Source organism: Elaeis guineensis, chromosome 3 (genome assembly GCF_000442705.2).
Source record: "Elaeis guineensis isolate ETL-2024a chromosome 3, EG11, whole genome shotgun sequence".
Taxonomy (NCBI): domain Eukaryota; kingdom Viridiplantae; phylum Streptophyta; class Magnoliopsida; order Arecales; family Arecaceae; genus Elaeis; species Elaeis guineensis.
In genome coordinates this window covers 95639270-95783448 of record NC_025995.2, presented here as the reverse complement: position 1 = coordinate 95783448, position 144179 = coordinate 95639270, and the positions used below count along the sequence as shown (strand labels likewise).

The following is a 144179-nucleotide window of genomic DNA, read 5'->3' as shown; positions in this document are numbered from 1 at the left end:
ACCTTAAAAGATTTTTAAGGTATTTTTCATTGATTCTAAGACTTCAAAGGTTGTATATATCCATAAAAACAGCTGAAGAAATGAGATGGCATCATGAGCAGCAGGTTTTGGAGAAGAACATACTTAGCCACCCAGCCGACTCTATAGTGTGAAAAAACTTCAATGCATAACATTCGCACTTTGCGAGTAACCCGCGCAATATCCGGCTTGGTCTAGCGACAGATGAATTTAACCTCTTTGATAATTTGAGTACTTCTTACAGCATGTGGCCTATGATGCTAGTTGTATATAATGTGTCATCTTAGAAGTACATGAAAGAATCATTTATTTTTATATCACTATTGATTCCGAATCCGAAAGCATCAGGTAATGAAATTGATGTATATCTATGATCGTTAATCGATGATCTAAAGAAGCTATGAAAAAATGAAGTACAGACATATGATTCTGTGAGTCAAAAAAATTTTAAATTGCATGCTTCGATTTTATGGGCCATAAATGATTTTTTTGTATATGAAAACTTATCTAGGTGGAGCACCAAAGGATATCTGGCATGTCCAATATGCAACAAGGATGCATCCTTCTTACATTTAAAGTATCGATGAAAAATATATTTCATGGGTTATCGGCAATTTCTACCTACTAATCACTCTTGGAAGACTCGTTACAATCAATACTTTGATGGTAAGTCTGACCGACGTCCGTCACCTAAGGAGTTAAGTGGAGCAGAAGTCTTAGAAAAAACTTGAAGTCATTGAAAATATTCAATTTGAAAAAATATCGAGTACTCACAAGCGGAAGTGTACTGAAGCTGAGCTGAATTGGACGAAATAAAATATTTTTTTTGAACTATCATATTGGAAGCAGCTACTACTTCATCATAATCTGGATGTAATGTACATTGAAAAGAATAGTTGTGATAATATCATCGGTACAGTATTGAACATCTCAGAAAAAATAAAAGATAGTATAAAAGCTCGCCTTGATTTGTAGAAAATAAAAATTCGGTCAGAGTTGCATTTAGTTCATCAAGGTGATAGATTTTTTATACCATCTACATGTTATTCGCTGTTTGGTGAGAAAAAGAAGAGTTTTTAGGGATAGTTCAAAATCGTAAAATTTTCTGACGCATACGCTTTAAATGTATCGCGGTATATTGGCAACAATGACGACAATATCTCTAATATGAAAAGTTATGACTCCCATGTGATGATGCAACGCTTGCTTCATGCGGTCATGCGTGGCTATTTGGGTGGTGATATTTAAACTCATTGATTGAGTTAGAAGTATTTTTTTGAGAACTGTGTTGTCGAAAATTGAAGATTAACTTACTTGAAAAGTTTGAGAAGGATATCGTGCTCATTCTTTGTAAGTTAGAAAAAAAAATTTCATCATTATTTTTTGATGTTATGGTACACCTGGCTATTCATCTTCCAAAAAAAGCTCTTTTGACAGGACCGGAATATTATCGATAGATGTATTCTATTGAAAGGTAAAAAAATTGTATATATTTTATCATACCAATTATAAGATGTAAATATATTTCTAAAATTTAAATTTATTTTTATTTACAGATTCTTGTGTATCCTAAAAAAGTATGTGCGCAATAAATTAAAGTACAACTTGAAAGGTTTATAGCAGAAGTATATGTAGCTACAGAATATGTCACATTCTGCTCGATGTATCTTAACGATATCGAAATAAGATTCAAGCATACAGATCGTAATGCAAACCGTGAATAGGATGACAATGAACCGACACCGTCTATATTTAAACAAATAGTTCGATCCATTGGTGGAAAGAGATATGAATTTATGGATGTGAATGAGCTATCTAAAGCACACTTCTATATTCTAAATAATTGTGAAGAAATTGAAGATTTTATTGAGTAAGTACCATCTCAGTATACTATTTAATATTCTAAGTAATTTTTTTATATCCATGTAAAATTAAAAATCATAACTTGTTGCAGTGAGCACAAGAGTATACTATGTAAAGAGAATAATACGGATGCTGATGATCAATATAGAAAAAAATTTATAAAATAATTTGATGACCTTGTAAGTTGCACTAGTAATATATTATTTTTAATAATTATAGAAATAATTATTTGAATCAATATAATTTTTTATATTATGGTGTAGATGAAATATAAGTATTTCAATAAAGAAGAAGGTACGATCGATGAGTTGTATGATTTAGCGTGTTGTTCCAATCGAAGGGTTAACCACTACGTATCCTATATCATTGGAGGAATAAGATTTCACATAAAAAAGCTTGAGATGCAACGACAGATTCAGAATAGTGAGATTGCTACGATAGAATATGAAGGAGAAGAAAAAATAGAATATTATGGTGTATTGATAGATATCATAGAACTGAAGTATGGGTCCAGTAATTCTGTATTCTTATTTCAGTATGAATGGTGGGATATTAGCAATAAAAAGATCGGTATTCATATCGATCCATACTTTATCAGTGTAAATTTTGCACGAACATGGTATCAGAATGAGACGTATATATTAGCAACTCAAACGAAACAAGTAATATATTTGAAAGATCTAAAGTATCGAGGTAATTGGCATGTCGTACAAAGAATAACATGTAGAGGTGTATATGACATACCAATCTGACTAGAGATGGATGAAAATTCAGATTTACATGAAGAGAAAGCTTTTCAAGAGGAAGAACAAATATTAGCCAAGCTTTTTATTAATGAAGAACTTGTAACAGCTCCTTTGAATAGGGCTGATCTGCCGTCCAACGAAGTTGAAACTGATTTTGTATTTAATCTTGATGAGTCAGAGGGTGACGATCAATTCATAAATGATGATGAGATAGAAGACGATACATTAGTCGATTATTGTGATTCGGAGGAGGACCTACATATCGAGGAAGATACGAATATTGATGAATAGATCTATATTCTTTGTTAAATCTTCTTTTGCAATAATGGTATGCGATATAATTCTATTTATTAGAATGTAATTTATTTTTTACTATTATTGTTCAATATTATATTCATTTATATGTCAAAAATTACAGGTATGGCACCAAGAGACAAACGATGATATTCGCATTCACAGTCTACCCCTGAGACTGAGGCACCTTCACCCATTTCCACTATCGCACCAGCTCCATCGTCAGAGGGTCCTGCACTAGTAGGTCCCAGTGAGGTAGGTTCGAGTAAGACGGGTCTGAGTGAAGTGGGTCCGAGTGGTATTATTATACTTTTTATATAATAAAATTTAAATTTTTTTATTTGGATAGCTATCATACTAATGATTTATTTATTATTGTTTCAGGCCAGTCTCTACCAGTAGTGTAGTGAGGGCGAGGTCCATCGAAGAACATCGCTCTAGAGCATTGGAGATGCAAGCACCCGAGATAGTATCTCCGTATTGAGATACCACCCGACTACACCAGGCCCATTAGGAGATGGTGCGAGTCGTGGCAGACTGAGCTGAGTATTATATGCCATAACTATGCCTCCGTGATGCTTTTCAATTGGTATTACATTGTACGGACTCAGAGAAAAATTTTCTATATCTAGTTATAGATAAAATAAATTATACTATGAATATTTAATTAACACGGTATTCTTTTAATATTTGTTATTGGCAGAGTGTATTTGATATTATTGATTTTGAGGAGGATCGTGTAAAGTGAGCTGTAGACGCTCATTTATGTTTGCGTTTCAAGGAGTATCACCACTGCATCCATCAGCATTGGTACCATGTGATGCAGGATCATAGGATGGAGGCAGTGCGGCAGCAGCCCTATGACAGCATCACTATGGATGATGGGCTCTCATATGCCGGTATTACGAGAATCCAGCATATCAGGTTACACATCCAAACTTTTTTTTAGAGTTTAATGATTGAATTATTTATTCTTAAATTCAGTTTGTTATCTACTAATTTGACTGCTAACTGTATAGAGATGATATGCCCAGAATACCGTGAATTGGACGAGATAGACCATATCGCATTGTGGGGATTCGAGATCGTTTTCTCATCATATAGAGTAGATAATAAGTAATTTTTAATTAGTATATTTTAACTCTTTAGCTATTTTAAAAAAAAATTATTAATTATTCTCAAATTACAGAGAGATATAGAGAGTGACGAGCTTTCTGATAGGATCAATATCTACCAACGGACCTACCAGCGATGGTCAGAAGAGTAGACGATGGAGAGTCAGGAGCTTTTTATAAATTTTTTTAATTATTTTTTTCATTCACAGTTTGATTTTTAGTACAAAATTAAAATAGCTATAACTTTAATTTTTAGGACCATATGATAGGCATCAGATCCCAGTCTACCTCTAAGGGCTCGACCGCACCCACAGATGACGAGACCTGTGATCAGATACTTGGTATGAGTCCTGTTATATTAGGAGTCTAGGGTATGGGATCAGTGCTTCATCATCCTCACGCTCGTCCAAAGCTGACATTCATGCTGCCTGCGATGCTCGATTGATGAAGGTACAGAAGCAAGCTACTAAAGATCTACAATGGATTGAACAGCGAGCTGATGAGTTGGCCGCACATATCGATGAGTACCAGCTGCTCCAGACCTAAATGATAGAGCGGATAGTGTAGATAGAGTGGATGATGCAGCTGATGAGACAGCAGCAGATTGATCCGAGCTCTTTCGAGCGATCCCATTCCTCAGTCCGTTCTTCTTCTACAAATGCCGTCACTTGATGGTCTCTTTATGTAGCTTTTTACTTTTATTTTAGATCTTTTATAATTTTAATTTAATATAATAAAATGATAAAATTTATTTATAAATTTATTATGTAAATTTTTTTATTTTTAATTTATAAAAAATATTATAAATATAAATTAAAAATATATATTCAAAAATTATTTTAAAAAAAATATGTATAAATTTTAAGTGACAGAATTATTTCTGACAAAATATTGATCGTCAAAAAAAAATATTAGCAACGAAAAGATTGGTCATAAATAATTTTTTTAATAAGTTTAAAATATTAAAATTTTATATTAAATTAATAACGATAAAAATACTTTCATTGTAAATAATCATTATTTATTAGCAATAAAAATTTATGTAAAAAATTATCGTATTTGTGATGAAAAATTCATGCCGCTAATATTTTTTTTAAATTTAAATTTTATAAAAATTTATAATTAAATTAATTACGATGAAAGTGATTCATCATAAATAATTATTTTTTATTAATGATATAATATTTTATCATAAATTACTATTTTTTATGACTAAAATTTTTCATCATAAATAGTTTTTTAAAAAAATTTAACAATAAAAATTTTTGGTTGGTAATATCTATTATTGGTGATGAAAATATTTTTTCATCATAAAAAATTATCAACAACGTCATTATTTATGACTAAATATTAGCAACGATAATTTCATCACTAATAACTATTACCAATAAAAATCTATTATAGGTGATGAATATTTTTGTGTCGCTAATATCCTGTTCTGTTATAGTGGATGTTGGTAGTTTATTAGAGATTCAGAGTACTTTTTCATCTCAACATCAAGCTCCTACCTTAGGATCTCAGTATCAGAATTCACAGCATTTGTAAGCTCAAAATAATTCATAATTATCTTATGAGAGTCCAGCTTCATCTTCACATGATGATCAAATAAAATTGAATACTGATGTCAATACAGAGCGTAAGTGCTATTCATATTTTGTAAAAAATATATTTTTAATAATTTATTTTAATTTAATTTAATTATTTTTTTGATGCTTTTATGGTCCTATATCAAGTCTTACAATATGTTTTAATTTTTTTCTTGCAACAACTTCTACTGAGCAACGTAAAATTGGAGGTCCTACTATACTTGCTGATATATGGAATTTATGTGAAGGAGAAGATTTGCCAAAATAATTTAATATTTATAATCAGTGTGTTGATGATGGTGACCTTGAATATTTTTGTGGTACTGTGGCAAGAAATCCCAATTTAACACCACTTGAATTTGATGATTGGAGGAAAGTTCCAATGGAATACAAAGATGAGATATGGAGAGTTGTGAAAGTAAGTTATTATAGATCTTTTATATTTAAGTTGGATCATTTAATTCAAAATTACTAGATTTGTATTGTAAATGTTTTCTATGTTTTTTCCTATTAGATTTTTGTTCCTAAATCTAGTTTGGTTTGTTTTCAGTGAAAGTTTAATTTGGAATCGATAAGAGGTCATCAGTTATTAAGCAAGTTGGACGTTGCTTGAAAGAATTTAAACATTCATTATATTATGATAATTTTTTTAAGTATAAGTCCCTAGCTAAATTGAAGGCTAATGTGGATCTTCGAATCCAACCTGATCAGTGGGTAGCACTTGCTAATAAATGGTATTCACCAGAATGGCAGGTAATATGTTAATTTTTAGAATATTGCGTAAGAATCTAATATTGTAATTCAATACTATGAATCATGGATATATTTGTAGGTAAACTTCAAAAAAAAAAAGAAAAGAAAAGTCGAGCTCAGATGAAAATACCACATACTTTTGGTACCATATCTTTTGCTAGAAGAGTTGAGACAAAGGTATGCAGTATTACTTAAAAAATATATAAAAGTTTTTTTGTTTAATATTATCTTATTTTTGTTTATTGATATTTTTTTCTTGAGTAGTCGTTGATATTCTTATATTTTAGTAAGTTATTGATTTTATTTTTTTATTGCATAAAAGCTTAAAAAGATAGGAAAGCATCATGATAGAGCAAAGCTATATGTTGATTGGCACAAATATAAAGATGAAAAGCCAGTGACTGCTGAGGCAGCAGCTATTATTATAATTTATTCCCTTACACTCTTATATATGTTTACTATATTTATAAATTTTATTTTTAAAAAATAAAATCATATTACTCATATAACTTTTTGTATTCTCTTTTTATGCGGGAGAGAATTGAGAATCTTAGGGCTACAAAGGAAGTAAATGGTAAAACATCTCAAGTTTCAAAAAGTTTTGCATATTTGGAAGGGGATATATTATCTCAAGCAATTGGGCCTGAGAAATATGAGTGTGTGTGTGGAATGGGTTTTGGAGTTACCTCCAAAATGTTTGGAAAGGCAAATATTGACACGATAAAGATGTTATGATCCAGGTGGTGTGCCCAAGGCCCAGGGGACCAAGGTTAAGGCCAAGGTCCATCATTCATGAGGGCTTCATGGAGGCTCTAGGGCTAGTTGGGCCCTAGGTTGAAAGGCTGTGGGCCTTTCGGGTTCTTGAGGTCTAAGTTATGTGGGCCTCAAGGGATCAATTCTTTATGGGCCAGGTCTGGGCCCAGGAGAGGTGAGATTAGGTCGAGTCATGGGTGTACATGGGCTTGGGTTAACCTAATCTCCCATAGAGTTGGTCAAGGGAGTTTTGGGTTTGGGTCACTTGACCCACTGTTTATATATACATGTACTTGTATAGGTTTGATGAAGTCAAAAAGATAGATGACTCTTTCTCTCAAGTCTGTCTCTCTCTTCTCCCTCTCTCTCCAGCAATCTTCCACACATCAGGAGCAAGAAACCCTAGGGTTTCTTGCCGCCAGTCCATGAAAGGAAAGAAAGGAAGGGAGGTGCTAGCCCCTTCCCCCTTGCAGCCGCCAGTCCATGAGTAGGGGTTTTACATAGGGTTCTTTCTTTTTCTTAAGATTTCTTTTTCTTTCTCTTTTTCCAAGAATTTTTGATGAACTACAGTTGGGTCAGAGTCCCTTCATAGTTCATGCTTGATTCAGTGCATAGGAGGAGAAAATCCTAAGGGATCCTAGTTACTACTCCTCTGTAAAGAATCTTGATGGGTTATCGTTGGGCCTTAGTCCCTTCATAATCTATGCTTGAAAAAGACAAGAGGAGTAGTCGTTAGGATCAATAAGAAAAATTCTAGATAGAATTTCCTAATCTAGATCTAGTGGATTCAAAAAACCTTAGATCCTTAGTCTTATTGTCTTTAGCAAATAACTTTCGATTTTCGATTTTCGTTAAAGCTCGCTTGAGCATAGATTTGAAAATCATTTTTAAACCAAGTCTCTGTGGGATCGACCCGTACTCGCTGGTTGTGCTACTCTGCACACTGTGCGCTTGCGGTTTTATTTACAAATTTTAAGATTTGCACATCAAGTTTTTGGCGCCGTTGCCGGAGATTTGGCGTTTTAAATTATTTTCAAATATTTGTTCTTCGTGCTTTATAACTCTCTTTCTTTTTCCTTTAGGTTTCTAGATTTAGTTGGTGATTGCTGAAAAACTCAGGTACGCTTCTAATTTCTCTTTTATTATTTTTAGTTAATTACTTTTTCTTTTAGACCTAATCATTTGAATTTACTTAATCACAAAAAAAAAATAAAAAAAAAAATAAAACAAAAGACATTTCATAATCGTGAAGTAAAATATCAAAATAAAAAAAAAATCTAAATTAAAATCTTTTACATTCTTGGTCATCTTGTTTATTTGTATTTGCATTTTCATAATTAATCTAAGGGCATCAACCCATTAACAAGATAAGGTGGGGATTTCATTACCCTTCCTTAGCCCAAAAACCATCTCCATCATATTGCATTACCTAGACTTTTAATCTTAAAATCAATTAGACATCAACCTTAAGGAATTCGAGCTCAATAGGACAAGGAACCCTAAGAGTTCTACCAAGTTTGAGTTGTTTGATTAGTTGGTGTCTAGGCAAGTCCCTGAGGGTGGTTTGTTAAATTGGTTCAGTTGCTGGCCTGGCCAACTCGTTTGGTGTCTAGAAAGGCAACGATGAGTGAACCTCCCACCTCTTATACTTACCTGGCTAACTAGTTGATCAATCTCCACTTGGAAGGCTTGAAGGGTCATCTTGGAACAGTTAGGAGCTGTTTAGATTTAGAACTCCTTAGGATCTTTTCTTTAGAACTTTTTTTCTTTTCTTTTTTTTTCTTATACATAAAAATTTTATAAAAAAAAATTGTATAAACATCGAGAACCGTACACCTCGTGTGTGGAGAAGAGTGTCGGGTCGTCTAGTTAGAATTGAGTCAATTCCTGTTGTTCCAATGGCTGAACCAATCCAACCCATGACCCTTAAGGATTTGTGTTATCCAGTTGGCTCCATCCAACCATCTTGTATCAGGTTGCCACAACCCACAGCTAACAATTTTGAAATCAAACCTCAAATCATAAATATGCTTCCAAAATTCACAGGATTAGAGGATGCTTATATATTTATTAGAGAATTTGAGGAGGTATGTGCAACCATGAAACTGCAATTAACAGAGGATGAGGTCAAACTTAGATTAATCAACTTTGCCCTTAAGGATAATGCTAAGAAGTGGCTTTATAGTCTGCCAAACCATTCTGTCACTACCTGAGAGGGCTTTGTGAGAATATTTTTGAAAAAGTATTTCTCCCATCATAAAACAGCTAGGATTAGGAATGAAATAAATCAATTTTACCAACTAGCTGGTGAATCATTTTGGAAGTACTTTGATCGTTTCAAGAATCTTTTGACCCAATGTCCACACCATGGAATAGAAACTTGGAGACTATGCCAAATCATCTATGAGGGGTTAGATTCAAACTCAAGAACCATGCTAGAGTCCATGTGCCAAGGCCAATTTATGGACAAAGAAACTACTGAAGCTTGACAATTCTTAGAAGACCTAGCCGAGAAAAATTTACAGTGGAAAACAACTAGGGAACCTGATAAAGCTACACCTTCAAGAAGAGGAATGCATCAAATTCAACCAACCCTAGCATCAAAGGTCAAGATTGCAATCTTAACACGTAGATTGGAAGCCTTAGAATTACAGAGACCAGCCAATGTAAATCAAATATCTGCACCCATGTGTAAAGGGTGCAATGCACTAGACCATGTCTTAGAAGAATGTTCCAACTCGAATGAGTGTGCACAGGTGAATGCCACCTATCAAGGACCATTGAACAATCCTTATGCACCCACATATAACCCAGGTTGGAGGAATCATCTGAATTTCTCATGGTCCCAGAATCCTAATGTAGGCAATCCAAATTTCAATCAGCAAAATTTAAGGTCCAACCCAGTGATGAACAACCCGCCAGGCTTCCATGATAATGACAAAAAAATTACCTCTTTAGAGAAAAGCCTAGAAGCCATGATGAAGACACATACCAGCTTTATGCAAACCACGGGTCAATTCATAAATAATAACACCCAAGCTATAACCCGTCTGGAAATGCAAGTAAGTCAGCTGGCTTCGACCATTAGTGAACGAGAACATGGTAGGTTACCTAGCCAACCTGAGCCAAATCCTAGGAACCAAAATGGTCCACGACCCCAACAAGGAAACCAAGTTAATGGTGTAAATGCCATTCATATCTTAAGATCGAAAAAACAAATAGACAATAAGGTAGTTGCACTTGATGATATAGAGGACTCATCTGCCGAGTCACCTTCTAAAACTACTACCTTTCAACCTCAAGCATCAAAAACTGAAAATTCACCTAGTCCAGTACTTAAAAGTCCTAGAGCTCCTTTTCCAAACAGACTGAAATCTAATAAATCTGAATATTTAGACAAAATTTTAGAGGTATTTAAATAAGTCCAAGTTAATATTCCTCTTTTAGATATAATCCATCAGGTTCCAACTTATGCCAAATTTTTAAAAGATCTTTGTACTAGGAAAAGGACCACTAATGTACCAAAGAAAGCATTTTTGGCTGCAAGTGTCAGTTCATACCTATCTAGCCATGTGCCAATTAAATATAAGGACCCTGGAGCTCCAACAATTTCTTGTGTTATTGGAGAAACCAATATAAAAAAGACCTTGCTAGATCTAGGAGCTAGTGTGAATATCCTTCCATATTCGGTGTATGAGCAACTAGGATTAGAAAAATTTCAACCTACTGGGATCACATTACAGTTAGCCGATAGATCTCTCAGGATCCCTAAGAGAATGGTCGAGGATGTTCTGATAAAGGTTGAAAATTTTATTTTTTCTGTAGATTTTATTGTTTTAGAGACTGAGCCAGTGCGAATCCTAAAGGACATATACCTGTCATTTTAGGAAGACCATTCTTAGTTACGGCCAATGCTGAAATCAATTGTCGAAATGGTCTAATGAAGTTATCCTTTGGAAATATGACCATTGAGCTTAATATTTTTAACTTAGAACAGGAATCCTCTTCTCATGCTGATGTCAATGTAGTCCAAGATGGTATTTATGAATCCATTGACATTAGTGATGATGAAGTCGACCTAGAGTCTAACCCCTGGTTAATCCATGAGTCTGAGGATGTCAATGAAATACTTAAAGAAAATCAGATTAATCAGAAATCGATACTTCCTACTGAACCAATCATTGAGATGGTGAAATCATCACCTAAACCATCGATAGAAGAAGCACCCATTTTAGAACTGAAACCCCTCCTAGAACATCTCAAGTATGCATATCTAGGACCCAAAGAAACTTTGCCTGTAATTATTGCATCAGACCTAGATCCCAAGCAAAAGGAGGAGTTAGTGTCAGTTCTAAAAGCAAATCAAGAAGCAATAGGTTGGACCATAGCAGATATCAAAGGAATAAGCCCTTCTATAGTTCAACATAGAATATACTTAGAGGAAGAGGCTAAACCAACAAGAGAAGCCCAAAGAAGGCTTAATCCAGCTATGAAGGATGTAGTTAAAAAGGAGATTCTGAAACTCCTAGATAGTGGAATAATTTATCCTATTTCTGATAGCTCTTGGGTAAGCTCAGTTCAAGTAGTACCCAAGAAATCTGGGGTAACAGTGGTCCAAAATGATGCAAACGAACTTATCCCAACTAGGACCCAAACAGGATGGAGGGTCTGTATAGACTATAGAAAGTTGAATGCTGCGACAAGGAAAGATCACTTTCCTTTGCCATTTATTGATCAAATGTTGGAAAGACTAGCCGGACAAGAGTTTTACTGTTTTCTTGATGGATACTCCGGTTACAACCAGATCCCCATAGCCGCTGAAGATCAAGAAAAGACTACATTCACCTGTCCATTTGGTACTTTTGCCTATAGACGAATGCTCTTTGGACTATGTAATGCACCGGCAACCTTCCAGAGATGCATGCTCAGCATGTTTTCAGATATGATAGAACGATTTCTAAAAATTTTTATGGATAATTTTTCTATTTTTGGCCTAACCTTCTCCGAGTGTTTGAATCACCTGCAATTAGTTCTAGAACGATGTAAGGAGAAGCACTTAGTTCTCAACTGAAAAAAGTGTCAGTTTATGGTCAAACAGGGAATAGTTCTTGGCCATGTCATTTCTAAAAAGGGGATTGAAGTGGACAAGGCCAAAATAGATCTAATTGCAAGTCTTCCACCACTTAAATCTGTGAAAGAAATACATTCATTTTTAGGTCATGCTGGATTCTATAGAAGGTTTATTGCCAACTTTAGCAAAGTAGCACGTCCACTGACTAATCTTTTGGCAAAGGATACCAAATTTGAATTTACTCATGAGTGCTTGGAATCTTTTGAATTTCTAAAAAAAGTACTTGTATCAGCTCCAATCATTCATCCTCCTGTCTGGTCTGAACCATTTGAATTAATGTGTGATGCATCCGATCATGTTGTGGGCGCAATCTTAGGTCAACGGATAAATAAGCTGTCTAGAGTGATATATTATGCAAGTAAAACCTTAAATGATGCGCAGCTTAGCTACACCACAACTGAGAAGGAGTTCCTTGCCGTTGTCTTTGCTTTAGAAAAATTTAGATCTTATTTGGTTGGGACCCACACCATTGTTTACACCGATCACTCAGCCATTAGACATCTCCTAGCAAAGAAGGATGCCAAGGCACGCTTAATCAGATGGATTTTGCTCCTTCAAGAATTTAACCTAGAAATTAGGGACAAGAAAGGCACTGAGAACGTTGTAGCAGATCATTTGTCCCGAATTTCAGTCGCACCATCTAGTGAATCAACCATCAATGAATCTTTTTCAGATGAGCAACTCATGTCTGTGTCTACTGAACCTTGGTTTGCTGATATTGTAAATTATTTAGCCATAGGTAAGATACCTTCTCATTGGACTAAGCAGGATAAATATAAATTCTTTGCCCAAGTGAAGTATTTCATTTGAGATGATCCTTATCTTTTTAAATAATGTCCTGATCAAATTATTAGAAGGTATATCCCAGATAACGAAGTCATGAATATTTTATCTTTTTGTCATGATCAAGCATGTGGGGGTCACTTCGCGTCTAAGAAAACTGCTGCTAAGGTTCTCCAATATGGTTTTTATTGGCCCAATTTGTTTAAGGATGCTCATGAATATTGTAAAAGTTGTGCTCAATGTCAGAAAATAGGTCGAATCACCAAGCAACACATGATGCCACTCAACCCAATCTTGGTAGTTGAAGTTTTTGATGTTTGGGGGATCGATTTCATGGGACCATTTCCAAATTCCTTTGGAAATGAATATATTCTAGTAGCAGTTGATTATGTTTCAAAATGGGTAGAAGCAATTGCATGTAGAACACCCGATAGCAAAATGGTCATTAAGTTTCTTAAAGAAAATATTCTCTCCCATTTCGGTATTCCTAGGGCAATCATTAGTGATCGGAGAACCCATTTTTGTAACCGACCTTTTGCAACATTAATGAAAAAGTATAATGTCACCCATAAATTGGCCACACCATATCATCCTCAAACTAGTGGGCAAGTTGAAGTGTCAAACCGACAAATCAAACAGATCCTGGAAAAAACTGTTAGTGCCAATAGAAAGGATTGGTCTTTGAAATTAATTGATGCACTTTGGGCATACCGAACCGCTTTCAAGACCAATCTAGGAATGTCTCCTTATAGGATTGTGTTTGGTAAACCATGTCACTTACCTATTGAGATAGAACACAAAGCCATGTGGGTCATCAAACAACTAAATACAAATTTGAACGACGCTGGAAACCATAGTGTTGCCCAGCTATGCAACCCAAGAGGGGGGGTGAATTGGGTTTCTAAAAATTTTGAACTTAACTAATGACTTATGAAAAATATTTGTCAATAGCTAAATGAATGAGGAGAATAACCTTAATTCAAGATTAATTGCCAAAAGCAAGAATGCAAGGAAATAATGAAGAGTTAAAGAGAAGCAATTATGCACACCACAAACAAAAAGATTTATAGTGGTTCGGTGCCAACCTTTCCTTATTTTGGAACCTCTCCAAAACAAAAACAATCACTCAAACTGAGTAAAATAATTTATAGCACAAATAAATACAAGAAAAGCTCCTTTAATGAGCGAATATAACTTTAAATACACTTTACTCAAGAGAAGAAACCCATTTTTGGATTTCCTCAAGGTGGATGGAGAATTGATTGAGCGCTTGAGGAGTTGGTAAGCTTGGATTGATGGCTTCTTGAAAGCTTTAAATGAGCTCTTGATTAGGGTTGAAAAGTTGGCTTGAGAAACCCTTTTTCAAATTCTCTCTTTTGAATGCTCTTGAATGCTCTCTTGAATGCTCTTCTTTTTCTCTTTCAATCTCTTGCTTGTTTCCCACCTTTTGAATCCTTTTATAGCTTTAAGAAATAGAGAAAAATATTCTAGACTGAAAAAGAGCCGTTAGACCACATTAAATGAGCATTAAAAGCACTTAAAACGGATTAAAAACTAGCCGTTGCGGAGAAATTCCGTCACAGGGGTCGACTCATGAGTCGACTCATGCCTCAAGGGTCGACTCATGAGTCGACCTCTGTTGAAGAAACCAGAAAACAGGGTTCTGTAATTTTTGGCCTAAAACTGTAGGGGTCGACTCATGAGTCGACTCATGCCTTGAGGGTCGACTCATGGGTCGACTCACAGGTTGTGCCAAGCCAAAAATTCTGCGTGCCAAAAAGCTCATTGTGCCATGAGCTGACTCAATGGGTCGACTCATGGATTTCAAACATGCATAACTTTCAAAATACAAGTCCAAAAATAATGAAATTTTCGTCAATAGATCACAAATCTTTTGTTCTACCAATTGATACTATCAAATCAGGGTTTTAATAAAATTATGATTTTACCCCTGAAGAGCAAAAAGACTTTTTCAAATGAAAATTATTGGTACCCCTTCAACTGCTTTGTAATCATCAAAATCAATCTAAGGAGCAACAATCTCTCCCTTTTTGATGATGACAAAATACTTGAACAAAAGTATTTATGTGAATCATGAATTTCAAAAGGATGCATTATAAGTGCATTTGCTTGAAAAGAAGATTGATTCTTTTGGCATGTGATACAAATGGTCATATGCATAAATAGTTTGCCCATTTGCTTAAAGATTTGAAAATTTGCTCATTGGATTATGTGATTTTGGTGTTAGAGTAGAAAATTTATTTTTGTTATCAAAGTAAGTTGTATCTTGAAAATTTGCTCATTCTCATTTGATTATTTAGTTTTAGCATCAGAGCAAAAATAATTAAGTGTACCAATACATGTCTAAGAATTAATTATAAAGTATATCAGAGCATGTCAAATTTAAGATGTATCAGAGCAAGTTTAAATTTTAAAACATATCAGAGCATGTTTAAGGAGTAATTTTAAAGGTTGCTCATTTGCATTGTACTTAGCAATTTACTCATTGTATGTTTAAGTCATTTAATAATTTTTCTTTTCATATTGTTCTTCCCAATTCATTTTATTTTCAAGTCTTTTAATAATTTATAATTTTACTTTTGATATGTTTCTTTTTCTTTAATTTCTTCCTCTTTTTGACATCATCAAACATTGTTAACTCCCCCTCTTTTTCTGAATACGTTTTCTCTTTAGTGTTTCTTCAAACTTCTAGTGCTAATCATTAATGTTTGCTCCCCCTGAATACAGCAATCATTAACCAAAATATGCCATAGATTACCATAGATATGAATCATCAACAAAGAGAAGTTGTTTCAACAAAGAGAAGATATATAACCAAACGATGATTGACATCATTACAAAGAATAGATATATAAATAAAAGATGATTAAAAACATAGTTGTTTCAATACATATTTCATATCATAAAAGTCAGCTAGCTAATGTCATTACATGGCCCCAAAATACAGATCCTAGAAAGAACAAGAGACTAACACCTAGGATCTAGTAAAGCTCATGACTAGATGGATCGGAGTCATCAGAGATAGGGTGAGGAGATGAGGGATCTCGACCAAGAGCACGTCCTCTACCCCGTCTGCCTCTGCCACGAGTGGAGGTGCTGGCACGAGCAGGTGAGCGAGATGAACTAGGAGGCTGAGAACGTTGAGAGGCCAAGGACTGGACTGAAAGAGTGAGTCTAATGGAATCAAGAACGTTCAGTACTCTCGAAATAGACTGAAGCAGAGCAGTGAACTGAGTAGATGCATACTCACTCGAGCCTCTGATCTCTCTCCTCAATAACTCATAACCACCCTCCAATGCACTTCTAAGCCTGCCAGCCTCTGCAGTAAGGTCTGTGACCTCAATAGAGCTCTCCTGTGGTTGAGGATGGGCCAAGGCTAAGACTTGCCCCTGCAAGTCAAGAACTCTCCCAGTCAGTCTCCAAATGCTGTCCTCGAGCTGCTGAATCCGAATAGACTGATCTGAGATCAACTGAAATACAGTGGAGATATGGAGAATCAAGGTCTGATCAGATGAAGTGGACCCTGGTGTAAATGTAGTAGTGCTCCACTGTCGAGAAAGCAAGGAAGCCACACGCTGAGATATCTGCTCGATCTGATCATCAGCCAATCTGAACTCTGAAGGAGATGCTCTGCTCTCTGGCTGATGTACTGGTGTGTGCCTCTTGGCAAACTCTGAAGGGCCAGCCTCTGGGTCTGAAACAAACTGGATATCTGGAGATGCTGCCCTGAAGTCATGGAGAGGAGATGAGGGACCTTCTTCTTCAGCTCTGTCTTCTACTCTGTCCTCAGCTCTCTCCTCAGAACCCTTGATCCAACCACCATCAGTTTTAGTAAATCCCATGCGGTGCAGTGTGTTAGTTGATGGTGTCTATGTGAGAAAGCTTAGCAGATGCCTCCCCCTTAAAACTGACTCCAAACCTCCTGAAAACTAGTGTGAGAGCCATACCAAAAGGCAGATGTGCCTTGGATCTGTTCAGTGTCTCTCTCATGGCCTCAATCATTAATGCAGGGAGGTTTAATGGGGTTTGAGTGATCACATGAAACATTATACAAATATCTCTGCCAGAAAGGAGGTCATGCCTACCACTCCTAGGGAAGAAGAGCTTTGTCACTAATTGATGTAAGATCCTCATTTCAATTGACAAAATTTTGGCTTCCAATTTATTCAAACTTCCCAAGTAGGTTCCTCCTAGAATTACACTGATCCCCTCTTCCTTCACTGGGAGTTCCATGTAAGAGTATCCCTCACAGGGCAAATGAAGTATCTCTCCCAAAATAATAGGATCCAGACAGATATCAACTCCCTTAACTGTAGAAGTCACTGTTCCATTGCCATAAAGTAGATTTTGATAAAATTCTCTAACCAGGTCTACAAACGTTACTTCCTTGAGAGAGCAGTAAAAACCCCAACCCTGATTTTTTATCTTTGTTCAAAAGGTGAAACCTTCTTTTTCAAAGAATCTAAAATCCACATTTTTTTCGGTTTCAACCTTCCTATCAGATAGAGGGATTTTGCTAGGGCTAAGGGGAGACTGAGAGGGACCTTGAGCTGACACAGAAGCCGGAATGGGAGCAGTGGAGGACTGAGCAGCTTGCCTTTTTCTGCAGACGCTTTCTTCCAGCTCACGGACTGATTTTCTTCTTTGAGGGAGCTTCATCTTTGGAGCCATTCTCACCACAACAGCAGGCAGGGAGACTCGGAGGATCAAGTGGATGAGTAGAAGAAGGGTTACAAAAGGATGGAGAGGGATTTTGGCAGAGAGAAGAGGCGGTTTTGAGAAGAATGGTGGAGGCTAGGGCACGCTCCAACCGCTTCAATCAAAGGAGAAAGATGCGAAAATCTCCTTTCCCAGGAGGTGATTTGTGGTGGAGAGGAGAAGGGAGAATATTCTTGAGCTAAATCCTTGGTTTTGGAGAGAATGAGGATGAGGATGACGGGTCTTGGAGGGAGGAAGACGAAGAGAATGAGTCGGCTCATGAACAGGCTTCAAGTTAAAAGGAAAGAGCCCGTGGGAAGTTGGCAATAATTTCAAGTATGCCATAGGGTCGACCCTAGGGGGTCGACTCATGAATCACAAAAATTCAGAAAAAATATGAATAAATTTCAAAAAAATTTAAAATTTTAGGAGAAGACATTTTGCTCAATGACAAGTTGAGAGAATGATAACCTTGAGCATTTAGGTCCAAGAGAGATGATGAAAATTGATCTCAAGTCAATTCCCTGGAAATGGAGAAACACTTAGGCATAAGGATCAAGAATTCCTAGATTTCTCCTAATTTCACAGAATCTGTCCTCGCTAAGGGCCTTTGTAAAGATATCAGCTAATTGATTTTCAGTACAAACATATTCTAGAATTATATTTTTGTTTTGAACATGTTCTCTTATAAAATGATGTCTTATTTCAATATGTTTGGACCTTGAGTGTTGAATTGAATTTTTAGATAGATTTATGGCACTTGTGTTGTCACATCTTATTGGTGTTTCATTAAGTTTGATTCTAAAGTCTTCGAGTTGTTGCTTAATCCACAAGATTTGAGCACAACAACTTCCGGCTGCAATGTATTCGGCCTCAGCCGTAGACAGTGCTACCGAATTTTGTTTCTTGCTAAACCAGAAGATTAGGTTAACTCCAAGAAATTGGCAAGTTCCACTTGTGCTTTTTCTATCTAATCTACATCCAGCAAAATCAGCATCTGAATATCCTAATAAATCAATTAGTGAGTCCTTAGAGTACCATAACCCTAGAGTTTGAGTACCATTCAAGTATCTAAGGATTCTTTTAACAGCATTCAAATGAGATTCTTTAGGATTAGATTGATATCTAGCACACAAACAAACACTAAACATGATATCAGGCCTACTTGCAGTTAAATATAATAGAGAGCCAATCATACCTCTATAGTATTTTAAGTCTATACATTTACCTTCATCATCCTTGTCAAGCTTACATGAGGGGCTCATGGGTGTACCAATTGGTTTGGAGTTCTCCATTCCAAATCTTTTGAGTAATTCCTTGGTATACTTGCTTTGGGTGATGGAGATTCTTTCTTTTGTTTGTTTGATTTAGAGTCCGAGGAAGAAAGTGAGTTCTCCCATCATGCTCATTTCGAACTCCCCCTGCATGAGCTTAGCAAAGTCTTGACAAAGAGATTCATTAGTAGACCCAAAAATTTTGTTATCAATATAAATTTGTATTACTAACATATCATTTTGATTTCTTTTAATAAAGAGGGTTGTATCTACATTACCTCTTGAAAAATCATTATTTAGTAAAAATTTGCTTAGCCTATCATACCAAGCCCTAGGTGCTTGTTTTAATCCATATAAAGCTTTATTTAATTTAAAAACATGATTAGGAAAAGCATGATTTTTAAATCCTGGGGGTTGTTCTACATAGACTTCTTCAGTAATATATCCATTCAAAAATACACTTTTGACATCCATTTGAAATAATTTGAATTTCATAAAGCAAGCATATGCAAGTAGAAGTCTAATGGCTTCTAATCTAGCAACAGGTACAAAGGTCTCATCAAAATCAATTTCTTCTTCTTGATTATATCCTTTAGCAACCAATCTTGCTTTATTTCTAATTACATTATCATGTTCATCAAATTTATTCCTAAAGACCCATTTTGTGCCAATTATTGAATAATTTTTAGGTCTTGATACTAAAGTCCAAACTTTATTTCTTTCAAATTGATTAAGTTCCTCTTGCATTGCATTAATCCAATTATGATCATTTTTAGCTTCTTCAATAGTTTTTGGTTCAAGATGAGATACAAAAGCATAATGATTAAATACATCTCTAAGTGAAGAACGAGTTTTTACCCCATGCATAGGATCACCAATAATCAACTCCTTAGGGTGATTGTGAACATACCTCCATTCCTTGGGTAGGTCATTTGTACCTTGAGGTTGTTCTTGAATTTCTTCACCTCTCTTATCTTGTTTGTCTTCTTGTTCCTCGTCCTCTTGAGTTGTTGAATCTTTCAAAGTGATCTCCTTCATTCCTTCTATTAGAGGATCTGCATCATCAACACCCTCATTCTTCCTTGAAGGAAGATCGTTAGATTCATCAAAAACAATATGAATGGACTCCTCTACTACTAAAGTTCTTTTGTTAAAAACTCTAAAAGCTTTGCTAGTGGAGGAGTAACCAAGAAAGATTGCTTCATCTAATTTTGCATCAAATTTATCAAGTCTTTCTTTGCCATTATTTAACACAAAACATCGGCAACCAAAAACATGAAAATATGCAATATTTGGTTTTCTTTCTTTCCAAAGTTCATAGGGGGTTTTCTTTAAAATTTGTCTAATCAAAGCATGATTTAAAATGTAACATGCTGCGTTAATTGTTTCCGCCCAAAAATATCTTGGAAGGTTGCTTTCACAAAGTATGGTACGGACCATTTCTTCTAAGATTCTGTTTTTCCTTTCAACTACCCCATTTTGTTGGGGTGTCCTAGGAGCAGAGAAGTTATGGCCAATTCCATTTTCATCACAAAAATTTTCAAAATCTTGATTTTCAAATTCAGTTCCATGATCGCTTCGAATATTTTGAATTGAAAATCTTTTTTCATTAGTGACTTTTCGGTAAAATTTAGTGAAATATGAAAAGTTTCATCTTTGTGTGCTAAAAAGAAAATCCAAGTAAAATGAGAGTAATCATCTATAATTACAAAACCATATCGTTTTCCTCCTAGACTAGTGGTTCTAGTTGGTCCAAATAAGTCCATATGCAAAAGCTCTAAAGGTCTAGAAGTTGAAACAATATTTTTGGATTTAAATGAAACTCGTGTTTGTTTACCTAGTTGGCATGCATCACAAATTCTATCTTTTTCAAAATTCAGTTTAGGCAAGCCAAGAACTAATTTTTTCTTAATTAATTTTGAAAGAGAATGCATGCTAATGTGTGCAAGTCTACGATGCCAAAGCCAACTAGTCTCATTAACTTTAGCATTCAAGGATACTAGGCATTGCATGTTTATTTTGGCTAAATCATTTAAATCTACCATATAAACATTGCCATGTCTATGTCCAATAAATTTAATGCCATCGTTAATAGGACTAGTTACAATGCAAACAGATGATTCAAAAATAACTTTATACCCTTTATCACAAAATTGACTAATGCTTAGTAAATTATGCTTTAAACCATTGACTAGCAAAATATTTTTAATGTATTTGGAGGGAGTGATACCAATGTTACCTATACCGATGATCTTTCCTTTGCCATTATCTCCAAAGGTGACCATCCCTCCATCCTTAGCATCAAGCATGATGAATTGTGATTCATCACCAGTCATGTGTCTCGAGCATCCACTGTCAAGATACCATTTCCTGTTTCCTCCTTGGGATGCTAGACACACCTGCAAGCAAAAGTCAAATTTTTATTTTAGGTACTCAAGCTTTCTTGGGTCCTTTTTGATTAGTCATAATGGTTCCTTTTGAAACCCATATTTTCTTTATAGTTGAGTTTGCAGACTTGTTAAAGAGGCAAGTGTATGACTTATGTCCTACTCTACCACATTTGAAACAAGTAATATTGGTAGACTTGTTACTTAAAGAGTTTACATAAATATTTTTCAGATATTTTTGTTTCTTCAAGAGGTTATAGTCAAGTCCAGCCTTATCATATACGACTTTTTGATTATCAAGAATCATATTGAGTTTGTTTGAACTTAAGGTGAACTTTTCTACTATTGGTTTTAACTTGACAATTTCATTCTTTAAGCTTTGATTTTCTTAAAGCAAGGTGGATTTTTCAATTGAAAAGTTTTCAGCTTGTTTCAATAGGGATTGATTTTTCAATTTTAGCTCTTTGTTCTTCATCCCTAGTTTCTTTAATTCATCAACTAAATCATAGAATGCTTCATGCAATTCTTCAAATGTAAAGTCACTAGGGGTTTCGAAAATTACCTCATTTTCGTGTGCCATAAGGCACAGGTTGGCTTGTTCGGTTGAGGTTTCCTCATCGGAGCTTGAGTCATCACTCGCACTCCATGTGGCCATCATGGCCTTCTTCTTGAACTTCTTGGGACCTTTCTTCAGTTGTGGACATTCGGATTTGAAGTGTCCCGACTTCTTGCACTCGTAGCAGATAAGGGGTTGGTCTTTCTCTTTTTCTTTGCTTTGTTCTCCTTTTGTGAATGGCCTCTTCCTCATCCCCTGTTTCCTTTTTCTCAAAAATTTCTTGAATCTTCGGGTGATGAGAGCCATATCTTCATCCTGTTCTTCATCTTCAGTGTCATCAGTTTCTTCATCAGGAGGAGCTGTGGATTTGAGGGCAATGATTCTTTTCTTTTTGACTTCTTCCTCTTGATGTTGCTTCATGCTTAGCTCATGAGTCATCAAAGATCCAAGAAGCTCTTCTAGAGGTAGAGTGTTCAAGTCCTTGGCTTCTTGGATGGCAGTCACTTTGGCTTCCCAAGTTCTTGGCAAGGACCTGAGAATCTTTCTTACAAGCTCACTGTTAGTATAGGACTTACCAAGACTCTTTAAACCATTAATGATATCAGTAAAATGAGTAAACATTACAGTTATGGACTCATCATGCTCCATTTTAAATAATTCATATTTATGCACAAGCATGTTTATTTTAGACTCTTTTACTTGATTGGTTCTCTCATGGGTTACTTTTAACATATCCCATATTTCTTTAGCAGATGAACAAGTAGAAATGCGATTAAATTTGTTTGCATCAAGAGCACAATAAAGTATATTCATTGCTTTAGCATTTAATTGGGCCATCTTCTTATCAACTCATCCCATTCTTTCTCGGGTTTGGTTGATTCCTCACCATCTATAATTTTAGTGGGTGTGTGAGGATCGTTCACTATGATACTCCACATATCATAGTGGAGTGCTTGAATGAATATTTTCATCCGAGCTTTCCAATAGGTGTAATTAGACCCATTGAAAAGTGGAGGTCGGTTGGTGGATTGTCCCTCGGCAAGAGAAGTACCGACGTGGGTTGCCATAGATCTTTGGCTCTTTGATTGTTTAGATCAAAGACGGGCTAGAGCACCGGGCTCTAATACCACTTGTTGCCCAGCTATGCAACCCAAGAGGGGGGGTGAATTGGGTTTCTAAAAATTTTGAACTTAACTAATGACTTATGAAAAATATTTGTCAATAGCTAAATGAATGAGGAGAATAACCTTAATTCAAGATTAATTGCCAAAAGCAAGAATGCAAGGAAATAATGAAGAGTTAAAGAGAAGCAATTATGCACACCACAAACAAAAGGATTTATAGTGGTTCGGTGCCAACCTTTCCTTGTTTTGGAACCCCTCCAAAACAAAAACAATCACTCAAACTGAGTAAAATAATTTATAGCACAAATAAGTACAAGAAAAGCTCCTTTAATGAGCGAATATAACTTTAAATACACTTTACTCAAGAGAAGAAGCCCCTTTTTGGATTTCCTCAAGGTAGATGGAGAATTGATTGAGCGCTTGAGGAGTTGGTAAGCTTGGATTGATGGCTTCTTGAAAGCTTTAAATGAGCTCTTGATTAGGGCTGAAAAGTTGGCTTGAGAAACTCTTTTTCAAATTCTCTCTTTTGAATGCTCTTGAATGCTCTCTTGAATGCTCTTCTTTTTCTCTTTCAATCTCTTGCTTGTTTCCCACCTTTTGAATCCTTTTATAGCTTTAAGAAATAGAGAAAAATATTCTAGACTGAAAAAGAGCCGTTAGACCACATTAAATGAGCATTAAAAGTACTTAAAACGGATTAAAAACTAGCCGTTGCGGAGAAATTCCGTCACAGGGGTCGACTCATGAGTCGACTCATGCCTCAGGGGTCGACTCATGAGTCGACCTCTGTTGAAGAAACCAAAAAATAGGGTTCTGTAATTTTTGGCCTAAAACTGCAGGGGTCGACTCATGAGTCGACTCATGCTTTGAGGGTCGACTCATGGGTCGACTCACAGGTTGTGCCAAGCCAAAAATTCTGCGTGCCAAAGAGCTCATTGTGCCATGAGCTGACTCAATGGGTCGACTCATGGATTTCAAACATGCATAACTTCCAAAATACAAGTCCAAAAATAATGAAATTTTCACCAATAGATCACAAATCTTTTGTTCTACCAATTGATACTATCAAATCAGGGTTTTGATAAAATTATGATTTTGCCCCTGAAGAGCAAAAAGACTTTTTCAAATGAAAATTATTGGTACCCCTTCAACTGCTTTGTAATCATCAAAATCAATCTAAGGAGCAGCACATAGGAAGCTTCAGTTGAATGAATTAGAAGAACTTAGAAATGAAGCATATGAAAATGCAAGGATATACAAGGAATGAACCAAAGCATTTCATGATCAATCAATTATGAGAAAAACTTTCAATATCGGACAAAAGGTGCTCTTATATAACTCTAGATTACATCTGTTTTCAGGAAAGCTTAGGTCTAGATAGACAGGACCATTTTTAGTAAAGGAAGTCTTTTCACACGGAGCTGTTGAGATAGAAAACTCAAGTAATGGTGTTATCTTTAAAGTTAATGGTCAACGATTAAAACCATTCTTGGAATTACCTGTCGAGACTGTTGAAGATACCATGGTTCTTTATGAACCAACTTATTCTGATTAAATTGCTTCGAGATTTGGTCTGGCTGAAGACATAAAACTTAGCACTTCTGGGAGGCAACCCAGCTTATTTAATTTCTAATATTTTTTTTGTTTTCAGTTTGCTTAGGACAAATAAATTAGATAAACTCCATTGGGGACAATGTCGGTCAAGTTGGGGGGAGAGCTCGAACAAAATCAGGTGTTATCATTTCTTTTTCCTTCCACTATGAGTTATTTCTTGCATTTAATATATTAAAAAAAAAAATTTTTGAAATAAATTAATCTAGAAAAGAAATAAGAGTAAGTTAGAAAGTATTTGCTAATAAATGTAGTGAGTCACGGAGAAGATTAGCTGGTTAGACTCTTGGTGGCCTAGGTCATTTAAAGACTATTAGCACTTCCAATTGCACATGCACACTAACAAGGTAAAGTAGGTGTTAATTGTAGGGTCAATTAAGGATTTGAGTATTATTTAAATTAGATAATTTTTTCTATACCCCAATTGAAGAAATTTGAATTTAAGGAAAGAGCTACCTGCCTGAAATAAAATGCAAAACACAGAGTAAATGTGGATTTCTCTAAGCCTAGTAACCGGGTCTCTTCACCTAAGTCAAGTGTTGAGATTCGCGTCAAACAGTGGTGGGAAGGCCAGGATGCTCAGCAAAAAAAAAAAAAAAAAACAGTGTGAAAGCTACCTTAGTTCTTTGTTTAATCTGGGGTGTATAGAAAATTAATCGAACTAAGTTATGAAAAATGATACAATTGGCCTGTACAAGTTAATACTGAAATACTAAGTTAGTTATCACTCACACAAGTGCTATAAAACTTTAAGTGTACTCTAAGAAAGCTCCTAAGTAGACTGACTATCGATTCTAATTCGAAGCTCATTACTTAGTAATACTAGAAAACTTCTTGAATTTCGATCTTAAATTAATTTGCAAAGGAAGGATCTTTTTGGAATATAATCTTATTTTGGTACATTGCTAAGGGACTAGCAATGATTAAGTTAGGGGGTGTGATTTATGTCACAAATTGACATAAAAAGTATCAATTAATATCTAAATTATCTAATATTATTAGAAAATTGATATTTGTTATTATATTTTGCAGAAGAAGAGGTCATTAATAGAAAGAACAAGGAAAGAGGATTCCAACGGCGTAAATTTTATGCAAAACGGAGTTAAATTGACCCAGGAATTGAAGAATGAAGAAAAAAGACTCAATTGGATCAAATCCGAGTCAAATCAGGTCAAAATTGGTCAAAAATCAACTGATTTGATGATCTGGTTAGCTGTCTGGTCCACAGCAACAGGCGCCTGGACCATGGACCCATCGACGTACCATAAACCAGTCAATCAGCGAGTCTCGGCTCACCGCAATGCATCGCGAGCCCGATCCACGCGCGCGATCCAGGGCTCATGAGGAGAGAGAAAAAGGTCCGAAAGGCAACCTGGTAACTTCACATCACTCGATGGTCCGATCTTCTCTGATCAAGATCCAATGCTCCACATTTTTGTGCCATCGGACGGCCACCATCGCAGCCGGTCAAGATCCAACCGTAATCAAGGCAATTACAATAATCAATAAACACTAGGACAACACGGGATCCTTCTGCAGCGCGATCCAACGGATGAAATCTTCCAACGTCTTGATCGGATGGTCCGCGACGCATCCGACCTGATCCCATCTCTGCAGCGCGATCCAACGGCAGCACTTCACTCAGATCGTGATCCGACAGCCCAGAATCGCTTCCGGCTTGATTTATTAGATGAATTGGGTCCTTTAGATGAAGATCAGATGGCTGAAACAATTTCTAGGGTTTCTTGATGGATTTAAGTACTTTTTGAGCGAGATTTGAGCCCCTAAACCCTCCTAACAGCCCTCTAAAACCTCTTAGTCCCACATCTAAAGTTTTGAAAACCTTATAACCCCCAAATGCCTATAAAAAGCCCCCAAAGGCCCTTGTTTTAAGGATTCTGGCCTTCCGATCAAGCTTATAACCCTAGATAGTGGGGTTTTTAGCTTTCTTCTCAAGCCTCGAGCTTTAAAGTTTTTGTAATAAATTTTTTTTTATATAAAATCTTATTTTTATGCAATTTTATCTCTTTACATTATGCAATTTATTTTTCTTGCAATTAGGATAGTTTAATTTATGTAATTTAATTTTATGCAATTAGGTTAGTTTAAATTATGCAGTTTAAATTTATGCAATTAGGATAGTTTAATTTATGAAATTAGGGTAGTTTATTTTTCTGCATTTAAATTTTGCAAGCAGATTTAGATCATGTCTAGCTAAGCATCCCTTCTAGGATTTGCGATGAAGCTAGATCATGAGTAGGGATTTTACATAGGGTTCTTTCTTTTTCTTAGGATTTCTTTTTCTTCCTCTTTTGCCAAGAATTTTTGATGAACTACAGTTGAGTCAGAGTCCCTTCATAGTTCATGCTTGATTCAGTGCATAGGAGGAGAAAACCCTAAGGGATCCTAGTTACTACTCCCCTGTAAAGAATCTTGATGGGTTATCATTGGGCCTTAGTCCCTTCATAATCTATGCTTGAGAAAGACAAGAGGAGTAGTCGTTAGGATCAATAAGAAAAATTCTAGGTAGAATTCTCTAATCTAGATCTAGTGGATTCAAAAAACCCTAGATCCTTAGTCTTATTGTCTTTAGCAAACAACTTTCGATTTTTGATTTTCGTTAAAGCTCGCTTGAGCATAGATTTGAAAATCATTTTTAAACCAAGTCTCTGTGGGATCGATCCGTACTCGCTGGTCGTGCTACTCTGCACACTATGCGCTTGCGGTTTTATTTACAAATTTTAAGATTTGCACATCATGTAGGGACCAGCTCCAGTTTTAGCTAGGAATGGGGCCAGATACTTCATGACCCTGATTGATGATTTCTCAAGGAAACTCTGAATTTACTTCATAAGAGAGAAGTCAGAAGTCTTCACCAAGTTTAAGATCTGGAGAGCGGAGGTGGAGAAGGAGCAGGGGAGGAGCGTGAAGTGTCTAAGGTTAGACAATGGCGGGGAGTACACCAGCAGAGAGTTTCAGGACTACTGTGAGGAGTGTGGGATCAGGAGATACTTCTCAGTTAAGGGGACTCCACAGCAGAATGGGATGGCCGAGAGGATGAACAGAACACTTTTGGAAAAGGCACGATGCATGAGGCTGCAGGCAGGGCTTCCAAAGGAGTTCTGGGTTGACACAGTTGACGCAGCGGGTTACTTGGTCAATCAGTCACCTCACACCATGTTGGATGGCAGGCTTCCAGAGGAGGTGTGGTATGGGAGGATAGTTGGGCTGGGCCATCTATGGGTATTTGAGTGCACGGCCTATGTGCACATTGGAGCTGGTGAGCGGAGCAAGCTAGACGTCAGATCACGCAAGACGGTGTTTCTAGGCTATCCATGAGGAGTCAAGGGATACAGGCTGTGGGATCCCTTGGAAAAGAAGGTCATCATTAGTCGGGATGTGACTTTTGATGAGGAGTCAGTCCTACGGAGGCGAGCAGGCATGGAGGAGCAACAGGAGCAGGAGGAGGTCCAGCAGGACGCTGCTGGACAGCTTACCTCTTTGATTTTGCCTCTTGCAGGTACTACTGGAGGACATGACATTCAGGTGGAGCACCTACCTAAGGTGTCTCCACAGGTGGAGAGGACTCAGACAGATGATCGAGGCGGAGAGGTCCAACAGGAGCGAGCTGGACCGAGGACTGATATCGGTGTTGCCCTACACAAGCCCAAGAGGACCATCAGGCAACCGGACCGATATGGCTTCGAGGAGACACTGTCATATGCCCTGGTGACAGCGAATGGAGACCCATATACGTATTAGGAGGCTATTGAGAGCCAAAACAGAGAGCGGTGGGTCCAGGCGATGTCCGAGGAGATGCAGTCTCTCCACAAGAACCAGACGTGGTGATTGGTGCAGTTGCCACAGGGGAAGAGGTCCATTGGCTGCAAATGGGTCTACAGTCGTAAGGACAGAGTGAAGCTGGTTGAGGCCTTGGGACACCAAGGTGGAGATTGTTATGATCCAGGTGGTGTGTCCAAGGCCCAGGGGATCAAGGCTAAGGCCAAGGTCCATCATTCATGAGGGCTTCATGGAGGCTCTAGGGCTAGTTGGGCCCTAGGTTGAAAGGCTATGGGCCTTTCGGGTTCTTAAGGTTTAGGTTATGTGGGCCTCAAGGGACCAATTCTTTATGGACCAGTTCTGGGCCCAGGAGAGGTGAGATTAGGTCGAGTCATAGGTGTACATGGGCTTGGGTTAACCTAATCTCCCATAGAGTTGGTCAAGGGAGTTTTGGGTTTGGGTCACTTGACTCGGTGTTTATATATACATGTACTTGTATAGGTTTGATTAAGCCAAGAAAATAGATGACTCTCTCTCCCAAATCTCTCTCTCTCTTCTCTCTCTCTCTCCAGTAATCTTCCACACACCAGGAGCAAGAAATCCTAGGGTTTCTTGCCGCCAGTCCATAAAAGGAAAGAAAGGAAGGGAGGCGCTAGCCCCTTTCCCCTTGCAGCCACCTACCAGATCTGCTCTCCCCCTCTTGCAGGAACCCAAACACCTGGTCCAAGATCTGGAATCTCTTGTGAAGAGGTTGGTATAAGTCCCTCTCAGATCTGAAATTGATCTGAGGTCGTTTGAGGCACGGGTGAGATCTCCATCAACAGATCTACAAGAAAGACTGCAGCAGGACAGATCTGCGATGTCTGTCTCCATCTATCTTCTTCTCCATCTAGAACGTCCTGATTCGAGATCTACAAATTGAAGGACCTCGGTCCAGGTCTGATCTGGTTGGGTGCCAGATCTTGAATTTTTTAGAGGTGGTTTCAAAAGCGTTCTTCATTTGGAACGAAAGACTGATGAAAAAGACAGCAACCAGGCTGATTTCGTCAAGGACCTTGGATCGTGTCCAGACAACTCCAGATCTATTCGTTACTGGTTCCGCTGCACCAAAGGTCCGTGGGAGGAGCCGGGATCGTGCTCCAACAAAAGAAACGTGAGCAAGACAAAGAGGAGAAAAGTATATTAATAGAGAATTATAAAACCTTAAGTAATGAAATGGTACAACTGAAGGAGTTAGTTGCCAAACTTATTGGTTCAAATGTCGAACATATTGGACAAGTATAGTCACACCACTTTGTATGTTGAATAATTTTTTTAGTTAGTATGTATAATAATATATATGTAAAGAATGTTGATTGATAATATTAATTTCGAAAACTGCTATAGGTTCCTGATACTGGTAGCTCGGTCTATGCAAGTATTCAACCACAATCTCAACATCCTACTACTGATTAAAGATTTACTATATTTAGTGGTGAGTTCATTATTTTTGAGTGACAAGTAATTTTTTATTTTGTTCTCAATTGGTATAATATGAATGAAGAACAAGTTGAATATACTTCATGTATATATTTAAATAACTAACAAGTTGATTTGCTATTTTGCAGGTGATGAAGATTGATTGGAATATTTTGTTTATGGTGGTGCTTTTTGTCAGTAGTGTGTGATAAAGCAAATTGTGGATATTGGATTTTATTTTGTTTATGATAGTATTTTTTATCAGTAGTGTGTGATGAAGCAAACTGTGGATATTGGATTTTATAATGCACAACTCTATTATATCAATATGTGGATACTTTGTTTTGGATTTTGTAATGCAAACTCTATTGTGTCAATGTGGTGCTTTGTTATAAGTTTGGTCATAAATGAATATTTGGATTGTTTTGACTCAATGGTCTTTGATTATATGGATTTTGATATTGTAAGATTGGGTTGTCTGTGTAGTTTGTATTTAATAATAAAGTATTTGATTCATTACTATTTTTCACAAATAGGTTGAATGATTAATGATAAATATAAATTTAAAAAATAGTTAATTAAAAATAGTTAAAGTGATGTTTATAAATGTCATTATAAGTATAACAAAATAATATATTATATCTACTCTAAAATTATAAAGCATTGATTAGAAAATATCATAATAAGTTATTTATACCAACATTTCTGTACATGTTCGTATACATATTTATAGTGATGTATACAACCATCGCTAATTATTTCATATACATCAATATCAATAATCTAAACCGATATTTATAAGTGTTGCAATATATTATTAAAAGTGATGTTTGTTAAACGTCACCATAAATCTCCTAAGTTGATATTTATAAGCATCTTTATAAGCTTGCGATCAACAGATATTACATCTTATAACAATATTTCGAAACATCGTAATAACACATACTCTCGTGATATTTGTGTAACGTCATAATCAATCATCGCCATAAATAGGGTCTCGTGGTATTTGCGTAACGTCATAATCAATCATCGCCATAAATAGGGTACCGACGTTTGTGAGAACCATCACCATAAAAGCTAACAACGCTTACTTAAACGATGTTTATTCGATGTTTGTTAAAAACGTCGATATAGAGATATTATGATGTTTGTATGGTCTTTTGCATCATTTGTTGAATGTCGTCATAAATCTTTTTTATTGTAGTGGCTGATTAAAGAGAGATTAAACACTTGGATGTCTCTACCTGCTAAGAAGCCTTTAATTTTGTTTTTTTTTTTTGATAAAACTAAAAGGCCTTTTCATTAGAATAATCGAAAAAGAAGTTTATTTTTAACAGAGTAGATAAGAGGTTCCTTGTAGAAGAGAAGAACGGATTATTAGTTAAGGATTGGGTAAACCCACATGCCTTTTCATGTGACTATAGGCTAGGGTTGGCTCTTAATTAACCATTCATTTGGTGTGCTCTTATACTCAATATCTGCATGAATGAGGCCCTCAAATGATCCATGATCCCCAAACTTAACTACTGACCATTTCATTCTTTTCCTGTGATCAATTAACAAGAAAATTCTAAGCTGCATGCATGTCTCCACCACGTGACCTCCTCTTAAGGTCCCCTGCCCAAGTCTTATGATGTAAAACAAAGAGACTAACCAACGGACTAGCTAGGTGGCATCTTCTACAAGCTAAATTAAGTTTTTCTTCTTTCCAACAATGAATTAAATTTAATTTGCATGCCGTCATCATCAACTTCTCCTTTCTTCTCATGATATAAGTGAAAAAGAACCTGGCAAGCATGTCAAGATCATATATTTGCCGCATTTTAATATATCCTCCTCCACCTCCTCCCACCTAAACAAAGCCAAGTTTTCTTATACATCAAAAATAACTGCCTGTGCCTGTACCCTACCACTAATTTGATTCTAGTTTTTCCACCTGTTGGCAATGAACATGTCTAACTTATACAAGCAACAAGATCAAGAAAAGCAACAAATTAAGCTAATACAAAATTCTTGCCTGTTTTGCATCTTTAGATAAGCAGGTTCCTTTGCACATTATTCACTCTATAGGACAGCAGTGGGACAAGATATCCACACCCAAGTTGTCAAAATAAAATTCTCCTGCACAATGCGTGGTATATAATCGGATGCCAACAATCTGATATATTGGTATGGAAACTCAAATAATATATAATGTGAATGGCTTGAGTCCAATAATATATAAGTTGTGGCGTCTCGGTTTTACAATAAATAAATAAATAAATAAAATCTCATTGTATCTCATCCATAAGTTTCTTTTTCCCAATAACAATAGCAATACTAACACCACTCAATATTGCTGGTGTTTTTTTTCTTTCTTTTTTTTTAGGAAAAAAAAAACTCTCAAATCCTATACATTTTTATCTCTCACATTTCAGAGTTCCAAAATTCTGGCATGTGCTACTCTAGTTTATAGACTCTACCAACTTGCGCTCCCATCCAGTACAAAATAAAACATTTATTTTCACTGCTTAAACTCATTCAATACAAAATGCATCAATAGACAGCTTTACCTGCTTCATGAAACTTGCACACTAACTTTGCCCTATCCTCCTCCTATGATATATGACTCCATCATCATTAAATGTTAGTTTACATGCTGTGCCGACGAATTTTATTTGAACTAAACCCTGCACAATCTTCATGATAAAGTTTTCTTGCTCAAGAGTTTTACCATGCGACTTAGTGCAATTACTAGACCAGTTTCCTGCAAACCAAGATTAAAGCCAAAATAGATCATGTTTTCTTCTACTTGGTAATGGTCCTTACAAGCATTCGCCCCTCAGTCTGAAGCGTGCCACATTCCAAGAGTCAGGTGAAACAGTTTTATTAGAGAATCCAAATGCAAACATATATGCAGTAATTACATGTATATATCTTCAAGAAAATGATGGACTCCGGCCGGTCGGTATGGCCACCAATCTCCGGCCACCTGCTAGGATGCTACAGTTAGAGGTGGTCATCGGTGGGCAGGCAAGTTAAACGTAGGCCAAGGGAGTTAAAGCAATAAAATACTCACCGCCAAAAACAGTTGGTATTACTGTTTTGGGGTAGGTGTGGGTCCAACGCCAGCGCCGCCCACCGGAGAGATCCAAAGGTACAGCCAGACACCCCCAGCACCCCTGGTGGGTGAAGTTTAAAGAAAGAGCCGAAGAATCGGGTAAACCTAGGACATGACCACGTGTTAGTGACCATGCATGGGGGGCAGCCCATGCAACGTTGTCCATGGTATGCAGTGTATGATACTCTCTCTCTCTCTCTCTCTCTCTCTCTCTCTCTCTCGTTTTGTGTGTATGCATGTATGTGACAAGCTCATCCACAAATTAAGGAAAACCGTACGCAATTATATACATTAATTATCATTTTTTTTGACTAAGCTTGCATGATGATTAATTATTTCTCGTATTTATAACTAGTGGTTAGATGACTAAATTTGTCTAAAAAATAAATTAAATAATTGCCTTTACAAATTATTCACAACACTCCATCATTCTTGTTTTAGCATCTATTAATTTGATGAGATATCAGTGTCGTTTGTGTTCACTATATTATTTTGTCTCCTATGCAATCATGTGATTGGAGTATAATACGGAAGTCATATCCACTATATAATACTTGGCCTGATTTGTAAGGCTCCAGATAGTCAGTCTCTTCTATTGTTTATGCAGCTGAGTTACAAACAAAAAAATTTTTTATCAATTACTCGCCGATTCTCTTTATATTTTAACACGTAACTCTTTTTTTTTTGTATATATATATATATATATCTCCCTCTTTTATTTCGTGTCATAATGCTTGTAGCTTCACAAAGAAATATCTTTTCTAAGTTGGGTCTTATTCTCAGAGTCTCATTACTCAGTTTCTATATATATTCCCCTAAATATTTGTTTCCTCCGTGTCTCAAAGAAGCCTGTGAAGGTAAAAGCGCATGTGAGTGTGGGGGATGGAATGGTTAGGCAGCCCATGTAATACATGTAGTACTGAATGGAAGAGATAGAACCTCTCCCACTTTGCCACCAAAAGCCAATGCCATGTCTCTTTGCATCACATGGGTGTCCCAGAGAGGGACTCCTGCTCTTCTGGAGTTGGATCTCTTTCCAATATCAAGTAAACATGAAGGTGTAGTAAACTCCCTTCTGGCTGCCTATTGGTACCAGCCTCTTTTTATAAGCCAATCCATGCTCTAACGAATGGGCCCTGCCATGTCCCCCAACACACCTTAATTGTCCTTCTCTCTGACATGGAGTAAGTTCTCCCTTTAGACATGGTGCCACTCCTCCCCACCCTACAATAACGCAACCACGTCCAAGGCACCACAAACACCCTCACTACGGTGAACCTGTCCTAATTATAGCCCGTGGGCCTTCCAATCCGGCCCACCGAGCAGTGGGGGGGGGGGGGGCGCGGGCGGGCCATGAGCCACCGCCACTTCATCCCATCACGTGAATAAATTCAGGTCCTCCACATGGCTCGGTGGTTTGTGGCCGACATGCCGCGACTTCGTCTCAGAGAACGGAGACCGGCCACCATCTTGTCATGGATCCAAAGTCAAGGCATAGGGCAACCATGTGGATTCATGGTCCCTTGATTTAAGCCACATCAAGATATCATATCCTACATCTCCTTTCTCGAATTCCTCCTCAGCTACCCTAAACAGCAAGGAGATTCCGGATTCAGAAAAGCTCTAATTCCTGCCCTAATGAAGTGGCTTTTTGGTTGTGCTTTATATCAAAATTTAAGGAACAGATCAACACCACCATGACAAGACTATGCTAAGGACAAGGGAGGGTTCCATACACTAAAACAGAAGGAGACAGAAGGCATCTTTTTGTTACATTGTTAAATGGTTAAGTGACTTAGCTAAGGTCACATTCCGTGTGTTTTAACTCAAAATGTTTTCGAAACGACCAATTTGACGAGTTTGAGTAGGCTCACCTGCCCTTCGGAGCCCATGGGCCTGGTAACAAAGTGGGCCCACCATGAGAACCCGTGGGGGACATGTAGGACCTCTAGCCTCTCTTAATATACGTTCTCCCTAACAAGTTTTTCAGATGCCTTCCCCAATTCTATCCTCCCTTTCCCTTCCCACCCCCCCACAAAAACAACCACTCCCTCTTTTCCTCTTTTTCCGCTGTTTTAAAGTCACTCCCCTTCAGTCTATATCTCCTTTTCCTCCTATCTCTCTTCTTCCTCTTGCAGTTCGGTCCCCAGCAGCCAAGAGGAGAGCAAGCTATAGCTACCAAGATGTCGAGCCGGAGGAACAGGATCAGTGATGAGGAGATCAATGAGCTCATCTCCAAGCTCCAATCTCTGCTCCCTGAGTCCCGTCGCCGAAACATAGGAAGGGTAAGGAAACACCACCACCTAGGCTTCTCTGTCTAAGACCATTTGAGCAAAAGGCTCGAGTGATGCTAGTACTCCTGCTACTAACACTAACACTGTCATTGTGTTTGAGTACTCATATAGGCATCAGCGTCGAAACTGCTGAAGGAGACGTGCAGCTACATCAAGAGCTTGCACCGCGAGGTGGACGACCTAAGCGACCGGCTGTCCGACCTGATAGCGACGATGGACTCCAACAGCCCCCAGGCTGAGATCATCAGGAGCCTCCTTAGGTCCTAGCTAGAAAGAGTTGGTCTGTCTGCTGTTTTTGCTCCTTTTATATATAGTATTTCTCTAGGGCCCCTGGTTAGGAGAAGGGGTTATATATGGTGTACCAGCGTATAAACTAAAGTATTAGGTAGTAGGAAACAGTTTCTTTGCTTGATGAGCTAGCAGTAGTCTAGCTACCTTCCATTTTCTTGTACATTTCTCTGGTCTGGCTTGAGTTGCTTCTTCCATGACAACCAACCGGCCGTGGAGAAAGTATTATGTAATTGGTTTTCCTTGGTGTTGCAATCGATATGTTTATTTCCAGTTTACTTACATGGTTCCTCCAAAACTCAGCTCTAGTTTGTCCACACTCCACACACACAATGTGATCTCTTTTTTGGTTACATTTGGTGTACAGAATATAATTTAATGGCAAAGCCAATCAGTGAGTTCGCTAGCTAGCATGAACCGAGTAATCTAGAGAGCATAGGAGTTTGCATCAATTAAGAACCAAGTCGGATAATATTAAACTAATTAACTGGTCTGGCTTTGTGAAATGACAAAAAAAAGATCGAGATCTACAAACAAAGAATCCCATGACAAACTTTGACGGAGGTAACGACAGAGAGCTGCCTCGAACGCTTGAGATGAGAAAAATCTCCCACACATATAATATATTTAAACGTGCCACTGCACTCATTTTGCAGAGAAATCATGGGTAAGTCAAACTTTATGGCTCGAAGTAGGATCCAACGTATCTCCCGAAAAAATAAATAAAAGAAGGTACTTCACAAGCGACTCTAGAACTGAGAGTCCTCTCAATATGAAATTGCTGCCGGTTTTCATCAGGCGAAGAGAACAAAACAAAACAGTCCGTCAAACTAGAGGCGAGAGCACTCCAAGACCTCTACATCATGAGTAGTTCCGTGAGCAAAGCCTTAGTTCTCGCCAAAAAAGGGCATGTAGACGAGAGGAGAGTCGGTCGCATAAGGTCGACTCTGGCTCGGAGCAGAGACAAGGGAGCAATTTACGCAACGTGTCGGACCGACAGGACCGCGGGACCCACCGTGATCTAACGGCAGCAAGGTGTGTTGCCGACGTCAAGCAGCCCGGTTGCGTCTCTCGCCCGGGGAACACGAGTATTAAAGCCCATCAGGCTCTCTCTGGGCGGTTCTCGTCCCACCTCGATAAGGTGGTCCTCGCCGCCCCATAGGTGGACCCCCTGATCATATTTGCAGAACTGTGTCCAGCACCCATGACGTTGGATGTTTCTCTCTCTCCAGGCTCTAAGGGAGATCTCGACCACTAAATTACCCTCAAATCATCATAAGAAAGAAAGGTTCCGGGGTCTCCAATCAAAACCCAAGTTGAGAACGATGTGACGCCCCTACCGCGTATTCCGGTTCTTCTCTGCGTCAGACGAGGAACGGTGCAATGGATAGGGTGTCAATCCCATGACGTGCCGTCCCAATCCTGCGCTAGTTTTCTCAAGGAGCCGTGCGATACATGGAGGGTGTCAAATCTCACGAGTGCCGTCCAAATCTTGCGCTGGTTTTCTGATCCCACGAAGAGCAGTGCGATACGTTGGGGAGTGTCAACCTCATAAATATCCTCCAAATCTTGCACTAGGATTCTGATTTATATTAACCACGGTGCAATGTATAGGGTGTGCCCATCTCATAAGCATGCTCCAAAACTTGCACTGGTTGTCTCCTGCACGCTAGGAAAATTACAATACATAGGGCGTATCGATGTTATAAGTGTCCTCCAAATCTTGCGCTAGTATTCTGATTCAGACTAGGAACCTTTTACATACATGGAATCTTGCACTAATTTTCTGATTCACACGAGAAACAGGACAATACATACGGGTGTTCGGTTTTATAAACAGCTCCCAATGTTCTTTTAATTTTTGAGCTGCAATGTTCCTTTCTAAGAATGGTTACTTTTTGTTAACTTTCTTTTTTTTTTCTTTTTTAAATAAATATCTGAAAACTTGAAGTTGAAATCATATCAATAATAGATACAATGGAAGTCAAGAACGTACAAAGAAGAAGAAAAATCAACATTCATCATTATATCAGATGACTGATGTCTGATTAGTATTATCTATCTAATCGTAATAGTATCCACATATATCTTTTCACATTAGACAACATGTTATGCTTACATATTATGCTGTTAATGATATTTTAATTATATTTTTAAAATAAAATCAGTTTGTATCACATAAATTTACAACATCATCACTACTATATTTTAAAAAGTTAGGGAAAAAAAAGGGTCATGCTCAATGGAATCACATGCATCCCTCATATACTCCTTATATACTCTTGATCAAACCGACAGCCACTAAACCGTGCCAAATTGACGTTTGATATAACACTCTTATGTGTCTGCATGCCATTACTTTTGCATGTGGGTGATATTTTCTCAGGAACCTTAGGATCCACATAATATAATATCATATAATATGTAATATAATATATATATAAGAAAATTAAAGTACCATCATGTGACATCGTGACATGATGTATGAAGAGGAATACTGACATGGGCCGGTCCACTTGAAGCTAGGTAGGATCGGGCCCTAATTGTAGACAATGTCTATGCCATCTGATCCACACGAATTTATAAATAGATTGTTGACCAATTCTACGTCGACCTTTATTGAAGCTCTGACAACATTCCAACCATGTAGTCATACAACCCGAAATAATTTCAGTTTCGATAAATCCAATTCAAGTATCAAGAGCACCAAGCTAGAGGAATAGTGGAATTGGCTGGAAAGTTGAATTAGACAAGAGAGATGGGTGGAAAAATACGATCCAGTATAAGAAGAGTGTATAAAAGAAATACTAACTTCCGAATTAAATGATGGTAGAACTTGGGAAAGGGGAAAAGAAAAAAAAGCAAAGATCAAAACAAAGAGATACAAGATACCAGAGAAGAGGGATTGTGAGGCTCGTTCTTGCCGATGCCTTCGTCACTTCCATCCGTCCGATGGAGATCGGAGCGATTGTGAGGCACCTCGGTGCACCCGGAGAGGGACGAGGAGAGAAGGCTTATGAATGGATCGATAGCGCGGCGGCGTTCGCCGGCGAGATGGATAAAAGGGGGGTAGAGGGAGCGTGGGCTTTTAAAAGCACGTAGAGGCACGTGGGAGCCACGTGAATATAGACTGGGGGACACGTGTGATGGGGCTTGTGGTATGATGGGCTACACTTGGGGTCCGGTCTACGGCATGAGAATCGCGAATGCCCCAAGACCTGCCCCCGCTTGCAACCACGCAATGGACCATGGTTGCCGAATCGTATTGATATTGAGGGAGGAGATTTTTGTTTTTGTTTTTTTTTTTTGTTTTTTCTCTCTTTTGATAATGAGAAGAGAGTTTTGCTTGATGAAAAGGATGGAGCTTGCTTTGGATTTAGCTTTGATGTTGGAGACATTCTAAATTTTTTCTCATAGCTTTCTCTTCAAGTATTTACAATTATTAATTTCATGGTACCTGATGAATTCAACACCAATTCGTTAAATCTCAAATAATTAAAATTTAATTTTAATTTCAATGTTGAACATATATCGATAAAAAATATCTTCATTTTATTGAAACCATTATTAAGTCATTTAAAAAAAAAAAAATAGAAAAAAAAAAAAAAAAAAAAAAAGAGAGGATGAATCGATGTAAACAAAGTAAATCGAGAAGTTGAACTTAATGTAAACTAGGGTGCTTTTTTGTGTTCTCAAAAGTAAGCAATCATATATTACCTTCTAAAGATTATATGTGATTAGATTACTATTTAGCAAGAAAGGAATTATGTCCAGTCATGCATGGTATCTAAATCATTTTTTTTATATATAATATTTTTGATAAAAATATAAAAATTATCTAGTGAAGTTTTGAAATGTCTGTTTCATGGTGGCACTTATTTGTCAATTCTTGGACTGTGCATACTTAATATTTAGGCATAGATAACCATTACCCTACTTGTAATTTCTATCTTCAATAATATATGTCGCTTATTTAGAATTTCTAAAGCGACCAGCATCCTTATTTTTCACATGCATTCAACGTGATCAATATTCTCAGTTTAGTTTTTTATATTGAAAAAAATGATGAAATAAAAGCCAATCAGGTCCAAGTTCGCTCAAAACGATTCCATCAAAAAAAAAAAAAAAAAATTCACTCAAAACGATATCTCTTTCCTTCCGAATAGATCCCAAAACCCACCCTACCATCTTTATTACCCCAACTATCAGTACGGCCACCCCCACATCTATTAACACCATAACCACTATTATTGCCATCATCATTGCAGCCACATTCACCACCCTCACCTCTCTCATCACCTTCACTCTCTCCACTACTATGATCTCCATCCCATGATTACGACCACCCAGCATATGTACCATCCATCGTTAATGGCTCGTCTGCATCCCCATCTCTCTTGCTCCCACCTAGTTCGATCATGCATGTGCAACCTCTCTACCACCACCACCACCACAACGCTATTATCACCATCACTACCTCGCCATAGTTGGTCGGTCCCGAGCCTCACTTTCCCACCCAGAAGATGATGGTGGGGTTGAAGCACCGCCAATGCAGGCACCCAAGTTGCTCCCCAAGTTTGAGGGAATAATAAAAGCATTAGCTTGGGTAACATTCACAATCCATGAGGATAAATTAGCTGATGAACCTTATTTATTACGATAATGGTAAAATTTTCTCCAGCAATGTCATTCGCCAATGAACAGAAAGATAAAATACAGTTGAAATGGGAACCAATTGGCACAAAAGTGTGATCACGAAACAGGGGCAACTTGGCCTCGCTAAGAGCTAAGGACTCGTTTGGTTGATGGAAAATGGAAGGAGGAAGAGACACTTCTTGGAACGTGAAGAAAGAACTTCTTGTTTGGTTGGAATTTTAAGAGAAAAAAATGAAAAAAATATTTCTCATCAGGAGGCACTTCCCACATTTCATGGAAAGTAAAAATCCATAGGAGAGATGGGTTTTGACACTTTCCGTGACATGAGGAGTGATAGTATTTTTTTTCTTTTCTAAAGTATCCTTTTAAGATCCATAGCTAAAATTTAGTAAAATATCAATAGATTGTTAGAATGAAATACTAAATAGTAATATAATATTATATTAATATTATTTTAATATTTATTAAAAATATAATATTAATATTTATTATATTTTAATATTATTATAATATTTATATTAATATAATATTTATATTGATATTAATATAATATTTATATTAATATTATATTATATTTATATCTATATTAATAAATTTGTTATATTAAAATATTTATATTATATTAATATAATATTAATATAATAGTATTATATTAATACAATAAATTATTATGACCTAATATTATATTATAATATATTAATATTATATTTATATTAATATAAAATATAAATATTTATATTTATATAAATATAATATTTATATTTATATTTATATAAAGTTTATGAGTAAACATATATGATTTTATATCTACTAACGGTATAATAGATATTTTATATAATTTTTTCAGAAAAATAAATGCTCATCCAAACATAAGCTACTTTATAATAAGTTATCTTTCTACGATCAACCAAATATATCGAAATTTTATTTTCAAAAAATAATTTTTTAAAAATTTATTTTTTAAAAAATTATTTTTTTTAAAAAAAAATTACTTTCTAACTAAATAAGTCCTAAGATACGTAGTAACAAAGTTAATAGGCCGTAAAACCAAGTCCAAATAAGGCGACAGCCTATGATCATACAACAATAAATAAGCATAGCGACCAACGACAAGCGAGGGACCTTCCTCATGTCTCGTACCGTCCCACCCAAATAGACCGACGTGGCCGACAGCTAATCTAGAAACGATTAGTTTCGTGGCTGAGGGCCTGGTAAAATTGTAAATATCTCGGTGATCGAGCACACGAAGTAGCTTAGGAGATGATTTGAACGTTGGCCATACTAAAAAGCATGTGCGATTTAACAATGCCCGCTAAGTCTACTGCCTGAGATCCATGACCAGGGGAGTCAAGCATGGCCATCAAAAATAGACAAGTAACCAAAATTAAATTAGATTTAAAAAAGGAACAGAGAAAAGCCACCTGAAACACTGTGGTTCCATATGGTATGCTAGCGAAAACAAGGCTTCTGACTCATGAAATATACCTACAGAGATGGACCGAAACCAGAAATGTCTAATAGATCCCTTCCGATCAACGAAGGTTTAATTTGCTCGTTCAAGAGAGGGCACACATGCAGCATAGTGAAAGTAATTATCCTTGCCACCAGGCAAGTTCAAAGAAAGGAGAACAAAAAAACAATCAATAAAAGCTAGCATGTGCTTACCAAGATGAACCAACCATCACACAAATGTGGCAGGATAAATAAATCTGGTGGTCGGTCAAAGAATTGGGGAGCCTAGATTGAAACACAGGAATGAGGATATTGCATGGATTTGGATGACTGAACAAGACCAAAGATGGAGCAGCCAACAAACCATTAAATCGTAATGAAACAAATGAACAACTGCAAGAATCAGTACATACATCAGCCACTCATCAAAGAAATAGCTTTTCCACACAAGAATCTTCAACTGCAAGATAACCCAGTCATCCATAACGATTATCCATGTATATCAACACAAAAAAAAACAAAAACAAAAACAAAAAAACAAATATAACCAAAAATTCAACATCTCAAAATCCATCACCTTGTGATCCCTTCAAACAGAAGCAATAATCAGTTACCCTTCTACAAGTGACAGAAACATCTTAGCATGAAACAAAACAAACTTTTAAGTTACACAACAAAGGAAGCTACCAAAACTGTAATACCATTGAAAGAAAAAGTACTCATTCCTCATCATCTTCATCGCCATCACCTCCAGCTGCCTTTTTTGCTGCAGCCTTCTGATTCTTTCTCTTCACTCTTCCAGGGCGCCCTCCACCAAATGGACTTGTGAGAGAGAAGTCAATGTGCTTTGCTGAATCCACCCTCACCAAAAATGATGGAATGTTGACCACTTGCCTACCAACCCTGAAAGGAGCACTCAGAAAAATAGATAGTCAGATATACACATACTTTGATACTCAGCATAACAATAGCTAATAATGCAAAGCAGCCAACATCTGAAAGCAAAATCTCAGAGAAAAGCAATTCAAATACTAAGATGACAGCAATTTTCTAAGAGGGTACAGGCAACTACTATGTAGTAATTACAGAAAAGTTATTTAAATGATAATGGCTCAAATTCCAGGTCCATACAAACAGCCATCAGAAACCCCAGAACCAAAAAGTACTCTATCATAAATGCTAGAATGTATTCCCTGACACCTAGCTTGTTAGTATTGAAGCCCAACCTCAACAAGTCAAAAACTTGCTAGAACATCGCATGAACAGCTAACCTACAAATAGCGAGATTGATTCACAAAAATTCTGTAACATGGTTCAGAATAACACATGTTCCTTCCATTCGAAATTCAAACAATAAAAATTTGAGGGGAAGAAAAGACCATGTTTAACTTTGAAAATAACATCTTCCAAACTCAATGGGCTGACAACAGCAATATGCTGAGTGAAAATAATGCAAAGAAGTTAAATTGTGCTTCATGACATGCAGGAACTAACAGGCAAGCACATTGCATTACATGCTAAAAGAGTCAAAAGAATTATCTCCAGAATCCAGCATTTAGAGTCAGGATGCTGTGGCATTCATCAAGAATCAAATATGATGTCTCCTCTATCGCTTGGAAAGACAACAAACTCATGAGCTTAGGAAAACCAGCTTGTATGCTAGGTCAAAATTTCAATAAATAATTGGTTTAAATAATGAACCAATTACAAAAGTTACCTTAAAAGGATGCTCATAAACAATAATGCCTTAACACCCATAAGTATTTACAAATTTAACTTAACACATGTTGGTCAGAAAGAGATAATTTATCATGGGCTTGTATGATTCCAAGGGGCTGGACGACAATTGACATATGCAGGAACACTTGTGCACAGACATGCACATAGTTGGGCACTCAGAATGAAAAGGACTCATAGGTATACCCATCAGACATTGCCTCACCCAATCATTAGCAACTTCTTCATTGTGCCCAATGACAGAATGCATGAGAGTTCATGCACAAAGCGATAAAAGAACTTTAAATCTACAAATAATAGAATGGTCGGAATTAGAAGGTTTATGATTGCATTCATGAAACTGCTCAGAAAAAAATATCATCAACATGAAATTATCCAAGGTTCAACGACATAAATGGAGATGGATACTGCATCAACTTTAAGTAAAAACAAAAGACCGATGTATATACAGTCATCAGAGATTGGAGTTTTATCATCATTCTATACACCATTATGAGTGTCTCAGATGACCGACATGAGATATAACAATCAGTTCTCATCACAAGGCCTATTTTACATCAAAATCAAAGAATCTTGTAGGCTGGATAATTTCAAAACTAACAACACAACTGCTGATATATACTGATTGAAGAAAGAGAACGATTTAGCCGTCAAGTGCTTCACCCCACGGGCTAAGATTTACTCTTTGTTTGGTATGAAAGATAGATTGGAGGAAGGTTGGATAGAAAAGAAAGAATGGAGGGAGAGAATGGATGCAAGAAGATCCTCTCATATGTTTGATGAAATATGGAAGAATGGATGAGAATGATTTTCTCCTTTATTTGGTATAGGAGGAATGAAATGGAGGATAGATGATATTTATATGATATTTTTATCAAATTATATTTAAAATAAAAATTATTATTATCAATTTATAACACTTATTTATACTAAAGAAGTAGAGCAATGTATAAACTTATAATCTTTATAATTTATAGTTATATAAAAATTATACAAATATTTAATTTTTAATTATTAAATAAATAACTAATTAATTTATAATTTTATTTAAATATTTAATTAATTTTACACAAGTAGTTAACTAAAAATAGTAAATATAAATACAAAAATATAAGACAACTAATTATTTACTTTTAATTATGAAACTTATTTATATAAATTAAAATAATAAACAATAAAATTTAATAGTATATGATTAATAGTATAGATAAAATAAAAATATATACAAATAAATAAATGAAAAAGTGAAAAAGCATTATAGTTTTGTCAAAAAGTTAATGAGGAATAATATTACCAATGCAAAAACCCATCCCTCACATTTTTCATCCATCTTTCTTTATATCCTCCAAATTGGGAGAATACAAATTAGTGGGCCAGGGTGGATGGGTAATCCCTCCTTTTCATCCATCCTTTCTAAAATTTTAGGAACCAAACAGTGGATAAAGATGATCCATCATTTCTACCCCATCAATCCTTCCTCTCATAATCCCAACCAAACACAGGGTTAAAGTTTCAACCAAAAACAATTTGAAATTGCTCAGGTTTCAGCAATTTTAGTAGTTCAAGCCAATTTTAGTTGCCAAGTATATAATGTATCAAAATTTTATGAGATGTAAACGACATTTTGCATCAACTTTAAAACGAAAGGAAAGACAAAAATACAAGCATCAATCGGTCTATTTTGCAATATCTAAACAATATTTGCAGGTGTCTCAGATAACCATCATGTGATACTGATAACTATTCTCATTGCATAACTACTTATTCATCAACACAAAAGTGTCAAATAAAATCGATAACTCAAAAGTGTATCAAGATGTTCTGACAGAAAAAAGGAAGGAAAGAAATTAATCATACAAGGTTATAAACTTAGACTTTAATTGAGTTCACATGATATAGCCTTGTAATACTTTAACCTATCGACCAACAAGGTTTGAAGTTTTCAAATAAAAGTGATCAGGAACTCCTAGACCTTTTGCACTTTTGCTAGTCTCTAACAGTCTTGATCCAGTTTTCACCAATTTTAGTGATTACAACCAAAACTGACCAGATGTATAAGAAGAAGAAGAAGAAGAAAAACCTGATAGTTTTCATCTTCATGCTACCTCTGATAGTTTTTATTTAAGCTCGTTGGGGGGAGGAAGGTGGTTGAATTTGATGACTGATGAAAAAGTTTAAGTCCATAGGGATCATTTCTGTTATACATGTCCAACTATGCATGCTTTAAGTATATTGATAGCATAAGTGATTCAGTGTTCTATGTTTTAAAATGCTACTGGAATTGTAATAATTTGGTTTTATAAGCGATTTAAATTTGTAGAAATCTTGCTTATGAAAAACCTAGGACAACCATGATTAGTCTAACGAAATTCTAAAAGACTTTTCGGGGTAAAATTGACATTTTGACAAATGAGTGTCTGGTTGAAGATTCTTACCAAACAACGTTAAGATTTGAATGATAGAGTCTAATCTAATGTCTTCAACTTAATATTTATTTTCTGCTTTTACAAATAAATTTAATATTTCTTACAAGCTTGAACAATTTCACATGCATCATCAAACCAACAAAACCACACAAATTATAGCCAAAGGTTCAACTTGATGGAACACAATATTAAATGATCGTGTAAACATCTTCTTGACATTGTTATTTAGTCTTTAGTTTGATTATACTTTCTTGTTTTTACATTGTATATTAATTTTTGGCCAGAACTTTAAATTTTAAGTAAAATCTGTTAGGATTTGATGTCTCGAGATTCAGCCCACAGCGAGGTTCGCGGCGAAAAACGGAGTCCAACGAAACCAAGATCACCCGAAACGGAGCTCGGATGGAGGAGATACGAGCTTTTGAAGTCGGCACGACATTCGAGGCGACGGAGGACCGCCGGCGACCGGCGGCGGGCGGCAGCGGCCGCAGGCGGTGGTGCACGGGACGCGCGACCCAGGCCCGCAGCCCAGACGGGCGCGCGGCCCAGCCGGGCGCGTGGCCCAGTCCGCGCGCGGGCCGGCCCAGGCCCAGCGGCCTGCTGGCCCCTTTGTCCCGGTCCACCGTGGACCGGGCGGTCCACGGCGGGGCCTGTGGACCACGTGGGCGTTTCACACACGTTTCTCGCGGTCCACGGCACTATTCCGTGGACCGGAGCGCGATCGGAGGGCCCAGGTGGCTTCCGATCTTGATCCAACGGTCTAGGACGTGATTTGAGTTGATTAAGGAGTCCTAATCATGATCTAAATCGTGATTAAGGTCTATAAAAAACCCTGTGACGAACAGAGAAGCTGTGGATCGGTTTTTGCACCGTACGAAGCCCGTACGAACCCGAGAGGAGAGAGAGAGAGGCGAGAGCGCTGAGAGAGAAGGAGCAGGAGGCTCCTGGACAGCGATCGCCAGGCACTTCAGGATTTTAGGGGGTCTTCCAAGAGAGAGAGAGCTTTTGTGAGGAAAACTTCTAGTGAGAGAGAGAATTGGGTGTACAAGGGTTGAGGGTGAGATCTCCTCTTGTAAAATTTCTTTTTCATAATGAAGTTTGCATGTCCCGTGGAGACGAGCCCTTTTGTGGCTGATCCACGTATTTTGATTGTTTTTCTTTCGTTTTGTTTCTTTTTCTTCCTGCTGCATCGCGTGGTACTGAAAAGATCTTGGGAAGTGGTGTCCTGACCAGACATCCACCCAACAAGTGGGATCAGAACAAGGCGGTACAAGGACGCAGATTGCAGCAGTGGTGAGCAAGACTGAAGATGAAGAAAACAGAAACAATCAAGATGGAGATCAACAAGTTCGATGGTAAGAGCAATTTCTCCTTGTGGCAAGCAAGGGTGAAAGACGTGCTCATCCAACAGGGGTTGATCGATGCTCTCTTGTGCGATGAGAAGCCGACCACCATGGAGGTGCGGGATTGAAAATGGCTATAGATGCAGACGGTGAGTACCATCCGCATGTACCTGACGGATGAGGTGGTGATCCATGTGCTGAGCGAGACTTCCCCGACGGTGCTGTGGTCGAAGCTCGAGGAGTTGTACATGGCGAAGTCTCTCACCAACACTCTTTTCCTCTGGAGGCAGTTTTACCAACTGCGGATGACTAAGGGACAGAGCGTGCAGGAGTATTTGATCCACTTCTAGAAGATCCTCACCGACCTTCTCAGCATTGGCGAGAACGTTGAGGAGAAAATCAGGGCACTGGTTTTGCTGGCGTCGCTTCCCCCTTCGTACGAGTCCTTGGTGACTGCTCTTCTAGTGGGGAAGAGCACTATCAAGATGGACGAGATCACCGCGGCGATACTCTAGAACGAGGTTCTCAGAAGAGAGAACCCAGCTTCGAGCTCAGGTGGCGGTAGCTCAGTTTTGGTGGCTTCTAGAGGAGTAGGAGGCGGTAGACGAAGCGACAGGAGATCGCAACGAGGGCGGTCCAAGTCCAGGAGAGACTTGAGCAAAACCAAGTGTTACCGATGTGAGGAGTTGGGGCATCTAACCAGAGATTGCCCTCAACTGAAAAATCGAACGGTGGCTGCTGTAGCGACGGCCGGCAGCGATTTAGATGGAGATGTCCTGGAGATATCTGATGAGGTATCTACTTCTTCCCAGCAGTGGATATTAGATTCTGTATGTCCCTATCATGTATGTTGCGGGGAGGAGCAGTTTGACTCTCTGGAGAACAGTGAGGGCACTGTATATCTGCCGGATGGATCGAGCTATGCGATCAGAGACATTGGGACGGTCAGCTGGAGGACACATGACGATGCAGTGAGAAAATTGGGAGAGGTCCGATACATACCCGATTTCAGACGGAATCTTATCTCACTTAGCAGACTGGATTCGAGAGGCTATAGGACAGTAGCTGGTGGAGGAATCCTGAGGGTGCTACGCGGCGATAGGATTGTGCTGGAGGGGAAGAAGGAGAGCAGAGGACATTATTACCTGGCAGAAAACCCAGTGCGAGGTGGAGCTTCGAGAGCCAGGCAGAGCCCAGAGCGAGGTGGAGCTCCAAGAGGCGGATCGGACACGAGACAGAAGACTCGGGAGGATGAAAGGCGACGTCGCAAGGTGAGATTCCTATTGCCGCAGGATGATGCCCCGAGCAGGTCTCAGGTCAGGAGGAGCACAGCATACGACGGAGATGAGATCGAGCAACCTGGCTCGACTCCCATGTTTGTCCATCCATGATCAGCAGGCGATTGCCCCAGGGCATGGGGGCGAGGAGATCCAGAAGCTCTCGAAGTTTGGAGGAGGTCGAATATCGAGTCGAGATGGAGATTGTTAGGATTTGACGCCTCGAGATTCAGCCCACATTGAGCCCACAGCGAGCCCACAGCGAGGTTCACGGCGAAAAACGAAGTCCAACGAGACCAAGATCACCCGAAACGGAGCTCGGATGGAGGAGATACGAGCATTTGAAATCGACACGACATTCGAGGTGGCAGAGGACCGCCGGCGACCGGCGGCGGGCGACAGCGGCGCGGCCGCAGGCGGCGGCGCACGGGACGCGCGACCCAGGCCCACGCGGGACGCACGACCCAGGCCCGCGGCCCAGGCGGGCGCACGGCCCAGGCCCGCGCGCGCGGGCCGGCCCAGGCCCAGCGGCCTGCTGGCCCCTTTACCCCGGTCCACCGTGGACCGGGCGGTCCACGGCGAGGCCTGTAGACCGCGTGGACGTTTCCCACGCGTTTCTCACGGTCCACCGCACTATTTCGTGGACCGGAGCGCGATCGGAGGGGCCAGGTGGCTTCCGGTCTTGATCCGACGGTCTGGGACGTGATTTGGGTTGATTAAGGAGTCCTAATCATGATCTAAATCGTGATTAAGGTCTATAAAAAGCCCTGTGACGAACAGAGAAGCTGTGGATCGATTTTTGCGCCGTACGAAGATCGTACGAACCCGAGAGGAGAGAGAGAGGTGAGAGCGCTGAGAGAGAAGAAGCAGGAGGCTCCTAGACAGCGGTCGCCAGGCACTTTAAGGGTTCAGGGGGGTCTTCCAAGAGAGAGAGAGCTTTTGTGAGGGGAACTTCTAGTGAGAGAGAGAATTGGGTGTACAAAGGTTGAGGGTGAGGTCTCCTCTTGTAAAATTTCTTTTTATAGTGAAGTTTGCATGCCCCGTGGAGGCGAGCTATTTTGTGGCTGATCCACGTATTTTAATTATTTTTCTTTTATTTTATTTCTTCTTTCTTCCTACTGCATCGCGTGATACTGAAAAGATCTTGGAAGGTGGTGTCCTGGTCAGACATCCACCCAACAAAACCGGTCTTTCCAACTAAAATAATAAACACAACTGAGATCGATTGTTCTATAAATGTAAACTGGTATAAAGCATTGTACAGGAAGACAAGTCCAACCAGAGATAACAAGCAAAAGATCCATAATTTCTTCTTCTTTTGACTTTTACATGTACACCTTATCCAATCAAACGTCATCCAAAACAACATGGATTATGCAAGAATTCATGAGATAATGGGCATCGTAGAAGTCACACTATCACCAAATCAATGAAAGAAGACTCGACATAACTAGCAAACAACTAGAAAGACAAAATAATAAAATGTGGTGCAGCAAGCAACCCCTCCACAGTAGGCCATTTGATAATTTGCCAAATATAAGTCAATCTAGTTCAGGCTGCAAGCAGTTGCTGATCCATCAAATAATTTTTCTTTATCACTAACTAACAACATACCAGAAGCAAAAAAAAAAGAGAACAAACAATTACTGACAAGATGCTAAGAATGGGGCAAATCTAAGAAAATTATGATCTATAATTATTATTTTAAAATAATAAGAATTCCCAATAATAACGAGAATAGCTAGAAGTCAGAGAGCAAACCTGATGTGACGCTGCCTGATAAGGACCCTGGCATGGTGAATAGATTTTGCCATCCCAGACTTGAACACGAGCGTCTGGAGCCGGCGCTCAAGAAAGTTCTCCACGGTGAGAGCCAGAACATAATCCAGCTTGTTCTGGTTCTCGTCGAGAAGCCCATACCGGTTCATGCGGCGGAGGAGGGCCTCTCCCTCAAAGATCCGGCGAGGGTTCTTCTCGTCCAGCGTCAAGAGCTCCCTCGCTGCGTTCCGGATCCGGCTAAGAGAGTATTGGACCCTCCACAGCTCCCTCTTGCACCGGAGCCCGTACTCACCGACGAGCTTCAACTCGGCGTCCAGCCGCTCCTTCTCGTAGGGCCGGCGGGGCTTCTTGAAGGTCTTCCCATCTGCAAATAATTCACATTTGTTATCGTTCCCAAAAATCAACGCACAAAACAAAATCCAAACTAGGGTTTTCATCAATTACACTAGAATAATAGTTGAATCATAGAGGAAAACATCTCATAATCCTGGCAAACTGGATCCAAAGTTCCAAAAATTACAAATATATTCAGTTACACTAACCTATGAGTTCAGATCGATTCAAGAAAGCGTAAAAAGGGATCAAAAATTGGGGACATAGGATCTAAGAGTTTGAATAGACCGAAACCGATTGAAGATTATACAAAGGGTAGATCGCCGAAGAGAGATTGGAACCCAAAAGAGTGAAAGAGACGGGGGAGAGAAGAAGGCTTACAATTCCGGTAGAAGCTAACGTGAACCATCGCTGGTTCTTGTTCTCCCTCGCCGTCTCCCGCCTTCGCCTCTAGAAATTTAAGAACCGGAAGCTACCGCCTTTTATAGAGGACCAAAACCCTAACCCTGGACTTGTTACCTTGTTAATGGGCTCGTTGGGCTGGCCCGGTCTTTGCTGGAGAGTAGGGCAGCCCAAACTGACAACCGTTTTCAAAGAAATCTCAATCTCCTCTGCCTATACTCATTAAAACAAAGGAGAGAGAAAACTCTATTCTCTTCAAAATTAAGAAAAAACCTATTAAAATATGTTTGGATAAATAGATTAAAATTTTTTTGGATTCATGGATTGAGCCAATAAAATTAGTTAGATAATAGACATACAAGCTGGACAAACTAATATCCACAATAGAAAAAAAGATCCCAATAGGTTGCAGGATTTGGATCAAACCCACTTCAAAATCAATCTTAGATAATTATGGATGTAAACCTAACCTAATCTGTAAACTTATTATCTAACTAATTTTATTGGCCCGTTCCATAAATCTAATAGAATAGATGGTCCATTCATCCAAGCAGACCACAAGAATAATGAGTACACCATATCATAAAAATAACCTTTTTTTCCTTAATCCCACCATGGAAGAAAATAATCTTTTTCTAAAATGTATTATAATAAAAAAATTCTAATTCAGCTTCTATAGTCATATAAAACTATTTTTATATAAAAATTATTATCCTTGCGCATAAATGCTAGTTGTCCGTTATTTAAATATAGCATATAACTATAATAAACAATATAATGTACAATATTCTTGACCGAATAAACAAGAATATAATTCTTATCGAATAAATATGAAAAGAAGTAAACAGAAATGATATATGTTGTAGTGTAGAAGGGAGGGTATCATTAGTTCCGCATTGGTTATGAGTCAAAAAGGCCTCTGGCTTATATAAGAAGGAACCATTCTTCCCACGTAAGGTATCTTTTGAAAAGCAAAACGCTCATGGACTAAAGCAAATAATATCATGCGCTCTTGGCCACAATAATGACATACCAGGTAGGAGACCACTCCTATAACTATGGGACTCTTTCTGTCCATATACAATCTGTGATAGAAATAAGGAACTGTCCGTATACAGACTCTTTCTTGACTGAAGGATTATCTTGTGGTGTAAAAAAAATATCATTAGTCCCACGTTGATTGTAAATTAAGAAGATTTTGGATTATATAAGAAATGACCATCTTTTCTACATTAGACACCTTTTGAAGGGTTGAAAGGCAAAACTGTGAGATCATAAGGCAAAATAGATAATATTTTATATACTGAGTCACGAGCATTTGACCGTAATACTATATATAATATTTATAATAAAAATAATTACTAATTATAGACGTGGAGTTGTTGGGCTTCATTCTCACCAAATATTTTTTGCATTCAGAGAACCCATGTGGATAGCCTCCTTTGACCACTCCATTTTGCATTCATTGGCCATTTGAGATCAATTTTTAAAAAACTAACTCGGTGTAGAACCCTTGAGAACACAATCGAGCATCAACAATTTCGCATTCTATTCTCAAAGAAGAACAAGGCAAGGCTCATGATCTATAAGGTGGACTAAGATAACCATTTAAATCAATTTTCTTGGAGAAGCTCCTAACCATGATTAAGATTGAGTTCTGTGGTGCGAACCTAAACCAATTTGTCTGGTAAATAAAATCCAAATCATATAAGTGTAAATCATATGCGTCAAAATTTGCTAGAAGAATCAAATAGGTTACAATGTTTTAAATTCTAAAGGCATGACATGATTTAAAACAAATCTTTGGATGAGTTTGAAAACTAATTTCAATTAAACCTCTCATCTTTCTCAGGTGTACCAAGTAACTTGGGTTCGAATTTCATCTTTATCAGGTTTTGGAGACTAGATATATTGGTGGAAGGCTACACCACATTGTGTCGCCTATTTCATCTATCCAGGAAAAAAGTCTCATATATCTTTGTACAAAAAATTCAAATAAAATCATATATAAACATTATTTATAATATCCCGGCAATTCATGGCCAATTTCATTTAGTACCTCTTAAATTTAAGAAGTTTCAAAGTGATCATTGAAGCAAACTAGTGGTTCAGTATGACCATTGTTTATCTTCGTTTATCCAGGTGCACAAAATTCCGTCATATGATGGTCATTCAAGATTTTTAGAACTAAAATATCGAATTTTGGCGATGCTATCTTTTTGGTGCCAATTAGAAGGAACTTAAGGCTTGGGCGCATGCATTTTATCTTTATGGAAGTAAGTCGTTCCAACTTAGTCTTTGGTTTATGTCTCCTTTCTTGGCATTTAGCTTGGCTTTGCCATTACCACGAAAGGCCCCTCTTAAGATGCCGTAGAGAATGGCAAACTCCAGCCAATGCTTTTATCGTTGTTCATTTGCGATGCAAGCTCATTTTCTAGCATGATTCATCTACTTCTACACTGGAACTCAACTTTGAAGCTCATGATTCAGGGACTAGGGACCTGTGCAATTGGTAGAGACTGTCATATATTTTAAGAGAAGAATGAAATCTATGGAATTAATGCGTTGAATCATGTAATACAATACATTTTAATTTAGTCCCGGTAATGTCATTTGCACGTCCTCAAGTTCACGCTAGTTCTGGTCGCACCACCTCAACTTTTGTAATAGCTCCCATATGTTGCCGGATATAATACTGTTTTGTACTTTATATTTTACTATATATATATATATATATATATATATATATATATATATATATATATATATATATATATATTATTTTTGGTTGAATAAAATTTTTTATTGATCAATTTATTCATATTTTTATATTTTTTAAAATAAATAAAATATTTTTTTATAAATAATATTTAGCTATAAAATGATTGAATTATTCATCAGTTAGTAAAGTAAACACTTAATTTTATTTCGTAAGATGTCCCATCTTCATTTTTAATATCCTTCATCATTCAATGTCCAATATCTCAATTATTCATTTTTTTCGAACTTAAAAATATAAAAAATATTATAAAAAATATGAATAAATTTTAATAATTTATTTAGAAAACTAAAAATATAAATGGACATAGACAATATATTTTTAAGTTAATTTTTAATATATAAAAAATATAAATAAATTATTTTTTATATAAATATTATTTAAAAAATATTTATTTTAAAAAATATAAATTTATAGATAAAGTTTTTGCCCTCAAAAAAAATTAAAAATAATTTTTTAATATTTTTTTTGTCATACCAAAATATGCTGATTTACTATGATCACGTGCAATCGCTACTGGTTACAAGTTAACTAGCAAAATTTTATAGACGACAGAGGGGCCCTCGCTGGAGCGTAAGCGAAGGAAAAAGAAAAAGGAAACGGTCCCCGTTCTTCCACTCGTTTGAACATTCCTTCGAACAATCAATATGCACTCCCTCAGACGTCTCCTCTCCTTCTCTCCATCTCGTCTCCGCCTTCCTCCCCCCTTCTCCTCCTCCTCCCCCGCTACTTGCTTAAGTCGAGAAGTAGCAGTACTAGGACGAAGGCCTTTCTCCACCCGACCACCCTCCTCGCCTTCCGCCGCCACCGGAGACGACGAGTGGAACGACGCCTGGGAGACGGCCTGGCTCCCGGAGGACCCCTCCACCAGGGATCGCGCCCCATGGGAGCCCGACCCTACCTCCCCCTCCGCCGCAGCCACCAGCCTCCCCTCGGACATCGATGCCGATACCAAGGCCTTCGTCGCCGAGATGGACGAGCGATGGAGCGAGAGGCGGGCAGCCAAGAAGCTCCAGCAGGGGGATACCGCCTTAGAGCGGGTCGAGAAGAATAGCAAGAAGGCCGGGGATGATTATAGGGTCAGGAAGCAGAGGATTCATGCCGGGCTTTGGATGAAGGAGATCGAGAAGATGGAGGAGGTAAAGCTGGGGGGCTCCAATCCCAATGATGACATCGACCGCCTTCTTGATTCCTGCTCTGAGTAAGTGCTCTTAAACGAAAAGTGAGTTTTGGATTTGATGGTTGTTGGTATTTATCTCACTCGTGATCAAGTTTCAAGAATTGGATTCTGAGTCATGAAGTTCTGTGGCCTTAAGATTGTCGCTTATGGCTACTTGTATATTTTCAGGATATAATTTTGATTCAACAACTAAAGGAGGGGATTGAAGGTTTTGTTAGGGTTTTATATTGTCAGAGAAATTAAATTTTAGGCAACTCTATGTACTCCTTCTCTCAAAAAAAGTTGTTTTGTTCAATAAATGAATGATTGATTTTATGTTTTTATTTTGGGCTTATAGTTGTTAGAGAAATTAAATCCTAGCAATTTTTGGTGAAGTAGGATGTGTCAGAAGAGATTTATTTTGGAGTATGCGTTAACGTAAAGTATAGAGGTTGCAGAACAAGTGAACTTTTTATGCTTAATCCCTGCTGTCTTTTGATTGGCTCGTCTTTGTCTTTCTGTCAGATTAACTTTGTACAAATAAATGATTATTGTGTCTGGTGAAAATTCTATAGAGGAGTGCTGTTAGATATACCAGACTTTGTAATTCAATAATCATTTACATGAAACTTGCAACCAATACATCCCTGAATTTTTTTCATTGAGCATTCATCAAGTGCATGCAGGTTAGTTTACTCCCATATGTTTTTTGTATAGAAATTAAAAAAGAGGATTGGACAGTTTACATGGTTGAGACTAAAACATGTGTGCTTTGTGCTTTAAAGACAATTTCTGCTCAAATGAAGCAAGAGATAATGTTGCTATATCGATGTTTTAGCATCTAATCAATTAAAACGTAGTTCTCTTCCAACACTTTTGCTTCATGATGTCTTGTTAGAACCGATATATAGTGTTCTATAATGTTTTCAGGCATGGAGACAATCAGAATATGCCAGAAAATGTCAATGTGCAACTAAGACTGTTGTGTTTATGTGCTTGGGGTTTATTGTATCCATTCTGAAACCAGAAAGATTAGTTAAAGGTCCCCTTGAATTTTTGCAGGGTGTCAGGTGCTTTAAAGATTGATTTAAATAGTTAGTATTGAAGTTGCTGGCGCAATTTTTTAATGGTTTTTTAAGCATTTGAATTTTTATTGTCATAAAGGCACCGAGTTAACCTTGAAATCCTTTTTGATGAACTAGAGCTGGTAATATTAGAGTGGAAAACCCATTAGAGCATGTTCTGTATTTTGCAGGCAATTTGTTTTAGTTTCTTGGATTTAGGTTTTCATAATTTTGTTTGCATCTTTCATGCAAGCAAGGTCCAGTAGCCTTCTTTTTTTTCTTCTTTTTCCCCTTCTTGTTCATCTAGATTATTAGTGCTCTCCTTTCTGCTAAATCTTTGCTGGGGTGGCATGCTTGCTAACCTTTCTCTGCTGTCATTCACATGCAGGATATTTGACGCTGGTAACATAGATCTGAATGATTCAAAGATTCCTAGCACTTCCGAGTTTAAGACTAAACCTGATGGATGGGAAACAACATCTAGGAGCCAAGATGGGAACATATGGGAAATATCACAGAGGGAAGAAGACATCCTCCTGCAAGAATTCGAGCGCCGAATTGCTTTCTGTAAATTCCAGGTGCACTATATGCTAATTGTGTTCCCTATAATCTAGATTCTAATATGAAATAATCTTCTTTTTTTTTTATCCCAGCTAAATCTTTGTAATATTCTCTCTATATTTTGTGCATCTACCATCCATCAACCTCATCATCTTATAATTTACAGTCTGAAGTGTCTCCTTGCACATTGCATGAACTTTTTTAGAAGTGGACATAGTCGATATCACCCTTCAGAATTGCTCTCTGAACTTCCTTTTGTAGTTGTTGTGTCTTGCCATCATTGTGTATCTCAGCGCTTGCAAATTTTTGGTATTATAATGCAGATTGCCAGCTTCATCAAGAGTCACATATTTAGTCGAAGGAGGCCTGTAGATGGTTGGAAGTACATGATAGAGGTAATAGGCCCTAATGCCAGGAGAGGGAAAGGGAGTGTCCAGAGATTGCCTAGTCTTACCGATCCATCCATCCAGCCTTACAAGGAGGAGAAGCCAGCTATTGGGCCTAAGCTAACCTCCTTTAGTGGGAGGTAGTAGTGCATGCCAATTTAATCTCATAGTCCCAAAAGTAAGTCACCTGCCATTTGCAAGAAAATCCAATCCTTTTTGTAGATCTTATATTGATGAGAACATGAATTATGTGTCGAGCAACATGTATGGTTATATGAAGTAGAAACAATTTCTGAATGAAAAATTTTGCAACTGCACTGGTAGCCTCCAATCATCCAGTGTTTATGATTCAATAACCAATTAGATGCGTACCTGGCTTGGTTTATTATGTGGTTGTATCGTGTCTTCTGTCTGTAGACGCTCAAATATGCCACTTGGGAAACACCAGCAGGTAATGTGAAGTCTTATTAGCGCTCATGCCTTCATTTTTTTTTTCATTTTCTCTTTTATTGTTGTTAAAACCTTGTGCTCAAATATTAACAGGGGTATATTTATATACCCAATGCTAGTTCCTAATCCACGCCAACTTGCAATATATAGGTGGCTACCAAATTTAGATAGCCCGCTTGCAACATATAAGTGGCTATCTGCAACACAGGATGGAGGGAACCAACGAGGGAAGGGGCAAAGGTGGCAGTTTGGGCAGCGGCAAGGCAGAGTGGTCGGAATGGTTGGGGGGGTTTTTGGCAGCTGTGAGGTTGGAGGGGGGGGTGCATGACCGGTAGGGCTACAGCTCATGCCACGGCCAATTTGGCTGTAGTTGCGGGAATCAAAACAGCCGGTTTGGCTTGCCCACGACTGAATGCGCCAAACAGCTCGTAAATGAACCATCCAAATCTCGAAGTCAATAATGCATTATGGGTCAGCCATAATGTATACTTTGTAGCCGGCATAAACAACACCTCACATTATATGATTTAGGTTTTCTACGAAGTGAAACTTATAGAAACTCAGGTAAATTATAGCGATATTCCCTTTTTAAGTTCGCAAGAGAAATACTGACTCCAAAATTTTCAATTTTCTTGAGTAGTTACCTAATATATTTTTGTGTGAGAAACACTTTGATTTATACCTCGGTGGTTCAGGACTCGACTTTTGCGAAATTGGACTGGAGTAATCCTTGTGATTTGATGAAAACTCCTCCGATCTGTAAAATCAATCAAAAAATCGAATGGAGATTTTTCGGTTTTTGACCTTCCGATGCTTAAGTCAGTTCGAACCTTAAGAACAGAGATGGAAAATAGAGGAAGAGCAAAAAAAATTAAATGAAACTAGAGGAGAACTGAGTAGGAGTCAAGAATTTGACTTGGTTTTCTACTGGCAGAGTTTTTCCTAGCTTTTAAGAGTTAGACTTATCGATGGAGGATTCCTGATCCTCTATTTATAAAGGAGATGATGAGGCCATTTTAGAGTTTGTTAGGTCGTTAGGAGAGTTTGTTAAGTAGTTAGAGAGCTATCTGTAGATGAACTGGCATACAGCTGTGCACACAAGCTGGACATGAGATCGTAGACAGCTGTGGCGAGAAAATCATTGTGGACATTTGTAGAATAGCCAAATCCGTCATAATAATAATTCACCTCGATAGAAGATCGGGGTGAAATAAGAATCCCATAACATTCTAGGATAGAGAAGATCAGGATTCAGATCGGCATATATCCGACCTGAACATTTCTGTCAGAAGAGTCATCTGGAGAGTATAAGGATGCCTTTTATACAGATCGATAAAATACCGATTTGAATCCGATTTATAGATAAGTTGGTATGCTGGAATCTGGCGCTTTAAGATTGATATCTCTTTGATCTCGTATGATGATGCCACGTGTCTCGAAGATGGTTTAATGTACCAATATTTTACCCCCCACTTCCTATGTCCGAGGTGATAATTTTTTGATCGGACTAGGAAGTAAGAGTATCTTCATAGAGTCTCCACCAATTTGAGAAGTATTCACCATAAATGCTGGATTTCACCGGTCGGGATATTTTATCTCCAAATTAACCTTTTCTGGTTCGGGTATTTATCGTCTAGGAGATCTCCTATCCTCGTTTACCTCATTTTGGTCGTTGACCGATTAAGAGATCTTATCTCCATTTTTTAATTTTTTATTCGATTTTCATCGATCGAAAGATCTTATCTCCGTACTTGAATTTTCGATCCGACTTTCACCGATCAGGAGATCTTATCTTCGTATTTGACTTTTGATTCGGTATCAAACCGATCAGGAGATCTTATCTCTATGTTTTAGCTCAAAATTTTTGGACTGATGTCGTCGCCGTATGGAATAAATATGCCGCACCTCGAGAGCATAAAAATTAATTATTTGGTTGAAAATGAAAGGACTTAACCTTTCAAAAAATGATCCATTATATCTTCCCTCATCATTGCTTGAAAAGGCTACTTGAAAATATCAAATAACATCACGATAATTGTCAACGTCAGGTTGGTTTATCAGCTTGGGCATGGATCAGTTCGATGTGGTAGGATCTGAGGGAACGTGCGTCTAACCACCGTCTGATCGAGTGTTGGATTGACGTCAAATGGCACAAATCGGCAAGGAGACCAATTAATCTAGATTGTCGGTCCATTTATAAAAGGTTTTTGGCCCTTGATCACTGTTCATTTCCCCGTTACCTTGTGGAGCTGCTACTGAAATATTTTCAAAAGCTTCTCAATGCCGAACGATCACCAAAGATAGTGAGGAGCCTCATCGGAGTGAGAGAGGAGGAGTCCATTTCATCTCTTGGGAGAGTTTTTCCTATCTTTTTTAGGTACCAGTCCTCCCTAATTCGCTTTCTTTTAATCGTAGGGTAGCCCTTCTTCCTCTTCCGAGTCTTTTTATTTTTTCTTCATACTTTTTTTTCAAGAAACATGTTCCACAGAAGTAGAAAGGAGAAGGAGACTGTAGATGAACCACAGGTTAGATCGATCCAGCCCTTACTGGCCATAGAAGTAGGAAATGCACTTCAAGAAAACCCTGAAACCGGCTTGTTAGGCGAGGGGAGTTCGGATCGCAGTGCGAAATCTTCCATGCGTGGTCTCATGGACTACCTCGATCCAGAGATAGAGAGATCTATCTTGACCAAGGAGAATCTCATAGCACTTAGAGACAAGTACGACATATCAGATGAATATGAAATGCTAGTGTCGAATCGGGAAGGTCAAGTCTCTAAACTTCCTGAGAGATGTATAGCCTTCTATAATGAGTCTCTTCAGTTTGGCCTATGATTTTCATTGCATATTTTTTTCTATAATATTTTTTTATTTTCATAGAGTCCACCCCACTCAAATAACCCCAAATGCTATTAGGATGATTATAGTATTCATCATCATGTGTGACTTCCTTCATATAAACTGTAGGATCTTCTTGTTTAGATCCTAGTCCTTTTAAAAAGGCATCCGAATGAGAAGGGCTGGTGGTACTTCTCACCTTTGAAGGGTAATAAATTCGGATCTATCCTGTCTTTTTTCATTCACGACTGGAAAGGCCATTTTTTCTTTATCCGAATTTCTATTCCATGAGATTTTAGGACTTCATGGGGGCATCCGGACACCAAGTATAATTCTCATGATGAAATTCTCTCCGGAGATGAGGTGGCTCACTCAACCCTGATTAACACCAAAACATCCAAGCTCTCCACTTTGATAAACGATCAGGCATTGTATGATGTCGGAATCAGTCTGTATTCTTCTTGCAATAAGATCGGACTGTTTTATTTTTAACTTTTTTCTTTTTTGTCTTCAATATTCTAAAACGTATATCTGATGCAGAGATAAGGTTCAATCCGGTAAAGGTGGAGGAGAGGAAGAGGAATGACCAATCGAAATCATTTGCTGCTGTTTCCACACCAAAAAGAGTTAGAGGTGCGGACCCTCTTCCTACCTCGATGCTGTCCCGATCCTCATCAGCGACCCCCTCTCTGATCACCTAAGGGAGAAGTGAAGCTTCTCGGAGACCACAGAACTCTCCCTAGGCACTATCATTGGAGCTGCCTCACCAACCCGCCGTGGTGAGGATCAAGAACAACATCGCCCGGCCTGTACCATCCTCCAAAGAACCCGGGCAAAAATTGACCACACTCTCTGAGGCACCGTCAAGTTCGACTGAAGGGGACGCCATCACAAGAATGTCACTCTTAGAGCAACCCCAATTAGATCGAGATCTCTTCGAATCTGTCATGCCGACCATCGATCTGAAAATGCATTGGAAGAATAAGCCCAAGGAGATTGCCAACCATAGATTTAAACAACTCATGCATGTAAGTATTTAATTCTTTTCTTCTCTTCTCTCTCTCTCTCTCTCTTTTTTACTTCGATGTATGATTGATTTGAATTTTTTATTCTGCAGGTCGCTGTAGATTTTAAAGTCATGTATGAGAACATGATCTACCTACTGAAAAATAAAGAGGTGATGGATGCCAATTTACTCGTCCTCTAAGAGAAGAAGAAAAAGGAGTCCGAACTCGCCGTCGGACTTAAACACCAACTCGAAGAGAAGCTGAAGGCCTTGAAAAAAAAGAATTAGAACTTGTTGGACCTTCAGCGAAAAATAAACGAGCAGAAGAAGAAGATCTTTGATCTGCACAAAGGCTTCCGAGGAGTTCAAAAATGAAGTGTTTGAGAGCTCCAAGGGTGCGTATGACTATGCCTTCAGTCAATGCCGTAATCTGATCAAAAAGCTATATCCCAAGGTGGACATCTTCAAGGTCACTTCAAAGGTGGCTGTCGAGATGGGTGTAAAGGAGAATCTTGAATCGTGCTCCAAAGTGGTAGAGATGCTAACAAAAGAATCAGATCGACCAACTATCGAGGTGAACACAACAGAAGCCATCGCTGTAGAGCCCATATCTGTGGTACCCCCGGTGGAGATTGAAGACCTTGAGGCTGGCAAAAAACCAAAGCCTGCCCCAGCCGTGGAACCTACCATTACTGACATCAGAAAACTGGAGCAACCCAAGAAGGAATCGACTAAGGAGAGCTCCAACGCACCAATGATTATTCAGTAGAATTTTTTTTCTTCTCGAGATGTACCGACCGATACAGGTCTTTTTATTTTTTCTTTTTTCTTTTCTGAAATATATAAACCCAATATGGGTTCTTATCTTTGTAACTTCTTTAAATATCATTACAAAGGATATTTTCTCAAGTGTATTTGAGTCATATAGTCTAGCAAACCTCATCATTTGCCAAGATGAAATAATCATATATATCTTTATAACTTAACAGAACTGAAAATTGATTACTAATTTAACAGAATCGAAGACTGATAATGTTAAATTCATCCACCGTCAATTAATTAAAAATGGACTAGACGTACCTTTATTTGTATAATTGTGGATGGATCAAGCCTTAAAAATCGATTCGAATGTTGGAGTTTTCAAGAGAATCCAAAGATAATCTCGCTCTAAATATCAATGTAACATCATGTCAATAAGAAATCAATATAAAATCCCTCTAGTTTTGTATCCAGCACAAGTCATCGATAGATGGTGGAATAAAGTCCTTTAGGATTTTTTCGCACTGAGATTCAGAGGAACATGTATGCCTTTTGGGTCTTTACCGAACTAAAATCCGGATTGACATATCATGCCCTACGAGGCTTCACCGGATTGAAATCCGAATTAAGATATTGTGCCCTACGGAGCTTTACCGAACTGGAATCTGGATTAAGATATCGCGTCCTATCAGACTTTATCGGACTAGAATCCGGATTAAGATATTGTACCCTACGAAACTTTAATGGACTGAAATTTGGATTAAGATATCATACCCTACGAGACTTTATCGGATCGAAATTCAGATTAAGATATCGTATCCTATGGGGCTTTATTAGACTGAAATTCAGATTAAGATATCGTGCCCTATGAGACTTTATCGGATTGAAATCCGAATTGATGTATTATGCCCTATAGGGCTTTACCGGACTGGAATCCAGATGACATATCGTGCCCTATGGAGCTTTATCGGATTGGAATCCGAATTAAGATATCATGCCCTATGAGGCTTTACCAGACTGAAATCTGGATTAAGATATCATACCCTACAGGGCTTTACCAATTTAAGAATCAAATCTTGATACATGGGAGAACATGATGTACAAGAAAGAGCTCGTTAGAGCATTTTCATTAATAATATTTTTTGAGATTTTTAGAATTTTAAGTGCAGAGAACAACAAATCCATCTAAATTTTTAATTCTATAAGTCCCTGGGCGAACTACATCAGTGACTCGATAGAGCCCTTCCTAATAGGGAGCCAGTTTATCTTGCTCAATAGGCTTTGAAACTTCTACTCGTCCCAGGACAAGATCACCCTTCTAAAATGATTTCAGCTTCACCCGGGTATTGTAATACTTAGTGATCCTCTATTTATAGGCTGACATTCTGGTATGGACTTATTTTCTCACTTCATCAAGAAGATCCATATCGATCCTTAACCAGTCAGAGTTGGTTACCTCATGAAAATTTTTGACTCTGTTAGACAATAAGCCAATTTTCACTCGGATCACAGCTTCAGACCCATAAGTAAGCCTAAAAGGAGTTTCTCCTGTCGAAATTCAATGTGTAATTCGGTATGCCCATAATATACTCTGCAGCTCTTTAGCCCACAAACCTTTACCATCAGTGAGCCTTATCTTCAAACTATGAAGGATAGTTCTATTGGTTACTTCAGCCTCACCATTCGACTGTGGATACCCAATAAAAGTGAGTCGGTGATCAATATAAAACTTAGAGCAGAATTTTTTAAACTTGGAGTTGTCAAACTACCGACCATTATTAGTGATGATGATCCGAGGTAAACTAAACCGACAAATTATAGATTTTCAGACAAAATCTTACATCTTTTTCTCTATGATTTGGGCTAATGGTTTTGCTTCTATCCATTTTGTGAAATGATCAATTATCACTATCAAAAATTTTTTTTGATCTGTCGCCACTGAAAAAGATCCCAATATATGCATCTCTTAAATTGCAAAAGGCCAAGGAGCAGTAATAAAGATAAGTTCAGCAGCAGATTGATGTTGGATATTAACGTACCTTTGGCATTAGTCGTATTTATTGACAACATCAGCTCCATCTTTTTGAATAGTTGACCAGTAATAGTCTTGTTGGATTACTTTATAAGTAAGTGATCTGCCCCCTAGAAGATTCCCACATATACCTTCATGTACTTCTCGAAGTCCGTAGTTAGCTTCATATGGCATTAAGCATCGAAGCAGAGGAAGAGAATAAGATTTTTTTTTATAAATAGCCTTCTTGAAGAACATACCATGGAGCTTGTCTTTTAATGCTTCTAGTCTTAGTCAGGTCATCGGACAAGATACCTTTAGATATGTAATCCACGAAGGGATCAATCTAACTCGGCTCATGACTGACCTGAAATATGGATAGTACTTCAATACTAGACCTGTCCAACTATTCAATCAATACTTTTTGATTTAGTTCGAAAAAAATCAGAAGTGGTGAGATGCGATAGAGCATCAATCCTGATATTTTTTGATCTAGGAATTTGGAGTACTTCAAGTTTCTCAAAATTTTTGGATAGCTTTCAGACATTTTGTAAATAACAGGCCATCATGGAATCTTTGGCTTCAAACTGACCTCGAACTTAGCCTACCACAAGTTGTGAATCTGTAAAAATCTTTAATTTTCTGACCCCAAGCTCTTTTGCCATTTTGAGATCTGTTGTTAGGACTTCATATTCAGCATCATTATTAAAAGTGTTAAAATAGAACCTCAAGGCCTGCTCAGTTATGAATCCTTTGGGACTAGCTAGAATCAACCCAACGTCATTTTTCTGAGAATTTAAAGCTCCATCTACGTAAAGAATCCAAAATGAATCATCACTTTTAGGGCCTATGGGAATCGACCCATCATTTGGGATAGTACATTCTGTGATCAAATCGGCTAATACCTGACCTTTAACTGCAATTTGAGATCGGTATTGGATGTCAAATTCACTGAGTTCAATGGCCCATTTAGCAATCTGACCTGAGGTATTAACTCTTTGTAAAATCGATTTGAGTGGTTGATTTGTCAATACTACCATAGTATGAGCTTGGATATAAGGTATGAGTCTCTGGACTGCCATGATCAAAGCATATATCATTTTTTCAATCTTTTAATATCGGATCTCTGCATCCTGTAATAATTTGCTGGTGTAGTAGATAGGTCCTTAAATTTCTCTCTCTTCTCGGATAAGAATCGAGCTGACTACAAAAGGTGAGATAGAAATATATGTGCACAGTTCTTCGCCTTCGATCGGCTTAGAAAGAAGAGGTGGAGAACCAAGATACTTCTTCAGATCTTCAAAAGTAGTCTGACATTATTCTGTCGAGTTAAAATTTTTGATATTTCTCAATACTTTAAAGAATGGAAGGCATCTTTCTATTAATCTAGAAACAAATCGACTGAGAGCTGCCACTCACCCGATGAGTTGTTGGATTTCTTTAATAGAAGTCAGGCGTTTCATTTTCTATAAAGCTCTAATCTTTTCAGAGTTAGCTTTTATTCCTCTTTGATTAATGAGAAAGCTGAGGAACTTATCTGAGCCAACTTTAAAAGCACATTTATTGAGATTGAGTTTCATCTGATGCCTTCTAAGTTCTCTAAATGCTTTCTGCAGATCGGTAATATGCCGATCTTCCTCGATGCTTTTTACTATCATGTCGCCAACATAGACCTTCATATTTTGATTAATTTATTGTTTGAAAATCTTATTAACGAGGCACTGGAATATAGCATCTACATTTTTAATATCAAAAGTCATTATTTTGTAACAATATAAATCTCTTTCGATGATGAAGGCAATATTTTCTTCATCTTCTAGAGTCATTTGGATTTGATTATAGTCGGAGAAAGCATCCATAAAGCTGAGAAGTTTGTGACCAGAAGTAGCATCTACAAGCTAATCAATTCTTGATAGAGAAAAACTATCTTTAGGACAAGCTTTATTGAGATCTTTGTAATCAATAAAGATTCTCCATTTATCGTTGGCTTTCTTGACCATAACAATATTGGCTATCCACTTCGGGTAATGAGCTTCTCTAATGAATCTAGCTTTTAAAGCTTATCAACTTCTTCATCAATGGCTTTTTGCCTTTTCGAGATGAAACTTCTTTTCTTCTGCTGAACCGACTTGATGTTTGGATCCACATTTAGTTTATAAATAATCACTTCGGCTGAGATGCTAGGTATATCAGAAGCCGACCAAACAAAGACGTCAACATTTGCTCGTAAAAATTTAATCAGTCTCTCTTTTAAGTCAAGTTTAAGATTCACACCAATCTGGATCATTTTTCTCAGATCATCTCCCAAAGGAATGGCTTCAAGCTTTTTCATCGGTTCACCTCGAATTTTTCCGACCTCATCCAATATATCTGGTACATATATTGACACAATTTCTATCTTCTGATTCATTTTAGTAGAAATCATAAAATATTATCGAACTATCGTCTGGTCACCACATATTTCACCAACTCTTCTTTAGTCAGAAAATGTATCAGTAGATGGTAAGTAGAGACAATGGCCTTGAGGGCATTAAGATTAGGTCGGCTGAGAATGGCATTATAAGTAGAGGAGACTCTGACTACCAAAAAAATGAGCTGTACTGTTGACTGCTTTGGTTCCTATCTTGCCGTAACTGGTAGAGTAATTTCTCCTTCAGCTGCCATCAAATTTTTTGAAAATCTGACGAGGGGAGTATCAATCCGCCTCAGTTGTCCGGTCAAATTCATTTTTGAGAAAGCATCGTAGAACAATACATCGACAGAACTTTCATTATCAATAAGAACTCTTTTTACATCATATTTTGCTATTATCATTAGAGAAGATGATAGCATCATTATGAGGGGTTTGGATCTTCTTTACATCATTTAAAAAAAAAAATAACATCTTTAGTTCTCTGCCTCTTGGAGGATGGGTCATCAGTGCCAAGTAAGACGCTGGATATCATATTGATAACACCAGCAGTTGATCGATTATGATCATTAGAAGTTTCTTCTGCTGGAGGCCTATATTCTCCGAATTTGATTGGTCTGACAGATTTACTGAGGTAACCTCGGTATACTAAGGTTTCTATTTCATCTCGTAGCTGTCTACATTCCTTGGTGTCGTGGCCATGATCTCTATAGAAGCGGCAATATTTTCGTTTATCTCTTTTTTCTGGTGGGACTCTCAAAAGACCTACCCTTCAGAGATATCTCTCTCCTTCGATCTCCATCAAAATCTGAGCTCGGAGAGTAGACAAAGGGGCATATGAATTAAAATACCAAGGTGGGCTTCTTGACCTCGAATTTTTTTGGGATTGATTTGAATTTTTAATCCATTCATCACTCTCTCTTGGCCCTTTTTTTTTCATTCTTATTCTTCTTCGTCTGTCTTAAGATAGCCTTTTTCTCCTCGGCCTGGACGTATTTATATATTTGGTCGAGCATCTCATCATAGGTATTCGAAAAGTTCTTATTCAGAGAAAAAACTAGACGGTTGCTCCGAAGTCCCCTTTTCAAAGCAAATATGGTAATTGATTTGTTAAAATTTTTCACCTCTAAGGTGGCCACATTGAAACGAGCTACGTACTTTCAAAGATCTTCTTCTTTCTGTTGTTGGATAGAGAAGAAACTATCCACATGCCTCAAATAAGGTAGTTAGTACCGAAATAAGTGACAAATAATCTTTCAAGTTGCTCAAAAGAAGAGATGGACCCCTATGGGAGTCCAGAAAACTAAACCCTCACTGTCTTCTTGAGGGTTACAGGAAAAATAATGCATAACAGGGCATCAGAAGCCCCTTGTAAAGTCATGAGGGCCCTGTAGCCCTCGATATGATCCATTAGATCAGTAGAACCATCAAAAGACTCGATGGTAGGCATCTTGAATTGGTTCGAAATAGGTTCACTCAAGATTTCATGAAAGAAAGGAGATCGAAGATTAAAACTATCTTTATTCTAAGATCGACCCCCTACCCGAAGCTCCATCATATGCCTTTCAAGATCCAGGACCTTGTGCTCTAGGTCGCCCTCTTTTTGAACTTTTAGAGTATTGAGGGCAAATTCACTATTAGCCTCAATAATGTGATATTTGTCTTGATGGGCTGGTTGAGGACTATCCTAAGATAAAGTATTTGGGAGACGAGATTCTTTCAATGGCTGCTCCTTTCTCTTTTGAAGCTGTTGAATAGCTGCTGTTAGGGCTTGGACTTGTAGGATAAGGAAGTGGAATTGCTGAGGATCAACAGTAATTAGCTGTTGTGATAGCGCCTCCGATAATCTTTCTTCTGGAGCGGAGGGAGAAGGATGCTAAGCTTTTACTTTGACCATCTTTTCCATAAAAAAAATTAGAAGCCATTCCTCTAGCGTCAATCTATTGCTTTAGGACTCGAAATCTAAAGTAAAGTGAATCAACTTGAGCGAGATTGGGTTGAAGCAATCCTTGCGATCTGACGAAAACTTCTTCAATCTACAAAATCAATCAAAAAACTGAATAGGAATCCTCTGGTTCTGGACCCTCCGATGCTTAAGTCAGTTCGAGCCTTGAGAACAGAGGTGAAAAAGAGGAGAAGAGCAAGAAAAATTGAATGGAACTAGAGGAGAACTAAGTAGGAGCCAAGAATTTGACTTAATTTCCTACTGGCAGAGTTTCTCCTAGTTTTCGAGAGTTGGACTTACCGATAAAGCATTCCTGACCCTCTATTTATAGAGGGGATGATGAGACCGTTCTAGAGTTTATAGGCCGCTAGGAGAGTTTGTTAGGCAGTTGAGAGTCACCTGTAGATGAACTGATGTACAGCTGTGTATACAAGCTGGACATGAGATCGTGACTGGTGGAGAAAATCACTATGGGTGTTTGTAGAGTAGCCAAGTCTGTCATAATAATAGTTCATCTCGATAGAAGATCGGGGTGAATTAAGAATGCCATAACATTCCAAAATAGAGAAAATCAGAATTCAGATCGGTATATATCCGATCTGAACATTTCTGTCAAAAGAGTCATCTGGAGAATATAAGAATGTCTTTTATACAGATTGATAAAATATCGATCTGAAATCGATTTACAGATAAATTGATATGCTGGGATCCAGTATTTTAAGATTGATATTCCTTTGATCTTGTACGATGATGTCACGTATCTAAAAAAAAATTAATATATCAATAATTATTATTTATTTAAAAAATAAAAAAATAACTAAAATACTTTTGCGTTCTTCTTGATACCATGAGGGCTCTTCCGCTTCATCACATGCTCAGCTATCTTTCCTTCCCATAGACTCATCCATTCGGCAATTTCATCATCCTTTGTGGCCCATCCGTACCATTGCAGCGCTCACCAATGACCCCACTTTTTCCTCCTCCTCGCCCTTGTTGTCCTCCAACTCCTTACCACCCTCGTCTCCCTTGCCACCATTCTTACCCTCTTCCCCCTCATTCCCTTGGCTCCTTCGTTTCTTCATTCATGATGGCCTCCTTCGCCAAAAGGCCTACAACCTTAGCCACATGCACCACCAGGAGGCTACTGCCTAGTGTGTCTGCTTTGCTCATTGCTAAGATCCGCCGCTCCTTTAACCGCCACACTATCCTCCGCACCCCTCGTCCATCTTACTGATGCCCTGTCCATCAACCACCACCATCAAACAATCTCCATCCTCACCGATAAATCTGACATCACCAAGATCATCACAAAGGAGGCCTTGATACTTGACACAAACTCCAATTTGGTTGAAGCTATCAAGTCGCAGCCCGTTAGATGTTGAGGATGGTCTTGCAGCAAGTGCAGGGAAGCTACATGTCGGTTAGATCAATGCTCTCGAGGCCGAGTGACAATTTCCAGTGTGCCATCATGTTGCTTCATAGTGTGCACATATCTCAAAATTGGATCAAGCTCGTCTGATGTCCCAACTTTGGAACGCGGCGGGCCTATTTTCCTATCACAGCCACCCATGATTGGCGAATCTATCATAATTGGAAGATAGATCTCTTCATTCCTGGGTCGCAAGGATCCGAATCCTTCCCAATTTGCCGTGTGCTGAAGGCGGCGGGTAGTGGAGAACGGACCTAAACCGTCATCCTACAATCACATGGAACTCCACGCTTTGTGGACGCCAAGAATCCGAAACTGAATCCTGACGTCCGTAAAGCCCATCAAAAATTCCTGCCATCCAAATAAATGGTGGATCATGCCACCATCACCATCATTCATCCAACCCTCTCCAAGGCACCAAAGCCAGCTCTCCAAGCTCCTCAAGTCATGCACCCAAACCTCCCACCTCCACCAAATCCATGCCCGCATGATCAAGACCGGCCTCAACCTCCTCCCCTTCCCCACCAGCAAACTCCTCGCCGCCGCCGCCCTCCTCGACGCCACCCACGCCCGCTCCATCTTCGACCGCATCCACACCCCCAACCTCTTCAACTACAACACCCTCCTCCGAGCCTACTCCATTGCACCCAACCCAGCCGTAGAGGAAGCCCTGCCTCTGTTCAAGTCCGTCAAAGCCCAAGAGATTCCTCTGGACCAGTTCTCCTTTATCTCCACCCTTAAGTTATGTGCCCGGTGTTTCGCTCTCGAGACCGGCCGGCAACTCCATGGATCCATCCTTAGGTCTGGATTCCAGCTTTACCTCACCGTAAGGAACATCCTTATCCATTTCTACTGCGCTTGTGGCGGGATAGCACAGGCTCATCAGTTGTTCGATGAAATGCCTCAGAGAAGAGATGCGGTCTCCTGGAGTGCGCTCATGGGCGGGTATCTCCAGATATCGCAGCCTGGAAAGGTGATGGGTTTGTTCAGGGAAATGCATGCCAGTGGTTATGAGATCAATGCTGCTTCGATTGTTGGTGCTCTTTCGGCCTCTTCCGATGCTTGTGGTCGTGGAGGTGAATTGTTGCATGGGTATTGCATGAAGGTTGGGCTTTGTTCGGACTTGAATGTGGCCACGGCAATTGTGACGATGTACGTGAGAACTGGATGCATGGGTGCTGCGAGACAGGTCTTCGACGTGATACCGAGAAGGGATTTGGTTGTGTACAACTGCATGGTGGATGGATATGCTAAAGGAGGACTTGTGGATGAATCCTTGGCTTTGGTCCAGCAGATGAAGTATGAAGGCGTGAGGCCAAATGCTGCCACCTGCGTAGGATTGCTTTCGGCTTGTGCCTCCTCTGGAGCTCTGGTAATAGGCCGGCATATCCATGAGCATGTCAAAGAGGAGTGTCTGGAATTGGATGCTGCTCTTGGAACTGCATTTGTGGATCTGTATTCGAAATGTGGATGCCTTGAGAAGGCAGTTGAAGTTTTTGATAGGATGCGACATAGAGATGTGAAAGCATGGACAAGTATGATCTTGGGTTTCGGAGTTAATGGCCGGGCAGCAGATGCTCTCCAACTCTTCTATGAGATGGAAGAGAAAGGAGTGAAGCCAAATGAAGTCACCTTCTTGGCAGTTCTGAGTGGTTGTAGTCATGGAGGACTGGTGGAGGCAGGGAAGGAATTGTTCGAGAGAATGGTTCAGGAATATGGGCTATCACCAAGGGTAGAGCACTATGGATGTATGGTTGATCTCTTGGGTAGGGCAGGGTTGTTGGGAGAGGCATATGAGCTTATAAAGAGCCTTCCTTTGAAAGAGGATGCAGTAGCATGGAGAGCTTTACTTGCAGCATGCAAAATCCATGGAAATATCGAGCTTGGAGAAATGGCACAACAGGCTTTGGTAGCACTCTGGGATGAGCAACTGACAGACTCGATCCTTCTATCCAGAACCTATGCCCTTGCGGGGCGGTGGGTGGATGTCGCACGAGTGAGGGATTTAGAGGGAGAGAAGATGATGGACAAGAAGGAACCTGGATGCAGCTTAATTGAGATAGGTGATTAGAATGTGGAGCATACTGCGAACTTAGCAAGTGTGCTGAATCTCTTTTGAAAGCATTTGTTGAGATTGAAATGCTGATGGATTCCTCTGGCAGAAAAAAAAGTCAAGCCTACAACACATCTGTAGGCTCTTGGGAGGAAGACAGGGATCGCTGATCAACAGGCATGAGTTAAAGGAATTGTTCGTCATGAGCAGAGGAAGTTAAGCAACAACCATAAGTCGATACTGATTGTTCAATAGTCTTGGCATCCAAAAGGAACAAGAATAGACAAGCTATGCTGTTCTTTAACTTATCAATTGACATGGCACCCAACTGATAATGCTCTACACTATAAGCTCCAAGAATAATTTGCATATGTATTCATTGCTTAGAAGAATCTTTTTCTTCTCTTTCAGTTGTTCCATTATAAGCATACTTGTTGGCAGATCTATTTCCCCAAAAATAAAGGAAAAGAAAAACTTTTCTATGTGTCTTTGGATAAGTGTAGACTGGTTGTGACCCAGCAGACGCATCTCTCTCTCTCTCTCCACAAAGGGCGGGAAAGTTCGCAAACTAAAATCTTAGAAACTCAAAAGTAAGAACATTTGTGCCCTCCCTGTAAATGTGAGAGGCCTTAAAAATCTGAAGAACATTCATGAATTGTCAAATGTGTCTCAGCAATGGAAGATGTTTGCGGACTAGCTGATCCCGGATTGTTGATCCATTGAATAATAGTGTAGGAATCGCCTTCAAGCCAGAGTTCGGTGAATAAATGACGACTGCAGCACAGAGGGTTCTGCTTCTGGGACACAGCTGGTCGAGAGGTTCCTTGTTCTGAAGCCTGTTACTTAGCAAGCGCATTCCTTCCCGCTGTCAAAATGGAACCGTTCAACTTGACAGCAAGGCAATGGGATAGTTTGGGCTGAGATAATTTTGATGGGTCTGCGAGGGAATCTTCAACAGGAGCAGGCTTTCTAATAAGAGCACGGGATGGTAGGTTGATCCATGCGGCAGCCAAATGCCTCTCTACTAGCTCTGTCCTGGAAGCAGATGTACCCTTCCAAATCTGTATTTGAATCTTGGAAGGTGCTTCCCAAGCATTTAACCCAGGAACTTGCCTGGTCTTCCTTTACCTTCCCCTCAGGATACAAGATGTTTCCGAATAATTTTATATTCGAAACTTGGTGAGTCCTGAAATCAGTTTCTCGTTCAGGTGATCAGAATTTTAATCACAGAAAAAGCCAGGACTTATCATCCATTGATTTCAGATACTGGATTTGCTGACAACACATGGAAAAAGAAAAATCTTTGGCATACGTGCTTTCCACTGACAGGCCAACAAAAAAAGTAGATGAAGAATGGATATAGATACTGCGGCCATCCAATGGTTTAAACAAGCAGCACACCGAAGATTAGGAGTACAACAATTAATCACAGGAAGTAAACTCTTTTATTAATTCTATGACAATATAATTGAGTAAAACTAACAAGAGACGTGAATAAATAAAAACTATCTTACGGAATTACACGGAGGCCCAGCACAAAAAATAGATGGCTGGAGAATCTTTTTCTTTTTTAAAAGGAAAAGCATGTGACAAAGAAATGCATGCGGACCTGTGGTTTTAAGGCGCAAAAATCACAAGTGGAACAGAGGGCATAATTGCTGCAAAAACTAAAGCAGCGGAGAAGAATCAGAATACTCAATATGCAATTTATCTCCCTTTACCTCTGTTGACGCTGCTTTCAGGCTCATAGGCCAACGGAGCATATGCAGCACCCACCAAGCCATTAAGAAAAGAAGATTACCGGTGGTGGGAAATGTGTCCATCAGTACTGTTAGTCAATCATGCTTTCCTTACCGTCAGATGTGGAAGCAAGGTCCATGTTGGATTTTTCTGCAGTTGCGATTATGTACTGCCTCTGGAGCCTTACTTTATTCTCAGACCACCATGTCTCTGCCTGTCGTTCACTGAACTTTTTCCGACTGCAGATCAATCAAGTCACCACAAGAAATCAACAAATGGAAATATTGGAGAAATTTTTTGCTGAAAAAGTTGCATGAAATGTGGATTTTTTTCTGTGCAAGATTAAGACAAAAATACATTCAACAAACTAGGCAGAGTCTATGCATTAAATCAGATATATTTGACAGAGAACATTGCATGACCTTTTTCCCATCAATTAAAACAAGAAGTAGCTCTATCAATTGATCGGATTAGATGCAAACAAGCTATAAACTTGGTCACTGGTCGAGGCCAAAAAGAAATATGGCTTTCAAACTTAAGGGACGAGGGAGCTAAAAAAATAAGTGTATATTAACTTGGACTATTACAATTTCCAAATATGAGCTTCGCTAGCAATAGCAGAGTGTCAAAGCAACACATATAACAACTAGACACAATTTCCGTATTCATCATGCTATGGCATTTTCTGCAATGAACTTCATGGAATTGTCACCTTTGACGATTTGACAAAAAAAGGGTATTTCCATACCTGAATTGTACTCGCTTGAGATGCTTTCCACCTCCAGGGGGAGAGTAAAAAGAAAAATAAACTCCTGGTTCAACCTGTTCAACCCATTCTGTCTCTTCTGGTACTGTAGTGTTGTTGGGCAATGGATCAGCCAGGTGGCTATTGGACTTTGGTGCCTGAGAAGCAAACGGACTGTTTGGTTTATTCTCGTTAGAAGACAGTAATAAATTGGATGTAAGCTTAGTGTTAGACCCAACATTGCTGTTGATGTTAGATCTTTTGGGCTCACTTCTGGCCATATCCTTCAACCGACATGAAAATAATGGATCATCAGGTAGTGAGTGGAACAATAATCAGCTATAACGGAGGGGGAAAAAGAAACTTGTGCCACATTACTGGCTTCACTGTGCTTCACACCAATTTGATCATCGAAAATAGAAACATGCATCAGAAAAAGGAAGGCAACATTTGTTCTTAATTTTCTAATTGTTATTTTTGAGAGAAAAAAACTCATTTGTCTACATGTTAAAGTGAAGAAACTTAACATTCTTAATGTAAATTTGGCCAATCCCTCCGCCCCGCCCCCCCTCTCTCTCTGTGTGACACCGACATAATCACACACCCCTTCATTCTTTGAATTCTTCGTTGCTGCTGCTGGGTATTCTCATATTGCTTCACTATATTACGTTGCTGCTGCTTCTTTATTTTTTTTTAATTTATGCTGCCACAATTTATTGATAAAGCAGTACCTTTTTTCTTATTCATTCTTTTCCATAATTATTTGATGATTCTGCCAAACAATATATTGGATCTGCTGTCTTTGTTGATGCTGTTGAGGAATTCTCTTACATAGGGTAGGCTAGAGACGCTTGTTGGTATCATATGCTCATGGACCCATCCACACACTAGCTCAAGCTTTTGGGTTGGACTTTAATATGGTATTATATACAGCTGTCCCCATTGCCTACTAATGCCTCCACATGCTCACTTACTAAACCATGTATCACCCTTCTTGAGGTTCGTCCCTATTCGGACACTATGCACATGATGGGGCATTGAGGAATAATATTGCATCAAATAGGTTACAGATGTTTCTGCAGAATTCAGCCCTTGAGACCTCAGGTCACTTACTAATCACCTTATGGACCTTCCTAGAACCTAGCAGAACTTCAAAATCTAGTCTTCAATATCCTTAAGGACCTTCAAAATGAACTTGTGGGTTTAAAAAATCTTATTGGTTCAAAATTTTCAAACTATGCTTTTACTGCCATGTTCTGCATAAGAATAGTAAGGTAATTTTTGATCCAAACACTGGTTTCCATAATGCTTTAGGTCCATGTTACATATGCATGTCTTTCCCAATAAGTCTTGCATCAAAAGCTTACGAACAACTCTCTCCCTCTCTGAGGAAGACTATTAAATGAGCAAGCTGTTCATGAGCCAGCTCTATTCGGCTTGAAATTTGGCTGGAACCAGCTCACTTGATTAGCAGGAGATGAGCTAGATTTAAGCTTACCTTGCTCAAGCTCAATAAAATTTGAACCATGAATATATAAATAATATTTCAATGGATTATTTTAATTCTTATTATATAAATATTTTATATTTATATTATAAACTTACATAACTTATATAAAATACAATATATTTCTACTACAGGATTAAGGTAAAATTGAGATGGTTAACTTAAAATATATAAATGATAGCATAAAAGAACCAAGTTTTCAACAGATCTCTCAAACAAACAATTTGTGAATGTTACGGATGCTCTCCGTCCTGAGCCGGAAATGCTGGAGTGAGGCAATGTCCGATGGATCGGTGGTGGCCGGACCTGTAAAAAAAGTTTCCGCCTCCGGCGGGGACTCTTCGACGCTCAAGTCAAATTTTCCGTAGTAGATCGAAAAGAGCGAAAGTTTACGGGAGAGATAAAAGGCGTATCTTTTAGAGGTCCCTGGATTATCTTTTTATATGGAGTGGGAGCCTTGAAGAAAAGAAAAATCGTAAAAGATCTTTTTACCCCTCATCACATCTTTGAGCACGTCTGCCCCCTTTTGACTTTCTGAGTTAGTGAGTAGCATCACATCACAGCAAGTGGAGGCTATCGCTATTAATGTCATGAGTTGATAGTTTGGGGCTTTGAGGGAGATGTGGTTTTTTCTGTCCGAGACCACTCCTATTTTTAAATGAAATGATGTGACTGAACTACAGCGAGACCACTCGAGGTCGAACCACGACAAGCGGCTACCCCCAATAGCCTGACTTGATAGTCATTTGGGGGCTTCGGACTGAGGCCATTGGGTGCATCGATCAAACCAAGCATCGATAGGAAAGGATCCCCATAAGATTTATACCTTCGGTACGATCAATGTGTCACCCCCCAACATATGCCCCCTACTCTCTGGCTTGAGCTGGGGCCAGATCAGAGAGTACGAACCAATATGCTTCTCCTCAGATTTTTTTTTTTCAACACGAAGTACTTATCATGCGGCTTGGCCGTTTTATAATAGCCTCGATCTACTGATCCCGACTTTAACACTTGATGGGACCTTATTTGGTCCGCACTTTGCCGTCCCCACATGTGGCCTAGGCTTGAGCCTTTTAAGCTTGATGGCTTAACATAACTTGGTGCGCAGTCTGGTGCCTTAATAATGGCCAGATTTGAAAAAGAGGTATGTAGGAGTCTACCATCAAACTTTCCAAATAGAATAACCAAAATGAGGGTCAGCCGAGGCTTGAGTTCAGGGATGTCTGAACCAGATGTTAGAACACCTGCAGCTGGTCTATGTAGAGGAGACGGTGTCGAAGGCTTTGTTGTGCGGTCATGTATGTATGTCCTCGCCTGTAGAGGATCGACGAATGCTGTTGTTGTCGGTAGGGAGCAACGTGCTTGAGAGTGAGAAAATGCAGCCCGTTGAGAACAAGATTGGTGGTGATGGGTTCACGAGGGGGATGTCAGCAGCGAGGGACCATAGAGGTGAGAAGTCGTAGAGACCATGCAGGGGCTTCGGGTCCGCAGATCCAGTGGAGCATGGTATCGATGAGACTAGGCACGCAGGGGCTTCAGAACCGTTCTTGGGTGGCCTCAGCATCGATAGAGGCAAGTCGTGAATGGGAGGACATCGTGGGTCCGGCGAGCTCAGCAGCAATAGGAGCCCGGACCCAGCAGGCTTAGCGCAAACAAGAGGATCAGATCTGTAATTGGGTTGCTCTGGCGTGACTGGAGGCAAGATGCACAAGCAGGGGAGACTTCGGACTATTGAATTCGATGGAGATCAGCGCCGACTCCAACTTCTGAAGCATGATTTCCACCATAATTGTGGCCTCAGTGCCACCGACAAAGACATGGGGAAGCTTCAATCCACCGAGAAGGAAGTCCTAGATGCAGAAAAATTACGACCTCCTGCAAGGGAGGGCACATGGGAGCTTCGAAGCTTCCAGCGAGAGACTTCGGTGCCGCTGAAGATCAGACACGCGGGATGCTTCAGGGCCACTTGCCGGCATTCTTATCATTGTCGGACGGAGCTCGGGATCGTGAATTCGGGAGGTAGGGAAGACTTCGACACCGGCAGAGATGCACGTGCGGGGGTTTCAGGGCCGCTGCAGATGGCTTCAGCCATGTCGAAAGTGATCTCAATGCCGTCCAGGAGGGGTCCGATGATGGTTCACGCGCGAAAGGCACGGCTAGCCCAGGGGACCTACTTCGGCTAGTCCCACTTGAGGGTCACCACAGGTGGTCCTAGCTTCGACAGGGACATGCACGCCAAGGGGCCTTGGTTCTTCAGTCGGAGGGCACGCAAGGGGTGCTGCAAGCGCGTCAGTTGGTTTCAAGAGCCCAGATCCAAACGAGGCCGACGAGGTGGCAGGTTCAGTGTGGCTGAGGTGGCTTCGACGGAGGGGTGAGGTGGCTATGAAGCTTTGGGCAGGTGACATCGGGGCCGCCAGGGCCGCAACAGCCGACAAGGTTTGGTGCAGATAGGAGTGTGATGTGCAGGATCTTAGGCCCATGGTAGGTGGCCCTGGCACTGCCCAATTCTGGGCCGCCGATGCCGCTAACGATCGGGCTGAGAGTTGATCTCGGCACTGTTCGAGATCGATCCTTCCGGCAGGCTCTGGATCAGCGCCGAAAGAGGCGATGCGTGAGCCAAGTGGAGCGACTATTCGCTCTTTCCCACCCCTCTTTTTTTCTTACCACCTGGACGTGTTGCTTGTTTGGGAGCGTGAATCATCACAGGTGCGAGGTTTAAACATCACTTCATGAAAAATTGGATGGGGAAAAAATTATTGCATGCGTCAGAAGCGAGTGGACCAAGAAAAAATCCCGAAGCTATCCAATGCTGTGCGCATAGAGGTTCGGACTCTCTCCTTTTTTCCGCCACCTTTTCTCTTTCTATTGCCTTATCTTCTTCTTCTTTTTTTGTTTGATTGTGCTACTTGGGTGGGACGAGAGTGGATGGGAGAAGAGGAGAGGAGTTATTGCATGTGCTAGTGACCCAAAGGCAAACCCTGAAGCATGTTCATGGTGGGAAATGTACAATCGAAAGTCAAGTAAAGAAGAGCCGCGGCATTTTATGCACTGGTGGCGTCCCTTGCAACAGACTTTGGGGCCGTTAAAGGCTAGATCTATTCGTGGGGTCACTTGCGCAAGCAGAAGAAGTGCGGCCGCTTGTGGGGGTCCATGCATAGATGGCCTCATCATGATCCGCATAGGGTGTAATCAAGCTGTTATCAACAAAGTATTTTGAATTGAGATTTTTCACCATATTCATTACTTCAGTTTCCATGTGTCGTTGCATTTCAAATTTAAATATGCTTAGATTTTGCACCAGTAAGGTCTTCTACCCCCCACTGAAGCGTGAGATCTTCGGCCTCTCACTGAAGAGTGAGGTCTTCTGCCCCCCATTGAAGAGTGAGGTCTTCGTGCCTCAATCGACTAAGGTCTTCAGTGGCATTGACTTGTTGAATAACAAGTTCCGCCTTCGGGGGTTCTGGATAGGTAGCCCCCCGCTACTTAGTCGCCGAGGTCTTTTCATCTCGAACAGCTAAGATCTTTAAGGACGTTGACTTATTGAATAACAAGTTCGGCCTTCGAGGGGTCCATATGGATTGCTCTTCGTTGCTTAGCCGTCGAGGTCTTCGACCAATAAATTTTGGCTTCCACCTCACAGGACATACTCTGACCTACTCGGCTCAACTGGCATGGCTTCGACTCCTCACTGAAAAATGATGATGTCTTTGTGCCTCGGTCGACTAAGATCTTCAGTGGCGTTGACTTATTGAAGAATAAGTTCGGCCTTTGGAGGGTCCAGATAGGCAACCCCTTGCTGCTTAATCGTCAAGATCCTTTCATCCCAGACAGCTAAGGTCTTCAGCGGCGTTAACTTGTTGAATAACAAGTTCGCCCTTTGGGGGGTCCGGATAGACAGCCCCCCACTGCTTAGTCACTGAGGTCCTTTCATCCCGAATAGCTAAGATCTTCAGGGGCATTGACTTGTTGAATAACAAGTTTGGCCTTCGGAGGATCCACATGGGTTGCCCTCCACTGCTTAGCCGCTGAGGTCTTCGACCAGTAGATTTCGGCTTCCACCTCACGGGGCGTACTCTGGCCTACTCGGCTCAACTGGCATGGCTTCGGCTCCTTACTGAAAAGTGAGATTTTTGTACCTCGATCGACTAAGGTCTTCGATGGCGTTGACTTGCTGAAGAGCAAGTTCAACCTTCGGGGGGTCCAGATAGGCAGTCCCTCACTGCTTAGTCGCTGAGGTCCTTTCATCCTGGACAGCTATGGTCTTCAGGGGCGTTGACTTGTTGAATAACAAGCTCCGCCTTCGAGGGGTCCGCATGGGTTGCCCCCCCCCCACTATTTAGCCATCGAGATCTTCGGTCAGTAGGTTTCGACTTCCGTCTGACGGGGCATATTCTGACCTACTCGGCTCAACTGGCATGTCTTTGACTCCTCACTGAAAAGTGAGGTCTTCATATCTCGATCGACTAAAATCTTCAATGGCGTTGACTTGCTGAAAAGCAAGTTCAACCTTCGAAGGGTTCGGATAGGCAGTCCCTAGTCATTAAGGTCCTTTCATTCCGAACAGCTAAGGTCTTCAGGGATGTTGACTTGTTAAATAACAAGTTCGGCCTTCGAGGGGTCCGCATGGATTGCCGTCCATTGCTTAGCTGTCGAGGTCTTGATTTGCTGATCTGCACACAGAAGATAAAAGAACTTACCGGACCAGCTCTGACTGGGCCTTCCAGTTAAGTGAGCTTTAATGAAAAGAAAAGGATAGGTGATTAGATTCGTATTACCTTGGTTTGCCTTTAGTCGGCTTGCTTCATCCTAGCCTCTAGGAGCCTGACTTTGAGTTGTTGTCCTCACTCCAACTTCGAATTTAAGCTTTTGCTAAGTGCTCAAGGATCTGTTGCTCTGCAAAAAATGAAATAGTAGAAGGGGCTTGGATGCTTATTACTATAAAAGTTATTTTTGTTGGAGAGCCCTTGGATCCTGCTTGACTCCTTATTCTTTGCCTCAGCTTGGGCTTAAGCTTTGCCTTAGTTTGAGCTTGTTTTCTTTTTAGATCGACCTGATTCTAAATTTTGGATCGGTTTGGATTTGACTTTGAATCGATCTGAATCTAACTTCGGATCGGCCTGGATCCAGCTTTGGATTGAATCGGTCTAATTTTGGGCTTCAGATCGATCTGGATCTGACTTCGAATCAACCTGAATCTGACTTTGAATTGACCTGATTCTGAGCTTTGAATTAGCCTTAATTTTAACTTCGACTTTGGCCTGGATTTTGACTTCGGCCTAGGCCTTGATTTTCACTTCGGCCTAGGCCTTGATTTGGGTGCTCATAGGCCTATAGTCTTTTCTAGAAGGAAAGAAAATAAAGTAAAAAATGAGGGCTTAAGAACCCCTTACCAAAAAATTTTATGTAAGTCTTCCCCTTACCAAAAAATTTTATGTAAGTCTTTTGAAGCTTACTTCCTCTTTCGATCTGGATTGCGTGCCCCCCATTTATTGGACTCAATCGGAAGTGCTTGGGGGGACATTAACTGATCCATTTGATTTGTGGCTGTGGATAAGGAAGCACTCAAGTAGTTGGGTTCAGCACCAGTCATGAATTCATAGATCGTCTATGTGGCATTCTCTAGAAGGCCTTTCCTATCCTGATAAGAAAGAGGGAAGAGCATTTATGTTAAGCAAATAGCAAGATATATGCAGATCCTGTCGTGAAAAGGTGAGGACAAAAGAGACAGCATTGGAATCAGTTTGAAACCCCCTGCATATTTTTACTTTCTCTTTTCCCATTGGTCTCTAACAAACCTTTTCCCCTTTTCTTTCTCTCTCTTCTTTTAAAGCATATTTGAAAAGAGGAAAAGCCATGGGAAGAGAAAGAGGGTCCCTAGAGTTGGAGGAGGCTTCTTTCGAAGATCAGATGTTCGGCCAATTTTATCTTAGGAGACTTGATACCGTTGAGGTGGCGCAATAGAGTTCCTTTAATAAAACGGTCACTTCTTCCCATGAATAAGCTTGTGTCCTCCCAACTTAAATTATTTACCCTCCGTTCTTAAGCCTAACCAGGAGAGCTTAAAGGGAGGGGTGCCTCTCGTTTAACGAGGTAGAGCTTGATAGTTGCACGACGTGAACCATCTTGTTTATTCGGAGAATCAATAGAGGAGGTTGTGAGGCCGCCTCCGATGGCTAATGCAGAGTGTAATTTTTTATCAAAGCTTCTGCCGGCGAACGAGCCTTGAGTTAGAATGCCTCAAAGACACTCTTCGCGGCAGCATGACAATGGGTTGCTCGCTCTTTTCCAAAAGTGGGAAAAATGGAGCCTTTCCTCTAGCGCCAATCTATTGCAGATGATCTCCATCCTAGACTGGAGATGTTGAAGCGAGGCGACATCCAATGGGTCGGCGGAGGCTGGACCTGCAAGAAAAGCCCCTATCGGAGAACCTCCGACGCTCAAGTTAGATTTTTTGCAGCAGATGAAAAAAAGTGAGAGTTTACGGGAAAGATAGAAGGCGTACCTTTTGGGGGTCCCCAGATTATCTTTTTATAGGTGGAGTGGGAGCCTTGGAGAGAGGAAAGATCTTAAAAAACCTTTTTACCCCTCATCACATCATTTGAGCATGTCTGCCCCTTTTTGGCTTTCTGAGTTGGTGAGTAGCGTCACATCACAGCAAGTGGAGGCCATCTCTATTAATGTCATGAGTATACAGTTTGGAGCTTCGAGAGAAGCGTGATTTTCTCTATCCGGGACCACTTTTATTTTTGAATGAAATGATGTGACCAAGCTGCAATGAGACCACTCAGGGTCAAATCATGGCAAGTCGCTACCTCCAATAGCCCGACTTGATAGTCATTTGAGGGCTTCGGACTGAGATCACCAGGTGCGCCGATCAAACCAAGCATCAGGAGGAAACAACCCCCATAAGATTTGTGCCTTCGGTATGACTAATGTGTCACCCCCCAACAATGAACATCTTCAATAGAACTAAAAAGTGACTGAGCTGGCCCAAACTTAGCTCAATGACAAAACGAGCTGAACTTGAGCTCGGCTTGGCTCTTCGGAGCTCAGCTTGTTTACGGGCCCCAAGTTGCCACCTACCTATTGATAGAGCAGGAACGTTGAGTTTCAAATTCTCCATTGGTGGTTATCTTTATGAATTAATGGCTTTTAAAAGCCATTTATCGATCATTGGATTAAAGATAACATCTGATGTGCCCAATAAATTCTAGCACCAGGTTAATCAGGTTATTTAGGTATTATGCTTGAACTTTTGTTATAAGTTTTGAATTGATTCTCAGCTATAATCAGGGCAGCCAGTCATGTGACTTTGTAAATTGTCTAAGTAATAGTTAAACTTGTGAGTCCTTTAATTTCTATGAGATCAGCATCCTCTTTTAAGCAGAAGGTATTCTAGTTTGATGATACATTAGATCTTCAGAATAAATCTATACAAACAAAGTTAATGGGACAGAGAAGTTTCATTTGAAATAAACTAGAAATTTCAGAAGTTCTTTTCTGTTCGCATGGTAATGATTCCATGGTGACTCCTACAAGTGCAAAGATATACATTTCATCGGGTGAAATTGCTTCACTAGTGAATTGAGATCCCTGCTGATTAGAAACATAAGGATCTGGCAGACTGCTGCTTTGTTCAAGTCTTTCTGATTGTAATGACAATTGTTCAAAATCATCATCTGAATTCTGTTCACCTGTGCTTTTCCTAATCTCCTCTCTAGCATCTGAAGCATGCAAATCACCTGATAAGGACTTGGCAAGAGAAATGTCTCCCTTAGGGAGAGACATCTAGCTCCAGCAATATTGTGATAATTCCATCTGGTTGTACTCTCTAATTATGCTGATTAGTTTAGATTACTCCAGCCTTTTGACCATATTTACATGAATCCTCTTTAACCTTTTTTTTTGGTGAAAAAACTTAAATCCATTCCACGGCCATCTAAACTCCATTTCTATGACAAAACTTTTAAGCCACATAATGTGCACAAACCAATGAATCAATGGTAATGAAACCAATAAGAGGCAAAAAAAGAAAAAGAACAACTTGGAAAAGTAGGGGTTTTGTATGACCATTGGCTGGAACGTGAAGGTGTTCTAGATTGGATTTTTCTATAGTCAGAAAAATCAATGGCAAGCCGAAGGATATTTCAATGCAGACCAGGCACATAGATGAACAAATAGTCAACCGGAGATAGCAAAAGAAATTGTTAGAAACACAGTTTGATATCAAGATCATGTTTTGAAGGTTGTCATCCAAAAAAAAAAAAAAATTTGAGGTTAAATATCGAGCAATGGCACAAATTTTGATGGAGCTCAAATGGTAAAGCTACTTTTTGCTATGTGATGAATACTCTTACTAAATATGCAAATTTGTAACATCATGTCTACCATGAGAGAATAGAGCATATTGAAGGTCGAGAATCAACATTCCAAGTCGGAAATTCAAGTTGTCATCACATTCTCAAGAGCTTTCAAAGAAGCACAACCAAAAGTGCCATGCAAACCCAGGTGCTTAGCATGCCTATGCCCCAGTGGATTCTTTTATGGAGTTCTGTTTTCTATTAGACTAATTAGAAATAGTCGATATGCCAGTTCTCTGATGGATATTTTGCTGGACCTGTTTATTGTTTCCTTCCAACATTCAGACCCTTATAGCCTAATAGGCTTCTATATGTCATCTCTTCAACTTATTAACAGCAAGGCTTGCTGAGAGTAACAAGTAGAACTGCATGAACCATGGGTTTAAACACTGCAATGCCACCACCCTGCCGTAGGCCCCTTCCAACTCCCATTCCCTCTTTATGTCTTTTCTTGCTTATCATCATCCCTCTCAAGTGATCCTATCATATCAGTCTCTAGTTCATAGAGGACCTAAAACCTCAACAATATCAAGCTGAGACCCCCTCCACCCAAAAAAGGAATTTCAAGAAAGTCCAGGTGCCGTTGCTGCAATCTTGCACCATACAGTTGCTCTTGAACATCAAGAATAATCCTAATCATAATGACACATCCAGCAAGAGTTTGACACTCCTTTTCTACTGCCTTGATGCAGGGTGCGGGCAAGCATGTACCTTAACTTCTTTTAGGAACCTAAACTTGTCCCATATTTCATATAGAGATCCTTTTCACATCCAATATCACATCCACAGCCAGAAAATTGGAAGTAATTAAAATATGCACTCTTTCTTTTTTGACACATCTGATCATCAAGGGAAAATGACAAACTTGGAGACAGGATGACTCACATTAAACTTAAGATAATGATTTCAAGCAAGCATCTTATCATTTGATAAGAGGCCAAGCAGACAAAAATCTCTGATAAAGAATTGTGAAACATGCATCAATGTGGCCAGAAGAGAGTATATAATAGGAAGCACTACATAGAGAGAAACCAGATGTCTTGGAGGCTAAGGAATCCTGCGATAGTTTTTTATTCTAACATAAAAATATCTTGCTTTACATGTTCAAAGACTCCAGATCACTGAAAGTATATAGCCACAATACATGTTCAATGAACATCTGGCAATACATATGTATAGACTTGGCTACACTTGAGTCAGTGGATCTCCACTCAGATCCGGTCGGGTCTAAATTGGATGATATGGATCATTGATAACCCAAGCTGTTAGGAAATGATCTACTATCTCTAAACTGCTTACATATAAAAAAATCATGTCATTTGAAGATCCCTAGATTATATATCAAGTGGTAAAAAATTCAATAGTTCAAATAACATGAAACAATACTTTTTTTTTTGACCACTAGATGCATAGGCTAGGGCAAATCATATAATTTTTAGCATGTAAATAGTTCAGAGGTAGTAGATCAAATTTAATGGCCCAGATCATTGCTGTGGGACCCCATGTTCCTATGTTCCAATTTAGACCTGAATGAATTTGAGTGGAGATCCACTCAAGTAGAGCCAAGTCTATATATATAGAGAAACCATAAGACAAAAGAGAACATATAAAAATGCTTTCATAATATATCCACTACGTTAAGGATGCAGATATAGAAATGCTTGAAGAGTTGTCTTTTTTTTTTTTTTTTTTTCAAAAAAAATAGCATTTTGAAAACAATCAGCTCATTTTGCTAAAAAGAAAAGGCTGAAGATGCAGAGGCCCTGACACACTACAGAAATTAGATTGGTTTGAAGAACTGACTCTACCTGCACGGTAAGAGACTTGATTACTTCATTTGCAGCATGATATTTTGCAGCTTCCTCCTCTGCTTTTGCTGTAGCTTCTTTCAAGAGCTTTGATGTTCTTTTGAGCTCAGCCTCCAAAAGCCCAGCTTTGCGTGTAAGATCCTGTACCTGCAGAATACAATTCCAGTACAAAGATTGTTCAGGCAGCTCATGTATCTAACTAACAGAAAACAAGGTCATTAGACTGCCGCTGCTGTGATAATTGGACGCTTGAAGCATGAGCAAACCAAATTGGCAAGAGGGTGAACATACATGAAGGGCGGCACTTGGCACAATAATAAGGTTGCTCCATTGTGACCCAAGTGTAAGGCTGCAAATAGTTGACCTTCACTAGATACTCTAGTGACAGGAGCCTTGTGGACTGCAATGCCCTTCTTTATACACACACATGTACGTCTGTGTGCAAGTGCATGTGTAATGGCTTTGTGAGTATGCATGTTTGTGTATGTACATATGTATGTATATATGTCTGTGTGTTGATGCTTGCATTTGAAGCATTAATAGTGTGCATCAATGATGACATTATATGAAGACCAGTATTTCAGAAAATGGCTGCAGAATATGGGCAATCAAGAGACTACATGGTGCATATGCAGTATGCAAGCCGCATACAAGGTCATTGTTTTTTAACTATTGAAAGACAGATAAATTTGTTGAAATAATAAAAACAACAATAATGATCGTAATAATTTTTCGGGTAACTAATAGCAATTTTTAAAAATAATAACAAGTAATGATTATGCTCACAACTAAGTACTAAATACTTGATAGCAGTGGTTATAACATCATTCACATAGTAATATCACTAATATCTGTATCAGGCCCATCTAAAACCACATCAAGCTTAAGAATCAGCTCGAACTTGCTTCACCCACACATGCTCAATAAGAGTGGGCTGCATGTGTGACCCCAAAATTCTAGGCAAGTGGTATATGCAACCGCACAATGCAAAGCAGGTTGCACATGCAGCTACATGATGCTAGGTCGACCACATTTTCAGTCCATATGCAGTATAACTGCATATAGTAACTTCATATGGGCTATGTTGTACGGTCAAGAGACTGCATCTGCATAGGTACGCACATATATGGCCACATGCACTGTATTTCAGAACACTGATGAAGATACATTGGCAAGTTAAAAGGCATCATGACAAGGATGAAGATGCACTAGCACGTTAGAAGGTACCATGACATTTTGATGCCAAGAAAAAAAAAATGTATACTGAATCATCAATTAGAAGGACGTATAGGCAGCATACTTTTAAATTCATTTTTTTAAGTCACTGATAACCCAGATCTGCCCATTATCAGCAGTTATTTGTTTTTTGTTCCACTTTAACAGATTAACCCTGAAAAGGAATTCAGGTGAACCTATTGATGATCTCTATCATGTGCCTTTGAAACCTTTTTCCCTTTAAATAATTTTTGGTAAGCAGAATAAGTGTACCAACTACTTATAAGGTGATCTCATGAGGATTGACACTTCATGTGTCATAGCTAAAGATGGTTGGCCTCCTCACAGAAAGGCCAGAGAAACTGATCGCTTATCCGTCTACTCAAATGACTAAATTTCAGCTGACATTGGTTTCAAATGTTTAAATATACTATTATGAAACAATTCATAAAAAAAAACTGATATTCATTATGTTCAGGTTTGATTGGATGACAGAAAAAGCCCATCAAGCTAACCTCAAATTGATGCAGCAAGATCTGCTAGTAATGGCCAACATGATTATTGGGGGTGATACATCGGCCATACCGAAGACACAGGTCATTTGGAGGCCCTTTCCTCCCGATGCTCGGTTCGATCGACGCACCCGATGACCTCGGTCCGAAGCCCCCAAGTGACTATCAAGTCGGGCTATTTGGAGTAGCGACTTGTCATGATTCAACCCTAAGTGGTCTCACTACAACCCGGTCACATCCTCTCATTTAAAAATGGGAGTGGTCCTGGATAGAAAAAGTCATACCACCCTCAAAGCTTTCAATTGTCAACTCGCTACATTACTGGGGATGGCCTCCACGTACTATGAGGTGACAACACTCACCAACCTAAAGGACCAAGCATGCTGTTGAGATTATATTGAGGGGTAAAAAAATCTTTTATGACTTTCCCTCTCTCTCTCCAAAAGTCCCACCTCACCTATATAAAGAGATAATCCGAAGACCCTCAAAAAGGTATGCCTTCTATCTCTCTCGTAAATCTCGCTCTTTTCCACCTACTGCAGAAAATCTGACTTGAGTGTCGAAGAGTCTCCACTGGAGCCAACTCCGACGGAGGCTTTTCTTGTAGGTCTGACAGCCGTTGACCCACCGGACGTCGTTTCGCTCCAGCACTTCCGACCCAGGACGGATTTCAGCCACAACAGATTGGCGCTAGAGGAAGAGCCTTGCGTACTTTTGGAAAAGAGCGAGCAACCCATTGTCATGCTACCGCGAAGAGCATTCTTGAGATATTCTAACTCAAGGCACATTCGCCGGCAGAAGCTCTGATCAGAAATTATGCTCTGCATTAGCCACCGGAGGCAGCCTCACAACCCCCTCTATCGACTCTTCAGAGAAACAAGCTGGCCCACGCTGTGCAACTATCAAGCTCTGCCTCGTTAAACGAGATGCGCCCCTCCCTTTAAGCTCTCCTGGTTAGGCTTAAAAGCGGGGGGTAAATAATTTAAATCCGGAGGACACAAACTTATTGATGGGAAGGAGTGACCGTTTTATCAAAAAAACTTTGTCGCACCACCTCAACGGCATCAAGTCTCCAAAGATAAAATTGGCCGAACATCCGATCTTCAGAAGAAGCCTCCTTCCACTCTATGGATCCTCTTTCTCTTCCCATGGCTTCTCCTCTTTTCAAATATACATTAAAAGAAGAGAGAGAAAGAAAAAAGGAGAGAAGGTCTGTCAGAGATCAAAGGAAAAAGGAAAAATAAAAATATGCAAGGGATTTCGAACTAATCACAATGTTCTCTCTTATCTACACACCATTATGATGGGACTCTACATCATTATTTATTTAATGTCACTCCCATAAATATCCTTTTCTTCTTCTTATCAGGCTAGGGAAGACTTCTTAAAGAAAGTCCCGTAGGTGATCTGTGAGTTCATAAATTGTGCCGAACCCAACTGCTCGAGTGCTTCCTTATCCACGGCCACAAATCAAATGGATCGATTAACGTCCCCCCAGGCACTCCCGGTTGAGTTCAATAAATGGGGGGGCATGCAATCCGAATTAGAAGAAGAAGCAAGCTTCAAAAGACTTACATAAAATTTTTTGGTAAGGAGTTCTTAAATCCTTATTTTTCACTTTATTTTCTTTCCTTTTGGAAAAGGCTGTCGGCCTGTGAGCACCCAAATCAAGGTGGAGGCCAAAGTTAAAATCAAAGCCAAAGTCAAAGTCAAAATCAAGGCCGATGCCGAAGTTAAAATTAAGACTAATCCAAAGCCCAGAATCAGGTCAATCTGAAGTCAGATCCAAGCCGACCCGAAGTCAGATTCAGACCGATCCAAAGTCCAGAATTAGGCCAATCCAATCCAAAGCCAGATCCAAGCCGATCTGAAGTTAAATCCGAGTCGATCCGAAGTTAGATCCAGACCAATCCGAAGTCCAAAATCAAGCCGATCTAAAGAGAAAACAAGTCCAAACTAAGGCAAAGCTTAAGCCCAAGCTGAGGCAAAGAATAGGAAGGAGTCTAGCAGGATTCAAGGGCTCTCCAACAAAAATAACTTCTATGGTAATAAGCACCCAAGCCTCTTCCACTATTCCGTTTTGTGCAAAGCGACGGGTCCTTGAGCACTTAGCAAAAACTTAAACCTGAAGCTGGAGTGAGGACAACAACCCAAAGTCAGGCTCCTAGAGGCTACAATAAAGCAAGCCAACCAAAGACAAACCAGGGTAATACAAATCTAATCACCTATCCTTTTTTTCACCAAAGCTCACTTAATTGGAAGGCCCAACCAGAGCTGGTCTGGTAAGTTTTCTTGTCTTCTGTGTGTAGATCAGCAAATCAAAACCTCGGCAGCTAAGCAGTGGGGGGCAACCCATGCAGACTCCCCGAAGGCCGAACTTGTTATTCAAAAAGTCAATGCCTCTGAAGACCTTAGCTGTCCGGGATGAAAGGACCTCGGTGACTAAGCAGAGAAGTGCTACCTATCCGGACCCCCCGAAGGCTGAACATATTATTCAATAAGTCAACACCACTAAAAACCTTAGCCGATCGAGGCATGAAGACCTCACTTTTCAGTGAGGAGCTGAAGCCATGCCAATTGAGTCGAGTGGGCCAGAATACGCCCCATGAGGCAGAAGCAGAAACTCACTAGATGAAGACCTCGATAGTTAAGCAATGGGGGGCAACCCATATGGACCCTCTGAAGGCCGAACTTGTTATTCAACAAATCAACGCCTCTGAAGACCTTAGCTGTCCGAGATGAAAAGATTTCAATGACTAAGCAGCGGGGGGCTGCCTATCCAGACCCTTTGAAGGCCAAACTTGTTATTCAATAAGTCAATACCACTGAAAACCTTAGTTGACCAAGGCATGAAGACCTCACTTTTCAGTGAATAGTCGAAGCCATGCCAGTTGAGCCGAGTAGATCAAAGTACAATCCATGAGGCGGAAGCCGAAATCCACTGATCGAAGACTTCGATAGCTAAGCAGCGGGGGGCAACCCATGCAGACCCTTCGAAGGCCTAACTTGTTATTCAACAAGTCAACACCCCTGAAAACTTTAGCTATCCGGGATGAAAGGACTTCGACAACTAAGCAGTGGGGGGCTGCCTATCCGGACCCTCCGAAGGCCGAACTTGTTATTCAACAAGTCAACGCCACTGAAGACCTTAATTGACTGAAGCATGAAGACCTCGCTTTTCAGTGAAGAGCCGAAGCCATGCTAATTGAGTCAAGTAGGCCAGAGTACGTCCCGTGAGGCGGAAGCCAAAACCCACTGGCCGAAGACCTCGGCAGCTAAGCAGTGGGAGGCAATTCATGCGGATCCCCCGAAGGCCGAACTTGTTATTCAACAAGTCAACACCCCTGAAGACCTTAGCTGTTCGAGATGAAAGGACCTGGGTGACTAAGCAATGAGGGGCTACCTAGCCGAACCCCCTGAAGGTCGAACTTGTTATTCAATAAGTCAACGCCACTGAAGACCTTAGTGGATCGAAGTACGAAGATCTTACTCTTCAGTGAGGGGCAGAAGACCCCACTCTTCATGAGGGGTCAAAGAACCCACTCTTCAGTAGGGAGCAGAAGACCCCACTGGTGCAAAATCTAAGTATATTTAAGTTTGAAATGCAACGACACATGAAAACCGAAGCAATGAATACAGACGAAGGTGAAAATTTTCAATTCAAAATATTTTATTGATAACAGCTTGATTACAGAAAAAGGGACCCCATACGCCCGACGTCGGACCATGACGAGGCCGCCTATGCATGGATCTCCATGAGCGGCTGCGCTTCCGTGCACATGCCATGCCTCCATCGGACGATGCCGATGCTTTCCGAAATCTCCTGCAAGGAGAACCCAAGCCCCCCACACTTCTGCATGCACGCCCCGCCTTCATCAGATAATGCCGAAGCCTCCCAACACTGAGCTTTGCCGAAACGGCGACCCCGAGGTTGCTTATAGTGGCCCTTGAAGTCTCCTCGCGTCCCTCCCATGGCACCGAGACCGGCATCTGCGGGCCCGAGGCCCTCTGGCGCACCCACATGCACCTCGGGTTTGATCGATGCCTTCCTTCGACAGTATCGAGGCCACCGCCGAACATCAATGATGGCTACCAACCATCGGTGGGATCGATGCAAGATTATACCATCCGATCACCATCGCATGCATATCATAAGGACTCTTTGGTCGACAAAGATGAGATGAGTGCCGATCTCCATAAAAATTTGAAGCCCATCTAAGATAATGCCGGGGCCATAATTATAGAGAACTGGGTCCCAATTTGACCTTTGTCTCAGTTGCTCCGCTCAAAAAAATCGCAGTAAGCTCTCACAGAACCCCTTTTCAAGTAAATCATCAATGGAGGGGACTAAAAAACAAATTGATGTCGACTGCTAAAAGAGCCGATCCTATCCGGCCCTAATGTCAAATGCATGGAAAGCGGTCTCAGTCCGATCTATAATGTCAGTCGCCTCGATCATTTGGACCAATCCCACCTAGTACAATAGTAAAGATTGACCCTTTGCCCCCGCATGGGGCCTTGAGTCCCGCAACTATCAAGAGCTTATAGAGCAACAACCGCCAACTTATGCATCAGCCACCGACCTGCACACAGGCTACCAGGCCCTCCCTTCAGTGACTGCCATCCCATACTAGGACTAGCCTCTGTCTAGCTACCATATTTGAAAAAGTTAACAGCAAGCTCTCATTGCTCATAAGAGCAACAGACTGCAAATTAAGGTCCTATCAAACATCAAATCTGGGGGTAATAAATCGAAGCTATTTATTATGAAATGACCAACCATGCGACAAGTACATCACATTATTAATTTCTGGCTCATGTCTTCGGAGAAGCAGATCAATTCGTACTCCCTGGGCCTAATCCCAACTCAGGCCAGGGAGTAGGGAGTCATGTGTTAGGGGTGATACATCAACCGTACCGAAGACAGGTCATTTGGAGGCCCTTTCCTCCCGATGCTCGATTCAATCGGCGCACCCGATGACCTCGGTCCGAAGCCCCCAAGTGATTATCAAGTCAGGCTATTGGGGGTAGCGATTTGTTATGATTCGACCCCGAGTGGTCTCGCTGCAATCCGATCACATCCTCCTATTTAAAAATGGGAGTGGTCCTGGATAAAAAAAGTCACACCACCCTCAAAGCTTCCAATTGTCAACTCACTACATTAATGAGGATGGCTCCCACGTACTATGAGGTGACAACACTCACCAACCTAAAGGACCAAGCATGCTGCTCAAATTATATTGAGGGGTAAAAATGTCTTTTACGACTTTTCCTCTCTCTCTAAGGCTCCCACCTCACTTATATAAAGAGGTAATTCGGGAACTCCTAAAAAGGTATGCTTTCTATATCCTCCGTAAATTCTCGCTCTTTTCCACCTGTTGCGGAAAATCTGACTTGAGCGTCGGAGGATCCCTGCCGGAGCCAACTCTGGTAGGGGCTTTTCTTGTAGGTCCAGCAGTCGTTGATCCATCGGATGTCGCCTCACTCCAGCACCTCCCGCTCAGGATGGATTTCAGCCACAATGATCATAAAAAAATAAAATGTTCTTAACATGACAATTTCAAATACAAAACAGCCAACAATGGAAGATATTGCATCCTTGGATTATTGGGTTGATACGTAGTCAGAGACAAGCTAAAACAAACTCCTAGCCAATTCAAGCATATCCATCAACCATGAATACATCCCTAATCATGTCCATATTTGATATGTAGGTATCAGTTTGATAGACCTCAGAAATGTCCTGATGCACAGTAAATATTTCTTCTAAGCCAATATATTTTTGTTAATTTTTGTTAAATAGTTGGTACAGGATACAATGAAAATACAATCTGACTCCATCCTTGATGTGTCTCTAAATACTTTTAGGAGTTATCCAATTATGGGTAGAGCAAGTTTGGGCAAACAGCTCCTGGATGCACAGTGTTTAAGGTAATTAAAACTTCTTTTAGGTCTGTCCTTATGATGCTGCATATGTATCTTGTACTTATGTCCTATGTCCATCCTGCATGATCAAGCATTATATTTTCTTGTAAATAACCTTCTTTGCTTTCATATTTTTGTCAATTAGTGAAGAATGCTACTAAATCATCAAATTTGAAGGTAGAATGTAGATATTACATGCGATGTGATCTTAAAGCTCACATTTAAATTGCCTTCTCTCATGCAATAATATTATCTAGAATTAAAACTGTGGGTTCAGCTAATAATAACAAATGAAACTAAAATCACGCACTAAGATGAGATGAATGATACCACTATCTTACTTGCATTTATTGAAATAGTCACCTGCAACTGCAGTCTAACAACTTGCATCGCATTGTCATTCATCTTCTTTGATTCATCAGCAACCATTTCCAAGGATGTGAGACAAGATACAGGTGGAGTGGTTATTGAAGGCAGTGGACTCTGCATACTTGAGACAGGAGATGTTGATCGAGAAGTTGTTCTTGAAGTCGGAACAGAAGCAGAAACCATTTTTTTTGGAGAACCAGAAAATGCATTTGAAGACTTTAATGGGTAAGAGCTCCCCAATTTAGAGGTTTCATTCAGGATGGGAGGTAATCGACTATTATTCATTTCAGATTTCTTCAACTTGGAATGCCTGCTTTCGCCTTTGAAGGAACCAACTGAAGAAATCCTAGAGCATTGTCCATGCAATCTTGAAGAAACAGATTCTTTTTCAGTAATCTCATTGGAAATTTGTTTTTGGTTTCCATGTTGATGTTTTGGAATTCGAGAAACAATTCCTGACCCTGTGATCTTTTTAAGTTTAACATAGCATTCATTGCATACACGATAAGGTTTATTAACATTTGGTGCTAAAGATGCCTTTACAGATTTTCTGCTACTGCATGCTTTGCAGAAAAACAGACCACAGTTATAACAGTTATGACGCTTTCTTCTGAAACCAAATTGAAGGCGGCAACCAGAGCATACAGTTTGATCAGCACTTGACACCCATTTATGAAGGCAGATGACAGCAGTAAAATTTGCACCACATGCGACACTCTTAACTTGCTTGTCCTTCAAAGCTTCAACAAGTGTGGGCGTAGTACGATCATCGTTGTCTCCATGGCCTAACTGACCATTAGCTCCCTTACCCCAGGTGTAGATTTCAGTTCTAGAAGTCAAAACTGCAGCATGATAAGAACCACATGCTATTTCTTCAACAAAATTGTTTGAAAGTTTTCCTTCAATACATGTGGGAAGCTTTCCATCTGCTACAGGATTCCCAAGCTGTCCATGAACAGTGCTCCCCATCGTATAAACTTGTCCAGAAGTTGTGAGAGCAACAGTAACGTCATTCCCACAGGCCACCTGACAAAAGCTTGGCTCAGATAAAGCGGCCACACATGCTGGAACTAATCTAGGTTCTCTATCACCATGTCCAAGTTGGCTTTTCTCCCCTTCTCCCCATGTAAACAACTTTCCAGATGCAGGGTTACCATTATCTGTAGATTCCACTGTTATTTCCACAACTGCAGCAGTATGCCAGACACCACAAGCTGCCCTCACAGTGCGCAATCCCTTCAAAGCTTCCACTTCTCTCGGCATATTCGCGCTTTTACGGTCTCCATGGCCTAGAGCACCAAATATACCATCACCAAATGTGAATAACTGCCCAGCAGATGTTACAACGGCTGTATGCCACGGTCCACAAGATACTGATGTCACAAGCAGGCCTTCCATTTGACCAGCTACTAGTTTAGGAATCCAATGACTAGCCTCACTTCCATGCCCAAGAAGACCAGAATTGTGAATACCATCACCCCATGTGTAAAGGTCTCCTGACAAAGTGACAGCACATGTATGAAACTCTCCACATGCTACAAGTTCAATGTTCATACCACCTAGAGCATCAACAAGCTTTGGTTGGGAAACATCAGCATCTACACCATGTCCAAGCCTGCCTCCCAGCTCTTCACCCCAACTAAAGACTTCACCCTGTTTGGTGACTAAAACCGCATGCCTACTACCACAAGCTATATGGTGGACATCGAGCATTACAGCTGATTCCAGAGCTTTTGGCAAAGGAGCATCTGTTTTGGTTGCATATGAACTTCCAATCCTATGAAGACCACCACCAAGAACCCCCTCGCCTATGCCTTCTCCCCAGATGAAAATATCACCCAGGGCATCAAAATCGCCATGGCATGACCCGTTACTGGATGTGCTTATTGCACTAGATAAACTAACTCTAGAAGTTTCAACTGCAGAGCTCTGTCCGGTTGAATTATCCACACCTCCAGATGAGAGTGAACTCACAGAATTGCGTACCGACTCTGACTGAGTGGAGCTTTTGGTGGCTGCAGTGTATAGTATCACATCAGAAAATACCTTTGCGAAGCTGCTAACTGGAGGATTCTCATATGTCCTTGGGGCATCTCCAGCATCCTGAGGAAAAGAAAGGCGAAGCAAAATATATTTGATGGGATACAACAAATAAAATTTTGAAGAGACAAAATGATCCAACCTTTTGGAATGTATAAGTATCACAAGATGGTGAAATCAGTGGAAGACTTCTTTGAGCAAGTGTATTTGGATCAGATATTCTTTGTCCTTTTGATTCTGATTTCTTCTGATAATTTCCACATGAAATTAAGGCCTTCAAACCAACAAACCAAACTTCGGCTTCATCCTTGTCCTTGCAAATCTGTCATCACAATCCCAACGAACTATGAGGTGCCAATTTATAAAGCATGCAATGCAAGTTAGAATTTGTAGTTGCCAAGAAAGAGAAATGCATAAAAGAAATCTAATAGGATTTATCAAAGAAAAAGAGAATTTTTTGCAGAAATGGCACAGCTTATTTCCCTTTTTTCATATTTGGCCACTTCGTTTTATGGGCGGAAATTGCCTGGTTTCAAAAGTAGTGGACACTTTTGCCACTGGTTTCATAGATGCACTTCAGACATTCAATATAAAAAACATGTTCATCTAGCACTCAAGAAATATGCTCATGCAGTTTTTATCAATAAAAGAGTGCGCCAAATATATAAAGTATATGCATTTAACTCCACTTAAACACATGGCTACAGTGTATCTGCTGGAGCCAGGGGCAAAAGCATCCAAAAATTTCAATACTGGGTCATTCCTGCAAAACAATATAAAAGTGGTCCAAATTTGTAAAACAGAAAATATGGTCAGTTATCTCTGCAAAATTCCTGAAGAAAAATTAAACCCAAAATCATATTTCACAAGAACATAGCCAAACAAGAAGATATCCCACCAGATCTAGAGACCTGTCCTTGGTTATAAGTGAAAATGACTGGTATTCCTTATCAGGCCTTGGATATCGCTGAAATATAGGCTGAAAAGAAGGGAAAAAAATGAAAATTAAAATATTCTTCAGCCTATCATAAAGATCAAATGAGATGGTACAAAAATTCAAACCACTTTTTGCAATATATCTATATGATCAAACAAACTCCTTAGTCCATTTCCAGCATTCTAGTTTCATCTCAAAACTACATATCAACAATTTCATTGTGAGTTATTAGTTATAGTTACATGTTGTTGTTTATATTGGAATATAGCTTCCTATCAAGAGACTTGGGAAAAAAACATTACTTCATCATCCAATATGCTCTCACACAATTACATTTGTGGGCCATTTATGGTTTCAAGGCCCTCCAACTGTAAAAATATAAACTCAGAAGGCTGACGTTGTGTGAAACTTGCTATGAATAAGAATGATAACTGTGTTCTCCCATATTAAGATCTCATAGTCAAGTAAAATGTATTGATTTGAACATATGTGCTTTAATGTAAAGCATGCATGAGAAGTTACACACGCAAATAAGGCAAGAAGAAATTTTATAATACATTTAACTTACAGTCCGTTGCCCAGGTATAATTTTTGAAACATGATTTAGTATAAGTTGTTTCTCCACTTTTCCTGAATACCAAATCAATGTGGACTCATCCTGAAATCAAAAGAAAAGGCCTCATCATGTTAACTAAAGGAACTCTTGGTTCTGCAATACTTCTAGGAGCATATCAGATGCATAAATGAATAAAACATAATAATAAGGGTTTGCTTTGGCAGAACTGCACTAATGAAATTTTCTGTTACTTGGATAAGGTAATTAAGATTTAAAACTTTTAACAACAAAAGAAGCTCTTGACTCCAAAATACTTCTAGGAACATATCAGATGCATAAGTAAAAAAATATAATAAGGGTTTGTTACAGCATAACTGCACCAATAAAATTTTCTGTTCCTTGGAAAAGGACTGTGAGATTTAAAACCTTTTTAGGGAAAAAATGTGAGTATGAGACAAGATGATGTGTTTGATCATGCATGATTTCTTTATGATTGGAATCATGCTTCGCATACTCTTTATTGGTAATGAGATTGTTTTTTGTAATTTCCTAGCTGGACATGATCTTGGAATGATATAAAGGAAACTTTTTTTATTTATACCCAATTTTTGCACAACGTTGGCTTCTTACCGTGGTTCATGCCCATTAGAACTTGAGTAGCAAGCACCAGAACTTTTTAACTCTTTTGGATCCTCCTAGGCTGGTAACAGGATGTGCAACCAGCTGTCTCGAACTGTGGCGCACCTTCCATGGAGGGAAAAGAGAGAGGAGACATCTCTTCATGCAAAATATCCAAAGTTCTTTATAGGTCCTTTCAGTTTTTTCTCCTTAATGACTGGGTCATAGGCATCTTCCATTGAAGGCAACACAAGAAATTGTGACTTGGCCATAGACTATAATTTGGGGTACATGGTGAGCGAAATTGTGTTTTGTTGATGAGACTCTCTGTAATCTTCTAACTCATAAAAGTTACAATTTGATAAGTTTTATCACCTGTTTTTACCATTTTCTATAGTCATCATAGAACTGTCACTCCAGGAAATCACTGAATTTAACTGGAACTGATCATAGAAATGCAATCATAGTGCTGCCATGTGTATCACTCAAAACCATCATAATCCTTTAAATAAGTGGAAACGTACGGTCAGATATTGAAAATGACTAGGCTAAAACAATGAAAATATCCATCCAGTCACCCTAGAAAGCATTGTAGCATAAACAATATGAGCACTTCTCATCAGTAAGAAATATCTAAATTGAATTATGATACAGGGGAATGATTCAAAAGAACATTAAGAAAACAAATTAATATTGAAACATACTCTAATTCTAACACAACTTACATTAGAAAGCCTGAAAGGGCAAAATTTTGGCTTTCCTCTGCGTCCATACTTAAGTAAACATGCTCCTTTCTTGAGGGCTATAATTGCCTGATCATCCAATAAATTTATAAATAAATAAAATGATGTCATATTACAATGCAAGAAAAGAGCATCCTGCCGGTCATGGTAACTTTAAGAGTAATGAATGCCTTGTTTTTCAAAAATGGACCTGGCAGTTGCTTCCTTCCACTGGAAGAAGGTTTTATTTTACCCTTGAAGGTGTTTTCCGGAACGTGCAACATGGGTAATTGATATTGTTTGGTGGAATTGCCCACATTGTAGGTTTATAAAAGAAGGCAATTTAATCCAAACCTTGTTATTAACACTACATTAATATCTAACATCCACCAACACTGATTTCTTGAAGAAACTATTCGCCAATAATAAACTAAAAGAGGCCAATTTCTTAAATCCAACTATTTGGATTTTCAAATACTATTTTTTAAGGGCTGTAACCTCAATCGGTAGAAGATTTTAGGATTCCTCTCTTTCAAGTTGTTGCAGACAGAACTATCATAGTATAAGAACTACTGGAACAAGTTATGTAATACAAAATTTTAAAATGCATAGACATATGATATCTCATAGATAAAAATCCAACAGTGATATCTTAAATGGATTATGGTAGAGAATCATTAATTTAAAAGCACAAGAAATGAATCATATCATGATTATAATTTCTGGTAATGAAAGAGAGGGCAATTGAATTCATAAGGATGACATCTAGATAAAAAAGTGTCCAACAATGCTGATTCTGTTGCTTAGCTATGAGTGTTTTGGCCTGTGAATGGAAGAACCAGAGGCATGTAAGATCTGCCAAATAGCTAGAGGCAAAGTGACGCACATACAACTCTAATGGTAATAAGCATAAGGAACATAATTTAAAGAAATTTTGCAAAAGAATTATTGGAAGGCCCCCAGGTTAATTTCCAAATGATCCATGCTCCTATAATCAAGAAGAATTGAAGTAGAAATAGCAGTGCTGCCACTATCATCTGGTACCTTCCCTTTTATCAATGATTCTTTATCAAACTAAAGGAAGATGAAAGTAGATGGGGGGTTTATACTTCAATGGGAGCGAAAAAAAATAATTCAGTGGCACAAGATATTTTTTACAAAAAGAGAGTAGAGAAGAATTCTCACTTTGCCCAAGAAATTCTAACACCATATGGATCAACATTAACATAGCTGGATACCTGTTCGATATCCCTCTCGAGGGAACCAGATCTTACGGAATCTGCCATCTGCGATCTAATGTCAGGCATTGCATGCGTGAAGAACACCACTCCTCTGAACAATAAGAAGAATACGACAGCATCTGAACCTGCCCCGTAAAAGAACATGTAGCACGTTTTGTTCTAGAGAAGAGAAATGCAGATTATTCATCTACCCATTAGATTCAAAGCCAATTCGAACCCAAATTCAGATTCAAGCCATCTCAAGCCAGTGATTCACCCCGAGTTAAGTTCTTTGAAGATTGAAGCCCAGGAACCGCTTGGGAACCGGTCCCAATATCGGAATGCATGCATTGTAACCACAGAACTCCTAAAGAGATCAATGGATGGCAAAACTAAGAGATAAGATCATTTGCAACTCTTCTTCCTCACAAAACTCTCCATTAGAAAGTATAAATCCACGCCCATCTGGATAGCTTCCGCGATCCAAAATAGCTCAAATTTCTCGAAGGCCCTGTAATCCCGCAAATTTGATCTGAAACACATCGAATCGCATAAAAATCAAGCAAAAGCGAGCCCCAGAGGCATTTAAACCTCGGAATCCTTTAGGATTACATCAATGGCGGAAAGAAGCTACCTCGTCTCGAAGATCCAGGGAATGGCGCCACCAAGCACGGCAATTTCCTTCGAATCCGAGGTCGTTCGGCTCGGACCGACAAGGGGACGCGATTGGCGCCGTTGGCGGGGGAAAATGTAGGGACTGAATCGAAGGATTCAGGAGGACCTCGTTGCGAGAAGTTCTTCGGATCAAGGGCTTCGCCCAAATAGTAGAAGAAAATGGCGAGAAAGGATCAAAGAACGGAGGGGGAACTATCGTATGCCGGGAGAAACAGAGGTGTCTAACGTGCACCTCTCCCTCCATTTCTTCCATTCTTACACGTCAGCATAAACCCCGCGAAATCATCGATATGGAATTCATGAAACACGCAGCGCCTACCCCGGGATTCAAATAACGACCATTATAACTCGACGTTACAAATGACCACCAGCCCCAATGCAAAGGTTTGCTGGTCAGCCCATTAAGCCTAGCCCATTTATTTTAAAAAAATCAACAAATTATCGGCTAGGTGGAACGTTGAACAAGCTGCCAGTTTTTGCTTGCAAGCCATGGACATAGGCACGAGCCAATTTGTCCGGATAGAGATCTCTGGCAGGAAAGAAAGTTTAATTTCCTTTCCGAGTACCGCTGATTTTGAATAGAAAAAAATATATTTATTTTTTAAAAAATTATAAAAATATTCTTTCAATTTTATTTCAATTTCACTTATATCCTAGATATTTTAAAAAATATTTGCCTCTTCTAATTATCGATATATTCTATATAATCTAGTCATTCGCTTACCAGCAAATGGTATTATCTCTTTCTTAATGAATAGAAATGATTCTCGCTCATGGATAGGTTTGAAGGAGGATAAGGAAGAAAAAGAGATGGTAGAAGAATGGATAAAAATGAAAGGAGCCTCCATGGAAGAGGAAAAATGGATGAAGAGAACAAAAAAAAAAAAAATGGAAAGAATGGATTGCTGGTGAGAAGGGACGAATGTGGAGGGGGCCATCGTAGAGGATCAGTCTCGTGGATAGGTTTGGAGGAAGAAAATGATAAGAAAGAGAAGTGAATGAGGAGAAGAGGGAGGATAGAAGGGGCTGCTAGCAAAGAATGAGTTGGAGGAGAAGAAAGAGGAGGAAGAGAAAAGGATAGGAAGGAAGGAGAGGGACAAAGGTGAATTGTTGACGAAAAGAGATAGAGATGGAAGGAGCCATCATGGAGAAAATGGCTTATGAGTGATTTGAAGGAGAAGAACGAGGAGGAAGGAGAGGTGGTGGATGAATGGATGAAGATAAAGGGAGCCGTCATGGAGGAGGAGAAATAGGTGAAGAGGAAGGAGAGGAGAAAGGAGAGAGAAAAGAGAAACACTAACGATGGAAGAAGAGGGCGCCAATTAGAGAGGAGGGAAGGAGGGAGAAAATAGAAATAAAGATATTTTTATTATTTTATAAAATAATGGTATCATACGATGATCACGTGATATTATTTCGTTAATGAAGATAGATAGCTGAACTATATTGAAATACATCGATAACTAGAAGGGTTAGTTTGATATTTTTTAAAATACATAGGATATAATGATATTAGGATCAAGTTGAGGAAGTGTTCCTCTAATTTTTTTCTTTTTTTCTTAAATAATACGATAATTTTTTATTAAGTAGTTCAAAGCACATGTCGTAGAACTGTTCTGACTAATAATTTCTCCCTAGGATGGCTTCACCCTTTAAGGCCTTCTACTTAACCCTCTTTCAATATTAAGGAATAATTAAAGGGCCATCTAGAATTTTTGTTCTCCTCTGATACGATTTCACCATGAAACTCTAGACTGGTTTTTTATGGACTTGAGAGACTAAGCTGTCTCCTTTAAAGCAGGGTTCAGCTTTAAGCGTGGAAATATCAATCTTTTAACTACTGGTATATAGTGGCACGGTGGGACGGAGAATTATTGGATGGAGCAAGTCTATTGTGGACCTAAGATGAAATCACTCTATGTTTTCTTTCTCTTTTTCCTTTTTATGTGTAACAGCACACAACCTAGGATGATTTCATCCTAGATCCACGATGAACCCTATCCATCTAGTAATTTCCCGATGGGACCTGGATAACAGGTCAGCTGCATGGAATAGCCTTTAATTCTGCTATGGTAGCAAACGGAGGTATGCTATTACATATCATCCTTCAAAGCAGCACAGCCAGGCCAATCCCTACTTGAACCATGCTCTGACTCTCGTCTCAGCCCCCATCTTTCCCGGTTGTCATTTAGACAATCAGAATGTAGTGCCTAGCCGTTATAACAGGTTATTGCCACCTTATCTTAGGGACGTAAGAACAATGCTAGATAGACCAAGAAAACAGTTGGGAAATATCTGCACATATTGGCAATCTCTAATGGTTAACAGGGCACAGAAAAGAAATGATAGCAAGCATGAGAGCATTACAAGCACTGTTCTCTGCATGCAAGTCAGCTCGCCTTGCAGGTTCAACCTCACAATAAGGCATCTGAATCAGAATAAGGAGCACATAAATTCAAGTATTACTGCTTACCGACAATATTTAAGCCTAAAGCTTGGTCTTCTATTTGGACACCCTGAGCACTACTCGAGCAAACAAAATCAGATGACAGAAAAATAAAATAAAAGATAGACATGAGCACAAAATAGAGCATCTCTTTTCGTTGTAATGAACAAAGATATCATTCCTACAATAACAATGAATTAACCCACTTTTTCTCCAAGTGCATCATCAAGAAGCAATTGATGAAACAAAATATGCTTCCCTAGAGAGGCTGGCATATGAACCAGCCGATGCGGCAATGCTGTCCAAGTATCACATGCATAACCAAACACTCCGTAAGAAAAAACTTACAAGAGATACAAACTATATAGTTATATTAGTACACGAAGTCAATGTTTAATGGTTACTTGGCATACATCATGATGGTAGGAACTCCGTTCTTAAAGTGAAGGGACAATGTTGGACAAACTGATGACATTTGAAGCACTTAAAGTACAGCTATTTATCCACAAGGTCAAAAGATTCAAGTGCATTCTCACTTTAGTGCTCAAATATATTCGCTGATTACCAAGAACAAAACCTTCAAGATAACTGATGGCTGAATGGAGACGCTGACTTATGTCAGCTCACAAGAGAACAGAATTACAATTCTAAGTCCAATATCTATTATCGTCATCATTAAAGATCATAAAACTGCTGTTCTCCCAGCTATTTGATTCGCTTTGAGGCTGCACTTCATTGAATGTCACATGCCTATTACTCCCCCAAGACTTGGATTCCTTCCCAACCACCTTGTCACCAAATGTCTCACGTTTGTTGCTCTTCTTGGGCTTTGTTATCTTTTCAGTCTGCAAATAACACAGAAATATTTGGGACAAACATACTAGCGATCTGATGAGAATTTAAAGGCATTCTGCTGATCACCTTTAAAAGAGAAGATGAGAACAAAAGAGAGCTTATTGGCAATAAGACTATTGATTTAACCTAGAAGCTTAAGCCAAAAGACTAAAATGAGGTTAGAGTAGATTAAGTTTTAAATTTAGACAAAAATAGCAAATAAAATTAATAGATCATAATGTAATTCAATGTTTTAACAAAGGAACAGGGAGGACTTTCTGAATGTGTATTACATGTTCAGTAGGTGTATTGCACTTGAATCAGACTTTAAAAGACAAAATGAAACCACATCTCATCCACAATGGTTGCTTTAAGATTTGATTTGACTAATAGGGTTTTTCCAGGCAAACTGGATCAACAATTTGACAGACACAATCTATATGAAATATGTTGAGATCAAGTTAGTTAATTATATAATAGCATATCTTGCAAGAAACTTACAAACATAATATAAATGAACGACCGTATTTCAGTTACAATTAACAACACAAAAACATGATCAACTACATAAATATTTTTTCTAGGTTTGAGAAGGGTCCAATGAGTTGGAAAAGTAATTAAGAAATGGAACAGGGAGGACTTTCTGAATGTGTATTGCATGTTCAGTAGGTGTATTGACTTGAATCAGACTTTAAAAGGAAAAACGAAACCACATCTCATCCACAGTGGTTACTTTAAGATTTGATTTGACCAATAGGGTTTTTCCAGGCAAACTGGATCAACAATTTGATAGACACAATCTATAAGAAAGATGTTGAGATCAAGTTAGTTAATGATATAGTAGCATATCTTGCAAGAAAATTACAAACATAATATAAGTGAACGACCACATTTCAGTTATGATTAACAACCCAAAAACATGATCAATTACATAAATATTTTTTCTAGGTTTGAGAAGGGTCCAATGAGTTGGAAAAATAAATGGAAGTATCAGTTTCTGAAGTCAGGTTGGATCTGGATCAGGTCTTGTGTGATCTATAACCAATCAATATACCAATAAGATAAGATCATCTGGAGCCAAGCCGCATCCAAATGATTCATGCTCAGACCAGACCAGATCATATCGAGTTAGTTTTGGATCAACATAAGTCAACTGAATCCACTTGCAGTCCTAAGTTAAGAATCTCCTGTTTCAGCATTCAAAAGAATGAAGGAGTATAATGGTATACCATGTTTATGAGCTTCTTAAATGCTCCCGGTCCATTTTCTTCAATAAATTTCTCTGAAGCCGACAAAACATCATCAGCTCTGCTGAATATATTCTTCTTCCGTGGAATATACCAGATGTTGACTGTCTGCTGGTTCACAAACAATGGCCTCACGTAATGCTGATAAACATATGCAGCACCACTGAAGTAAGGTAAGACCAACCAACAGTTGAATGCCAGCTTTGCATAAGGCCAAAAAGGAAACCTGTAGTAAAACATACATCACAACATAGACTTGGTAAATTATTGCATAATCACAACATAAACGGGGATGCAGATGATTGGAACCAAAAATTTCATTTGTTTCTTTTTTTTTTTTTTTTTTGGTTTGAGAACTAGGAAGCGAGCAAGCCCAGCCCACATCAGGTTGGGGCAGGATTCAAACCCAAAAATAGTGGTTACTGAAATGTTTTTAAATGATAAGAATTTAGAAAGATAGAACAGTAGTTATTTTTCCTACACAAGTTGTTACATGATGGGCCATCATGTGTGCTTTTATGGCTTTCACTAAGCCTCAAGGTCCAGCACAGATATCACTCCTACGAAGTTAAAAAATTCCAGCACTTAGTCAAAATAAAATTCGAATGGATCCTCATCTCTAATGCATGTCTAGAGATCCAGACACAGGAGAAAAGCTAGTTAGTCATTGTCTATTGATTCCACTAAATAAGCCTCTTCCTTCTGTGGGTTTGCATATGTAAATTACGAGTTAAACATCGTAAAGGGCTGAACAATCATGCAAATATATAATAGTTTTGGGGTTCAGGATTGTTTGACAGTATGATTACAACATCCCATGCAAAATCAAACATCAGAAAAACAAAATTAAATAAAGGATGAAAGAGAATTCAGTTATACAGATCTAGAGAACAGTCGTGGCATCAGAAAAGCAAATACCATTCAATGACTTTAGCAAAAGTGAGCTCAAACAACGTAATCAGAGAATACAACACCCAATAGGTGAGCCATTGCTGATCATCAACAGATGATTTAGTTTCTATTGCCTTCACTGATGCATACCTGTCAAAAAACCAAGGATAATTGCATACTCATGACAAATATGTAGACCAATGTCATAACAAATCACTCCAACATCTTGCAAGAATTGAAATAGGACTGCTACTTACAAAGGATAAACAAGTGTAACCAAAGGCCTGCATGTCAAACAAACACAAAAAGAAGTCAAAATGATAAAAAAACTAAAATAAATAAATAACAGATAGACTCTAGAAAGGATGATTGGTAACAGATCTAGAAAAGCCATTTTCAGATAATGATTTATAAATTATATAACTAGAATATAACATTGCTGACATAGGAAATAAGCCTCTAGAGATTACCACTTTGAGTGCTGCTTTTCAACATTTTTCAGCATCAACAATAATGTAGGTCACCCAAACCACCAGACATCACCACCAGAACCAATTCATATAGTTGATGTCAAGATGACATCGAGTCACAAGAATCTACTTGTTGTGGGGGGATGGCATTATTAATCCTACATTAGTTGTAAGTCAAGAGGGAGTCTAGCTTATATGGAATGAAATCTTCTCTCTCCCGTGAGTCACCTTTTAAAAGGCAAAACCGTGAAGCCCCATGCCATGGACTAGAGGCTGAAGCGGACAATACCTCATGCACGCAGAAGCGGAGATCGATACATCCGAGCCACGAGCCCTTAACTGCAATATTGACGTCGACTGTGAGAACCTCCTCCTACCCACCCATAGACTCCCTCTTGACTGGGGGGCTAATGTTGTGGGTGGGACAACATTATTAGTCCCAATTGGTTGTAAAGCAAGGAGAAATCTGGCTTATATGAAATGAGACATTTTCTCCCTCATGAGGTATTTTTTAAAAGATAAAATTGTAAGGCCCTGTGCCATGGGCCAAAAGTCAAAGCGGACAATACCGCATGCATGCGGGAGCGAAGATTGACAGATCCGAGCCACGAGCCCTTGACCGCAACACTACTTAATCTTCTATGGAGATTTTAGTCTTTCAATTGTGCTATATACATAACCCATTTTAAAGGGGGAAAAAAAGCTTTGATGGTTATGGTGAAGGCGCTTTAAATCAGTGGCTAAGAACTCATCATGATAGAGTTTCATCTGACTGAAATTTTGCTGTAACTTCCTAAACTTTATGCCATGATCATAAGCTTAGCAGTACGCCTTTTTTTTTTCTTTTGGAGAACATTTAGCCGTATGCATTGGTCTGGTATCCCAGCCACTTACCATCTCTCCTATCTAATTAAAGTGAGATAGGTTGATTTTATGTATTATTACAAGCCATCATCAATTGCTTCCCGAGAAGCCACCTTGCTTTACTAAGTCATCTACCATTAACTTGCATTTTAAACTACAATCTTAAAGGCTTTGCATCATCCAAATTGAGGGAAAAAGCCAGCATAGTTATGCATATAATGATAAATAATAAAGAAAAAATTCGGAAGATCAAAGTTCATTTCTTTTCAAGCAACACGGTAAAAGCTAAAAAAATAACGCAGAAGAAGCATGGAACAAGCCTGAAGCACAAAACAGATGATACATTTTTCTCTTCTAACGTCGTATGCTCACCTAGGAAGAAAATCTGGCAAACACATTTCAATCGATAGCTAAAAATTTAATTTTTGGCAGCAAAAGAACGAACAAAATAAGACCTTCGCATCAAAAAAAAAAAAAAAATCCTAGATCATCAAAACGACTTCACAAACCAGTATTCTTCCACTAGATCAGCAAAACTACTTCCCATTAGGAAAGGGGAAAAATATGATCTAATTGACTCTTTTCCTGATCGGATTAACAAAGAAAAAGAGCATCTGAAATACTTCACAAACTCAAAAGAAGGATAAAACTCGGATTATTTGAACTAACTTACCAACAAGAAAAATACAAAGTTTTCAGTGAAAAATGGAAAAGAAAGGCAGCAGAAGAGACTAAAACTGGAATTTAAAAAAAAAAAAAAAAAAGAATAGCACGTAGAAAACAAATGGATCTCTTTCTTTTGCGAGGGGAATGCTTACCCAGCCAGAACATCAATGTTCTTTGCCACGACCTTGAGGAAAGATCCAGATCCCATTTACTTCTCTCTCTACTCCACGTCTCCACCCTCTCCCTTCCTCTCTTCTATTTGAGATCCTTTTTGAGAGAGAAGCGGCTTTGCCTGATCTCGGTCTCAGCCCGCAGAGAGACAACAGCAGAAATATAAAATGGAACAAACAAAGGAACCTATAAAAATGCACGCTCTTTTCATTCGCGGAAACACCTCCAAAGGCTCGTCTCGTTTTACCCACAAAAAAAAAAGGCTCGTCTCGCCTTTCCCAGACCGAGAGAGTAAAGCGAATGTACCAATCACTGACGAATTAAAAAAAGAAAAATAAAGAATATATATATATTATCCTTTAATCTGTGAATTGGGGTAGCCCGGTACCAGTAGCCGTTGTGATGGAGGCTTTTTCTTTTCTTTTCACCTTTCTTTTTTTTTTTTTTTGGCTGCGAAACCATTTATGCATTTATGCCTCTGATTCTTCTTATTATCACAGAATTACCCATCTCATTAATCTGGAGCCAAATCCAACCAGAATCAAACCATCCTTTTGTTAAACTGGCGAGGGATCATATCATCTGAGTAACTGCTAGATTGTTGCATTACTTCATGATCAATCTCCCATATATTTTGATGCTTAAACTTCACGTCAACTCTAGACTTTGTATCACCAACATTATTACACTATTAAATACCATGTAAGACCCATATTGAAATGGTGGCAATACAATGATGAGTCACTCAAGAGAGCTCAATTTTAGATGCTATATAAGCATGTGCATTATGCATTATCCCCCACATCCATTTTTTGCCTGATTTCATCTTTCTTTTTTTTTTTTTTTCCTCTTTCGTGGGACGTAGAGATAGAACTTCTCCTGTATTAGAATTATCCTATCCCTAATATCTAATAATCAGTCATTCAAAATTTAAACCCAAAATATCTAATGGTTAATAAGAGGTATGCCCATCAGAACTACTTAGTTCGTGTCTACTTTCATCTATTACCCTGTTGTCACACTACTTTCATCAGAACTTTGAATACAGAAAACATAATAATTATTAAATTTGCAATTCATTACTCTAGAAACTCGAAAATTAGCTCTGGAAACATGTCCATCGAGACCCAACATACTATTTTCATCGGAGATTAGGTGGGAAGCATAAGCAAGTTTTGCACGAACATGGGAGAAGAAAATGCTGACCAAATATATTCTGATGGTAGGCTCAGAGGTTATGGGGCAGGGAACTGCTGCTGGAACTAGAATGGGCTGGATCCGCAACCGAACAATGATAGCCGGGCCCATTCACGGAGACACGTATGCGGGGCAGCTGAGATGGCACCTTGACTTGCCTATCCAGCTAGGCAAGCCAAATATTGAAAAAAAAAATTATATTTAAATAAAAAAATTAATCAAAACCTTTCCTCTCCTTACCACGGAGGCTCTTCCTGTATCCGGCTGCTGTCCGTCCCAACCTAAGAGAAAGCAGTTGATCCTTTCTGTCCTCTTTACCATCCTATTAAGTGATTGAGGCCAGCTCATCTTGCCATCCCAACTTATAATGGCCAACTCATACTGCCATATCAGCTGACCCACAAAATCTGTCCCGAAGTTGGGTCTATCATTTTCCTTTGCATCTTGGTAACTTTGTGGGAGAAGTACCAATGCAGCACATCATTCAGCAGGGCAAGATCATAACTACAGGATATTTAACAGGATGAAATTATAAGCTAAAACTAAGAGAAGCCTCAATTTGATAACCACAGCAGACTGCCACTCTAAAATCATAAACATTGTTTTTCCTTTCCTGATAGCTTGTGGACTGTCAATGGCACCATCATTTTCTGGGGTGATGCATCTTTGAGCATTGATTCGGAAGAACAACAACAATTTCCTGTTACATTTCTCTCGGTAAGGCTCATGCTTTATCCGAGCCTTCCTCCCTGCTGCTAATTGTGCTGATGCTGCTGGTACCGCTGAGATACTGCTCTTCCTGTGCTGTTCTTGGAAGACTGGAAAGGAGCTGCCCCGGCCAGAAGCTGGATGGAGTTGGATACCTAGCATGAGGTCTTGTCACATTGGAGGAAGGTGTGGGCTCTGTTTGTGTCGCTGTAGACTCTGGAAAGAGTTGGAGTTCTCGAATGGGGGCACCGTGCACTGGTCTGATGTCAGGTGGCTGCTGCTGCAGTGGCAGCACGGTGCTCGCAGGCTGTGGCAAAGTTGGAGGGCTCATGGCTGTGCTGTTAGTCCACACAGAATCAGACATCATTCTCACTTGCAGCTCACTTTGAAGTTCTGCAATGTCAGCCTGGAGAGCAGCATTCTCATCTCTCAGTTCATTTTTCTCTGCAGTAACCTGTTTATATTCAGCAAAATCAAGAATTCAATACGCAGAATGCATCACACGATAAAATTGCTAAAGAAAAAGACTATGGGTTGTTCACGTCCTTGCAATGCAAGCCTTTTTAACAAACAAAGCAGAACAGTAAAGGGGGAAAGGTAAATAATGATAGGAATCAGTTGAATCAAGTGAACGAAGCACTCAAAAATTAAGAGTTTGATCCTTCATTGACTTCCAAGCACTTCCATACAGCCTTATCAACAATCCACGGGCAGAAATTGGTTTGGTGTCTTCTGATCAATTTGATAAGACGATACGGACAGGAAAGAACATAAAGAATGTCAGCAAAGTGGATATTTTACTCTGGGGCTATTTCATCAACTTTATAATGTATGGTCTGCATTCATATAGAATTGTAGAGCTTAATTCGTAAACAAGGCAATGAATGAATCTAACAGGCTGAATTTTGTGCAAGAATGATAAAACAAAAAAGAAGTGACTCAAGCTATGATATTGGCCCAAAAAGATGATTGTCTTGGAACACAATTCATGGCAAGAGACTCAAATGAGTCTAGAGAAAAACCTAAGAATGCTAGGGATGCTTCAAATGACGCAGCCTAAACAACCCGGATCAGCGTAGGAAGCTGTATGTTGGAAGACTTGCAATAGGGGAGATCAAGTTTAAAATTGTTAAATGTTTTGAAATTTTATTAACAACTGGAGCTCAAGCTGTATGTTCTTCAGATTTGATATCATGAACATTTTCAATAACCTAAGTACACAGCCCCAAAAGATTTGTTAACAATAAATAAAATACAGAAATAAGCACCATCTGCAGATTTTCTTTATTTTTATTGAAGTGAGAAATCTATTTCGAAATTTATTAACAGTTACAGTGTATAGACCAGCGATCTGACAATCCTTCAAGTTCAGACTTCAACACTCTATCCCAATAGAAAAGAACAGAGTGAGTGCAGGAGCTCTTTGCTTTTCCTTCTTTTCATTGCTCAGACATCCTTACCCTTTTCTTCATGCTGGAATAGAACTTGGCTATGAAATGCTAACAGAATTCCTCTTTAGTACTTGTATAATCCTCCCAAATTTTGAAGTTTCAGATGCAGTTTTCATATTTCAACTATTTTTTTGCTATTGGACTTCCACAACCGGCATCAATGATAAGATTGAAGTTTTCTGACCATGATATCCCAAGTTCAAATGTGAGGGCCCATTGTCATTTTCTCTATCCTAGTCAATCAAGCTCATCTTCTATTTTGTACGTGGATGTCCTTCAATGAATTGCCAAAAACCCCGTTCTGTCACCCAGAGTCTTAAACCATTTAAAATATGACAGTGCCTATTCCCATTCTGTTTACCTACCAGAGCCACTTTCCCCTTGCTTTGAATTTAGATTACCTCTAGTGTTTATTTTATAATACTTGAAGATGGATGAGTTCATGGATCAAAAGATACTTGATGGGGATTTTTGAATGCACACCAGTTGTCTACTTCAACCAATTTCCCCCTTTATATAAGGTTTGGTCGTTTGATGGTTCCAGACTGAGGACCCTCTGTGTGTGTGTGTGTGTGTGATGAAAACACATTCCCATTTGAACATCTCTTATACATGGGTCCAAACAACCCCAAGGACACTCACCTCCCGAAGCACATTATTTTTGTATCCCTGCCCTACCATGCAAGGCAATCCACCACAATTTGTGCTTCCCTTTGATGAGAAAAACTTGTGTTTCCATATCAGCAGTCACCCAACTTCTGCAAGGATTGTTCCACTTCTGCTGGCCATAAAAAATTGCCTGAAATGTACCCATCATTACATACTGAACCATCCACCCATATTTTGATATTTGGATACTCCATCCTGCAGCAGCAAGTTGCTAAACCTCCCTCATAGCAAAATGTTCAACAAGTTGGACAACCTCAGTTTGGCAACATTTTGAAAGAGCATAAATAGGTTTGCCCTCTTCATTGCTAAGCATTAACCCAGCCAGCACTTTCTCAAATTGCCTCCTATGATCTACCCGTATTGATTTCATTCCACTTGCAACCATTGATTTTCCATTTTCCTTCTGGCAATGCCTACTTTTACTTTATAAAAGAATTCATCAGCCTGTAACACACTCCCATTAGCCATTTTTCTAAAATTGCATAGAAACATTTGTTCCTAAGCCTCCATATCATCAACACCCAATATATGACTTTAACCATATGATTTGATTGCTTCTTCCATCAACGCATGCTGAGTTTTGCTGTGACTTTTCCAATGCCTCTTCACTTTTGACTTACACTAAAGAATTCAATGATTCAATCACAATCACACTCATAAGTGTGTTTAATTTCATCCTCCTTTTCTTTGGTTTTCAGATAAACCTACCATTTTTTTCAAAAATTCCAAATCCAAACACAAAAATATATGAAAATTACAAGTTTGCCTGTGTTCCACAAAATTCATTTTCATGCATGTGCCAACAGAACATCTTTGTATCCTCATGGAAACTTAAGAAGAATGTGGGAATCGACATGAATGTGGCAGAGATGATAACATTGAAATAGATGTGCAGTAAAATTAGGAAGAGCGGAATGAGGAAAGATAAGATTAGAGGAGACATGGAGGCTGCACAACTTGAGGATAAAATAATGTAGATTTGATTAGAGGAGACATGAGATGAGCATGCATATAAGGAGGTTTCAGCAAAGAGAAGTGCACAAAGATGTGACAAGGCTCTAGAAAAGGGAGATTTTAGTACCCTGTATGGAAGTGGAAAAGAATTTGGAAAAAATTTTTAACACCAGAAATAGCCATTGGTTAGAATGTTTGGCAAGTAAGGATCCACAAGCCAATCAGTGCAAACTCCTACAGCTAAGACAAGGGTTGGTTATTATGGGCATGGTTATGATATGGCACAGATAATGAAATCCTAAACTTCACCCAATCAAGCAACCAGTGAACATGTTTGTAAAGGTTATATCATTTATTATGTGAGTAAATGGAATTGTGAGCACATGCAAGGGACCTTCACATCAATCTTTCTTTGCAGATACGCATTGATTACCTCCAGTCAGCTATGCTATTACTTTTGCAATCATGTCCCGGTCACAAATTTTATACAGGGTCAAAGTACCATTATGAGATAGGAGTTGGTGCTAACAAATTAAACCCAAGCTTGATAAAAACTGCACTAGCATCCATAGCATACCAATAAAAACATATAACCTGTCGAAAGCCCTCAAATATTGGTCGGACTAATTAGACAGATCTCAAACAATGACAGATAAAAGATTTTCTAGAAAGTAGATATCTCAGCATTTTCCACTGATGAAAGCAGGAACCTGTCATAAGTTTGGAGGATATTATCAAGAAGGCAGAAACTCCCACTGGCAGCATATTTGAAAAATTTGTATACAGTGACTGATAGATATTTTTCTTTCATAAATTAGTCTTCTACTCTTTTCTAGAAACAGTAAAATTAAACATTTCCTTTTTAAAAAATCTACTAATTACAGGACTAGATATTATGTGATCACTTTGTTTCAAATAAAAGAATATGGAACCATTAAAGAGCATTATTCTTAGATGAAAACTAAATAATGCCAGGTTTGAGAAGCTTACATAGCTTGATTCGGTTAGCAAAGCAGCATTTTCCTTTCTAAGTGATTCTACTTGAGCAAGAAGATCTCGCAGTATCCGAGAAGCATCGACCAGTATGGTCGCCTTACCATTATTCTGTCGAGCTGGTTCTGTACATTGAGACATTATGCTTATCAAAAACATCGGCATAAAGCTGCTAATTAGTTCAAGAGTTATTTCCAATCACAGGGTGATATAGCAAGCAGTCCACCATTTAAATGGGTGGTTACATAAGCATGTCAGCAGAAGTTGCAAACTTGCATCGTGGAAGATATAGCCTTTTTTCCAGTGGGAACAATAACATGGCTAAAAAAAAAAAAACAGACTTCTTAACAAATACTAAATGCTAACAATACAGCAATAGATGAATCTTATACTACATTTATTCCGAGGTGTTCTCCTAATTTGCATTTCTATTTTAATGAAAAGAAATGCCCAAAAAGGGAAGGTCAGTAGTTTTACAAAGTAATATGCACAATACGTTTTGCCATTTTCTGTCCTCAGAAGGAGAATATAATTGGACCACCGCACTCAAAATAATCTAAAATCACTAGAATCATTGCAAATACTTTATGTTGATGTCATTATCATGGCCAACAAATTCATGAAGTAAATGGAAAACATGAATGAATCAGCATAACCTTCCAACATGTTTCCATCTTAAAGTATCCTCAGAGAAAGGCCATACCATATAAAGTGAAGACATGAGACTTCAAATTGCATTACAGATGACATAGGAAAGGTGGAGGAGTATATGTCAATAATGTTTATCTACACAAATTTGATCACTAATAAACAAAGTAAAATGCATGTTCCCTCCGACTAATATGCATAATTTACTTCATTGAGCTTAACTAATTTTGAGAAGACCAGACCAGGTTTAAACAAAAAACACTGCATCCAGACAAGAGTAACTGAAACAGGTGATGCATACCAACAACACGACCCAGCTCAAGAAAGAGCTCATTCAATTGCTCACGTTTAAGTTTCTCTCTCTCGGCTTTGTGTATTTTCTTTGGAACCCTTCCCTGACTCTTTTTGTTAAGGAGAGACCTGCATCAAAAAGACTTTCAGCTACCATAACCAATGATAAGAAAGCATAACAGGTCAGCACAAATCTGACAAACATAAGATGCTATCACTAAATGTAGCCAATAAAATAGAAAAGAAATGGTAAGGCTGGCAAGATCTGTCAATTACCAGATGAAGAACTCACTGCATGCTCAACTTATAGAAAAGCTTTAGTAGTTCTGCTAGTTATGTTAGTTTTTCAAACTTTTAACCTATTATGAGCAATCAAGGTTTAGATACATGGAGCAGAAAGCAGATACTCTTTGTTATGGTCAGCAAAAAGGTATAGCTAAATCAACGACACAATCATATATATGTAGGGCTGGAAATGGGTCGGGCCAGGCTGGGCCACACCCCTACCCAAGCCCGGCCCAAAAAAATTTTTTGGGCTTCGGGCCGGGCTTAGGTCCGAAGTTTTTTTAAAAATTCAAGCCCGAGCTTGGCCCACATCCAAGCCCGAGCCCGGCCCAAATTACCTATTTGGGCTAAATATTGGGTTGGCCCGAATTACCCACCAAGGTTCCTGCTTTTGGTCCGCATGGAGTTGAGGCCGCGGATGGTGCGAATCTCACTGGTGCGACAAAAGCCATCAAGGAGGGTGTTGTTAGTGACGAGGTCAGGCTGGCAACCGTGGCAGGGCATCTCACGAAAGAGGTGGAATAACTCGGCTGGCATGGAGTTCAGACAGAGGCCATGGATGAAGGTATTGAAGGTACAAGCATGGGGCAAATAGCGGGGCACGGTGGAGCATTTTGTTGAACCGGAAATTGGCGGCGCAAGTGCGCCCACGACGGAGGAGGACGGCGAGGAGGGAGTTGAAGGAGAACATGGACGGGGAAGGGAGGAGGCAGAAGAGGGAGATGGCGAAGCAGAGGCAGCCGGCACGGGCAAGGGAGTGCAAAAGGGCATTGATAAAGTAGTCGGGGAGGGAGAAGAGCAGAAGGAAGAGAATCAAGTATTGCTGTATTGGTATCGGAACCTGTACCCGTACTGGCACCGGACCGATACTGTACCATACCAAACCGACACACGATATGCTCTAGCATACCGGTTTGATACCGGTACAATTTTTTTTTTGTTTCTATTTTTTTTCTAAATTAATATCATGATTATCATCCCAAAATTACATTATATTACATATATATTTACATATTTGAGTTCAATTTTTGAGTTTGATATCAGTACAGGAAACCTTGATCCAAATACATATTTATTTACATTATATTACAACTCTATTATCCTAAAATTAAAAAATATATATATATAAATATGCATTAAAATATATCTAAACTTTTAAAGTATAAAATATAAAAAATGACATACTAACCTCGAGATCTGCTCTGCATCTAATATCTCGTCGAGTGTCTGTGACGCTCGTAGATATCTGGATCATCGGCATACTCTGGAAAAACATCAATCCATCTCTCTAACCAAATAGCACTGCACTTTTGAATATTGATCCCATAAAACATCCTCTCTGGATTATAAGACATCTCAGATCTCTCGCTCAAACTTTGACTCTAAGAGATATCCTCAGGATGATGATATGGCTGTGTAGGAGCTCATCCAAATATGTTGGTAGCAAAATCTGATCTATAAGATGCTCCAAGCTGCATAGGATAGTAACTACTGGAAAAAAATATCTCAAATGTACCATATCCATATGAATCATAAGATGGCTGCGGGTAATAAGATCCATAATGCGAGGATAATTCAGATACATCCATGGATTCTACTCCACGTGTAAGATCGTCTGTAGCTGCATTGTATGCTGGACGATCTCTAGAAGCACGTCGTCTATATAAAATCGACTACCTATGGTCTCTACCGACTCGTCCACCTTGGTTCCTATCTTGTGTGGCATGTGTTAGCTAGGACTCATTGGTGAATCGAATACCACCCTGCGGCTGTGTCTCATAAATAGTGGTCTCCTGTCCTCCAGTCCCTTCCTGATCATTAGATCCATGGCTACTAGTACCATCATCACTCTCTCTGATCTTCAAATCTGAGCCAGATAGCTCCTGCACTCTCGAGAGTGGTGTATGTGCAATTGTCTTTCTTTTTCCTCCCTTTGTGCCCCTCTGTAACTGAATTTTCTGTGCTTGGGAGGATGTCTTATTGCTGACCGGCCTCGTCTAAACATTTCTCACTGAAATATCTATGAGGATGTCTCAGACATCGAGTCATGTGATGAATGATCCTCCTGTGACCCCTCAAGCTGTGGCTAATGAACTGCAACCTTATGTGAAATATTTCTTCTGCTCATTGCCCTGGATCTACCCTGATCTCTCTAGCTACCACACTGACTGAGCGTAGAGAGGGTCCCAGCTCATCAAACTCTGGCTCCTGCTGCTGTCTTGCAAACTATCCGATCATCAGATCGTCATCCTCATCATCATAATCACCTAATGTTGGATCTGCATACTTCAGGTGCACCTCCTCCTAGATACATTTTAGCCTCAACCTCAAATTATAGTGAACATATACAAGATCGTTGAGATACTTCTGTGTTAGACGATTTCTTTGTTTGCTGTGAATAAGAACGAAAGTCGATCAATTGCGCTTACAACCACTAGAAGAAACCGTCTGAGAAAGAATACGGATCACCACGGCTTTTAAATTATCTGCGGACTGTCCAAAAAGAATCTACCATTCAGCTACAAAAATATTATGCCAAATTATATATAGATTTTATGATATCTCTAGGCATATAACGTCAACAAAATTTTTTCATTATTGATATGTAATTTATCTGGATTCATCTTCTTTTTGCTTACGACAGCTGATGTGACTCCAAAGCTGTCTGTCTCCTCTCTAAATTATTTCATCTGTAAAAAATATATTTTTTAAATTAATAAATATGTTATTGATTACGGATCAAATTTACCTAAATGTTCACACATTAGGTAACCTAACAAACTTCTTGCTGGCACATAAATGTGATTTTCGAATCGAACACCATCTTATATATCATATTACGGAGAGCAGTAAGAAACTCGCTATCCATATCTATCCCAGGTGTGGCATACTGGAACCTCAGATTCAAATAGTAAACTGCAGATAAATCTACAAATAATTAAGTACACTTATACAAGTACAAAAGCTGAAAAATTTTTAGTAGAATTTTTCATTTGTGCTTACCGGCTAGATGCAAATCCCTACCCATTAGGTAATCCCAATGACGCTTGATTATGTTAATATATTTTTGGACATGTTTTGAATCTATCACACTAATCTGTTTCTTTGTCCTCTCCATCATATGATATAAAAAATTCAGCTGAGGGAATCTCTCACTGTCCACGGTGCGAAGTATCTCATATAATAGCTCGATAATCTTCACTATCTTATCAGTCCGTTGTCAAAATGACTGACTGATCATCAAGTTCTCCACATGACTTTCCTCAGTGTCGACCCTCGCATATCTGCTCTTCTGCCATTTGACACTGACAAACATCTGACGTAAAACTGCTTTCTTCTCTAAAAGACTATCAAGTACTATGTAGTTCGTAGCAAACCTAATGACATCCAATCTCAAGATCTCCCCCCAGTATATGTCTACATCAATGATAGGATCCATGTATGATTGTAGATGAATCTAGTAATAATCTGAACCATGTCTACTATCCGCTGCACTCTATGAAGCTTTCCATTATCCATCGACATGAGATCAATACAATGTGCAGCACATTGGATCCAATAAATATGTGATCGCTGCTCCATCAGTAACTCTCCGACGGTCTTATATTACGGTCTATTATCTGTAATTATCTACATGATATTCTGCTCTCTTACTGAGTCAATCACCTCTTCCATCAGTTTAAAGATGTATGCAGCATCATACACCTTATCTGAAGCATCAATTGACTTGTGAAAAAATATTTTTCCATCACAATATGTCAAAAAATATTTTTTTACACATCACCGTTAATCCATATGTGGGTCACTTATTCTTATAAGAAACAATCCATCTCTGTAGCTCCTCCTTGTTACTAACAAGAAGCTGACCATAGATGTCCTTAGGTGCTGTGAGATCCATACTCGGGCCGACAGTCCGTATAGCTGAAACGACAGATCGATAGTAAGTATTGTCTGCTGCATGCACTAAAATATGATTGAAATGAAATCATGATCCAATAGCTCGCCACATATCCTTCTTCTTATCCTTCTTCAACATGCTGTCAATCCTCTATTGCTTTGAATCCTTGCTGAAAAAAATCTGAAGATCCAAATCATGAATGGTGGCTCCTGCCGACATGTCTCTAGAAGATCTCCTATTGCCAAAAGCCCCCAACATAGACGAAATACCGTGCCTGCCTCTACTGTTGATCTTTCTGACTGAGATGGTCCTTTTGAACTCTGATTCTCCTCTAATGGTCGCAGAGGTAGATCTCAATTCATAGCATGATGGTCCAAATCATTTTCTATATCTGGCCATCTCCTCCAACCGGTACTGATCATTCAGACTCATCTAAATGGCAGTCTCAATTTGTGCCTCCTCGTCATCTAGAGCGAAAGCCTCCTTTGACTCTCTAGAATGATATAAATATGACTCTGCAGCTCGATGATCCACCTCTGCCCTTTGCTGCTTTACCCTTTTCTTTGATGCTTTAAAATCAGAAAAGTGCTTCTTCATCAACTGACGTACCTCCTGCGGATATTTCCGACACATGGACACATCGCCGTAACCACCAGTCAAATGCTATTTCAATCTAGTCACACCTCTCTCTTGAACTCTGTATTGTACTATTTACATCTCTAATGGTGCAAAGCCGAGAGCATCTCGCCATGCTCCCAGCCAATATCACGCTTTATATCTTTCTTCTTACTCAACTCTACAAGATTAACAAAGCACAATAATTTAATAATATGATTTTATAGTTATTTTTTGAAATTTATTTTTTGAAATTTTTTTCAAAAATATATTAAAAATTTTAAAAAAAATAATTAATGAAAATTAATGATTTTCGCATATCGTGTAAATCATCTAAAGATCTAAAATATATAATGAAATCATATCCAAATCACAAATTTTGGCATGATTTCTTCTGAATTTTGTATCAGTTGCCGTTTTTCGGTCAAACAATTAAAAAAAATTAAGCAAGAGAATGGTAGATTACCTTGCTCTCGATCAATCTTTGTCACCTTCTCAACAGGTTTGTGACAAAATTTTTCGTATCCATGGGCTTCGTGAATTTTTTTTTCCTCTCGTTTGTTTCCGCGATGAACTAAGCCTCTGGTTCGAAAGCCAAAGGTCTTAGGAGGTAGGAAGGGGAAGCTAAAGCTTTCCTTCTGACATGATGGCCCCACCCCCACACCCCTCCACATGGCACTGTCGGTACGGCTCGGAACCGAGCCGTACCGGCCTGAACCGCTCGATTCGAGTGGTTTACGCAGGAACCGGGTGGTTCCTACAGTGTACCAGACCGAACCGATCGGTTCGGTCTGGGAGACCTTGTTCTTCGAAAAAAAGGTCCAAACCGAGCCAGCTAGCTGCCGGTCCGACTTGGTTTGCCCCGTACCGACTGATTCAGGCCGGTATGGCAAACTTTGGAGAGGATGAAGTGGAGGGCGGGATGTGGGTCGCAAGAGCAGAGGAGGTGGAGGGTCTTGGGCCTCTTAGCAGTTGGGCGGTGGGGCAGCGGGGAAGTGGACGGAGAGAAGGGAGGGGAGGAGGGGTTGGGCCCAACGAAATAGGCGAAGTGCAGCGACAAAGGTCAGACAAGGCCGAGAACACGAAGGAGGGTGGAGGGGTGAGGCAGGAATTAACGCTTGAGAGGGCGGAATCAAAGGGCGATGAGAATTGATGAGAGACGGGTTAGGGATTTTAAGGCTTGAAGCAATCAGCTAACTGACTGGTTGATTCTATTGATGGGACTAAATCCATTTAGGATTGAACTTGATCAGACTATCAATCATATTTTTTGGGCTATTAATTGGTTTTAAATTCGGGCTCAAGCCCGGGCCTGGGCCTGATCCGAGTCAGGCCAAAAGTATACTCAAGCTCGGTCCAAAAGACAAACGGACTCTATAATTAGATCCAAGCCCAGTCTGAACTGTTTCGTACCCAGCCCGAAGTCGGACCGGCCCGAGCCCAGTTCCAGTCCTATATATATACGCGACATCTACCTTACAATTACTGCTTTAGTCAAGATGAGAAACATGGTGCGTAAACATATGTATTGCAGTGAAAGTCTTTTATTATAGTAGCTTTTTTGTTAGGTCATTTCTCAATTTCAAAAAAATGTTAGGGGTTACTATCTTTTCTTCCAAGAAAAAGGGGGAAATATATCTCAACTTCAAATATTAATTTCAGTTCATAGATTGTTTCATCCTCTTAGTTTCTAAGTCTTTCTTTATTTCCTTGTATTGTTTTTATCCATTCTAACTTTGAGATTGTTCCATGTAGAAATGTATCCTGATACTTAAACCCAGTGACTGATCAGATAGTGAATATCCTTTTCATCATATGTTACTCATGAAAGTAATAACTTGAAATCCTGTACAAAATTACTCAGATAAGTGTGGCATTCCCGAATTGGCCCTCTACTTAAAAGTCTTACAATCCAGATCCAATAAGCCTTTTCGCTGTCTAGATCCGGACCAAGCAATATAGTGACTTGAACCAAGGTTGCTCCTGCTTGACCAATGGTTTTATACAGCATTGAAGATAGTCAAACAACAGCATGGAAATTCATCAAAAAAATTTATCCAGTATGCTTGAGACAATGTTTCTGAGGTGAAAATGCAAATTTAGAATCACGAAAATATGGGTCTACTGCAGCATGCAGATACTAGCATCATATAACAAACAGTATGCATGAAATGAATGGTAATTAAGTATAACAAACCCATCAACTGGCTTATCAGCTGCAACATTTGTCTCCTTCGCCATAGAAGATGGATGGTCTGAGATCATGCTCGAGTTGCTCTCCCTGCATCAATAAAACCTTTCAATTAATTAGATTATATGTTCCAAGACATCACATGAGACCAACCCATCCAATTCCTTTTCAAAGCCCAATAAACAGATTCAAAGCACTGCCATCAACTCCAGCACTAAAAATATGCTTAATTGCAAGAACTACAAGAACGACACTTTGTCCTTGGAAATATATTCCAATATCAATATGAGAAGAATAGCAACGACTCAGATACGTACAAACGAGTAAAAAGGTAATTTTGATATGTCAAAATATAATACGATTTCACTATCAAAATATATTTAACAAGGGGAAAACATCGGTTTTTAGATACTCAGGAAAAACAAAAAAAAAAAAAAATTGGGATGAAACGGTTGGGAAAAATCATAAAAATCATGCATTAGATCTGCATCAGAAACCACGAAAACAGGATGAATCTAACACCTTTCCCTGCCCTAAATCGCATCACAAGATTCTCTCTAAAACCCTGAGTCGAATCGAGGACACGAATTTCCCCGCTAGAGCTCGCGAAAGAGGCGATCGAGTAAGATACCTCGAGGAATTCGGAGATCGCTCGGCGGTGTCGGAGGAGAAAAGATCGGAGTTCCGATTGAAGCAAACTCCGGCGTTTCCTTTCTCCTCCGTCGATATTGCTATACGAGCTCTGCGGGGAGAAATAAGTATTATACTTCTTTCAAAACAGTGTACCCCGGTCTCCAAGACACCTTTCGAGTAATGTGAACCGGGTTGTCTCATTAACCCTGGAGGGTAAATACGGTATTTCACTTCGAAAGACACTCTACGTGTTAGTCAGTCGTAACCAGTACTGGGTTTGGACGGGAGTTGGGGGCCTCGCTGGGGCAGGAATGACTTCGTGCGATGTATTCTAGGTGTACGGGGTGAAGTGCGGGGGATCGGACACTGTGGAGAGGGGGTCAGAAACCATGCACCCGCGTGTGGCGAACACCTTCCCCGGTTTCAGCCGCGGGCTTCCTGATGTATGCTGCCACGTGGCTCGGATTGAGGACAACGGATCATCGACCCAGGATCCTCGTGCGGTACAGGTTTTGCACCACAGTGAATCACGTATACTCAAATCATAGATAAATTATCTAATGCAGCTGGACCGATCCCGAGGCAGATCGAACTGGACGATCGCTCCAAATTTCACATCCTATACCGATGTTCCAATAAGATGCAACAATAATTTTTTATAATATTATAATAAAAAATAATTAAATAGATTAATAATAAGTTTTACATACTACTTAATGAATATATCTATAAAAAATTATTACATATATATTAATTTTTTAATAATAATTAATATTTAAAATATATTAATTTTTAATAGAAAATGCTTTATTTTTTTATTTGATTCCAGATCTAAAAAATATCAAGATCGATCTGAATGCAGCATTATCAAGTACATACCGTGAGTCACAACAACTTATTCTCGTGGGTAGTGTTTGATAGTCTTTTTGATATTTTTGAAATAAAAATATAAATTCATCTGGAATAGCTATTCTTTATATTAGTGTTTGGTTGGAAATCAACGAGGCTCATCGGGAATAAGTGTCACACCCCGAACCCAACACTCGGGTCGGATACGTGATGGCCGCACACTCCTTAGAGCAAGCCCTAAAGAATATGCAAGGCCAAATTAAATCATTACAATCTTATCAACCGTAATATTTAATTTCAACAATAATTCATAAAACTTGCATAATTACAATTAACATTCCTTCAATCATCTGATCAAGTATCAACGGTACTCTATCTATGCATCCGCTCACTCACAAATCCATACCATAACCAACCATGGACATCTTGTAACTCTGAGAAGAAAAGAAAGATAAAGGGGTGTGAGCTTTATAGCCCAGTAAGAATCCCTGTACATGATCACTATTATATATATGCTATTTTACTGTTGGTTTTGCATCATTGGTTTTGCATCGTCGGATTTGAGATCGATGAATTTATTATACCTGAGATACTGTTATTTGATTTTGAGCATGAGTATGTTATGTCAATATATATGTATCAGAGATTGATGGCATGATTATATGGATATGACATATCTGAATTGATCATAATGCAAGACAGAATTGATTGATGAAATCAACACATAATGATTAAATGAAAAGAAAGAGATATATGGTATGGACTAGCCTTGTCATGTGGAACAGCCGGCCAGGAGCTTATGCCTGGGACAGCCCGCCAGGAGCTTATGCCTGGGACAGCCCCCACTGGCTTACAGGTGGATCAGCCGGCCAGGAGCTCATGCCTGGGACAGCCCGCCAGGAGCTTATGCCTGGGACAGCCTCTCACGGGCTTTGGTACGTGGGACAGCCGGCCAGGAGCTCATCCTGGGACAGTCTTGAAAGACTTTTTAAATGGATTCGATCCGGATGATGACTGAGGTATAGACTTGGATAGTCCAGAGCCAGAAGAAAACTGTTAAAAATCATGTGATTATGAAAGGAGAAATGAAAGATAAGACATGAAACAATTGTTGAACAAAAGTGTTTCACCTGTTAACATATGATGGTGCATCTATTTTGACAAGACAGAAAATTTATGAATGTTTGCATTATTCTGGACATTGAACATGAGATTTTATATTTTATTACTTATCCTTATTTTCAGACTATATTACTATATCAGTGTGATATGGGAATTCTTACTGGGCTATAAAGCTCACACCCCTTTATCTTTCTTTTCTTCTCAGAATTACAAGATGTTCATGGTTGGCTATGGTATGGATTTGTGAGTGAGCGGATGCATAGATAGAGTACCATTGATACTTGATCAGAGGATTGAAGGAATGTTAATTGTAATTATGCAAGTTTTATGAATTATTGTTGAAATTAAATATTACGGTTGATAAGATTGTAATGATTTAATTTGGCCTTGCATATTCTTTAGGGCTTGCTCTAAGGAGTGTGCGGCCATCACGTATCCGACCCGGGTGTTGGGTTCGGGGCGTGACAGAATGGTATCAGAGCCAGGTTATGATCATTAGAGATTATGATATAAGTGATTAGAATATTACAGTGTAATATCAGAGCTTAGGATATGATCATTAGAGATTATGATATAAGTGATTAGAATATTACAGTGTAATATCAGAGCTTAGGATATGATCATTAGGGATTATGATATAAGTGATTAGAATATTACAGAGTAATATCAGAGCTTAGGTTATGATCATTGGAGATTACGATATAAATGATTAGGATGTGATAGAATAATATCAAAGCTTAGGTTTAAGATCACTAGAGATTATGAAGAGATATTAAAACTTTATGTAAGATCAGTAGGATGTGACAGAGTGGCATTTGAGCTTAGAGCTTAGGTTACATTTATTCGGAGACAATGATACAAGTGATTAGGATATGACAGAACAGTACTAGAACCCAAGTTTAAGGTCACTAGGGATTGTCATATAAGTGATATCAAAACATTGGGATTATAATCACTAGAGTATGATTGATAATATCGGAGTTTAAGATTTTGATCATTAAAGGTATGATAGAATGATATTAGAGTTTAGGTTATGATCACTAGGAAATATGATTTAAGTGATATTTGAGTTTAAGGTTATAATTATTCAGAATTGTAATTCTAGTGATATCTGAACTTAGGTTATGATCACGAGGAACATGATAGATATAAAAGAGAAGATTCAATATTTAGATTTCAAATCAATAGATAGTAAGATGAAATTTATGCATAAGTGGCATATATTATCTATAATAAAATTGATGAGTTATATCTTGGATTTCAATTAGTAGGGTGGCCTGAATATAAGAAGAGTTGACCTTGGAATGAAGTGGGAGGTATTGATAAGTTATGTTGAGTATACTAGATGATTTTGGAATGTTAAACTTATATGATTGAAGATCATGATACTTTTCTAATTTCGATGATAATTGTCTGATGCGTTATGAATTTTGGATTTATCAAAAGAAAGTTAATTAGGGTATGGTCTAAGAAGAAATTCCATCATATGAGAGAAAAATATTTTTGAGTATTGAACCTACAAGAGGATCATAAATGAAACTTAATTTTAAATAAAAAATATACTTGAATTTTATTATGAGAATATGAGATACACATCTTAGTGAAATCTTTGGTTACTCAAAATATCATATTCTGAATATGATCCTTTGATCTTTCAAGTTGCATTGAATTTCAAGTCAAAAGCTTACTTTTCTAAGTGGACCAAAAGTATTTTGATATTGTTGTTAAAGAAGAAAAAATTTATTTTGTCAGAGAATGATATACAGGTTATGATGAAATTTATGCAATAATTTCAAACATAGAAAGTGGATCAAGATTTAATTTTTATATGCTATGCCCAAAGGTAGTAAAGATGAAGAAACTTAAAATGTTGTCCTAAGTCTTATAAGAAATTTGAAGGTTGGATCTATCCTGGATCGATCTAACATATAAGGATATTTTTATCTTTGATATAATTATATAATTTGATAAATTGAGATCAGAGTGCGCAGCAAAAGCGTGATGGTCTGAATTGATTAGAAATATTAATCTTTTAAATCAAAAGATATTATAATGGAATACATTAGTTGCAAATAAGGAAGGATTTTATTGATAATGAAAGGATGCTATAAATTTTGATCAAATATGATCATCATAGCCTGATAATTTTTGTCAGTAGGTTGTTTCATTGTAGATAATGCCAAAAAATTTTAGATATCTCAAGTTTATTAACAGCTTGATAATTTTGGTATTAGTTCAAACTTAGAAAGTCCTAATATAGATCTCATATTTTTTTTTTAAAAAAAAAATTAATATTGTTACTTAAACTGATATAGAAGATTGAGATTTTTCTTAAGATAAGAGTCTACATATAAAATTTGTTGGAAGGTCAAGAGAAGGAAAAAAAAATTGATGATTGTGAAGAGTGCCCGATGTTTGACCTTTAATTATTTTTTCTATCAAGGGTAGTCTGAGATAATTATGAATTTCGAGTGAAATGTATTAGACAAATAACAGTGGTATATTAATACAAATCTAAAATGTTACAGTTCTTCAAAAAGTTAAGAAATCAATAAGAAGGGATGAGTTTGAGATTTCAAATAATTTTTGTTATAACAAGATCATGAGAAATAAATAATATATATGACATTAATGTAAGCTTGAGAATGATATGAAGAATGTATACTTTGAAATATATCTCAACAACATAACTTAATTTCGAGGATGAAATTATTTGAAGGGGGGGAGAATGTAACACCCCGGCCCAAATCAGCCCAAAAAAAAAAAAAAAATTGGAATGAAGAAGACTCCCGCTGGGAGTCTTCTTCCACCCAAATCACCGGTGGAGAGGTTGAATCCGAGGCGGATTCGACCTCCCCTATACCCTATAAAACCCCCTCTCTTTCCCTCTAAGGTTGGTCACGATAAGCACCGGATTTTTCTTTTATTTTTCTCAAATTTTTCCGATGAAGCCGCGGATGTCCTCATCGTGTTCATCTCAAATACTCGTCGGAGACCTCACCGGAGTCGGAGGTAAACCCGTCTTCTCCTTCCTTTCTTCCTTCTCCTCCTTTCCATGGCCTCGTGCACCCTCGCCGGCCGCCAGGATCGTCGGAAAATCCATGAACAAGGTAAACCCCTGTTTTACTCTGTTTCGGCCGGATCCTCTCTTCTCTTTTTCGGCCACCGGCACCGCCGGTTGCGGCGTCCCATTCCCGAGACCGAACCCCCATCTCCCTCTCTTCCTTCCCTGAAAATATCGATCGCCGGCGATCGGCCAATGGCCGGAAATCATGAAGAAAGGGGACGGATCCCCTGTTTTTCGAAAAAAAAAAAAAAAAAGGGAGAAAGCTCGTCGGCCAAACCTAGCCGCCGGCCAGCTTGCATGGTCGGCCGCCGTTGTCGGATCTCCGGCCAAACCGCTGGAGCCCGAGCCACCGAGGGGGGGACCTCACGGTCCTCCCCTATTTCAGCCAAGGGAGGCCGCGGGAAGAAAAGAAGAAGGAAGAAGAAGAAAAGAAAAGAAAAGAAAAAGGAAAAAAAAAGAAAAAGAAAAAGAAAAGAAAAAAGAAAAAGAAAAGAAAAGAAAAAAAAAAAGAAAAAAGAGAAAGAGAAAAATAAAAATAAAAATAAAATAAAAAGAAGAAGAAGAGAGAAAAATCTTTCCTCTCTCCTCTCTCTACTTTCTCTCTCTAGTTTCTCTCTTCAGATTCTCTTTCTATTTTCTCTCTCTAGATCTTTCTCTCTTTTTGTGAATTTTATCTCTCTAGAATCTTTCTACTCTCTCTGATTGCATCACAAACCCTAGGATATATTTGAATTAAAAATATGATGAATTGAGATTGCTCCGAAATTCATGCAGTAGATCTGATCCCAGTCCGATCCTATTCGAAATTTATAACACTTGATTCATATTAAGTCACCCTGATAGGACCTCTGATGGTCTCGACCATGATTGCCTCATCGGAAGGATACGAAGGTTTCTCTCTCCACTTTATCTTTCTACTTTCTCTCTCTAAAATTTTCTCTCTTCATGGATTTTCTCTCTCTAGAAGTCTTATGGATCAGTGGAGGATCCAGATACTTAGGTAAATCCTAATTTTGGTTAATCCTAAGAGAGATCCTAGATTTGTGTTATCAGGTCGATTATCGATAATTTTCTCCATATATGTGATCTTTATATTGATCAGGGTTATGAAGAGATGATTGTCTGCATATGATATCGAGTGGAATATCTTGTTAGAGAAATTCATAAATCAAAGAAGAACATTGATTTCACCGGTAAAGGTAAGAAAAATAAAAGAAAAATCCGGTGCTCATCGTGACCAACCTTAGAGGGAAAGAGAGGGGGTTTTATAGGGTATAGGGGAGGTCGAATCCGCCTCGGATTCAACCTCTCCACCGGTGATTTGGGTGGAAGAAGACTCCCGCTGGGAGTTTTCTTCATTCCAATTTTTTTTTTTTTTTTTTGGGCTGATTTGGGCCGGGGTGTTACAATAAGATAGTGTTATTCTCTAATGTAGAATAAGCTGTAATTATTTTTTATTAAGAATCTAAAATAAGTTATTCCATGATTCAAAATGGAATAACTTATTCAAAGTAGATGAGAATAAGGTGCAATTAATGCATAACTAATATTTTTTGATAAGAATAGCTAAATATATGGAGCCCATCAGGAATATATCTAGTGTTTGGAGAATAAATAAGAATAAGCTATTATCCTATCAAAAATAAGGATAATCAAATACTATCGTAGGTATAAATCGAAAAAGTGCTTAATAAATGAAGCCCACAGAAATAAATAACTATTGTTGGCTGTATGGACGGCTACGTGATGCACGCAGTGCAGGATATTTCTCCGAATCATCTTAAAAATTGAGCGCTTTAGCTGGTCTCGGCAACAAGGAGCCTTTTGTTGTTCGATGCTGAACGCAGAGGATAGAAAGTTCTATGAGAGCCCTCCATCATTTTTGAGATAAGTAACATGATGACTATTACATGAGCAAGCATAATGCTCTATGGTGCAAAATATGCACCTCAAAAGATCATAATAATCTTCCACCGTTCAAATTGCTAAAAATTTTGGAATCAATCGGTTGCTAAATAAGTCCGTCATAGAAATTAACAATTAACAAAAGTCAGATTGATACCTCTTACCCGCTCATATACTATCCAATTGATATATAATGGCAATGTCATAGGTGCCCAATCATTGTACATTTCTAATAATAATATTTTTTTTTCTTTAAAGCTAATTGCTCAAACAAAACAGCTGCAGGTTATGTTCTTAGAGACTATAATGCCAAATTGTTATGAACAGAGGGGCAAAATTTTATCACATATGTCAGTATCTTCTGCTGAAGTAATTACCACTTAGATTGGTATTAATGTGGCAACAACTGGATTTCATGCATCATATATTATTCTTGGAGGAGATTCTAGCACTGTTATATCTTGGACCCAGTCTACTCATTTAAATAGATACGGATATTTATCACTTCTCCGTGGCATCTCCATCCGGAAATCTTCAAACTCTTCTTTTAGGGCAAATCATATTTTTTGGGAGGCAAGCCAGGTAGCTAACTTTCTAGCTCATAAAGCTTTGGATGGTGATTTCTAATGAAACTCTTTAGATGCAATTGATTTACACTATCTGTATCTTCTCAATGCAGATGGTTATAACATTCATTTTCTGCATTACTAACCTCTTAATACATAGCCTTCATTATATATACTGCAATTTCACTGCCAATCAATACTCATTTGTCATGTTCAAGGATTGTCAAGTTTTTATTATGGGGTATTCCCTTCAACTTAATTTCAGTACCATACTTATGTGCTTGTGTATGTTCCTTGCCTTGCTCACACTGAACCTTTATATCTATATCATTTTATATTATAAAATATCATATTTTATCCTTCACAATATATATCTGGCTGTGAAGCATGTAGATAATAGTGAAGGGAGTATAAAGGTGGTTTATATTTGTACTTATAGAGATGGGAATTATTATGACCAACTTCCTATCGTCTGTCGCTGGTGATGAGCATCTACAAAACAACGTTCTCACAGACTGAAGTTGTGTCCGATGAAAATCCTCCGATGCTTAAATCAGAGAGAAAATTGATGAACAGTAGATTTATGAATGTCAAGAGTAGCAAAGCTCTGGCTCAAACGTGTCTTACCGGTATTGTTCACTTACCCTCCTTTTATAGATGATTCTGATGTAACCGTCGAGCACGTGGTCCTATTTTTTATGGTGCTAAATTATCGGACTATAATTATGGAGTTAGTGGGTTGTTAATTTTCACTAATTGCCATGATACGTAATCGATAATTATTCATAGTGGTTATAGTATGTGGAACAGATTGGCTGACTATACGTTGGTAGTGTTGATGTCAGCAGAAGGTTCGAGCGAACCATCGGCTAGTAGTTCTGATGTGCCGACGGTCTTGGATCGGAGGTTATTCAAGCTGTCTGCTGTTGATCGATAGTAGCTGAATGTCGGTCAGTCTATCGACAACAAGTCGGTGTGATTTGTCCAGTTAGCCGAAGAATAGTCAAAGTTGTATGTTTAGCCGGTCAACCTTTATTGAGTTAAAGTCGGGGTTGGTTGACTTGAGTCGAAGGTCGATTGACTTACCCCAATAACTGCCCCCCACTCTCAAATCCAAGATGACCTGCCGTGTGCCGTCATATGATTTTATCACATTGGACGAAGGGAGTCATTTTGTGTCATATCGAATCCTGATTTGGCTACTAGTTTTTTTGGGATATGAGTGTCGGCTGTTTTGTCATTTCAGTGAGTACAGAACTATCATTAGATTATCATATTGACAAGACGATTTGGTATCGGATGTCAGTATCAGACGTCATTTCGGGAAGACGATTCGGCATCAGACGATATGATTCTGACAAGTAGATTTTTGCCACGTATTCAAATGTCATTGGGTCGGAGCTGTTCACTCGGATAGTGGTGATGTGGCTCGATCTGGAGTAGGTGCATCGAACCGTCCGATCAATGGTTGACTCAGATGTTACCACGTGTCAACATCTGGTAAGATCTTGATTTAGGTGTTTCGATCTTGCCCGTTGAGGGATCCTATATATATAGGGTAGCTTTCAGCCAATTTTTTACTTTTCATTTATCTTCTTTGCTGCAGAAGCTCTGCCAGAGAATTGTCTAAGCATCTGAAGACTTCTTTTCCTTGTCTCCTTCTTCTTTGAGTTTTAGGTTAAGTCCCTGTCTTTTTGAGTCTTCGGTCTTTTTTAGTTTTCTTCTCTTCGATGGCTAGGGATTTCTCCTCTCGGGATGGTCAGTCAGAGAATCCGACTGACGACTCCCCATCGGGCCCAAAAATGGAGGCTTCTTCACTTTTGGAGTCAAATGTCGATCGGCTCCGGGACCAATATCACATCCCGGAGCAATTTCAGCTCTTTGCCCATGGTGCCGATGGTCGGATAAACGCCTCTCTTTTGGGCCAGATGGCTTTTTATGTCGAAGATCTTTGGATGGATCTTCGATTTTTGATTCTGAATCTGTTGTGTCGGTTACTGCCGATCGAATCTCATCATTTCCTTTTTCATATTTTCTTTGTCCTCTGACCTCATCCAAAGGTCAAAGATTGGTGGTTCTTCAACCCCCAAAAAGATCTTTCTTTCATTACCGATCTTCTATCATCCATTCATGGATGGAAGAACCAGTTCTTTTTTGCTTCTTCCTCTCTTCCTTGGGGCTTTCCTTCTCGTTGGGACGATCCAAGAACTGACCCCAACGATAATAGTCGGATGGAGGTCGGCAATCGGGAGGACTTCTATCGGCTGAGGGATATGATGGTCCTGCTGCAGAGGGAGCTTATGACCGAACAGGCTCTCTATGATGTCAGCCACAGTTCGATCACTAACTTAGGTATAGTATAGTCGGTTACTTATGACTTTATTCTTCTTTTGTTTGTTTCTGGATTGTACTGACTTTTGTGCTGATTGCATCCATGCAGTCGAGAGATCGAATGGCTCAGATGGTTGGCTTATATCTCTGCCTCTGCATACATAAGGTATTGTCCGCTTTGACTCATGACCATCTTTAGGCTTCAGTAGGCCTTTAGGCTTCAATGGGCCTTGATCATTTAGAGCCTCATGGTTTTATCCTTTAAAAGACGCCTCACATTGGGAGAGAAGATTTCAATCCATATAAGTCATATTCCCTTTTGACTCATAATCATCGATGCGGGATTAAAAAAGTCCTCTCTACACCACAACACAGCCCTCAGTCAAGAAGGAGTATGTGTGGATAGGAGGCATTCCCATAGGAGGCGCCAATGTTGTGGTCATGGGTCAAGGGGTCGAATAGCTCAGATGGTTGGCTTATGTCTCCGCCTCCGCATACGTGAGGTATTGTCCGTTTTGACTCATGACCATCTTTAGGCTTCAGTGGGCCTTTAGGTTTCAATGGGCCTTGATCATTTAGAGTTTCATAGTTTTGTCTTTTAAAAGGCACCTCACGTTGGAAAAGAAAGTTTCAATCCATATAAGTCATATTTTCTCTTGACTCATAATCGATGTAGGACTAAAGAAGTCCTCTCTACATCACAATAGGAACGATCACAAATATAAAATAGAAAAGGGAGGCAAGATATTTTCAAATTATGTGATTTACCAGAACAACTTGGATGCACTGAGAATGCTATATGCTCACGGAATTAGGTATACGGGGCAATGTCATCTTCAACTTTGTATAAAATTCTTGAATATGTATTGTCCCTGTGGCAAAGGGAGGGAGTTTGTTATACAGAATGGGCAAATTCTTCGTACAGCGTATCATGGAAAGGCTGTTCATGTTGGATACTTACGGAAATGAATGAAGGTGTACATGCATCCAGGATGCAATTACCTCCGATCATCCAGATCCCGTTCCAATTGGCATCAGATATGCCTGCATCCTCTATTTCTTCATCTCTTTCACACATTCTAAGGCATGTATCTTGCTTTTATGCTGCTTCACGCTACTGTTGGGACAAGAAAGTAAAATTAACTTTTTTCTCACAATATCGAAGATATACTGAATCTTCGGTATCTTCACATCAACAGTTCATATTATCTTCTCTTTTTTTTTTTTTTTGGTTACAAAAAATAGGAGTTGGAGGAGGGCAACTCAACGCATCTATCTTCTCTGGACATGACCATTGGGCTCCAACTCCCATTGGAGAATATTCGATTTTTTTTTTGATTGTAAATATTTACTTCACTTCCATATATTGTGGATCCTTCTCAATCTAATGCTGACTCATTCAAACAATATGTATAACTTCTATAGACTGCAATTTATCAGGACTGATACATGGATGTGGCCTCACCACAAACTTCATTTTCTCATATTCCACACTACTTGCTGCCTATTATATATGCCTAGATGCCTTGAGTTGCTGCTCTTTGTTTCTATGGCTTCATTAAGCACAGGCCATGGTACCTGTTATCTTCATCAATACCATTATCTTCAACTACAAAAAAGAGAGGTTCGTGACAGATGACATACAAAAATATTATTATAATATTATTGATCCAATGTGATAAATAAGCATGATCTCAGCAGCGATAAATTATGGGGTCGATCTCGACTTCGACCGGCTACTTTGGTCTTGGTGGCCGATCCTTAATTCAATCCGTAACATGACTGCCGGCCCAGATATGGCAAACATATGTCAGACGCCAATCCAAAAAGCACTCAATAGCCTTCATCCCAACACCTCTAGATGACTGTCACATCGAGCCATTAAATATGATGACTTGTCATGATGGCAGTAAGTTCCTATTTGCTATGAGATGACACTATCCTTGCAGCCCTAAGAGAATCAAAGTGGTGGGCATAGTTTTCAAGAACCTCATGAGGAACAAAAAGGGACTTTGTGACTCTTACTCTCTCTCCAAAACTCCTGTTAAGAATACTTTGGCATTAGCCGAAGACATGGGGGAGGATTGCTGAACCAAGTCTGACAAAGGCATTAATTACCTTCTTTCTTTTCGTCCTATCCTCCCATAAGTAGCATTATTATTATAAGATAAAAAAAAAAAGAGAAGTGGAGGAGAGAGAAAAGGTGGCTGCTACTGCCGGTGCTCTCCGTGCTCTTCCGACCCCCCCCATCGGCCTACGAGCCTCTTGACGGCCTTAGCTATTGCATCGACTACCGATCTTCTCCGGCCAACTGGCCGTGCTCTTCCGACCCCCCCCATCGGCCTACGAGCCTCTTGACGGCCTTAGCTGTTGCATCGGCTACCGATCTTCTCCGGCCAGCTGGCCTCCTTCAGCCCTCACATCCAGCATCGACTGTATTCCAGCATCGGCCTCCATTCTCAACTCTGGCCGCTAACCCCCTAAAAGATCTTTTTATGATCCATCACATCATCCACTAATAAATAAGGGGTAATCATTAGTGAGGCAAATCCCTCAAGCTCTCTTGCTGCTACTTGTCAGTCTGTACCATTAATAGAAGTGGCCTCCATGTGCTATGAGACGCTCAAGAATATTTAATAGGAGATAAAATATCTCTGACAATCTATGCTCTCCCATGGCTCCTACCTCCCATTATAAAAAGATAAACAAGGAGACCCCCTAAGGTATGCCTCCTCTCTCTCTCAAAAATGCTCTTTTTTATTTGTTACGCATGAATCTAACTTGAGTGTTGGAAGGTCCCCATCGGAACCACTTTCGATGGAGATTTTTTTTACAGATCCGGTCACCATCGACCCGCCGGATGTTGTCTCGCTCTAGCATCTGCGGCTTGGGATAGATTTTTACATCGATCAACAAAATGGCGTTAGAGGAAGGGCGGCGCCAGCATGACTATCTGCTTTTGGGAGAGAGCATCCCATCCATCGTTATACCGCCACAAAGAGCTTCCTCATCGGTGAGATTTTTGGTCGAAGATCAAACTCCATATTATCCATTGGAGGCGTTCCACAACCCACTCTACAGACTCCTAAAAACAAAAAAAGTAGTCCATGCTCTCTGAGTATATTGAGTAGTCCATGCTCACCACCATGGAAAGCTTTTTGGTAAAAGGTTCTTAAGCCTTCATTTTATTTTTCTTTTTTCTGGATAGAACTGTAAGTCTGTAAGATAAGAAAGAAGAAAGGAGGCTCCGAAGTCTTTTTTTACCCTATGCTGTTGCTCATGCATAAGCACCGAGGCACTTGAGTATCTTTAGTTGCTTCTGCACTTTACGCACTAGAATGCCACTGGAGCATAAAATAATAAGATATATATATACATGCAATGCCAACAAAATATGTGATCGACTGACGAATGGTTAGGATGAAGTAGAAGCACAAGAGATGCTCAGAGAGCTTAAATAGAAACTCAAGCTATTCTCTAAAGAAATCATATTATATGGCACCATCACCTATGCCCTAGGTCTTCTGACAAATACATTAAAAAAGATGCTCTTTCAGAAAAAAAAAAGAGGGCGTGAGATGGGACAAAGAAATCACAAATATCGAAGTGGGGCAAGGTGCACGCCACTCATAGTTCATGTTCCCTCCAAGGGAGGAGCATCGAAATCGGTGCTCCCTGTCTTCTCTCCTTTAAAAGGATTCAGAGGATGGATTTTGACATGTGAGGCCATTCCCATTCGATCTGACATTCTTGCATATGCATCTCCATCACCACCAAGGTTGTTCCTGATGCAGTTTTAGCCCCCACCACATTGAGAGTGCAGTTTAAGCCCCTACCATGGTGGGAGTACAGGTTAAGTCCCAGAGTGCAGTTTAAGCCCCCACCATGGTGAGAGTACAGATTAAACCCCAGAGTGCACGTTAAGTCTTGGAGTACAGGTTAAATTTTGGAGTGCAGATTAAGCCCTGGAGTGCAGTTTAAACCTCCACCACGGTGGGAGTGCAAGTTAAGCCCCGAAGTGCAGATTATGCCTTGGAGTGCAGTTTAAGCCCCCCACCATGGTGGGAGTGTAGTTGAAGCCCCTACGATAGTGAGAGTGCAAATTAAGCTTCCACAATGGTAGAAAAGCCCTCCCATATATCTCTTATGCGTTAACAACTCTGATCATCTTATACGACACCAACCCATTAAAAACCTCGGTTTGGATGTTCACGTGTTTGTTGAGTTGTAATTGAATTGCAAACTCCCTACATATGCGTCCACATGTTTGTCCTAGAACAAGATCGAAGCCACCTGTTGGCCGAAGACCTCACTCTCTAGTGAGGGGCCGTGGATCCCACTATTCAGTGAGGGAGCAGAAAACCTCCTTGATGCTAAAGCATTTTTATGTCTAAAATACAACAACATGAGAAAACTGAAGCAACAAATGTGGACGTAATTGAAAATTTTCAACATATTTTGATAAATAGCTTCATTACAGAAAAGAGAGGACCCCATGCATTTGACAAGGCTGCTGATGCATGCATCCCCACAAACGGTCAAAGCTTATATACATGAGCAACCCCAAAAATAGATCTGGCCTTTAATGGCACCAAAGTCTCCTGCAGTGGACTCAAAATTTCTTCCGCATGTGTTCGTTGTTGCTGAAGATAAATGCGGATCACATTGAAGTTATCCATTTGGTGCCGTAAGATCTACTCTTGGCATGGAATGGCTCAACATCTTTTATTACTGAGTTCATTACCTAAGTAATTTTTTTAAAAAAATTATTTATCAAAATAATATATTTTTTAATTTATTTATAAAAGTAATATAAATATATAAAATGTCATTTGAAATAGCATTTTATAGTGTCCACGTCATCACCCTCTCTGCTCCACATGGACGATCAAAGAAAAAATTAAAGTCGCCATTTGAAATGACATTTTTGAAAATGCCATTTCAAATGGTGTTTTTGAAAATGCCATTTGAAATGACATTTTCAAAAATTCTATTTCAAATGGCCACTTTAATTATTTACTTCTAAAATAAATAAATAAATAAATAAATAAAAATTATAATTTTAAATTTTTAAAAAAATAAAAATTTTAATTTTGATTCAAATAAAAATCATCATTTCAAATTAGTATCCCCATTTTAAATTATTTTTTAAAAAAATATCTCAAAAAAAATGGGTCTAAAAAAATAAAAAAAAAACATCATAAAAAAAAGGAAAAAGAATGAGAAAAAAATAAAAATTATAATTTTAAATTTAAAAAAAATAATAATTTTAATTCAAATAAAAATCATCATTTTCAATTACAATCCCTATTTCAAATTAATTTTTTTAAAAAAATATTTCAAAAAAAAGAAAAAATACCTAAAAAATAAAAAAATACCATAAAAATAGAAAAAAATAGTAAAAAATGAGAAAAAAATTAAAATTAAAATTTTAAATTATAAAAAAATAAAAATTTTAATTTGAATTCAAAAAAAATTATCATTTCAAATTACTTTCCCCATTTTAAATTAATTTTTTTAATAAAATACTCAAAAAAGAGAAAAAAATATCTCAAAAAAATAAATAAAATAAAAAATACTATAAAAAATGGAAAAAATAGGAAAAATAAGAAAAAATTATAATTATAATTTTAAATCTAAAAAAATAAAAATTTTAATTCTGAGACACATGAGACTATTTTTTATTTGAATTAAAATTAAATTTTTTATTATTTTTAAAATTTAGAATAATAATTTTTTTTAAAATTTTTTATGATATTTTTTATTTTTTAAATATTTTTTGAGATATTTTTTTTAAAAATTAATTTGAAATGGGGATATTAATTTGAAATGGTGATTTTTATTTGAATTAAAATTATTTTTTTTAATTTAGATTTATAAGTTTTATTTTTTTCTATTTTTTATGGTGTTTTTTTTTATTTTTTTGAGGTATTTTTTTGAGATATTTTTTTAATAAAATTAATTTGAAATAGGGATTGTAATTAGAAATGACTATTTTTTATTTGAATTAAAATTAAAATTTTTATTTTTTAAAAATTTAGAATTACAATTTTTCTTTTGTTCACATTCTTTTCTCTTTTTTTCTTTTTTTATGATGTTTTTATTTTTTTAGACCCTTTTTTTAAAGATATTTTTTAAAAAAAATAATTTGAAATGAAGATACTAATTTGAAATGATAATTTTTATTTGAATCAAAATTAAATTTTTAATTTTTATAAATTTAAAATTATAATTTTTTTATTTTTATTTTTTTTGAAAGTAAAAAATTAAAATCGTCATTTGAAATGATGTTTTTGAAAATACCATTTCAATTGGCGATTTTATTTTTTTTTTAGATCGTCCACGTGGAGCAGAGAGGATGGTAACGTGGACATTATAAAATATCATTTTAAATGACATTTTATAGATTTATATTATTTTTATAAATAAATTAAAAAATATATTATTTTGATAAATAATTTTTTTTTTAATTACTTAGGTAATGAACTCTTTTATTACTCCCGTATCCCATGCACAAGCCATCAGTACGCAACGCCGCGTTACGTTCGTATTTCCTCAGCCATTTCAAACTTGGCACATGCAATGATTTTTCTCTGTCTCATCCCCTTCCAAGCGATGCAACTAAATAAGAAAGTAAGAAAAAGAAAAAGTAAGATGGCACGTTCAAGCTCATTGGTGGAGATTATGGCCCATCAAGGAAAAATAATTAGTATATGCAAAAAAAGTCATGATCGACAAGACTCAGGTCAAACATAACTAGTTGCTGCCACAAATAATAATTTCTCTCCTCCCATGGCACACGTCGGGCGGCTAGCACTAGAAAAGGAAGGGGAAAGAGAGAGAGAGAGAGAGAGGGGAAATAAAAAAGGTGAGAAAAGAAGGGAGTAAACAGCCAGTGCACGTGTTGCACCTCCTTCTTCACTGACCCTAACAGAAGAACCGACCCTAGGCGATGCCGAACCCCCCTTCGGCCAACCTCTCCACATGCGCCCTTCCGACCGAACCCCCTTTCGGTCGATACTTCTGTGTGCGCCCTTGTAGCCAACCCCCTTTCGGATGATTTCCCACATGGCCAATCCCTTCCCGCGCACTTCCATTCACGGTAGGAGCTGCTTGCGGTGGTCTCGGAGTCCGCATGTCAAGGGGCTCCGAATGTCCGGAATATATACACAGCACGTATAGAACAAAGAAGATATGATTGATTGACCAATGGTTAGGATAGGATAAAGCCAAAGATCAAAAGAAGGATTCGGCTCACAAGGCGATGAGGTGGGCAAGAAAGAATTAATATATAACCGCTTTCAGGAATAGGGAAACTGACACTGCTCTCTAAATAAGAAACCATATTATATATGAGTGCATATATCACCCACACATCCCATCCCAGAGCTCTTTTCCCGAATAATACAAAAAAAAATTTTTTTTATCAAAATATATTCAAACCAAACTTATTTACCAAAATGATGTAAGAGGGAAAAACGCCATTTTGAATGGCGTTTTTTCGCCTGCCACGTCAACCCCCATTTCCACGGTGGCATCATCCCAAAAAAAAAAAAAAAAAAAGAAGAAGAAACGCCATTTGGAATGGCGCTTTTAAAAACGCCATTCCAAATGGCGCTTTTAAAAACGCCATTTTGAATGGCGTTTTTAACAACACCATTCAATAAGGCGTTTACCAATTTTCCCACCCAAAAATAAAGAAAAAAATTGTGGGAAAATGGAAAATTTTGTTTTTTAAAATTTGAAATTAGTAAATAAATTAAAAATTTTAATTTTGATTGAATTTTAAAATATAAAGATTTGAATTTGTAATTCATTAAAAAAATTAATTTAGAATATTTATTTCAAATTTTTTTTTAAAGATGTCCAAAAAAATTTTAAGAAATTAAAAAAAAATTATCATAGAAAAAAAAAAAGAGAAAAAATATGAAAGAAATAAAAATTTGAAATTAAATTGAAAAACATCATTCGAAATACTTGTCTTCAAAATTTTTAAGAAAATTAAAAATTGTAAAATTTTGTTTTTAAAAAAAAAAGAATTATAATGTAGAAATAAAAAAGAATAAAATTTTAAAGATAAATTGAAATTAAAATATTATTTCAAATTACTTTCTCAAATAAAAAATAATAAATTAAAAAAAGATTCAAAAAAATTTTAAAAATAGGCTAAAAATTTTTTATAAAAATATAAAGAATTGAAAAAAAATAGAAATTATAATTGTAATTGAATAAAAAATTTTATAATTTTTAATTTTAAGAAATAAGAACAAAAATTTTTAAAAAAAATATAAAAATGACCTAAAAAAATTTTATAAAAAGATAAAGAATTGAAAAAAATAGAAATTGTAATTGTAATTGAAGAACAAAGTTTATAATTTTTAATTTTAAGAAATAAGAATTTTGTAATTGAAATTAAAAATAATATTTTAAATAACTAAATTAATTTAAATATTATTATTTAAAAAATATTTTAAATAAAGAAAAAAAAGGGAGGAAAATTTAATTTGAATTAAATTTTGATCAAAAAATAAATCCAGTGTAAAGTTAAAAAATAAGGAAAAATATGGAAAAAAAATTTTGTAAATTGAACTTTAGAAAAAATAATAATTTTTTAATTAAAGAAAAAGAATACGTAATAGAATGCTAAAAAGAAAAAAATGGAAGAAAAATAAAATTAAAATTTCAAATGATAACTATTTTAAAATAAATAAAAAAAAGTATCATAGGAAAATAAAAAAATAACAATAAAATAAGAATTATAATTATAAATTTTAAAGAAATTTAATTTTAATTTAAATTAAAAATTATCATTTAAATTATTATTTTTATTATTTAATTTAATTTATTTATTAAAAGATTACAAATACATAATATAAAAAATTGTAAAAAAAGTAGATTTATATTTTTTAGTCGACCCCATGAATCGACTCATGGCTAAAAGAGTTTAACGGCACGCAAAATTTTTGATTGCGACACTCTCTGAGTCGATCCCTTGACTTTCTTTCTGGTAATTTTTATTTTTTAAATTTTTTAAAAAGAGGAAGAGAGAGGAAGAGGGAGAGAGGAGGCAGCTCACCGTCGTGCTGTCGGAGAGACGCCGGAGAAGGGAGAAGAGGAGGCAGCTCTCCGTTTAATTATTTGTTTTAAGTTATTAAATTTTTTAATGAGGATAGTAATTTGAATGATAATTTTTAATTAAAATTTAAGATAATTTTTTATTTTAAATTATAATTTCTATTTTATTACCATTTTTTATCTTTTATTTACTTTTTTTATGATATATTTTTTAATTTAATTTGTAATTTTTATAATTTAAAAATATAATATTAGTTTTCTTTCATTTTTATGATATATTATGTATTCTTTTTCTTTACTTAAATTTGTAAAGGAAGAAGGAGAAGTTCGAGAAGGGAGAAGGAGAAGGGAGAAGGAGGGGAAAAAGGGGTTTGGGGAGGGGAGAGAATGGCGTTTTCTCTTTTTTTTTTATTTTTTATTTTTTTTAATATCTTTACTCATCTATTTGTAATTTTTTAATAAATAAATTTAATTAAATAATAAAAATAATAATTTAAATGATATTTTCTAATTTAAATTAAAATTAATTTTTTTTAAAATTTATAATTATAATTTCTATTTTATTATTATTTTAATATTTTTTATGATATTTTGTTTAAAATTTATTTTAAAAATTTTATCATTTGAAATTATAATTTCAGTTTTCTTTTATTTTTATCTTTTTAGCATTCTATTACGTATTCCTTTTCTTTACTTAAAAATAGACTTATTTTTTCTAAAATTCAATTCAAAGAGCAACATTTGATATATGGGGATGGCATCTGGGGGATGTACGAAGAAGAAGACGCTGCCATCTGTAGATGAAAAGGCGGTGGCATCTGTGCAGCATCAAATGATGACATATGCGGTGATGGCATATGTGAAGCATATGGTGACGGCGTATAACTCATATCTGGCGTCCGAACTGCTCCATACCAAAGCGCACAGGTATGTGGATCAACACCAATCACCACCAATGTTCTGAAACCTGTTCTCTCCATCTCCCGCAGTATCTGAATCCGCTCGTCCTCATCAGTCGTAGATAAAGCACGACGAGCGTCCAACACGAGATCCGACATAGAATAAGTCTATAAAATAAAAATAGAACAGTTAGTATAAAACAATCAGTATAGTGTACAATATAAAACAAAAATATAACACAAACAACATGAAGTAATTTTCATAATCTTACCAAAAGACGTATAGTAGAACTCTCGCTCTCGTATCCAGAAACTGCATACTGAGACTGTCCAATGACTCGCACCGTAATGCTAAAAAATCAAGTCATGTAGTCATCAGTATATGAACGGCCTCTCAAAATAGAATCACCATGAACAATGTGATCTCGACGTGCATCCCAAATATCGATGTACTGTGCATGTCTGATACGCCAGTCGATACGAACTCTCCCTCGTCGATCAATACGATGAAGTCCCTGACTGGTATCAAACTGCTCTGGACCCACAACCAATCGAGACGGAGCCCACCGCCGGGAGAGACGGGGGCTGAGGACCGCCGTCGGGACGCGGGGGCCCGCCGTGGCCATCGGGATGCGGGGCTCGGCCCCGAGAAGTACGGCCCGCCGACATAACATTTTCTCTCCTAATGTTCTGAGACACGTTCGAGTATGTGTATCCATATGCACAAATCATAATATCCAATAATTTAAAATTAAATAATATAAAATAAAATCAATATTTAATATTATTCAATAGAATCAAAATGTTAAATATATCAAAAAAAATAGTACAACAAAAATGTAAAAATACTAAATACAAATACAACAAAGATTAAGTCCCACAAGGACGTCGCGGCGCCCGTGGTCGCTTGGACCTTCTCAGGAAGGTCCTCGCCGGCTGCTCCTGCTGTGATGGCTCCTCTCCTATATCAGTAGAGGAGATCTGCTGATCATGCTGCTCAGGAATAACTGATGCTGTCGGATCATCTACGGACTGAGAGACCCGTTCAACTCTCTCATCTGGATACACGGATGGACCTGAAAAAAAAGTATCATACTCATGTGGCCAACTGGTACCCGGTGATGGCATCTGGGGGATGTAGGACGAAGAAGACGCTGCCATCTGTGGATGAAAAGGCGGTGGCATCTGTGCAGCATCGAATGATGACATATGCGGAATATGCGGTGATGGCATATGTGAAGCATATGGTGACGACGTATAACTCATATCTGGCGCCCGAACTGCTCCATACCAAGGCGCACAGGTATGTGGATCAACACCAATCGCCTCCAATGCTTCGGAACCTGTTCTCTCCATCTCCCGCAGTATCTGAATCCGCTCGTCCTCATCAGTCGTAGATAAAGCACG

The 144179-nt window shown here is 38.6% G+C and overlaps 8 protein-coding genes, 1 long non-coding RNA gene and 3 other non-coding genes across 15 annotated transcripts in view; 3 read left to right on the top strand and 9 right to left on the bottom strand.

Moving 5' to 3' along the window:
* Window positions 1–9395: 9395 nt before the first annotated feature.
* LOC140856779 (small nucleolar RNA R71) lies at window positions 9396–9502 on the bottom strand. Its single transcript, XR_012140381.1, has one exon. It is a non-coding gene; the product is annotated as a small nucleolar RNA R71 (small nucleolar RNA).
* A 25563-nt stretch (window positions 9503–35065) lies between these two features.
* LOC105041715 (transcription factor ILI5) lies at window positions 35066–35917 on the top strand. The gene is made up of 2 exons (XM_010918717.4): window positions 35066–35336; window positions 35457–35917. Exons 1-2 carry the CDS (start codon window positions 35235–35237, stop codon window positions 35610–35612), a joined length of 258 nt encoding a protein of 85 aa, XP_010917019.1. The 5' UTR covers window positions 35066–35234; the 3' UTR covers window positions 35613–35917.
* A 281-nt stretch (window positions 35918–36198) lies between these two features.
* Window positions 36199–38991, bottom strand: LOC140856527 (uncharacterized). The gene is made up of 2 exons (XR_012139781.1): window positions 38526–38991; window positions 36199–37302 (listed from the first exon to the last, which is right to left on the bottom strand). It is a non-coding gene; the product is annotated as an uncharacterized lncRNA (long non-coding RNA).
* Window positions 38992–42196: 3205 nt separating this feature from the next.
* On the bottom strand, window positions 42197–51115 carry LOC105041716 (small ribosomal subunit protein uS4y). The gene is made up of 3 exons (XM_010918719.3): window positions 51018–51115; window positions 50286–50667; window positions 42197–42644 (listed from the first exon to the last, which is right to left on the bottom strand). Exons 1-3 carry the CDS (start codon window positions 51043–51045, stop codon window positions 42461–42463), a joined length of 594 nt encoding a protein of 197 aa, XP_010917021.1. The 5' UTR covers window positions 51046–51115; the 3' UTR covers window positions 42197–42460.
* On the bottom strand, window positions 43630–43715 carry LOC114914060 (small nucleolar RNA Z162). The gene has a single exon (XR_003800493.1). It is a non-coding gene; the product is annotated as a small nucleolar RNA Z162 (small nucleolar RNA).
* LOC114914059 (small nucleolar RNA Z161/Z228) lies at window positions 43928–44027 on the bottom strand. The gene has a single exon (XR_003800492.1). It is a non-coding gene; the product is annotated as a small nucleolar RNA Z161/Z228 (small nucleolar RNA).
* A 3245-nt stretch (window positions 51116–54360) lies between the features above and the next one.
* On the top strand, window positions 54361–57304 carry LOC105041717 (protein GAMETE CELL DEFECTIVE 1, mitochondrial). 2 transcript variants are annotated; one of them, XM_073254047.1, is made up of 3 exons: window positions 54361–55018; window positions 56429–56607; window positions 56925–57304. In XM_073254047.1, the coding sequence occupies exons 1-3, from the start codon at window positions 54465–54467 to the stop codon at window positions 56954–56956; spliced, it is 765 nt and encodes a 254-aa protein (XP_073110148.1). In that variant the 5' UTR covers window positions 54361–54464; the 3' UTR covers window positions 56957–57304. The 2 variants fall into 2 exon arrangements, with proteins under 2 accessions (XP_073110148.1, XP_010917022.1); XM_010918720.4 differs by having other exon boundaries at window positions 54363–55018; window positions 56429–56618.
* Window positions 57305–69430: 12126 nt separating this feature from the next.
* On the top strand, window positions 69431–72375 carry LOC105041718 (pentatricopeptide repeat-containing protein At1g26900, mitochondrial). The gene has a single exon (XM_010918722.4). The coding sequence runs from the start codon at window positions 70211–70213 to the stop codon at window positions 71903–71905; it is 1695 nt and encodes a 564-aa protein (XP_010917024.1). The 5' UTR covers window positions 69431–70210; the 3' UTR covers window positions 71906–72375.
* A 140-nt stretch (window positions 72376–72515) lies between these two features.
* On the bottom strand, window positions 72516–101028 carry LOC105041789 (PH, RCC1 and FYVE domains-containing protein 1-like). The gene is made up of 10 exons (XM_019849077.3): window positions 100796–101028; window positions 100180–100693; window positions 98945–99031; window positions 97614–97703; window positions 97007–97087; window positions 96251–96430; window positions 94063–96171; window positions 86048–86194; window positions 74376–74530; window positions 72516–73866 (listed from the first exon to the last, which is right to left on the bottom strand). Exons 2-10 carry the CDS (start codon window positions 100324–100326, stop codon window positions 73719–73721), a joined length of 3144 nt encoding a protein of 1047 aa, XP_019704636.1. The 5' UTR covers window positions 100327–100693; window positions 100796–101028; the 3' UTR covers window positions 72516–73718.
* A 2606-nt stretch (window positions 101029–103634) lies between these two features.
* On the bottom strand, window positions 103635–109337 carry LOC105041719 (HVA22-like protein a). Of its 2 annotated transcripts, XM_010918723.4 has the most exons (5): window positions 108407–109337; window positions 106512–106538; window positions 106282–106404; window positions 105346–105589; window positions 103635–104127 (listed from the first exon to the last, which is right to left on the bottom strand). In XM_010918723.4, the coding sequence occupies exons 1-5, from the start codon at window positions 108460–108462 to the stop codon at window positions 103930–103932; spliced, it is 648 nt and encodes a 215-aa protein (XP_010917025.1). In that variant the 5' UTR covers window positions 108463–109337; the 3' UTR covers window positions 103635–103929. The 2 variants fall into 2 exon arrangements, with proteins under 2 accessions (XP_010917025.1, XP_073110147.1); XM_073254046.1 differs by lacking the exon at window positions 106512–106538.
* A 780-nt stretch (window positions 109338–110117) lies between these two features.
* LOC105041720 (protein IRON-RELATED TRANSCRIPTION FACTOR 3) lies at window positions 110118–123174 on the bottom strand. 2 transcript variants are annotated; one of them, XM_010918726.4, is made up of 5 exons: window positions 122957–123174; window positions 122332–122415; window positions 115347–115465; window positions 114395–114522; window positions 110118–110784 (listed from the first exon to the last, which is right to left on the bottom strand). In XM_010918726.4, exons 1-5 carry the CDS (start codon window positions 123157–123159, stop codon window positions 110347–110349), a joined length of 972 nt encoding a protein of 323 aa, XP_010917028.2. In that variant the 5' UTR covers window positions 123160–123174; the 3' UTR covers window positions 110118–110346. The 2 variants fall into 2 exon arrangements, with proteins under 2 accessions (XP_010917028.2, XP_010917027.2); XM_010918725.4 differs by having other exon boundaries at window positions 115392–115465.
* A 20480-nt stretch (window positions 123175–143654) lies between these two features.
* Window positions 143655–144179, bottom strand: part of LOC140856105 (serine/threonine-protein phosphatase 7 long form homolog) — a 1664-nt gene continuing 1139 nt past the window's right edge. Inside the window, exon 5 of the mRNA XM_073253270.1 lies at window positions 143655–144179. This exon is cut by the window's right edge and continues 36 nt beyond it. The gene's annotated coding sequence lies outside the window, so the exon portion shown is untranslated.

Excerpts from the sequence above, each read along its gene's own strand:
- LOC105041716 (XM_010918719.3), bottom strand. The coding sequence starts at position 51,045 with ATGGTTCACGTTAGCTTCTACCGGAATT. Across the intron at positions 50,668-51,017 it reads CGTTAGCTTCTACCGGAATT|ATGGGAAGACCTTCAAGAAG; the intron begins GTAAGCCTTCTT and ends AATTATTTGCAG. Across the intron at positions 42,645-50,285 it reads ATCAGGCAGCGTCACATCAG|GGTTGGTAGGCAAGTGGTCA; the intron begins GTTTGCTCTCTG and ends TGCTCCTTTCAG.
- LOC105041720 (XM_010918726.4), bottom strand. The coding sequence starts at position 123,159 with ATGAGACAACCCGGTTCACATTACTCGAAAGGTGTCTTGGAGACCGGG. Across the intron at positions 122,416-122,956 it reads CGATCTCCGAATTCCTCGAG|GGAGAGCAACTCGAGCATGA; the intron begins GTATCTTACTCG and ends TTATTGATGCAG. Across the intron at positions 110,785-114,394 it reads TGCTAACCGAATCAAGCTAT|GTTACTGCAGAGAAAAATGA; the intron begins GTAAGCTTCTCA and ends GAATATAAACAG.
- LOC105041718 (XM_010918722.4), top strand. The coding sequence starts at position 70,211 with ATGCCACCATCACCATCATTCATCCAACCCTCTCCAAGGCACCAAAGC.
- LOC105041717 (XM_010918720.4), top strand. The coding sequence starts at position 54,465 with ATGCACTCCCTCAGACGTCTCCTCTCCTTCTCTCCATCTCGTCTCCGC. Across the intron at positions 55,019-56,428 it reads CTTCTTGATTCCTGCTCTGA|GATATTTGACGCTGGTAACA; the intron begins GTAAGTGCTCTT and ends ATTCACATGCAG. Across the intron at positions 56,619-56,924 it reads TTGCTTTCTGTAAATTCCAG|ATTGCCAGCTTCATCAAGAG; the intron begins GTGCACTATATG and ends ATTATAATGCAG.
- LOC105041715 (XM_010918717.4), top strand. The coding sequence starts at position 35,235 with ATGTCGAGCCGGAGGAACAGGATCAGTGATGAGGAGATCAATGAGCTC. Across the intron at positions 35,337-35,456 it reads GTCGCCGAAACATAGGAAGG|GCATCAGCGTCGAAACTGCT; the intron begins GTAAGGAAACAC and ends GTACTCATATAG.
- LOC105041719 (XM_010918723.4), bottom strand. The coding sequence starts at position 108,462 with ATGGGATCTGGATCTTTCCTCAAGGTCGTGGCAAAGAACATTGATGTT. Across the intron at positions 106,539-108,406 it reads AACATTGATGTTCTGGCTGG|GCCTTTGGTTACACTTGTTT; the intron begins GTAAGCATTCCC and ends TTTGACATGCAG. Across the intron at positions 106,405-106,511 it reads GTTACACTTGTTTATCCTTT|GTATGCATCAGTGAAGGCAA; the intron begins GTAAGTAGCAGT and ends GTTTTTTGACAG.
- LOC105041789 (XM_019849077.3), bottom strand. The coding sequence starts at position 100,326 with ATGTTCTTTTACGGGGCAGGTTCAGATGCTGTCGTATTCTTCTTATTG. Across the intron at positions 99,032-100,179 it reads TCGAGAGGGATATCGAACAG|GCAATTATAGCCCTCAAGAA; the intron begins GTATCCAGCTAT and ends TTGGATGATCAG. Across the intron at positions 97,704-98,944 it reads GCCCTTTCAGGCTTTCTAAT|GATGAGTCCACATTGATTTG; the intron begins GTAAGTTGTGTT and ends TTTTGATTTCAG.